General features: G+C 32.6%; 11 protein-coding genes, 1 long non-coding RNA gene, 2 other non-coding genes and 2 pseudogenes across 15 annotated transcripts in view; 7 read left to right on the forward strand and 9 right to left on the reverse strand.

Moving 5' to 3' along the window:
- Nucleotides 1-10,393: 10,393 nt before the first annotated feature.
- Nucleotides 10,394-12,477, reverse strand: LOC105804656 (probable WRKY transcription factor 74). Its single transcript, XM_012637349.2, has 3 exons — nt 11,372-12,477; nt 11,166-11,291; nt 10,394-11,040 (listed from the first exon to the last, which is right to left on the reverse strand). The coding sequence occupies exons 1-3, from the start codon at nt 12,076-12,078 to the stop codon at nt 10,893-10,895; spliced, it is 981 nt and encodes a 326-aa protein (XP_012492803.1). The 5' UTR covers nt 12,079-12,477; the 3' UTR covers nt 10,394-10,892.
- Nucleotides 12,478-25,557: 13,080 nt separating this feature from the next.
- Nucleotides 25,558-25,643, reverse strand: LOC128035188 (small nucleolar RNA snoR114). Its single transcript, XR_008191589.1, has one exon. It is a non-coding gene; the product is annotated as a small nucleolar RNA snoR114 (small nucleolar RNA).
- An 8-nt stretch (nt 25,644-25,651) lies between these two features.
- Nucleotides 25,652-25,722, reverse strand: TRNAG-GCC (transfer RNA glycine (anticodon GCC)). The gene has a single exon. It is a non-coding gene; the product is annotated as a tRNA-Gly (tRNA).
- A 2,614-nt stretch (nt 25,723-28,336) lies between these two features.
- Nucleotides 28,337-29,388, reverse strand: LOC128034741 (receptor-like protein kinase ANXUR2; annotated as a pseudogene).
- Nucleotides 29,385-30,313, reverse strand: LOC105801239 (receptor-like protein kinase ANXUR1; annotated as a pseudogene).
- Nucleotides 30,314-36,580: 6,267 nt separating this feature from the next.
- On the forward strand, nt 36,581-39,588 carry LOC105804654 (uncharacterized). 2 transcript variants are annotated; one of them, XR_008191331.1, is made up of 4 exons: nt 36,581-37,384; nt 37,504-37,654; nt 39,236-39,298; nt 39,377-39,588. XR_008191331.1 is itself a non-coding variant. In XM_052624533.1 (2 exons), exons 1-2 carry the CDS (start codon nt 36,889-36,891, stop codon nt 37,581-37,583), a joined length of 576 nt encoding a protein of 191 aa, XP_052480493.1. In that variant the 5' UTR covers nt 36,581-36,888; the 3' UTR covers nt 37,584-37,880. The 2 variants fall into 2 exon arrangements, 1 of the variants encoding a protein (XP_052480493.1); XM_052624533.1 differs by lacking the exons at nt 39,236-39,298; nt 39,377-39,588 and having other exon boundaries at nt 37,504-37,880.
- A 19,621-nt stretch (nt 39,589-59,209) lies between these two features.
- On the forward strand, nt 59,210-60,957 carry LOC105804653 (PRA1 family protein F3). The gene has a single exon (XM_012637347.2). It carries the CDS (start codon nt 59,430-59,432, stop codon nt 59,991-59,993), a length of 564 nt encoding a protein of 187 aa, XP_012492801.1. The 5' UTR covers nt 59,210-59,429; the 3' UTR covers nt 59,994-60,957.
- A 2,129-nt stretch (nt 60,958-63,086) lies between these two features.
- On the reverse strand, nt 63,087-67,399 carry LOC105804652 (E3 ubiquitin protein ligase DRIP2). Its single transcript, XM_012637346.2, has 7 exons — nt 66,860-67,399; nt 65,977-66,076; nt 65,073-65,406; nt 64,500-64,978; nt 64,285-64,335; nt 64,027-64,099; nt 63,087-63,478 (listed from the first exon to the last, which is right to left on the reverse strand). Exons 1-7 carry the CDS (start codon nt 66,981-66,983, stop codon nt 63,305-63,307), a joined length of 1,335 nt encoding a protein of 444 aa, XP_012492800.1. The 5' UTR covers nt 66,984-67,399; the 3' UTR covers nt 63,087-63,304.
- Nucleotides 67,400-71,726: 4,327 nt separating this feature from the next.
- LOC105804650 (photosystem II reaction center W protein, chloroplastic-like) lies at nt 71,727-74,412 on the forward strand. Its single transcript, XM_052623580.1, has 2 exons — nt 71,727-71,841; nt 74,225-74,412. Exons 1-2 carry the CDS (start codon nt 71,751-71,753, stop codon nt 74,410-74,412), a joined length of 279 nt encoding a protein of 92 aa, XP_052479540.1. The 5' UTR covers nt 71,727-71,750.
- Nucleotides 74,413-83,505: 9,093 nt separating this feature from the next.
- LOC128034611 (uncharacterized) lies at nt 83,506-85,340 on the forward strand. Its single transcript, XR_008190714.1, has 2 exons — nt 83,506-84,049; nt 84,672-85,340. It is a non-coding gene; the product is annotated as an uncharacterized LOC128034611 (long non-coding RNA).
- A 7,063-nt stretch (nt 85,341-92,403) lies between these two features.
- On the reverse strand, nt 92,404-96,048 carry LOC105804649 (calcium-transporting ATPase 12, plasma membrane-type). Its single transcript, XM_012637345.2, has one exon. The coding sequence runs from the start codon at nt 95,668-95,670 to the stop codon at nt 92,656-92,658; it is 3,015 nt and encodes a 1,004-aa protein (XP_012492799.1). The 5' UTR covers nt 95,671-96,048; the 3' UTR covers nt 92,404-92,655.
- A 7,113-nt stretch (nt 96,049-103,161) lies between these two features.
- LOC105804648 (putative calcium-transporting ATPase 13, plasma membrane-type) lies at nt 103,162-106,714 on the reverse strand. The gene is made up of 2 exons (XM_012637343.2): nt 106,161-106,714; nt 103,162-106,059 (listed from the first exon to the last, which is right to left on the reverse strand). Exons 1-2 carry the CDS (start codon nt 106,513-106,515, stop codon nt 103,358-103,360), a joined length of 3,057 nt encoding a protein of 1,018 aa, XP_012492797.1. The 5' UTR covers nt 106,516-106,714; the 3' UTR covers nt 103,162-103,357.
- A 4,177-nt stretch (nt 106,715-110,891) lies between these two features.
- On the forward strand, nt 110,892-112,315 carry LOC105801237 (F-box/LRR-repeat/kelch-repeat protein At1g09650). Its single transcript, XM_012632561.2, has 2 exons — nt 110,892-110,955; nt 111,168-112,315. The coding sequence occupies exons 1-2, from the start codon at nt 110,892-110,894 to the stop codon at nt 112,313-112,315; spliced, it is 1,212 nt and encodes a 403-aa protein (XP_012488015.2).
- Nucleotides 112,316-115,262: 2,947 nt separating this feature from the next.
- On the forward strand, nt 115,263-118,266 carry LOC105804645 (light-inducible protein CPRF2). The gene is made up of 6 exons (XM_012637340.2): nt 115,263-115,641; nt 116,561-116,657; nt 116,797-116,989; nt 117,209-117,284; nt 117,387-117,512; nt 117,666-118,266. The coding sequence occupies exons 1-6, from the start codon at nt 115,282-115,284 to the stop codon at nt 118,041-118,043; spliced, it is 1,230 nt and encodes a 409-aa protein (XP_012492794.1). The 5' UTR covers nt 115,263-115,281; the 3' UTR covers nt 118,044-118,266.
- Nucleotides 118,267-129,834: 11,568 nt separating this feature from the next.
- On the reverse strand, nt 129,835-134,246 carry LOC105804646 (ferrochelatase-1, chloroplastic-like). Its single transcript, XM_052623581.1, has 7 exons — nt 134,161-134,246; nt 133,674-133,968; nt 133,424-133,555; nt 133,154-133,255; nt 132,994-133,050; nt 131,197-131,283; nt 129,835-129,906 (listed from the first exon to the last, which is right to left on the reverse strand). The coding sequence occupies exons 1-7, from the start codon at nt 134,244-134,246 to the stop codon at nt 129,835-129,837; spliced, it is 831 nt and encodes a 276-aa protein (XP_052479541.1).
- A 7,455-nt stretch (nt 134,247-141,701) lies between these two features.
- The window catches only part of LOC105804644 (transcription factor UNE12), a 4,842-nt gene continuing 2,364 nt past the window's right edge, over nt 141,702-144,179 (forward strand). Inside the window, exons 1-2 of the mRNA XM_012637338.2 lie at nt 141,702-142,589; nt 143,067-143,177. Coding sequence (XP_012492792.1) covers nt 142,287-142,589; nt 143,067-143,177 — 414 coding nt within the window. The 5' untranslated portion in view covers nt 141,702-142,286. The remainder of the gene's footprint in view (nt 142,590-143,066; nt 143,178-144,179) is intronic.

Below are 144,179 nucleotides of genomic sequence, written 5' to 3' on the forward strand. Positions count from 1 at the left end.
GCATTGATTGGAAAATAAATAACGAATTAAGAAATCAAAAATTTATTGTGCTATGGTAAACCCACCAACTTAGAAACGAATTCGCCCTGACCGGTGTAATCCTGTAGTAGACGTTGTCCCCCAAGGTTAACATAGTGCTTTGATATTTGTACACCCGAATAAGGAAGATGAAACTCGATTAGTGCTTCTCTTCTCAGGGAAACCACGGTAGGATAAATTCTCAGGAAAGTTTAGAAGGGTCACAGTCGGTCCTCGCTTAAAACCCAAACTCCTAGACAAAATTTTTCTTTAAAGTGATTTAGGGGAAAATCAACAAAATTTATAAGGAAATCGAAAAGAAAGGAAGATGAGGAAAGTGTTTTTTAGAGAGCATAGTGTTTTCTGTTCTGTGTGAAAAATGAGGAAATCAGCTCTATATTTATGCTAGAAATGAAAGGGCAAAACGGTAAATAGGCAGGGTCAAAAGAGTAAAAAATGTAGGAACAGTTTTAAAACTGTCCCACTATTTTTGCACCCAACAACAAAAAATATATCAGTTCTAGATTTTTTGGAATAATAAAATTGGAAAAAATAAATCTGTTTAAAGATATTATGTTCTGGAAAATAATAAAAATTTTATCCATATACAGGTGGTAGTGTTAACATTAACACGAACGGGTGGGCGGCGGCGGTGCGCATGTGTGATAGGCCTATGACCCAATTACTCAATGAGAACAAGAAGTAAAGCTATATAAAAACTCTTTTGATAGCTTGTACTTAACCAATGTGGTGTATACCCACTAAAAACAACCTTTTGCATTACCAACAATCCCCCACTAATTCAAAGTAATTTGGAGATTTTGTAAACACGAGAAAGAGTAGAGTTTTTTAGTTAAAACGTGAAGAAGAGCAACAATGAAATTAGTTGCTTAAGCACTAGTATCTTGTGGATTTGAACTAGTACATAGTGAAATAAGTGATTCTTATCTTTAACAAGTGAACGAATCTTGAACTTGTTAAAATAGGAGTTAACTCATGACACACAACTAATCTCAGATCCAATTGATATTCCCCGATAACTCAACAAGTTTTAGCCAATGTACCTCGGGACACTCGTAAGTGCTCTAAAAAACTGCCCAAAATGTTTCTCATAGAAGTTGGCTAGTCCTTCACACTTACGTAGGTGATTTCATCAAGTCTATCTCAACATAGACCACCCAAATCAGGGCTATGAAATCATTAAGAGCTTTCATTAAGCTCATCCTCTCAAAATTAAGTTCAATGAATTCATCAAGTCCATCCCAATAGGACCACCCAAATTTTGGGCTATGAATTCATTAAAAGTAAAACCTCATCCTTACACATGTACATCATTCGCCATAGGGATAGGTAAAATGTATACTATGAGTCTTTCCATGGTTTCATTTGACCATATTTAACTTAGAAACTAAGGTTTTGTTTAGTATTGCTTTTAAAAAGTGCTTTTGAACTTAAGTAAAAGTAAAATTTTTTAGCTTTTGCTATTGACAAAAGTGCTTTTGGACCAAATGATGCTTTTAACCACGATAATATATTTTATATAATATTTATATTTTGTATGTAATTATATTCCTATTAAAATTTATTATATATATAATATTATATTTTAAATTTTTATTGGTTATATTTTATTATTTAAAATATAGTTTATATATTCAATTAAATTTTATAAATAATTAATATTAATTTTTTAAAAATATTTAAATTTTATATTTCATATATTAAAATATCAACAACAAATTATAATAAATTATTTTTATATTCTTACTAAGATATCATAATATTAACTAGTTTGAACATTATTTAAATGCATATTTATTATTTTATAACACCATGTCTAAAATAGACATTTTATTTCTCAAAAGCACTTTTTGACAACAATACTAAACACTTAAATCTTAAACCAAACTTTTCAAAAGTACTTCTCAAAATCATTTTTCCACAACACTTTTTAAAAGCACTTCTCAAAAGCAATGCTAAACTAGCCCTAAGTTGGGTATCCACCATAGATTCCTCAACCACTAGGCTTAAGACTCATCCTCCTCAACAAATCAAGAACCATTTTCCTACTTAACCATTTGGTTAGTGGATCAGCTAGATTCCTTTCAAACCTCATGTACTCCAAAGCGAGTACTCCATTCTTTATTAAATGTCTAACATATTCATGTCTTATTCGAATGTCTTTTCTTACCATTGTAAACTTGACTCTTAACAACACAAATTGCGGATTGCGAGTCACATAATAAAGATATGGGAGGTGCTGGTTTTTCCTATAAAGGAATCTATGTAAGTAGATTCCTAAGCTACTCGGCTTTTTGTCAGCTAAGTCAAGAGTTAAAAACTCTGACTCGATTATGGAGCGAGCAATACAGGTTTGTTTTGTAATAGCCCAAATTCAAGGTTATCGGAATAGTGGTTTCGTAACCACAAATCCGATTTAAAGAGAAATTTAATTTAATATTTTTACATGAATATAGGTATGATAGGAAAATCGTATGAAAATATCGATAGAAAAATTTTACCGATTTAGTGGTTAGCTAGAAAAAGAAATTATAGAAGAAATTGAGTAAAAACAAGGTATCGAGACTTCGATCTCGTAAAACCGAGTCAAAAATATTTTTATAAATATTTATGAAGTGTTAGTAATATGGTATTAAAATTTCGTTAGAAAATTTTAATGCTTGGGTAGTCAATTAAGTGAAAAGGACTAAATTGAAAAATGTGTAAAAGTTACTAGAAGGATTAAATAGCTCAATTGTTAAATGAAGAGGGACATAAATTGAAAATAACCCTAAAAGGAGATATTTTGGGCGGCATACGCTGAGAAAAATCAGATGAATTGAAGAATTAAGGGTAAAATTGGAATATTGCAAAAATTGCTTTAAAAGTTAGGACTAAAGTGGAATTATCTAGATTTCTCTTCATTTTTTCTGCATTCTCATCAGCCAAAAACGTCCTAAGGGTTTCTTCAAGCTGGTTTTTCATAATTTTTTCCCCAAGTGAGTTAATTCTTGCCTTTTTCTTGTAATTTTTGTATTTCTAAGACTTTTACAACTAGGTCCTATTACTAAATTCATTAGTTTTTGATTTTATGAATGAATTTGAAAGTTTCTATGAATATGTGCTGGAATTTTATGATGAAATAGGATGAAATTGAAGCTTTAATTTGTTTGTGAGATGATTTTATTAGGTAATTTCAATAGAAATTGATTTGTAGGACCTAATTGTGAAAATGTTTGGAATCAAAGTCTAGTGCTGAAATTCTGATTTACAAAGGTTATAAAGTAGTCGAAAGTGATGGGATAAAGTGTTAATTGAGAAAAATTAGCTCAATTGAGAGGTTAATTGAGAAGGGATGAAATTATCATTTATTGAAAGTTTAGGGAAAAATGGTAATTAACATCATACACTAAAACAGTTTTGGACAGCAGCAGTACTCTAACTTTGAAAAATCACCAAAAATTGTAAAGATCGAATTAGAGGATGAATAAAATATTAAATTAAATCTTATTGAGTCTAGTTTCTTATAAAAGAAACGGTGTAAGCAATGGAATTTTAAATCATGAGATATAATAGATTTTGTGAGACAAGGTCAGAATGAATTCGGGTTCCCCTGTTCTGACTTTGGAAAATCATTAAAAATTGTACAAAAATGATTATGAGTAATAATTTATATGGTTATAATCCTTAATGAGTCTATTTTCAGAAGAAACAAATGGAAACATCATCCAAATTCTGTACTATGAGATAATTAATTTTTAGTGAAGAGAGGTCGGAACTGTCAAACAGTGAAACAGGGGAACTTTAAAGAATAAACTGTACTTATTGGCTAAACCAAAAATTCTGAAAATTTTATGATAAGAAGATATGTGAGTCTAGTCTCAGGGAAAATTAGCGGATCTTAATTTGGAGTTCCGTAGCTCAAGATATAAACAATTTAGTGACTGTGACTCAGTGAGACAGCTTTGAATGCATTATAAATAATAATGGAATTATAGAGAATGTTACATATGAACATGAAAAGTATTAGATTAATGATTAAATTTATTTATTTAGATCCGGAAAATTCAAATACGAAGCAAGATCGAGGGAAAGAAAAAGTTTGGGATTAGTAGATTTTTGGTTACGAACAAGTATCGAGGTAAGTTCGTGTAACTTGAATTATATTCTTAAATGCTTGAAATGTTTGTTATTGATGTGAATATGATTTGGATGTTTATTGTATGATAATTGATGAAGTATTGATATTCTTGATGAAAAGAGAAAATAAATCCCGGTTGAATGAAAGGAAAAATTCGATGGATCTCTGAAAAGGAATTGACGGTAAAAAGGATCTAGCTCGGACGGGTGATCCTATCCTGATATAGCCCTCCCGAAGAATATGTGGAAAATGGATTTAGCCCGGACGGGTAATCCGAATTAGGGTCTGAATTTAGCTTTGGACTGTAATTGGATCAAGCTCATTAGAGTAATTGTCGTTGCGAGGATTTAGCTTTGGACCGGTAATCCGACAATACTCTATAAGTTTATATTACTGAGGATTTAGCTTTGGTGTAATCCATTGTAAGGATGAGGTTCGCGGGAGTGTGCTCTCTGAAATGGAAATGTGCGCACATGAATATGAATTGACAGACCCGGAATTTGTACACTTAGGTGTACCCCTGAAAATCCATCGAAATTTTAAGTAGTTCAATGGGATAAATATGGAAAAATAACAAGGAAATGGAAATCATGGAATTGATGAGCTCATCAATCATGGTATATATATATTATTGATACATGGAAATTATTGAACTAACTTGAATGTTGAGTTTGTGCATGATAGGGGAATAATGTGTTGAATGGATGTATGAATGTTTATTGCATTGTATTAAAAATATTAGGTAAGTATAATTCCTGTTACATGAGCTTACTAAGCACAAAGTGCTTACCCTATTTCTTTTTCCCCTGTTTTGTAGTGTTAAGAGCTCGGAGGTCGGATTTGGTCGGAGAAGCATCACACTATCAACCTCAAGATCTTGGTACATAAAGAAACTTTATTTTGGAAATCAATGGCATGTATAAGCTAGTAAAGTAGATGTTAATGTGGAATGAATGTATGGTTAGCCATTGGTATGGCTAACAAATTTTGGTTTTGGCATGTGATGAGATTATCTTATGAATACAATAAATCTATCTTGAAAATATGTTGAAATGGATTGGTTGTGTTGGCTTGGTCTTGGTTTAAAATTTGCAGGGAGGATTAGATATTTATAAAGGGGTTATATTGAGTTAAAAAAATTATTCAATAAAATCTGGTAATACCTCGTATCTTATTCCGGCGACGGATACGGGTAGGGGGTGTTACATGTTTAGCAAACTTCTACAAAATGGCTGCTCCACCCAAAGTAAAGATATGCCCACTTGTCTCATCATTATCAATTACCCAGTTTGCATCACAATAGCCTTCAAGGACTGCAGGGTACCCGAAAAATTCTAACTCCCAAGTTATAGTATCTTTAAGGTATTTAAGCAAATGCTTTAAAGCATTCCAATGCTCATTACTTGGATTATGTGTATATCTACTTAATCTATTAACCGCATAAGTAATGTCTGGTCGAGTGTAGTTCATCAAGAATATAACACTTCTAATAATCTTAACATACACTAAATGAGAAACACTATTTTCTCTGTTCTTTAACAGATGTATGCTAGAATCATAAGTAGTTCGCACAAGGATTACATCAAAACTATTAAACTTTTTAACACTTTTCTATATAGTGAAATTGGTTTAATGAAAATTCCTTTTTTGATTTTGTAACCTAAACTCCTAGGATTACATCTACCTCTCCCAAATCAGTCATTTCAAATCTAGTAGATAAGGATTTCTTGGTTTTATTAATGGCTTATATATTAGAACTAAAATTAATATGTCATCTACATACATACTTATGATGACACAATCAGACCAAACATTTTAGAATACACACATGTATCTGCACCATAAACTATAAAACCAAAATTGAGAATAGTCTCATGAAATTTCTCATACCATTATTTTGGAGCTTGTTTGAGATCGTATAGAGATTTTTTAAGCCTGCAAACTTTATCTTCCATACCAGGTGCCACAAATCCTAGAGATTGCTCTATATAGATCTCCTCATGTAAATCACCATTTAAGTTGTTTTTACATCCATCTGATGTACAAGCAAATTACGAATGGAAGTTAAAGTAGATTTTTCTATTTTCACGCCTAACAACCAAAAATGTATGAGTTTCAGATTTTTCAGAATAGTAAAACTGTTTAAAGATATTATTTTCTGGAAAAATAATAAAACTTTTATCTAAAAAAATATACATGCAATACATATCAAAGACACATGTTAACACGAACCAAAACAGACAACTAATAGCAACATGTGCATGTGATAGGGAGAATGTACATTTGCTTGAAACAACTCCCAAGTAATTGTTTTACGTCTTTGGGCACGCATGGAACCTTTTATTATGTTGCGTCGAAAATTTGATTGTTGCGAATAACTTATCAAAGCCACTTCATTTGTTTGATCAGGATCATTAGCATCCTTGGTATTAGTATAAGTATCAGCGTTTGCCTAGTTATTAGTAAAAATCACTATGCGCTTGCATTTTCTTGAACAAATTTCATGCTCTCCTGATACATTTTCCTCGTTTTCTCCATTCTGTTCTAAATCGTCGATTAATTTGTATGACCATCGATGAACTTTTTTACTTATTTCTTTTATTCTAATAGATTTTTTTTTCTAATCGTTTGATTAGTTATAACTATATTGAATAAAAAAATTCAAAATTTTGACTCGATCATCGGAATCGATATTTCCCTATTCATCTTCTATCAATGTCAATAAAGAGAGTTCTTTTTCTATTGCTAATGATTTCATATTGAGTGTATCCAGTGTCCGTTAAAATTCGTGATAATCAGCAGTAAGAAGTAGAGCATGAATCTTATTTATCCAAAACGGGTCTGTGTTTTTTTTATAAGTTTGATTTATGCTTAAAGGAGAACCTCGTTTTTTATTCTTCCGCAGTAGGGTCCATGCAAGAAAGGATCATATAGTTTAGGCAAGTAGTCTATTTTAGTTTCATTATTAGAGAAACAAGTCCTTATCTAAAGATTCGACTCTTTTTATAAACTCCTTACTAAAATTTCTTCTTTTTAGTTCATTGATAAAACTCCAATCAGTATACAATTCATCAGAAAACATTTTTTCTGGTGTGAAAAATATATATATATATATTTGTATCATTTCCCCAAAAGTTGCTAAACTAGGTGGATACGTAAAACATTTTTTTTCTTTTCCATCACTTTGACATGTATAAAAAAATATTGTGTTTCAATTTTTATAACATTTTCAAACCAGTCATTTTTTATATATTGCAAAGGTCAATTCCATCGTTTAGAATAAAAAAGATTATTCAATGAAAGTAAGAAGTAAAACTATATAAAAAGTCTTTTGATAGCTTATAGTTAACCAATGTATGATATACCTGTAATGGGCGAATTTCGCCCGGGTCCAAATTACAGACAGATAAAACAAATTTTAACCAAAAATAAAAAGGTCCAAATATAACAGTCCATTGACAAAAAATACATCAAGCCCAAACCCCAAAAAAACCTAATGGCCCGTCTGACCCAAGACCTAAATAGAAATAGAAGCCCTAAATCTCTAGCCTGTCGCCGTCGCTCTTCCCACGTCAGCGCCGCACCAACTCCTTTGCCACCATCAACCACCCTGCAAGAAAGAAGAAGCAACACATGCAACAGCCAATACAACAACAGTAGAAAAATGAAAAAAAAATAATATTGAAATTTGGCTATAAAGAACCCAAAAACAGATTGTAAAGAACTTTTTTTTCTTTTCAAAAAACAGAAAAATACAAAAGAAACAATCAAAAAAGATAAAATCAGATTCTAATCTTTAAGGTAATTTTTTTGTTTTATTTATTTTTTTAATTCGAAAGCAGAAATAATAATAAATATATATAAAAGGAACTTTTACCTGTCGCTTGGTCTTCGTGCCATCGACGTTACCTTTTTCAGCCCGAAGGCCGTTGAATCCCTGGGACTTGGCCGAGGCCACGGCGGAGAAGCTAAGAACCGAAAGGTTTTTCATCCTTTTTGAGAGTTCTGGCTTTGGTTTAAATTTTTTCGACTTTGAATCGGGTTTTATACGAAGGGGGGTTAAAATAGGCTTTTTAGGTGATTTTCCGGCCCCTGGAGACGATGGTCACTATCGCCGGCGACCCATGGCCTGTTCTGGGCTGTGCCCAAAGAGAATAGGAGAGTCTGAATTTTTAAAAAAAAAAGGTAAAACTGATTTTTTTACTTATATAAGCATGATAAACGACGCCGTTTTGGTCGGCGTTCATAAGCCCCAAAACGACGCCGTTTTGTAACCAGACCTGATCCGACCCAGTAGATCTGCATGTTTTTTTAATGGTATATTTATGTTTTCGGTCCTTCCGCTTTTTAATTATATTTCAAAACAGTCCTATTTCGCTTATTTTTCATTTTTTTAATTTTACCATTTAATTTTGGTTTTGTTTGATTTTAGTCCTTCATGAAACGGCGCGTTTAGGGAGTTTGGATAATTTCCCATTTAGTCCCTATTTCTTTTAGCGCATTTTATTTTAACCCTTATTTTTGTTTTATTAGTTATTTTTTTATTATTTACAATTTGTACTCCTTAATTTTATTCTGATTTCAATTTAATCCTCAGTTTATTTAACTTCAAAGTTTTCTTACAAACTGTTTTATTTATTGTTTCATTTATTTATTTATGTATTTGTTTATTATTCTTTTCTTTTCAAATATTTAAAATTTTTATTATTTTCTTTTTATCGTGCATTCTTTTATTCTTTTTATTTTTTATTGTTATTTTCTTTCTTCTTGCCTTTATTGTTATTATTATCCTATTATTACTTTTTATATTTTCGAAAATTAGATGGTTTATGTTTTTCTACTCGCATTATTATCGTTATTAGTACTATTATTTATTTTTCGTTTATTATTTAATTAATATTAGAATAGTAATTAACGTGATTATTACCATTGCTATTATTTGTTGTAGTGTTAATTATTATGGCATTTCTTTATTTATTATATATCATTTTAGTATCCTACCCATATAGCCATTTCATTTTGCTTTATCAATCAACTATATCATTTACTCATACATGTTATTATCTTTATTTTACGTACTTAGATTATTAATATAGTAATAACTATGCTATGATTAGTAACATAACTTTTATAAAATCGATATTATTATTATAAAATTTTTATTATTACTACAAAATTGGTATTCTCATTATTATTATAGTTGCATTACTATCATTCGTGTATTATATCACAACCTATTCATTCGTTTTTTAAAAAAATATATGTATCTTTCTAAAAAACAAAAACAAGGTCATCTTCATTTTTATAACATGTAAAATATTCAAAACCGAGGTGATATTCATTATTTTGGAATTAGAAAAGTCGTGTTCTTAACTTACATAATATGACTTCTTTCTAAAATCAAGATAGTCGAATATCTACTTTAAAATAAATAAATAAAAAAACGAGATTTAAGTAGTGATCAATTGACATTTATTCTCGTTTTCGAGGATTTAAGGCATTGTGTCCTAACTTACGGGACATGATCTTTTTTTTCTCACTTAACTAGAAATAAGCCATTTTCACGAAAATTATTTTAGTTAGGTAGTGCCTTAATACAAAAAAGGATTGTGATTTAAACTCTTTTCAAAATTTCAATTTTCAACACTGAAGACATCAAGTAATCAATTATAACCTATTTTCTGAATTTTTGTAGACCAAAAAAACATTGTTTTAATAAATCAAACCTCTTATTAAAACGATCAAATCACGAGGTGACCGGATCACGCCTCTTAAAAATGATTCGTGACGACTCCCATTTTCATTTTAAAATAAAGAATCGATATAAAAAAAAAAAAGGTTCGAGAATACCCACTAACAACAACCTACCTCGTAGGGCAATTCCAAGAAGGCTTAATGATTGGGAGCTGAGAATGAATAGAGTTAGAGAAAGGCACTATGGTGTGGAACAAGATGGTGAGAAGGTTATGTTTTGAGAAATATGGCAAAGATAGAGAGAGAATGATCGCCAACGGATGAGAATAGGAGCATTATTGTAATTATTTTTTTATCTTGTTCGCAAGTTCACCGATTATGAAAAGATAAAACTACTAAAATTTGGAATCAACAGTAATTTATAAACATTCTACTTCAATTGATTTTTAATCGGTTTTTTCGATCTTTTCGGTTCATTAATATTCCAGTTGAATATTAACATGACGCAAGTGTCTGTGTTCAGTCTCTCGTACACTCGTGTATATAACTTAGGAATATTAGGAAATCATTTCATAGCAGCATAGTTCTTTTGGCACTGCTGAATTTCATGTTACATGATTTTGGATGACCTTTGTACTTTTCCTTCTACAATGTCACCACCAATCATACATACAATCAACCTTACAAATCCAAAACATTAAGATGAAACATAGGGTTACACAAATTCAAAGTTCAAAAAAGTTCACAATTCCTACTCTCTCTCTATTTAAAAGAACCATTTTAATCTACCATCTGAAATTTAGCTTGAAACCCCATATGTATGTTGATGCATACTAACCCCACTTCCCCTACTCGTAGTATGGACGGTGTTTTCACTAAGGGCCAATACAGATTCTCAAATACGGCTCCATTATCGATGCAACCGATCAACAATGTACAATAGCTATCTATTTCACATTTAAGAAGCAAATCGGCTTTTGTTTTTTCGGATTTTAACAACTGGAAGGTTTGGTTTTTTTGAAGATGAAAGAAGGCATTTTCATGTATGCGCAGGGTGTGTTGAGAGTAACCTTGAATGGTTATGCTCGCCTTCGTACGTGACGATCAACATCGAAGGGTCTTCCAAACTTCTCTCAACATGCTTCCTTGCTGGGCACCCTCTCACACTGCTACACTTATAGTATCCCCTGCATCATAAAAGCTTCTCCCTTAACACCATAATCATAGCAGTTGTGCACAACATACTACGGATCGTTAGTAGATAACATAGCTGAAACTAGTTGGCATTGCATCAAGGGATTGGGAGGGTTACCTAGGGTGTGGAGAACCTTTAATTGGCTTTTGGCCGTATTTCCTCCATGAATATTCATCAGGGGGAATATCAGCAACTTTGTTACTAATAGCAGGCACTTTAATAGACCTTTTGATCCTGAGTTTCCTATAAAACAACACACAGATATGATAAGTAATTAGAGTGAACCAATTAACACATGGAATTTTTGACATAAGAAAACTGACCTCCTCTTTGGACAATGGCATTTACCAGAGGTACCGCATTTCATACTACCATCTTGTCCTTTACCTGAACACCTCTTTCTTGAATGTTGAGAGATATGACCAAAAAGGTGTGGCATGCCAATTAAATGGAAGGAATTCCCATCCAAGTTTGCAACACTACCATCCAGGCTCAAAGATGACACAAATGATCCAGCTGATGACATGGTTGGTGTGCAACTAGATCCATCAAATTTAAGGTTTATACCACTGTTACTCTTACCAAACACCATATCTGCATGATATTTCATTTGTTGTTGTTGTTGTTGAAATTGCAGCCTTTGCTGCATCTGTTGCTGCTGCTGCTGATGATGACCAAAGCTGAAATTTTGTGATGGTTTAACTTCAAGGGGTGGTTTTTGGAACAGGTTAGAAGGGTATACTTGAAGAGGTTTTGGTGATAAAATTGTTCTACAATTGGGACTTTCTAGGAAAATTTTTTGAGGCGAAATTGATCTAAACATCTTGGATTTTCTTACCCTTGAATGAGTCAAATCATTGTTGAGAAGAGACACAACTTTTTTGAACTTAAACACAGCTTCACTAGTTTTCATCATTAAGTTGCTGTACTGAAGTTGATCCTTTGGTAAAGACAAGAGACTAAGAACTCTATTACTACTCTCAATAGCTGCCTTGTTTGCTTCTTCAACCTTCTCCATACTTAAAAACATCAAAAAACAAATCAAACCCAGATTCCTAAAAACACCTTAAAAACCAAAGGAGCAAAACGTTTCATATGTTTTAAATGATGTCAGAAAGGTGAACCAAGACCAAGCCTTGGAAATTGGGCATTTCTCAAAACTGAAAACTTTTGAAGCATACGTAAACAAGATTGAAATTAAAGACAACACATACGAAATACTGGCCGTTTTCATTGACAAAAAAGAGGGATAAAAAAAAAAAACTGGGTATGAAATAAAAACAAACAAACAAACAAAAACTTGAGAAAAAGAAAAGCTCAAATTAACCTTGATAAAATTTGAACATACAGAGAGAAAGAGAAAGTCCTAGATTTTATCCCATTAATTGAAAGGCGTGAAAGGGGACTTTTACTTTGTTTAAGAGACTTGTTAAAATCGCCCCTAAAGAAAACAAAGCTCCTCTTTTTTCTTTAACTAAAAAAAAGGAAAAATTTGCAGAAAAAAACAAACAAACAAAAAAAAAAACCCAAGTGTTTCTGTGGATGTTCAGAGGCAAAAGATAAAGTAAAAAGAACTCAAGTCTCTGTCGAAGATCCTCATTTGGGTCCCAATAAATGCTCTTTTTTTTCCCCTCATAATTTATTTTTATTAATAAAATCCAAAATAAATAAATGTTATTTTTTCAGAAATTGAGAAAAAAAGCATTTCTTTTGATTTTGCAGTGATATTATACTAAAATGAATCGTGTTAGTAAAGAAAGAGAGATTTTGTGTAAAAAATAGAAAAAATAAAGGAAATGTGGGGAGTGAAAAATGGGGTCCTGGAGTGGAGAGGGGCAAGCAATATTAAAATGACACGTGTATAAGGAATGTTGACTAGGCAGGAATTATTGTCTGGTAGTGCGTAATGTGGGATCCATTATGAAGACCTAGTTGACTGACAGAGATTCTCTCTGTCTTTGCTTTTGTTGGATTTATTAGGAATTGTTATTGTATTTTGGGTAATTGGCATTTGAATGTATTACGAAGGTATTAACCTGGAATAGCTGTAGAAATAAAATTATAAAATTCCGTATGAAACATATTTTTACTATGGGAATGACATTGACAGACATCCACCCCACCATCATTTCCTCAAAAAGTTGAGATATATAATTTCTATGGATTGACATCATAATTTTCACCAATTAAATTTCATTTAGTTGGAAACCTAGACACCCTCTAATGATATCCCACTAAGCAAAGCCAAAAGAGGATGACAACCCCATTTTTTTAAGTTGAAAGCAAACTCCCTAAAGTAATGAAAATTTGAATATATGTACAAAATATCTAACATCATATTCAGTGAACAAACTCCCAGGTTCACATGACAAACATTATCTTGTTTGGAAGTCATCAATTTTGTTGACATATATGCATTGATAAGGGTTGGGTCATATCAAATTCGGATCCCACTATTTGATATTTGTCAAATGCAGTACACACAAAACTAATCACTATGAATTGATGCACTTTTGCAAAATCATTGCAAGTGCAAATCTCAGCAACAATACCTCTCTTGTCACTCCATCTTCATGTTCACCTTGTATGCTCGTCTCCTCCTCAAATGAGAATTGTCCATGCGATTCTCTCCTTTCTTCTGCACCAACCAAGGTAAATCAGATAAGGATAGGTAAATGTGGGTCTTTTTCACCTTATATCTCTATCCTTGTATCCCGATCTAAAAGTATCCCATTTTGAGAACTTCTTTTATATACTCCTTTTGCCTCCTTAATCACTCAATTGGATTGGGATTGACTCCTTCTTATAGGACTTTATTTCTATGAATCCAAATTTTACACAAGGTGATTGTAAAGTAATCAGATCATCCATCAAGAAAAATAATCTTCTTGGGTTATAGCCATGAAGTTATGCTATGGTTACTTGTGCAGAAACCGTATTTTGAAAAGAACATTTTGTATTCATGGATCGATCCTGTTTTGAATCACAGTTTTGCATGGTGGAACTTCATTTAGAATCTTCCAGAGAAACATAATTACCTTGTATGGTAATTTTAGTTTCCATACAAGTTGCCATATTTTCTTCGGGATTGTTGAACTAGGCATGTTTGTACTCCTTACCTGTAGATTAGTTAGTTCTCGAAAATAAGCAGTTTGACTAAAAAATATCCATTGTGAGTATGTTTCCATCTTAGCTTCGTAGGTCCTTCGGAAACGATCTTTATATCCCACCATCTTTGCATATCCATGTTACATATCTCATTTCTAATTATTCCTTGGCTAGGTGTCTCTGTCTGATTCATTTCTTTCCATTTGCTAACATTGTGCCATGTGATGTTATTCCTGCTAACCTCTTTCCTCTTCAATATGATTTTCCACTTCTAAGAATCTTCCCATTGTTCCTGTCTTTCGAGGAAGTTTTTAGTTGCACAGTATTTCCTGACCAAGGTTTCTTTTAAGAGCCAACTTTGATTGTTTGCTGTTCTCCATGCTATTTTGGTTTGGCCAGCAGGGCTTTGTTGAAGTTTTGCATCCTTTCTTATACTAAGGCCCCTTGAATTCTTGCTTAGGCAAAGATGGTCCTAGCTTAAATAGTGAAATTTCCTTGTGTTCTCTTCTTCTCCCCACCAAAATTCTTGTATTACCCGATCCATCTTATTGCAAATGTTTTTTAGGGCTTAAAAAAAGAAGAAGAGAATTGGTAAATAGGTAAGCTTTCTATTTAAGATTTCATTAGAGTCCGTTTACCTCCTTGGCTGAGTAGCTTGGGTTAGAAAATTGGGTGCCAATTTTTTTTGTCGCAGGTTCTGAATTGTTGTAATTTAAAAAGGAGCAAGATTCATCTAGTATGTTTTTAACTACATGGCATGATTCCTATTAACTCTGAAAAAAAAATATCATTTGCAAAGAGTACTTCTTCTCACTTTGAGACTCTCTATCTTCTTTTCATGTTCTAATTTACTAATCGTTAAGGCAAGCATAAAATAAATAGGTAATATAATGACTAAAAATCACTGATGTCGAAAAAGATAATTTTGGAACCCTATTTTTATAATTTGGGTCTGTAATTATTAAATTAAAATTTGTTCGAGTTGATACAATAGAATATTAAAGTACAAGGACTAAATTATAAAAGTCTTATCGCTATACATTTTAATTGATCAAATATCTAAAAACTTAAATTGTAATTACCCAAAGGTCTAGAATGAAAAGTAAACTGATTTCTAATATATATTAGTGGATGTTGGCGGATTAAAGCATTAAAATGTGATTATTAACTTAATAATTAAGATTAATTAAATAAAGAAAATTATAAATTATGGTATAAAAACCATGTTCGGTGGGAAGAAAGAGAGAGTTCTCTTCTTCTTCATCCTTCAAACCGATTTCCATGAAAGAAATATGAAGCTTCAAGGATTCAACTTTCGGTTACAATTAAGTTATTTTTTTGTAATTTTTTTTTGTTTTTGAGGTCATGGGAGTTTGATTTAGTTAGTTCATGTACTAATTTACAAAACTGTTAAAGTTTTTGAAAGTTCCCATTTTGATTTCTTGAAGAAATTGGTGTTAAATTGATATATTTTAAGCTTAAATGTGAAAAAGACTATATTGTAAAGTTTAATTGTTAGTCTTGTTCATAAGAACAAAATTGAATAAAATATAAAATTAACAGAGAAATAATAAATAGGAGGTCTCTAATGAGTAATTATGAAATCAGTTTTAATCTGAGAGTCTAAATTGAAAGTTATGTTTGTTCCGCTTTTAGGGACTAAATTGAATAATTTATAAAATGTGTGAGATTTAGTATTTAATTCTGATTTGGCTGGAAATTTTATACTGTATTATTATTGAATTATTATTCATAGCTAAAGACAACGCAAGATCTTCAAAAAAGAAAGAAAATGCGAGAGCCGATGACGAGTGACACAAGTTTTCGGTTTGTATCTCTATGACCCGAGATCAATCTAGTTACTGTATATTCATGATGTATTACACTATATAATATTGAAATAAGTTATTAACGATTATTGAGTTGAAATACTTTGGTTGAAATTGAATATCGAGGCAGGAACTGTTGGAATATTTTCAAATATTTATAGTGTTCCAATAACTATAAATGAATGGGGTAATTAATCAAAAGTTATATTATTTGATTTTTGAAAAGAATTATAACTATTTAAATAATATTATTTGAATAGTTATAATATTAAATGAATAATTATGTGTTTATTTTAAATACATTATTATCCGTGAAGACACTTATTGAAAGATGTCTCTATGAAGAGACATGAAAATTCCTATAAATAGGAATGAGATTTCATTTGGAAATCACACTAACAAATTCTAATATTCTTTCTTTCCTTCATTTTCTAATATTATTAGATTATTTTATAAAGTATTACTCTAGAAATCCTTTGTAGAAATTGAGTTTCTTGTTATACATTGCTTAGTGCGTAGTGGACTATTCTCGTTAGTGCAAAACGCAAATAGTCATTGGCTTCATTGTATCATCGATGTTAATTTGCTTGTAACTCATTTGTACACCGAAGATAGGTAAGGGCGAATATAACCTTAAATATAGTGACTTGATACATGCCTTGGAGCCTTATCCTATTTCTTATTTTTTTGTTCGAGTTCCATTTGCGTGTTCGATTTTTTCCTCACCGAAGATTTTTACTAACAATTTAAGGTTATATTTCATGATGACTACCACAATACATGGAAGTGAAACACTAAGGGAGTTGGCTTCGAACTTTGTAAACTTGATCAGTTTGATGGTGACAATTTTCGACGATGACAGAAAAAGATGCACTTCTTATTATCAACTTTAAATATTACTTATGTTTTAGATACTTCAAGACCTGAAGAGAATGAAAATGAATCTGTTGCTGCAACCCGAGAGAGACAAAAATGGGACAATGCTGATTACATGTGCATGGGCCACATATTGAATGGTTTATCTGATGGTTTGTTCGACACCTACCAAAACGAGGTCACCGTTAAAGAGTTATAGGACAAATTTGAGACAAGATACATCACCGAAGATGTTACAAGTAAGAAATTTCTTGTCAGTCATTTCAATAATTATCAAATAGTTGCTGGTTGTTCTATTATGGAACAATTCTGTGATATTGAAAAGATGTTGAATCAATTCAAGCAATATGATATTTCACCGTTAAAGAGTTATGGGACAAATTAGAGATAAGATACATGACCAAAGATGTTACAAGTAAGAAATTTCTTCTCAGCCATTTCAATAATTATCAAATGGTTGCTGGTCGTTCTGTTATGGAACAATTTCGTGATATTGAAAAGATGTTGAATCAATTCAAGCAATATGATATGAAAATGGATAAAATGATTGTTGTATCCTCCATAATAGACAAACTTCCTCCATTTTGGAAAGACTTTAAAAGAAGTCTAAAATATAAGAAAGAGGAAATACCTTTTGAGGCTTTGGCAAATCATATTCGTATTGAAGAAGAATATCGAAAGCAAGATCAGAACCTAAATTTTGAAAACGCCAAAGTGCATGTTATGGAGGAAGTACAGACTACTAAACCATTTAAGAGAAAGTTCAAACAAACTAATAGAGCACCTAAGTTCAAAAAGAAATAAAAGGGCTCATGCTATCATTGTGGTAAGCTGGGACATTTCAAGAATGAATGTTGATTTTTAAAGAAGAAATCATCTTCTAAGGCTGATAATAATGAAAATTTTGTTGCAATGATACCTGAAATTAATATGGAACAAGATGGTAATACATGGTGGATTGATACCGGAGTAACCAACCATGTGTGCAAAGACAAAAGCATGTTCGCAAAGTTCACACAATGTGAAAATGCCAATGTCTTGTACAAGGGAAATTCTTCCACCGCAACAATCAAAGGCAAAGGGTCTGTTGAACTACAATTCACTTCTAGAAAGGTTTTAACCTTAAATGATGTATATTATGTACTGGAAGTTAGGAAGAATTTAGTGTCTGGAAGTCTGTTGAATAAGTTTGGTTTCAAACTTGTTTTTGAGGCAAATAAGTTTATTTTGTCTAAGGGAGGAATTTTTGTAGGGAAAGGGTATATGTATGAGAGTATATTCAAACTCAATATTATTAATAAGAATAAAAATACTATTTCTGCTTATATGATTGAATCTTTTTGTTTATGGCATTATAGGTTAGGTCATTTGAATTATAGAAAATTGAATGACATGTATAAGTTAGATTTAATTCCTTTTTTAATAATAATATTGAAAATGCAATACATGTATGTTGACTAAAATTACAAAAAAATTTCCTAAAGGTTAAAAGGCAAACAAAATTGCTTGATTTGATACATTGTGATTTATATGACATGCATAATACTCCTACATTAGGTGGAAAGAAATATTTTGTTACTTTTATTTATGATTGTTCTAGATATTGTTATGTATATTTATTGCATTCAAAATATGAAGCGTTAGATAAATTTAAAGTTTATAAATCTGAAGTTGAACTTCAGTGGTAATCATTTATCAAGTGCTTAAGATCGGATAGAGGTGGAGAATATTATAATCCAAGTTATTTTGAATCCATTGGAATTATCCATCAAGTTTCAGCTCTTTACACAACACAACAAAATAGTGTTGCTGAAAGGAAAAATAGAGTCTTACCTGAAATGGTAAATTCAATGTTATCATATTCAGGTCTTGGACAAGGTTTTTGGGAAGAAGCTATTCTAACAACTTGTCATATATTGAATAGAGTTCCTAATAAGGAAACTAAAATAACCCCTATGAACAATAGAAGAAAAGGAAACCAAACCTTAATTATTTGAAGGTTTGGGGTTGTAAAGCTATTGTTAAAGTTCCAACACCTAAACGTAAAAAGTTAGGTGATAGAGGAATTGAATGCATATTTATAGGATATGCATATAAGAGCAAGGCATATAGGTTCATGGTAATTGAACCAAATGATTCAATCTCAATTAATACTGTTATTAAATCAAGAGATGCTATTTTTGATGAAAATATATTTAATTCTATATCAAGACAATTACAACCACAACAATTGATTCATTCTTCAAATGAGAATGAGATTCCATTAGAATAAATTGATAATAATGATGAATCTTGTCAAGAATTAAGAAGAAGTAAGAGGATTAAAAAGGTCAAAGATTTTGGACCAGACTTCATTATGTTTCTTGTAGAAGGAAAATGTGAAAATATAAGCAATAAGATACCTTATTATCATAATACGGAATCTGATCCTATAACATTTGAAGAGACAATAAAATCTAAAGACTCTACTTTTTGAAAAGAAGCAATAAATGATGAGATAGATTCAGTAATGGGAAATCAAACTTGGATCTTAGTTGATCTTCCACCAGGTTCCAAACCAATAGGTTGTAAATGGATCTTTAAAAAGAAAATGAAGGTCGATGAAACCATTGATAAATTTAAAGCAATGTTGGTAGCCAAAGGTTTTACACAAAAACAAGGTATTGATTACTTTGATACTTATGCTCCAGTAGCAAGAATTGCTACAATTAGACTCTTAATATCACTTATCTCTATATGTAATTTGGTTGTTCACCAAATGGATGCTAAAACTGCATTTTTAAATTGTGAATTGAAAGAGGAAGTGTACATGGAACAACCGGAAGGATTTGTTGTTCCAAGACAATAGCATAAGGTATGTAAGCTTGTTAAATCTTTATATGGATTTAAACAAGCACCAAAGCAATGACACCAAAAGTTTGACAAGTTGTTTTAGCTAATGGCTATAAAATAAATGAATCCGATAAGTGCATATATAACAAATTTGAAAATAGAAAAGGTGTCATAATTTGCTTATATGTAGATGACATGCTCATTTTTGGCACGAATTCTTGTCAAACAACTTTGCTTTGAAGGATATGGGTGTAGCAAATGTTATTCTTGGGATTAAAATAACCCGAGATGAAAGCACTATAGCCTTGTCACAATCACATTACATTGAAAATGTGCATAAAAAGTTTGATCTTTTGAATTATATACCAACATCTACACCCATGGATCCTCAAATAAAATTAGTATCTAATGCTGGTAGTAAAATTGATCAAATGAAATATGCAAGTCTAATTGGTTGCCTTATGTACATAATGAATTGTACAAGACCAAATATTGCATATGCTGTTGGGAAATTGAGTAGGTATACAAGTAATCCAAGTAGTTTGAATTGACAAGCTTTGAATAGGGTATTTAGGTACTTAAAGAAAACTATTAACTATGGATTGTGTTATAATAGATATTCTCCAGTTTTAGAAAGGTATTCGGATGCTAGTTGGATTACAAGTTTGGAAGATTATGCATCTACTAGTGGATGGATCTTCATTCTTGGCGGAGGAGCCATTTCTTGGGGTTCCAAGAAACAAACATGTATTACTAATTCCATCATTTACCCGCGACATCTAAAGAAGTAGAATGGTTAAGAAATTTGCTTTATGATGTACCTTTATGGCCTAAGCCAATTTCACCTATTTCTATCCGTTTTGATAGTGAGGCTACTCTAGCAAAGGCATATAGCCAAGTATATAATCGAAAGTCTAGACATATTGGATTAAGACATAGTTATGTTCGAAAATTAATCTCTGATGAAGTGATCACTATTAATTATGAGAGGTCAAGTGAAAATTTGGTGGGTCTTTTGACAAAAAGTCTTGCTAAAGATGTAGTAAAAAGGACCTCAAAAGGTATGGGACTCAAGCCCATTAATTAGAGTCACCCATGATGGAAACTCGACTCAACGCTTGGTATAACATCAAGGCTTGAGTTCAATGAGACAAAGTACATCATTAGTATGTGATTGCTAGCACTATAAATAAATCCATCTTAAGATTAAAGTGTTAGGTACCTGTAATGATAAGGGAATGATGAGTAATGTACTCTTAATGGACCCATAACATAAATATGTTAGAGTGTTATAATTACGGAAACACTCTTGATGGGATCTACCTATGTGAGTGGAAGTGTGACCGCTTCTAGGAGCTCAAGGGTTTGGCTCCAACAGCACTCATGAAAATAGGACATAGACACATGGCCATAACAGTGTCCCTAGATACTATGCATTGACCGATGTTGAAATTATTGTGTGAGGTGTGTTCGGTTAATCAAATGGAATAGTTGGTTCAAAACTTAGTCTACAATGCAATTTCGATTAACTTTAACATGTTTTCACTAAGTGAAGGTTCAATCATAAAATACCTTTATTTATGCAAATTGATTTCCAAGAATATCTAAATCTAAAATATTTTGAAAATGGGGGGAGATTGTTGGAGCATTTTCAAATATTTATAGTGTTCCAAGAACTATAAATGAATGGGTATAATTAATCAAAAGCTATATTATTTGATTTTATGAAAAGAATTATAACTATTTAAATAATATTATTTGAATAGTTATAATATTAAATGAATAATTATGTGTTTACATTATTATTTAGAAAGACACTTATTGAAAAATGTCTCTATGAAGAGACATGAAAATTCCTATAAATAGGAATGATATTTCATTTGGAAATCACACCAACAAATTCTAATATTATTTCTTTCCTTCCTTCATTTTCTAATATTATTAGATTATTCTCTAAAATATTACTGCAGAAATCCTTTGTAGAAATTGAGTTTCTTGCTATACATTGCTTAGTGCGCAGTGGATTATTCTTGTCAGTGCAAAACACAAATAGTCATTGGCTTCATTGTATCATCGAGGTTAATTTTCTTGGAACTCATTTGCACACCGAAGATAGGTGGGGGCGAATATAACCTTAAAGATAGTGGCTTGATACACGCATTGGAGCCTTATCCTATTTCTTATTTTTCTGTTTGAGTTCCGATCGTGTGTTCGAGATTTTCCTCACTAGAGATTTGTACTAACGTGAACTAAATTGAATAGAATGGAAAGTTGTATGACTTAATTGATATAGGAAATTGGTATGCATTGAACTCAATTATGTTATATTATATGATGAATTGATGTTGAATTGAGAATGATGGGATATGAATTGAATTATGTGACGAAATTGGAAATTGGTTAATCTATTAAATGTACAGATCTATACTTTGGTTTAGTCGATGATGCACTTACGTGCGAGTATAATTAGTTCGGTACATTCGATGATGCACTTACGTTCTAGTATGATTGTTTCTGTTTATCCGATGATGCATTATGCGTGCTAATATAATTGCTTCGGCTTGTTCAGTGATGCACTATGTGTACCAGTATACATTCTTCAATTTATTCGATGATGCACTATGCATGCTAGTACACTTTCTTCGGTTTATTCGATGATGTACTGTGGTGCCAATTTGAGATGCTGATTGACTAATCTGAGTATCTGTCGTGAAGATCGATATCTTCTTGACTTTCACATAGCTTACCATCTTCATCCATAACTGTATGTATCGTATTCCTAATTCTTCTTTTGTTTGCTATAAAATGAAAAATACCCGGTATTCCTTTCTCTTTTAGTGATCCAGTTTTTTATTGGTTTTTGAAGCCATAGTATATGCTTTTCCTCCAAATCCTTCTCCAACTCTGATCTTATAAATCTTTCCTCTTCAATAGATTTGAGATCCATAATATTTAACTCTTTTTTCCCAATTGCTATAACATTTCTATTAACTTGTTTTTCTTTTTATGTATGTTTCCAAACAGTGATGGAGCTAGAAAATTTTTTGGGTGCCGAAATTAATTTGTATATTTTTATGATAGTAAAAATGCAATTTTATTATTTTAATAGCCTATATCTTTATAATTGTTAAAGGGTTAAAGATAAATTTTATCATTTGGAAGGGCCAAAATATAATTTTACTATTACTAATTTAAAATTTTATAAATTATAAAAGACCTAAATTAAAAATTTACCATTTTAAAAGGGTGCATGGCCGCTAGATCTATTAGTGGCTCCACCACTGTTTTCAAAGCTTACCTTGTTTCGTTCCTTTAGTTTATCCTCAGTGACTTTTAGCTTGGAAAAAAGTTTGTACGTCGGGAATCCATCGACTTTAACTCTCCAAGCTTCTTTAACTATATCCTTGCATTGAGGTTCCCACGATAGATATTACATATTTTAAAAAAAATTAAAATGTGCATCTTTTAAGACATGGTTTGGTACGATGGAATTATCACTTTCCAATGTGTTTAATTAGTCGGAATGAATGTAACATTTCTGTTTCCACAAGTTTTAGAAAGTGATTTCTTTCATAATTTATAGGAGAGTTACTTTCTCAGGACAAATTAGCCTTTCTTTTATTGTTTTTAGGGTATTAATTTAGTGATAAAAGAAAACACAACTATTGCTTGTTCACTTGTGCTCTAGAAGTTATTCGTTTTGATACCTAAGATAATGTATCTCCTCAATTGGACTTGATAGATAATATAATAGCCTTTCAATTGAGTTGCTCAATTTCGATTAGACTATGGACTATTTAGATTATCTACTAATGTAAGTTGTCTTCTCGCATTATGATCCGACCACAAAATGCAGCTTAATATTAATTATACATTAGATAATCAATCAGACAATATTTGCTTACAAGTTGCTTTGTGGACGAAAATCGTTGAGGATAATTACAAACAATACTAATGAGTAATGGAATTTTATTTAAATCAATTTGTTCGAAAAATTACAAGTACAAAATAAAAAATACACTACACTTAGCGCTTTAGATCCTATCATCTCCATCATTCAATCAAGGCAAATAGAAATGGCAGAATGGAAGTGGCTCTCCCAATTTGGCTTGCGTGATATAGAAACCGATGTCTTTTAACTAAGGAATGATTCTCATGTCATGCGGACCTATACTCATATTGTTGTAAAGCCAAGCCACAAGAAAATACTCCAACACCATTGCATCTTAAGCAACATGTCCTTCAAATCTCAATAATTTGGTAGCCATTACAATATGACTGGGAATTGTACTTTGGAGGTACTTAGCTATGTAATGTTTAGGGTAAAACGTCGAAGACGATTTATTTTGGTTTGCTGTGGAAACTAAAAAGTTTGACCGCTTATTTATAGGTTTTAAAATCATAGTTTTGTTAAAGCTTTTAAGTGAAATTTGACACCCATAAATGTTGATTTTAATATATATCCTTGTTAAAGTTTAATTAGATTACATTATCCTTTAAAAAAATTATGTTCACAACTTGACACTTAGAGATGTCGAGTTTAGCATTTAGGTTTATCCACAATCACTTTAGATTTAAATTAAAATGTCGCCTTTTAATTTTCAAATATTATAGCATGAACTTAACCAGGTTGTTGAGGTACAATAATAATATCATAATAATTACCCTAATTTCAACGAGAAATTTAAAACCTTAACATGAAATTTGAACTCAACACTCGTAAATATCAAACTACCCATAAAACATCGTATTTTAAAAATTAAATTTCCCAAAAACATTTTAATAAATAACATTAAAGTGCCTAATATACAAGTAAAGAAATACGACAACATAGGCATGCACGCAAGTTTAACTTTGGGGATTGTCTTGATGATTAATTTTTGAAAAGAGGTCGTGCAAGCAATAACGAATATTGTTTGATTAATTCAATGGATTGAAATCGATAAGACTTGAAATCGCCTATTTTTCAGAAATAACCCAAATAAATTAAATATTTTTGAAAATAACTCACTTATAAAATTATGTAAAAAAATGACCCGTTTTAAATAGTGAATTTCAGTGCTATCGTTGTCATTGGTGGTACCACCCGTCATAATGGGCAAACCATTGGCTGATTATAAAAAAAAATTGAATGCTGCCGTTGCCATAGGCGGCACTGGACTGAAGTGTGATTAAATAAAACGTTCAGAGACCTGATGAAGTGATTACCCTTTTTAGATTGGATGAAAAAATGAGTGTCGCCATAATTACTAGCGGCTCCCAATTAAATGCTTTTAAACTTTTGCATGTTAAATCTGTCATATTTTGAAATTAAATTTAAATAGCACTTAAAAAATATAAGAATAACAAAAATAAACTCTTTTATTTTTTTTATTTTTTTAAAAATAATAAACTTAAAATATATATATATAATTCTTATTCAAATTACTCAAATTTAAAACTTGAGGAAAAATTTTTAGGGATATACTTGAGTAATTTGATCAAAAGTTTAAAAGCATTTAATTGGGGGCCGCTAGTAGTTATGGCGACATCCATTTTTTCATTCAATCTAAAAAGTGTAATTGCTTCATCAGGTCTCTAAACATTTTATATAATCACACTTTAATTCGGTGCTATCAATAACAACGATGACACATAAATTTTTTTTTCAAAACTAGCCAATGATTGGCCCATTATGAAGAGTGGTGCCTTCAATGACAATAGCAACATCGAGATTTATTATTTAAAATGTGTTATTTTCGTATATAATTTTGCAAGTGTGTTATTTTCATAAATAATTAATTTATTTGGTTATTTCTGGAAAAAAAAACCCTGATCGATATATATTAAATATGAAAACAACCCGTTTAAAACGGGAAAAAGAGGAGCTCAGGTTCGCAAATTCTAATCGTTGGATCAGATAGAGTGATGGACCCTAGCCAACACAAGAGCGCATTTCTCTTCATTGCTCCAAACATTTGCACCAGCCGGGAATCGAACCCGGGTCTGTACCGTGGCAGGGTACTATTCTACCACTAGACCACTGGTGCTTGTTGAACTTTTTGTTTCATTTACTTTTAGTAGCAGATCAAACACTATTCATCTTTTCTACTCCAAAAAAGGTTGTCTAAGATTTCACCTTAAATATTAATATATATTATTAATTATTTATCGAATGGTCCATTCTCTATTACTTATTGAGTTTTTTTGTTTTTTTTGCATAATAAACTTTTTAGTCTTTTAATTTTATAAAAAAATTATTTTAACTTTTTATTTATATTCTTATTTTTAACAATTAAACTTACATTTTTTTATCAAATCACTCTTAAATAGATGAAAAATTAACAGATATTAACGTTCTTGATGTGGACATATGGTTGGACTGTCACATAGATGTCATATCAACAATTAATTAAATTTTAAAAAATTAAAAGTTAAAAATAAAGAAAATTATTTAAAAATTTTGTAAAAAATAAAAATATAATTTTTTAAAATTTAAAATTAATTATAGATATGACATTCATATGCATGTCTACGTCAAAAAAGTTAACATTTGTTATCTTTTTTTTATCTATTTTGGGTGATTTAATAAAAATACAAGTTCAAAAGTAAAAAAAAGCGAAAAATTAAATGCAGGATTAAAATGAATTTTTTATAAAATTAAAGAGCTAAATAAATCATTATATTTTTTCATGTATAAAGTAAAACCAAATAATTTGATTTATTTTTAAAATTACAATCACAACTATTAATTATTTATTGTATTACTGCTCCGACTTGAAATTAGAAGCTCAAGTTTCTAAAATTCCTTCTGAAATTAATTTAAAAATTTTAAATATGGATGTAAACATGAGAATTACCAAAACAAAGAAAAAGAAATCAATGAATAAAATAAAATAATGTAAAGATAAAGTCGGAGAAAGTAGAGATGGAGTGATTGGAAGATTTGGAAAAACAATCACCACGTTTGATTCATCATAATCTAATAATTATTCCATAATTAATAACATAGTTTATTAAATCAAAATAATATTGACAGCAAAATAATTTATAAATTGGTACTTACATTATATTTTTTTTATATTTCAAGTTGGTATTTCAGTTAGTCAAACCGTTAATTTTATTTTATAAAAAAAAGGGCTTAACTTACAAAAATAATTACTAAACTATGCTTTTTTTTTCTTCTCATTTTGGTACTTCAATATTTTTTGGTCTCAAGTAGTGCTTTAACTACTTTTTTTTCCCAAATTAGTACCTCTGTTAGTTCAACCGTTAGTCAATTAAAGATGTCAGAACTAGACCAATGGTTGAACAAATTAGACTGCAAGTTCTTGGTTTAATCAATTCATTTAGTTCGATCAAATTAATTAATTAATCGCCAACATCTAAATCTTGGGAGGATGAATTTGTGGCATACCTGACATTGCTAGATATTATAAAGGAAGAATTAAGAAAAATGAAAAAAACATAAAGAGAGAGAAAATTAAGATAAAAATAAAATAAAATAAAAAATATTTTTAAAAGTTTATATGACATGAGAGTTTATTATTGGCTGGAATTTTTAACGATATTACATTTTGGTGTAAAATGAGTAGGGTCAATAATTTAGGTACCACTTGTGACAAAAAAATTAGGTACCAACTCGGGAAAAATGATATAGGTTAGGTACTAATTTATGGGTTAAACCTTTTTTAAATAGATTTAATGATTTGACTAATGGAGTTACTAATTTGAGAAAAGAAAATAATTTAAGTACCAATTTTGAAAAAAAAGGTTTAGGTACCAAAATATAAAAACTTGTACATTTAGATACCAATTTATGATTTAAGCCTAAAACAGATAATACTACAAATGATCAGCATGATAGATAATTAGTGAAAAACAAAAGTATGATATAGTATCGCACAAATAGGAAACTTTGATTTAGATTGCATGTTTGTAGGGTGTTCAAATGGTCGATTCGGTCAATATTTGAATCGAATTACTATTAATCGAATTATCTAAAATGTAAAATTTTTATCATTAACCGAATAGAAGTCATTTTTCAATTACATTAACCGAATGAATATTTCAGTTAATTCGATCGGTTAATCGAATTAACGGAAATTTATATGTTTTTGTCTTTTGATTAAAATAAGTATAAAACATATAAAAAATACAATGCTAATGTTCATTTTTTAATAGTTCAAAAACTTTAAATAGAGGTGGAAACAACAAATAAAATATTAGAAACACTACATAAATCTTGAAAGTTAACAACCAAGCAAAAATTTAAAAATTATATATAATACATATTATTTATTTCAGTTAATTGGTTAATTTGTTAATTACCCTATTTCGAACTGAATTAACTAATAACCAAAATTTCAAAATATCATTAACTGACCTCCGAACAAACTAAATTTGGTCATTGACTAATTAATCAAATTAGATCAATTTGATCGGTTAATTCGGTTTTAATCAAACTATGAACACCCCTACCTATCTATATGATGCTATGCAACTCTAAAACACAGAATTTCAAACAATATCAATGGCTGGCATATCAGTTTTTTTGGTTTGCTTTCTTTTTACTGTGATTTTGGATTGAGAAGATGGTGGTGTCATTGTTAAGTTGTTAATTCAAATCATGGCCACTGCCATGTAATCCTTGTCTTTGGGTAATTACGCTAAATTGGAGTTGATGTGGTAGGTGGCACTTTCTTGCTATTGGAGATCAAGCTCAAGATTCCACAGCATATCACCCATGTGAGGGCGTTCAATTCCATGATCAGACAAGCATTTGACTGTTGTATAAAAAAACTTGTTTAGGCATTCTGGATTTATTTTTCATTTCAAATGAGGATCAATTGTTTCTTTCTTGTGATAATGGCGGGCCTAATCTGTAAGACTAACCTGTACCTTTGGAAGCTTGGCATCCACAACTGGTCTAGCAGATAGTGCCTCAAATAGGACAATATCAAATGAGTAAATATTGGATTTTTCAGTGAGTTGCTGCCTTTGGAAATATTCAGGGTCCAAGTAACCAAAACTACCTTTTACCACTGTACTCACGTGGCCTTTATTCATTTCAGGATCAATTTTCGACAGCCCGAAATTCGAAACTTTAGCAACCCATTTCTCGTCCAAGAGAATGTTGTCTTGACATCCCTGTGAACGATGGTGTACTAGGCTCCGTGTGAAGATAGTGAAGTCCCTTGGCTACTCCAATACAAATTTCCAACCTTTGTTTCCATGAAAGATAATATTTATTATGGTTGTAAAGGTGTTTCCTAAAAGTTCCAAGAGCCATGTAGTCATAAACTAAGCACATTTCACCATCATCCTTACAAAAACCAATCAAAGACACCTAATGCTTGTGTTTCAACTTTGAAAGCATCTCAACTTCGGTTTGGAACTCATTAACGCATTGTTCCAATGATGGATTGGATCGCTTTATAGCCATTTTGGTGCCTCCATCGATGATTCCTTTGTTCACCTTCCCAAACCCTCCAACTCTAACTCTAACCATATTACATTCATCAAAATCTTTTGTTGCTTGTTTGATTTTCGATATCGAGAAATGGTAAGATAAACCTTGAGACAATGTCGACACGAGGCTATTGTTGCTCTTTCTAGATTTGCTTCCACGTATATAAGAGTTGCAAAAACTAATACTGCAACCACCACAAAATGGTATATGAAGTGGTATATGGGTTTCACCCTAATGGGTTCATTTCCTCTTTACGTAGGCAAAAACTAAGATTGCAACCACCACAAAAGCTGCTGCAGCTCTCCCTACAGCCCATGCACTTGCAACCCCATTGTTGGACTTGAAGGCAATAGAATTGGGAAGCTCATCTGTGGATTGGCGAAGCATGGCCGATGGTTGTACATTGCTGCTACCTGCCAAATTCTTGTTCCTATTATTCAACTTGAATATTTCAACTCCATTAAGTAGGGCATCATAAAACTTGGGGTTCAATAAGGTGGAGGGAGCTATATCTATCTGGAACATTTCATTACCTAGACTATAAAAAACAACAATTGCATAAACTCTATATGTTGGAACTCCTTTTACCTTTGTCCATGCAAGTATATCAATTGGATCAGGATCAATTTATGTTGATTTATTGTTAATGTAAACATTGAAAACTCTCTGGTTCAGTTTGTCATGTACGATCTTACATAAATGTAATCTTATAATGTATGTGAAATTGGCATCAACCTGAAACAACCATGTTAGGTTGAACTTTATGACCTTAAACTTTTGTCACATTTCTCTACCTATCCTATAAACATATTCTAGAGCTCAAGAATTGGATATATATTTCTCTAATTGATCTGAACATCTTTGTTTGCATCAAGCTTTTCACCCACTACAAAACCATATAGGTAAGGATCATCATTATACCAGCTCCTTAAAAGCCCATCAGCATCTTTGCTAGGAGGAATAGACTACCCATCGACATTCAACCTGAACATCATCTACAAGTTTTTTGTCGATGCATCCAATGATGATTGGTGTCCCATCATAGTGGTATTACCGAATAAATTAGGCTTGCCAATCAATTCAATCCCGTTTACGAAAGCAAAAGAGTTGGTGTAGTTAGTAGAAGGTGTAAAGGTAATGTTCAACAACTTAGAATCCGAAGGTGCAAAAATTTACTCATTGTTAGAGTTGTGTGACCTAAATTCCATTTGATCTGGCTGAAAAGTTTGAGATACAACTCACTTGTTAAAGAAAAAAAGTAGAGAGGTAAAATTAGGGATATGTTGGTGCGAATTTGTATAGGACTATGGGTTGTTTAACCCTTAAAAAATTGCGCATAGTCGAAAACCTCTTGTATTATAATTTTTTCAATATTAGTGAATTTCTCCTCCTCTACTCGTAATTTTTCCCAGTAAGGGTTTTTCATGTAAATTTTGTGTGTTCTTATTTTTCTTTTTTATTACTTTGCTATCATTATTACTACCATTATCAACGTATAACATAACAAACTAGTATCAGGGCATTCAGGTTGCTCGTCTCGATTACAGTAATGGCGACACCAAAGTATGATATTTCGTTGTTAGATTGCAACACCAAATTTGCGTTGTGGCAGGTAAAGATGTAGACAGTTCTTGTACAAATGGATTTGGATAATGCCTTGCTAGGGTTAGATAAGATACCTTCGACATTGGAGCATAAAGAAAATCAAGGTAAGGATCAAAAGGCACTATCGCAATTACATTTGCATCTGTCGAATGAAATTCTACAAGACGTGTTGAAGGAGAAGTCCGCTGCTACATTATGGTTACAGCTAGAGCAACTATGCATGTCAAAAACCCTAACTAGCAAGTTGCATTTGAAGCAAAATTTTTATTCTCATTTTTTGGAAGAAGTACTTTTGGTAGAATACTTAACTGTCTTTCAAGAATTTGTTTTAACTTTAGAGACCATGAAGGTTCAATATGATAAAGAGGATTTAGGGTTAGTTCTAATTTGTTTGTTGCCCCATTCTTATTCAACCTTTAGAGATACAATTTTGTATAGTCGTGAATCTCTCACAGTTGATGAAGTTTATAATTCCTTAGCCTCGTATGACAAGATGAAGCATGTTGTGGTTGGATCCGACTCTCACGGAGAGGGTCTCATTGTTCATGGGAGACAAGAACGAAATATTGGTGATAATCGTGGAAGGACACAGGAACAAAATCTTGGTAGTAAAGCTAAGGGTAGATCAAAATATTCAAACAAAAGTAAAACCTATCATTTTTTTTAAAAAGAAAGGGTACATTAAAGCTGAGTGGTATAAGTTGCAGAATAAGATCAAAAGGGAGCCTGTGAATAAAAAAGGAAAACAATCTAATAAATCTGATGAAGCTCATGTAATAGAAGACTATAGTGATGGTAAAATCCTAGTTGGTTTTGTTGACAACTCTAAAGTAAGCGAGAAGTGAATCATCGATTCTGATTATACTTTTCATATGTGTCCCAATCGGGATTGGTTTACAAGTTATGAAATAGTGTCTAAAGGTATTGTTTTGATAAGAAACAATGCTTCATATATAATTGCAGATATTGACATAATCAAAATTAAGATGTTCGATGGAGTCGTCAGAACACTTGGTGACGTACGACATGTACCAAAATTGAAGAAAAATCTAATTTTGTTGAGTACTCTTGATCCAAAAGGGTATAAACACACAACTAAAAGTGGAGTTCTAAAAATTAGTAAGGGTTCTCTCGTCATGATGAAAGGACAAATAAAGATTGCCAAGTTATATGTTTTGTAGGGTTCAACAGTTACAAGTGATGCAGCCGTTGCTTCCTCTTCCTTGTTAGATGATGATGTTACTAGACTTTGGCATATACATCTAGGGTATATGAGCGAGAACGACATAACAAAATTAAGCAAAGAAGACTTCTTGATGGACAAGGCATTAGCGAACTTATGTTCTTTGAGCACTGCATTTTTGGGAAGTAAAAGAGAGTTCGATTCACCAGAGGAATACATAACACGAAAGGAATGCTATGATCTCTAGGGACCATCTAGAGTGCCTTCTAGGGGTGTCACTAATTATATGTTGACGATTATTGATAACTTTTCTAGAAAATTTTAGGCATTCTTCTTGAAGAAGAAAAGCAATGTGTTGCTCACGTTTAAGGATTGGAAGACTATGATCGAGAAGAAGATAGGAAAATAGATAAAACACCTTCGCACAAATAATGACTTAGAATTTTGTTCTGATGAGTTTAATGAATTGTGCAAATCAGAAGGGACCATGAGACACTTGACAGTTCGTTGTACTCTACAGCAAAACAGCGTTTTGTAGGGATGAATAGAACAATAATAGAAAAGGTTTGATGCATGTTGTCGAATGCTCATTTACTGAAGTTGTTTTGGGCTGAAGCGACCTCTACATTATGTTTACTGACTAATTGATTTTCGTTCATTGCTATTGAGAAAAATACTCCACAAGAGGTATGATCTAGTACTATTGCTGATTATTCTGATTTGAAAATTTTTGGGTGTTCCGTGTATGCTCGTGTTGATAATGGTAAATTGGAGTCTAGATCTATTAAGTGTGTTTTTCTTGAATATAAGGCTAGTGTTAAAGGGTATAAATTATGGTGTCTTGGAACTAGGAAAGTTGTAATTAGAAAAGATGTTATTTTTTATGAGACTGTTATGCTGCATAACTTACCTCTTAAAGACTCTTTTGATAAAGACCAGCAGAGATCAAACACACATGTGAAACAGATGGAGTTTTAACTTGATTCAGGATCTACAACAGAGTCGACTCCTCAGATTAGTATAGAAACTCATAGTGGAGTTGTTTCTTCACCACAGTCAGCACCGCAATATTTTATTGCCAAGAACAAACCTAGAAGAGAAATTAAACCTCTACATACCGCTGAGGCTGATTTAGTTTCTTATGTTTTAAATGTGGCTAAAGATATATATGCAAATCAAGAATCATCTACTTATTCCAAGGCAGTTAGTTTTGAAGATTCAGGCAAGTGTATGATTGTTATGTAAGAAGAGATAGAATCACTTCATAAGAACAATACAAGTAACCTAGTGAAGCTTCTTAAGGGTAAAAAGGTTTTTCTGTGTAAATGGGTGTTTAAGAAGAAAGAAGGGACTCTAAGAGTTGAAGAACCCAGGTATAAAGCAAGACTGGTTGCAAAAGGTTACAGTCAAATTTCAGGTGTAGACTTCACAAATATGTTTTCTCCAATTGTTAATCATAGTTCGGTTCGAGCATTACTTAGTACTTTGGCAATGTATGATTTGTAGCTTGAGCAGTTAGATGTGAAAACAACATTCTTACATGGAGAACTTGATAGTCTCAGGAAATAAGAACTATGTTTGCTAGCTGAAAAAGTCTCTTTATGGTCTGAAACAGTCACCTAGGCAGTAGTACAAAATGTTTGATTCATTTATAACTACTCATGATTTCAAAAGAAACAGTTTTGACAGTTGTGTTTATTTTAAGAAAAGTAGTGATAGTTCATCTATATATCTACTCCTTTATGTTGATGACATGTTGATAGCAACCAAAAATAAATGAGAGATAAGAAAGGTCAAATGCTAGCTTAGTAAAGAATTTGAGATGAAACACTTGTGAGCAACAAAGAATATACTCAGGATGGAGATTTTCAAAGATAGAAAAACATGTAAATTGTACCTAAGTCAGAAAGGGTATATTAAGAAAGTTCTTTGCAGGTTTAATATGTAAGTGTTAAGTTTTAGTACTCCATTAGTAGCCTACATCAAACTTTCATTAGCCTTGTCTCCGCAATCAGATGATGAGATTGACTACATGTCATAGGTTCTGTATTCTAGTGCAGTGGGATCTCTCATGTATGCTATGGTTTGCTCACACCCAGATTTATCATATGCAATTAATGCAATTAGTAGATACTTAACGAATCCCTGTAAGGAACACTGTAAAGTAATTCAGTGGATTTTTCAGATACTTACGAGATACTATTGATGTTTTCTTACAGTCTGGAAGAACTAGAGATGGAGTCATTGGTACGTTGATTCTATTTTTCCTGGAGACCTTGATAAAAGAAGGTCTCTCACAGGGTATGTCTTTACTATTGGGGGTTGTGCCATCAGTTGGAAAGTCACTTTGCAGACTATAGTTGTTTTTTCTGCAACTGAAGCTGAGTACATGACGATTATTGAGGTTTGTAAAGAAGCTATTTGGTTAAAGGGACTCTTTGGAGAATTCAATAAAGATCTTCAGATCAATACAATGTTTTGTGATAGTCAGAGTATCATCTTCCTTACGAAGGATCAAATGTTTCATGAGAGGGCGAAGCACATTGATGTTTGGTATCATTTTGTGTATGATATTATCGCTTGTGGTGATATTGTTGTGATCAAACTTAACACTCATGATAATCCTACAAATATGATGACTAAGTCACTTCTTAGAGCCAACTTTGAGTATTGCTTGGACTTGGTCAGTGTTCATTGTTGAAGAATACCCTTTAAGGGGTTTTGTGGAAGAGTTGAAGAACTTGTTCGTCGAGAATTCATGTCAATATGAAGATTGTTAGAGTTGTGTGACCTGAATCCCGTTTGATCCAGCCTGAAAAGTTTAAGGTGCAACTCACTTATTAAAAAAATAAAATAGAGAGGCAAATTTGGGGATTTGTGCGGGCGAATCCTTATAGGACTATGGGTCATTTAACCCTTAAAAAACTGCGCATAGTCGAAAACCTCTTGTATTATCGTTTTCTAACATTAGTGAATTTTTCCTCCACTGTCCGTGGCTTTTCTCGATAAGGTTCTTACACATAAAATCTACGTGTTCTTATTTTTCTTTCTTATTATTTTGTGATCATTTCTACTACCATTATCAACTTATAGTATAACACTCATTAACAAGATAAGCTTATGTAAGTGCTTTACATGTTTCAGCACTTAAATTGTTCATCAAGTGACTCCTCCAGTAGTGACTGAGAAATATGAATTGCTGAAACTGAAGTCAGAGTAAGCTGAAGCATAAAAATGAAACCTGAGCAGGTATCGTTCCTTGGATTTTATTCGGAACTGATAGCTCGTCGGGGATGTGAAGATTCTGGCATTCATGTATGGGATTGTTGAAAATAGTGAAGGGTCTTGAAATCGTGCTTGAACCTGTGTTGAACTTTCGGATGATTGAAGTTACTTTTCATCAGGTCCCCATATCCTTCCATCTTCATCTTTGCCACCCCTGGAACCACAGTCCACAGCCAAAGACTGGCTTGTAACAGCAACAATGCGAGAAAGCCAAGCAAAAAAGGGCATCTGTTTTTCATGGTTTTAGAAATGCCAAAAAACAACACTAAGAGCATCTAATGGCGTATAGGAAAACAAAAAACAACAAATTTAAGTTCTCCTATACGCCTAAACTAGTTTTTTTTTTTCTTTGCCTTTGTTTTTAAAGTTAATGAGATTAGCCTAAGCCATCTCTATTCTACCATGGAAACTAAAACATTTGCAGCAAGTTTCCAGGGAGCAAACCAGAAAAGATAAACAAAGGGTTCTTATTTATTATGTTTTGTGCTATGGTTTCTTTTTTTTTTTGCTTTCCATTTCAGGTTCCTTGTTCGGACAGGATGATTGTTGAGAAAAAAGTTGTTGGAAATTGATGGAGAGTGAGAGCTGTTATTGTTGGTATTTAATCGGTTGTAAATGAAAACAAAAATTCTAATTTGAGCATTCTTCTTCTCCAAATTTTGTACTTTCTTTCAATTTTCTTGTTTTTAGACTGTTGTTACAGATAGACTGTCACTTTCCTTTCTTTCTTCTTTTGCTATATTTTTATCACTAAATTACAACTGGCATGGAATTCTCTTAAGCCTCTAGTATCAACATGGCACCTGAAAAAAAATATATTTTCAGTGATTTAACAGACAAAAACCACTTGCTCTGACTACAGAGAATCTAATTATTACTTGCAAAGCATAAAAATATACATAATGTTTTTTTGATGAATCTGATGTGAAAATGGTGCAGACATTTGTTACTAAATTTACTTGATATCACATTTGTTATTTGGAAAAGACATGCAGACTTTCCATTGATTCAGGGAAGTAAAAAATTTGCAGAATCTATGTTGCAAAGGTTAAGGAAGATCATTTATTGTAAGGACAAAATCTAGTAGAAAAATACAACCTTACAAGAATGTTGGTGAGCCATCCCCTCTAGGTAGCTAGCAGACATGGTTGAACTGTCTGGTTTTGTGTTTTTTTTTTCACCCTAACCCCAAAATTGGTATTTGGCTATGGCCATGCTCCAAATATAACATTGTGGGGGGTTGCAACTGACAGTTATAAATGGATGGTCGAATAAAAAATAGAATTCTCCTTAACAAATTCCATCCTTTCTTTCTTCATTAAAGCCTTCCAAGAGGTTACCTGGTAGGGCTGGTGTTGTTTCATTATATCAAATCAAAAAATTTTAAAGGAACAAACACCCAGAACTTGCAATATAATAGCTCATTTCCCACAGATCCCCCACCTCCATCCCTCACTTTTTGTTCCTTCTTTACCATTTCTCGGCCGCCGGGTGGCTTCAGCGGCCGGTAAGAGTCGATAAGCTTCCGTTTGGGTTCCGTTTATTACGGACAAGAAACAAGACGAACCGTATTGTTTTCATGACATTTCTCCATAGATATAGATAAGAAATTTGGTACAAGAACTTTTTCATTTTTTCCTTTTGAAGGTACAAGGTGCTTCGAAAGGAAAAATGGTGAAGGAAGGAGAGCCAAGAAGAGAGGCTATTACATCGTCGTCATCGTCGCCGTCATTATGCGACTCCGAAACGGAAGATTTGGAACGTATGCCATTGGTGCCATTACCATTGACGAAAAACAATAGGTATTTATCGAAGCAATTATCGCTGTGCGAGACGCGACGGGAAATTGCTTGGGAAAGAAGGCGGCGCCAGATTCTTCGTCAAGAGAGAAGAAAGAATGGGATCATTGAGAATGGGTTGACAGATGAAGACCTGCATGAACTTAAAGGGTGCATAGAGCTGGGATTTGGATTCAATGAAGAAGAAGGCCAAAAACTTACAAGCACATTGCCTGCATTAGACCTTTATTTCGCTGTAAACCGACAGCTTTCTCCAAGTCCAGTTTCAACCCCTCATAGTCGTGGCTCTTCGTTATCACTTGGTGATCGGTCATCTTCTTTTGGAAGCCCTACAAGTACTGAGTCAGATTGGAAAATTTACAGCCCAGGTAATGTTTCAATTCCAAACATATATATATATATATATATATATATATATATATATAACACCAGGTTGATTGGTGTGATCATGTAATAATAAATGTGGTGCCAAATTGCATTTTTTCAGGGGAAGATCCTCAGCTAGTGAAGACTAAGCTAAGGCATTGGGCACAGGCTGTTGCATGTTCTGTGCTGCAATCATTTTAAAAAGGGGCGGTTTGTATAGCGGCAGAAGAAAAACAAAGGAAGAAAAATCTAGAGTCAGCAATCAGAAAGAGGTTGGATTAATTAATTAAATTGATTAGGGTTCTTTCTTTGATTAAACCAAAAAGAAAACATGCATTTTTGGTCCTTGAAGGACAAAAAAGAAAATTTGTTGGTTTTGCAGCCATGGATTCATCCATTTCTTTTGAGCAAAACCAATGAGATTTTGGCCCTGGGAAAATTTGGACTGTGGGAATGTACTTTTCAATTGCTAATCATGAGTTGAAATAATACCAGCCCTTTAGATCTGTTCTGAAGATTAGCTTTTATGTTTGTTTTCTTTTACGAAACTTGCCAATTTTTTGCATTCCCACTGCAATTGGAACGAGGGCATTATGTCTTTCTGCAATCATAGATGTTCATTTCCAAGGATTTCTTACACCAATTTCTACCATCATACTTTCATTGCCTGCAATCTCTAAATTTTGGGTTTAATCTTCAACTCTAAAATTTGCATGCCCACATACTAATTCAATAATTTTAGATACAGCAGCACAATACATTTAAACACGTAAACACTGTAATAAACACCAACTAACATGTTTACTATGGTAAGACTTCTGTTTTTTTTTTGGTATGATAAGACCACAAGACATCATTAATACCCAAGGGAGGGCTAGTTATACTATAGAAATCCCATACTTTACATAAAGAAATATATTTTAGCCATTTATTTAATAAGTGGAGAAGACATATGGCAAGTGAAGAAGACACCGAAACGGCAAGACAACTATCAATAAGTCGGAAGGTCATTCATCGTCTCAATCCTTGAGTTTCATTAGGAACATGAAAATATTGGTCACCAATACCACATGAGTTCAACTACCTCATACCATTAAGTCAAAGTACATGCATTACATGATTTGTTCCATCACGGACATTCTCGTCCCATCAAAGAGATATACCTACGTGTTCCATAATGATGACTTAATAGCAAGTTCAATACATTAACATGACCTTACATGGAATCCTCGCCTATAAATACCTCTAGAAAGGAGGAAGAGAGAATTGACTCTTCAAGAATACTAAACCTACACTCTATCAACATTTTTTCAACCCTTAGCTTTTACATTCTCTTCACCTCCACTCTTCTTAACCTCCGGTGATTCACCCTGATTGGGTGAGTCGGCCTTCATAGCAACCACTCTTTTCTCCTCTGCACTCTTTTCTTGTAGTACATTGTATCAACAATATTATATATATTATAAATTTATCTATATATTAATATAAATATCTTATTCAAAACATGACTCTAATTTCCCAAAGCATAGGAACGGGCATGGTCTAGTTAAAATCAAAGTTGCATGTTAATTTAGACATGAAGTTCGTGGCTCGATTTGCTTCCCGAATGACACATAATGTTATTTTGATGATATCTATAAAGGTTAAAGTATTTGGGAGGTGTTTATATTAAATTAAATTAAATTAAATTAAATTAATCCTCAATTTAATATTTGGGTGTATGGGAGTTTATAGATTTTGGGGTTATATGTAGTTTAGCTGAAGAAGATTTTCCTTTTGTTTGTTGTACTCTGAATGCAATTATTCAGTAGTTCTAAAATAAATATGGGAACTTGTTGATACTTCTATTGCAGTGAGGCAGAAAGTTGAAAACTTTCTGAATGCTGCTTGTACCAGGAATCGTGATCTTCTCAAGAGTAAGGCGACTATGTTTTGTCTTTAATTTGTTATCCCAATAGTTAAATATTAATATGATCCCCCTTCGTTATGAGTAGAGATTGCGGCTCAACTTGATGAGGGAAAGGGACTGGCGAAAACAGTGGCAGATAATAAGGATGCGAACAAACGAGGGGCAATTCATTTTGCAGCAAGACAGAAGTGTGCAATTGTTGTTGGAAGAATTGAGAGGAGAGATGAAGATGGGGTTTACATCCCAAAATATTTCTCAACTACTCTGCCAAATATGCTTTGACTCCTGCTGGAACATGGTGCCAATCCCGCTTTGATTTTTATCCCACTATTCGTTGAGATATTCACATAAAATGAATCTTGTAAAATTGACACCTTTCTCACAATATCTCAGTTTGTATCAAATGATAGAACACGTGTAAATTTGAAGCTCTTGTATCTTGAATTACAAACCAACCAATCAGTTTCTTCTCATGACAAGTTTTTGCTTTTTACGCGTGTATAGAGATTCCATAAACCCTAAATCCAATTCTATTGCTTTTCTTTTTTTCGGTTTTAATAAAAGAACAAATTTTCAACAAAAGATCAATCATCATTCAAGAAAAGAAAATCACATTAATCCGCATGCTAAAAAGAACTAAAAAGAAAAACAAGCGCTGCAACTCCTCAGAAGTTGGCGGGATTTCCAGCCGGTGGGGCTGGATTGGCTGATGCAGTTGGGTTAGGTTTCTCATCCTTCTGAAATTCTGCCTTCACATCTGCTTTCCCAGCTCCGTTGTTTGCGTAACCTCGAAACATCGGAGCCACGTTAATAGGGAAACCTTGGTGGTCAGGTGCCGGCGGTAGTTGAAAAGGCCGAGCAGGTCTGAGTTGTCCTGCCGGTATTTCATATGTCACCTCATCGATGGTAATGGTGAGTCTCGTCGCAGAAGGAGGTATAACGAAATAGCAGAGGTGACGTGCATCTTGAGGTTGCGCCGCCATTCTTGCGGTGTAGATGAATCTTGAAAATGGGCGAATCTTGAAGTGCCAACAAAGGGCAGTTTTTCAACGATGGCAGTTTTTCGATGATGCTAGGTAATGAACAACAATATTTATAGGCAGAATTATTGAAATATGCTGAAATATTTTTGAGAAACTATATATAAAAATTAAAAATATTCCTTAAAATTAGTTATCCAATTTCTATTAAAATAAATATTAATAAAATATATTTAAAACTTGTTAATTGGTTAAAATACATAAGAAAATTATAGAAATACCATTATGTAATTAAAATAAGTTATTTTATTTAAAATATTTTAATATTTTATTTTAACAAAAGTCAATAAAATATGCATAAAATGAATTTTGATTAATAAAATTTAAATTTACCACTCAATCAAAGTATCATTTTGATGTATTTTATATATTTTATTTTAATATAACAATTTATTATTTCCATGAGTTGTATATATTAATAATGTTGTTGATTGAATTGGTGTCACAACTTAAACTCGATATTAACACATAATTGATGACAAAACCATTATGAATTATTGTAGTGCATTTAATGTTGCTTATCGATGTATTTTGTGTTTAAATGGTAGGATATTATTATGGGATATTATCTTTTAGCAATTTGATTCATAATAAGATATTATCTCTTAGCAATTTGATTCCTAATAGAATATTATATGATATTATTATGAGATATTATCTTTTAGCAATTTGATTCCTACATAACTACTATTGCTTATATATATCTTTGAGGTCTATCAACAAAATTTAAGAGATTATTCTATTCTTGCCATTATTCTAAATGGCTGGCGACAAGACTTCTCCTCCTTCGAGTCTAGAATTTGAGACAACGAACTTTTATTGGATTTTGTTGTCTCTGTTGCAAGAATATTTATTTTTAGTAAGTAATACAGTTTTTGTTTTTTTAACAGTGAGTTAAAAATTTGTAGATCAACCCGATTCAGTTGTGAGACTCCCTACTCGAATTCAGCGACCGGGTGGAGTAAAAGTATTACAAATTTAGTTGAATTAGGGCACGGTTTAGTCGGTCCTTTGGACGTAGGAATTGAGAGGAGTACCCCTTATATGCATGGTGTTGGTCTGGCTAAGTTTCTCGCATTATGATCCGATCACATAATAGTCTTTCAATCGACTTGCTCAATTTCGATTAAACTATGAGCTATTTAGATTATCTACTAATGTAAAATGTCTCTTTCCCAATTGAACTTGATAGATGACATAATAGTCTTTCAATCAATTTGTTCAATTTTGATTAGACTACAAGTACAAAATGAAAAATGCACTACACTTATGGCATTAGATCCTAGCATCTCCATTGTTCAATCAAGGCAAATAGAAATGGTGGAATGCAAATGGCTTTCCTGGTTTGGTTTGCGTGATATAGAAATCGATATCTATTAACCAGAGAATGATTCTCGCGTCATGCAGACCTATACTCATATTGTAGCAAAGCCAAGCAACAAGAAAATACTCTAACACCATTGCATCTTGAGCAACATGTCCTTCGAATCTCAATAATTTGGTAACCATTACGGTATGATTGGAAATTGTAGTTTGGAGGTACTTAGGGTAAAACGTCGAAGACAATTTATTTATAGGTTTTAAAATCAGAATTCTGCTAGAGCTTTTAAGTGAAACTTGACACCCATAAGTGTTGACTCTATATATATATATTAAAGTTTAATTAAATTACATTATCCTTTAAAAAAATTATATTTACAACTTAACACTTATAGATGTCGAGTTTAATATTTAAGTTTATCCACAATCACTTCGTATTTAAATTAAAATATTATTTTTTTAATTTTTAAATATTACAACACCAACTTAACCAATATAGTTGTTGAAGTACAATAATAATTACCCTAATTTCAACCACACCATATTCTAAAAATTGAACTTTTCTCCCAAGTATACATACAAGTGAAGAAACAGCAAGATAGGCATGCACGCAACTTTCACTTTGAGTGGGGATTCTCTCATTAATTTTTGAAAAGAGTGTGTTGCAAGTGATGGACCTTAACCAACACAAGAGCGAGATTCTCTTCATTGCTCCCACAATATGCACCAGCCGTGGCAGGGTACTATTCTACCACTAAACCACTGGTGCTTGTTGAAAGGTTTGTTTATAACAAAGATCAACGGCCATTCATATTTTCTACCATCTGAATTGATCCATTTGATTAAAGAGGAGTAAATTTGATAAGTAAATATTAATATATTATTAATTAATTAGAAAAATCTGGAGTCAGCAATCAGAAAGAGGTTGGATTAATTAATTAAATTGATTAGGGTTCTTTCTTTGATTAAACCAAAAAGAAAACATGCATTTTTGGTCCTTGTTGGTTTCGTTGAAATAATACCAGACCTTTAGATCTGTTTTATGAAATTTTCCAAGTTCTTGCGTTCCAACGAGGGCATTATGTCTAGCTTTCTGCAATCCAAGGATTCTTACACCAATTTCTACCATCACACTTTCATTGCCTGCAATCTATAAATTTTGGGTTTAATCTTCCACTCTAACATTGGCATGCCCACATATTTAGATACAGCAACACAATACATATTTAAACACCAAATAACATGTTTACTATGGTAAGACATTTTATTTTTGGTATGATAAGACCCCAACACATTATTAATACCTAAGAGAGGACTAGTTATAATATACAAATGCCATTTCCTCCACCTTTATAAAAAGAAAGTTATTTTAGTTATTTATTTCTATTTATTTAATTTTTCGTCTATTCTCTTGAATTTTCGTTTTCTACCAAATTACCTCAAAATTGATGGAAAAAACTAATATTTGTTAACTTTGTTGACATTTCATACACGTGGTTGTCAATATTTAATTAATTTTTAATATTTTAAAAATATTTAAAAGAAGTATTTTTATAATTTTATACTTTTAAAATAAATTTAATACTTTTAATTTTAAAACAATTTATAACTTTTTTAATTTTTAATTTTAAAAAATAATTAAATGCTTACATGACATAGTCATTTAACAAATTTTAAAAATTTAAACCTTTTCATTTATTTTGAAATGATTTAATAATAAGAAGAAAGAGGTTAAAAAAACAAAAAAAAATTAATTGAGGGCTAAAATATTACTCAACTACTCTGCCAAATATGCTTTGACTCCTGCTGCAACATGTTGCCAACCCTGCCATACTCAGTGAAACTGCCCGTTATTAGAAGTAGGGGTGAGTATTTTATCGAATCAAATCGAATCGAATCGAAAATTTTTGAGTTAATCGAGTTTTCGAATCTCATTTTATCATCCTAACTTTATTTGAAGTTTTCTCGAATCGAGTCGAGTGAGATGGAATTCGAATCGAATCGAATCGAATATATTTATGTGAAATTTAATTTAATAATATAAATAGTAGATATAAATAAAATTATTACTATTTATGTTTAGTGATTTTTTTTTGGATAATTTTGATTTTTTATTTAAGAGTAAAGGGTGAGAAGTAAAATTTTAGGGGGAAAATAAAAAGTTTTGGGGAATAAAAGTTTGAGGGAAAGTAAATAGGGGGAGTAAAATTTTGGAGGGAAAATATTAAAAAAAAATTGGAGGGGGAGGATTTGGGGTAGATGAGAGGTGAAATGGGAAGGGAATAAAAGTTTTAGGGAAAAAGTGGGAGGGAGTAAAAATTTTGGGGGAAAATAAAAGGTTTTGAGGGTTTTGGGGAGTAAAATTTTGGTGGGAAATGAATTTTGGGTAGATTGGGGGTTGGGAGGGGAGGGGAGTAAAAGTTTTGGGGGGAAAGTGGGAAGGAGTAAAAGTTTTGAAGGAAAAGTAAAAAGGTTTGGGAGTTTGGGGTAAAAATGTAAAATATTACAGTTTGATATTCGAATTATTAGAGTTATTCGAATTCGAAAACTCAACTCGATTCGAACTCGAAATTTGAAAAAAAATTCGAGTTGATTCGAATAACTCGATTCATTTAACTCGAAATTTGAATTTTTTCGATTTTTTCGAGTCGAATCGAGTTTTGCTCACCCCTAATTAGAAGAGTCTTTATCCCACTATCCGTTGAGATATTCACATAAAATAAATCTTGTAAAATTGACCCCTTTCTCGCAATATCTCAGTTTGTATCAAATGATAGAACACGTGTAAATTATGTAATTATGCATGTTTCATCTAAGTTTAAGTGTTAAGCATGATGGTAGAAAACATTGACAATATATGATATTATGGTTTGAAATGAATTGATGTTTTGATTTGTAACTATATCTTGTATATGCAACCTTAAAGATGAAATGTTATGAAATGATTTGTGGTGTCAATGAGGGCACATTGGTTTAATATATAGGTTGAATTCATCGACATATTTTGAATGTGTTTGAAGATTTTTTTAGCCTATGAAGGTGTGTATTTGAATGTGTTTAAGCTCACACGAGTGTGTGCTCAGAACGTGTTTAAAAATAGTATAGGTACAGTTCACACGGGCAGACACACGGCCTGTGACACGGCTATGTTAGGGTATTTCGAATGTTACACGGATTGACACACGGCTTGCTACACGATTGTGTGATCCAAATTAGAGAATTACACTGTCCATGCACACGGGCGTGTGAGGTTGCACACAGGTGTGTAGGTTAACCACACGGCCATGTTTGGAGCCACATGGGCTGGACTCTGTCAGACGGCCCGAACACATAGCCGTGTGACCCTTGACTTGAATTTTTTAATTTTTCCTGAAAGTTCTGATTTGTTCCAATTTGGTCCCCAAATGTTCGTAACTTTTTTTTGTAGAGCTTTGAAAGTTCAATTTAATACCCCAAACTGAATGATCTTTTTCATATTGAATATTACTTGTAATTATGGAATTGAATTAATTATTGAATGTAAATCGTATTAACTGTTCCAACCTAACTGGTAATATTTGGTATCCTATTTCAGCAACAGAAACGAGATATGGGTGTTACAATAACATGTTCCGTAGGACTCCTTGATGGCCAAATAGTGGTGGCTACCAAAGAAGTAATGGTTAAATTGACGGACAAAATTCACTTAAAACACGTTCTTTACATTCCTTAATTAAACTGTAATTTAATTCCGGTTTCTCAGTTGAATGTTGATATGAATTGTTTTGTCCAATTTTCTACTAACATATGGTTATTCATGACCTTCATTCGAGGGAGCTGATTGGAGCGGGTGGGAGGTGGGATAAACTTTACTACTTCCGGCAGGTTTTGATATTCAAATTGATTTGGGTTGAAGCTTCATCCTCTTTGGAACTTTGTCATAAAAGATTGGGTCACTTTTTTGAGAAAGTAGTAAAGTTAATTCCTTATGTTAGTAACTCTAGAGATCATCTGAATAAAGTATGTGAAAATTGTAATCGTGCTAAGCTGACTAGAAATAGCTTCCCAATTAGTGAATAGAAAGCCACTTGTATTTTTGAGTTAGTTCATTGTGATTTATAGGGTTTTTATGACACTCCTTCATCTTGTGAATCTCATTTTTTTTACATTGGTTGATGATTTTTTTCATATTGTTTGGGTATATCTATTAGTTAATAGAAAGAAGGTTTTCAAAGTTTTTATGTTATTTATTGCTATGGTTGATCATCAATTTTCTCAACAAATAAAATGTGTTAGAAGTGATAATGGGATGAAATTTAATTGTCTCCAGGATTATTTTCTTGCAAATGACTTTACTTTTCAAACATCTTGTGTCGGTACTCCTGAACGACATGAAAGAGTTGAGAGGAAACATCAACATATTTTAACTGTAGCTCTTACTTTGCGTTTCCAAGGAAATCTACCTATATCTTTTTGGGGGGAGTGTGTGTTGGCTACTTTTCATCTCATTAATCGAACTCATTCACCTCTTCTTAACAATAAAACACCCTATGAAATATTATTTGGTAGCCCTCCTTTGTTTGATGATCTTCGTGTGTTTGGTTGCTTATGTTTTGTTAATAATCAACGTTTTAAGGGTGATAAGTTTGCTAGTCGAAGTCAAAAGTGTGTTTTTGTTGGGTACTCTTTTAGCAAAAATGGTTGGTATTTATATGGTCTGGATTCTAAGAAGTTCTTTGTGTCCTGTGATGTGAAATTTTTTAAGGATATTTTTTCGTATTTGAATGGAAATGCTGCAACCATTGAGCCTGACAATGTTACGCTGCCATATGGGAGTGCAGACACAATTTTTTATATATATTTTGGTGAGTCAGAGGTGTTGCAACCTACGGAAACCTACGAAAGTTCCTCCGCTTGCTACTCAACAGCCAATGACTTCACAACCTACGAGTTCTCTGACAGCTCCAATGACATAGTGGTACAGGGGGCTTTGGGTAATGATGATAAAATGATCACAAACAATGTGATTCATCTTGAAACTATGGATACAGACCATGAGATTCTCTCATTACCCATGTTTTATTTCCTGTTAATTTCTAGGCTAATCGTAAATACTTTTTCATTACCTTGAAATGTATACATAATGAAAAAAACAAATCCTATTATTTACATTTTAAGCCATCCTTCAAATTTATGTTAAAATGTTGCTCGACAACATCAAAAAAAAATTAATTTAGGAAGATAAAAATAAAAATAATTTAAGAAACATTCCCCTGCTTTCTTCCTCGATGTAATTCTACAAACGACCCAATTTGAAAATAATATTGAAAGCTCACAAATTCAAGGAAGAAGTAGGTATTTGATGGGGAAGATTCCGTGAAGCGATTTAAGTATGGTTGCCAAGATTTTCGAGTGTGTTCAATTTTGAAATTAATTATAATTATTTTGTGTTGTTATATTTTGTTAGTTGGCGACAAGCTTAAATTGTGGGTTAAGTAGAGTTTACACAGTTTCTGTGCATACTTTTTTGGGTGACTAATATATTAATATTAATATTAATATGTTTCGGTGTATTGATTTAGTTTTTATTTTCTTTGATAATATTATGAGATGTATTGTACATGAAACTGTGATTCCACCTCATCCTATATCTTTCCAATATATAGGAGGATGACAAATCAGATTTTTCTTCTTAAAAAAATTCAAATCCAACTAAAAATACTAAAATTTAGGAGTATAAATTTGATTTGTCATTCTCTTATTGGAAAGGGATAGGGATAACGTGGAATCATAGTTTCGTCAATCCTTTTATATATATTATATATACATGCAAATATATCTACTTATATCAATATAAATATATTTATAGGTAAATATAAGTTTTAAAATTATTAATTTAGTTCAATAATTTAATTTAATAGCTATTAATTTTAAATATAATTATAAACAAATTAAAAGTTGATTTAAAATATCAAAATTTTATCCCAACTAATATGGGCTAATACACACAAATATTAATCAAACGGGTTAAAATATACCGAAACTTTTATTAAAACGGAACATAAATTAATTGATACTGCTTTAGGATCGAAACAATATGTAGTGACACTCCATTTGAAATTTGGCTTAAAATTAGAAAATATAGAACTCTAAATATATGTAATTATGGAATTAAGGTCTATTACTATCATGTTGATTTTTTTTTTTTTTTGGGAGGGAGGGTCTTTGTGTGATTGATTTTTGTATGGATTTGAGATTGTCAAAGGTGTTGATGTTTTGATTTCGTACATGAAATAAATTTTATAATTCTTTTATAAATTTATATTATTTTCTTAAAATTTAAATTTAAATTTTATATTTTTAATTCCAAAATAATAATATAAAATTAATATTTTATAAATATATGTAATTACTAAAAATAATGAATTTGAATGAATTGTTGTTTAAGTTCAGATAAATCTAGACAACTATTTGTCCAAGTTCATTCTTCATGTAAAATAATTTTTTAAATTTATACATTTTAAAAACATTATATTTTATATATTGTTCAATTTTAAAATAATAATATAAAAGTTGATTTTAAAAAATTAAAAATATATAAAATTACTAAAAATAAATCTAAAATGAGCATGGACAAATGATTGTCTAGATTCAGAGACGATCATTTGTCCAAGCTCATTCTTGATGCAAAATCATTTTTATTAAGACTTGTTATGTGTCATCTTTCTATTGGTTGCTAGTGTCACGTCAACAAATTTTAATGGTGTTACTATAGAGATAACCAAGTATGACTGAATCAAAGTTCAAGTATCAGTTAGGTCCAAAAAAAAGTTTAGGTATCAAGTAGATACAAATGGACAAGTTCAAGAGATAAAATTTCCACTAATATTAAACATTTTACTGAGTTTGGTATCACGAGTCAACCAGGCACAAATTCAATTGAGTAATGACGAAAATACTTTTTTTTTACAAATTATATTATATTATTTTAAGGGTGCGTTGTAACATCCGTGTTATGCTTTGGAGCCGGGTACAGAGGAATCGGGTTAGAATTTAGTTGGAAATTTTCAAAAATGGCAAAATGGAAATTTAGAGTGACGATTTAGAAAATAGTTAAAACCGATAATGATTCAGAAAATACTTTCTAGATTAGAAAAAAAAATTTAGATTATGGATTAAATTGCAGTAGAATAGAAATTAAGGAGATTTATAGTTTTAGTAGAAATGAAGGAAGGACTATGGTGAAATTTTACCAAAAGATATTTATGAGTCATCAATGGGATTATTAAGGATGATGAGGGATAAAATGCTAATTAGTTAAGTAGATATCATTAGACATAACGATTAGGGTTAATGTGTAAAGATGTAATACAAGGGGACTAGTTAGTAATTTGACCATTTTAAAAATCATGAGATTTTTTAATGGAATTGTGTAGAAAAGTGAAGAAAAGGATGAAAAGTTATCATCTTTTTCACGTTGACAAACTGTCGCACCCCCCAAGCTTCCATTAAACTTTTATGTTATTCCCAAATAAGTCCTTCCACCATTGTTGATCAAACCAAGCTCAAACTTTGTATTCTTTGAGGTTTCCTTTGTAAAAACACTAGAGAAGACTAGTACGCACCTTAGTTTCATGTGAAGAGTTTCCATGGAAGTGTAGAAGTAAAGAGAAAAAAAGGGTTAGATTGTTAAATCAAAAGTTAAGGTAAGAGATGGTGAAATCTTCATGTCATACATGTTTATTTTCATTATCTAGCAAAGTAAAGTTATATGATTGTTGTTTTGACTTGTAAATATTATATGTTTGATATAAAATTGAAGAAAAAGAAAAGAGGGGAGAGGACCCAATTGAAGGAAAAAGAAAAGAGAAGGCCAAGGTGAGAAGAGGAGAAATCACACCATCTCAACCTTTTTTTGTAAGCACTACAAGGAATTTATCTTTTTTTCCTAGATATTAATTATATAGCATATTAATTAGTTAGAAAAATTATGGATATGTTGTGTTAATATAAAGGGATTAAATTGTAAAGACAATGAAATATGTTATGAAAATATGAATAAGAACCAAAAGATGGCATACAAAGATTTTTGTTATGATACTTATGTTGTGAATGAGAAAATTGTGAAGAAGTTATACATTATATGTAAGTTGAGACTTAAGGACTAAATTGTAGAAAAATGAAAATTGAGTATATTTTTGGATTGACTAAATATTTTGAATTAATTCAGTTATAATGCCCAAGTAGATAGAGTTAGAACTATTAGGATATTGGTGGCATACCATTAAGGTTCCTCAGCATGCTCTCTATTTTCTAGCACGTCAGTGCTCTCCGTTTAGCATGCTTGTGCTCTCCGTATAGCACCTAAGTGCTCTCCGTTTATTTGTGCATATAGTTGCACATTTGTACTTGATCCTTATATCTTGAATTGTTCTAAATAGTCTACTGTGGGCTAATGTGTTAAATGTAAGAAATACAAGTATTTAAAGTATCAAGGTAAGCATGGAAATTATTCAAGGTAAGCAAATTTGTTAAATTAAATATATAGTTATAATGATTATCATATGTGGAAGTATGTAGTAGATTAGTAACATTTTAAATGTACACTATGTTCTTTTATTCTTGTAGTGTTTACCAAGCTTTCATCGGCTTAAAGTGTTTATTTCAACGCGTAGGTACAATTAGATTCAACAAGCTAGAGTCGAGGTTGTTGCTGCTCATCTTATCACATCACCTAGCTCGAGAAGAGTATGTACTAAATTTTGATATAGTATGGCATGTACATAGGTGGTGTGGTATGAAACTTGGTAAATAGGGATTAAAATTGCAAACCTTTAAAACTTTACTTATTTTGGTATTTAAATGAATTACTTTAGCATTTTTAGAAATGAATTACGAAGAGTTTAAATGTATGTTTGCATATGTGGTATGATAATTGGATAAGTATGGTTGATTTAGAATTGCTGTGAAATGGTTTTTAAGTGTTGAATTGGTCCAAACTCTTTGCAGGGGTTTTTAGCAAATTTTCCAAATGTCTTTTTGGCAAAGTTGGCCCAAAGTATTGATACCAAGGGTTAGCTATCGATATTAAAGGTAATATATCAATACCTTCATAAAAATTTTGAAAATTGAGTTCCATAAAGCTAATTTGGTATCGATATTGGTCAGGGGTATAGATACCTTATTATACGTATCAATACCCTATGTTTTGGTATTGATACTTGCCCCCTATTTTGCTTAAAAATAATTTTTAAATCACTTTCAAATGTAAACGATTAATCAATAATGACCCCCAAACATTTGAGATAATATTTAATGAACTGAATAAGTTAATGTTGACACCATTTTTTGATGAAAACGGGGTCGACTTGGGTTTTGAAAAAATGAAATCGAATGTGGGAGTCGCCACCAATCTTTTTTTATGAGGTGTGATCGGGTCACCTCGAAAAGTAGTTGTTTTTAATAAACGATTTAATTTTATTAAAACAACAATTTTGGTCCACGAAATCTAGAAAAACGGGTTCGGGAGTCGGTTACGTACGAGGAAGGATTAGCACCCTCGTAACGCCCAAAATTGGTACCTAGTTGATTAGTTAATGTCTTAATGTCGAAAATTAAAAACTTTGAAGAATTTTAAAAATACGATCCTTGTGCTAAAATACGAAAAATATTTGAAAAGAAAGATGACATGCTTCACATTGATCGAGGAAGAGAATCGCGTCCCGGAAGTTAGGACACAATGCCTCGAATTCCCAATTCGCGAATGAATGCCAAAATTTATTTATTTTGGAAGATTTTTTATTATTTCGGATTTAGGAAAGAGATCATGTCCCGTGAGTTAGAACACGATTTTTCGTAATTCCCGAGAGCATTTAAAAACTTTGTTTGAAATGATACGCGTATTTAGATTTGTCGAGAAATTTGAAACCCTGTAAGTTAGGGCACGACATTTCCAAATCTCAAAATACGAAATGCTACTCGTTTTAAAACTACAATTTATGAATTGGATAAAATTAATTTAACACGAAATGATAAAGAGACATGATGTTAATATGTATTGCGAAATATATATAAAAAAACATATGTATATGAATTATAAAATATAGAAAATACATAAGAAAAATATGGATTTTGAAATATAAATAATATGTATAAGTATGTGTATATATATAAATAAAACACGTATGTACATATGTATATATATATATATTATGAAATACAACCATATAAAAGTATAAATATGTATATATATATATATATAAAATAAAAATAGGTATATATGTATATATATTATAATGCATGAACATAAATATGTATATATATATATATAAATAAAAATTGCATGTGTATACATATATATTACATAAAAATAAAAGATATAAGTATGTATATTGTAAAATAAAACAATGTAAGAATGTATATATATATATATATATATATATATATATATATAAACTATAGAAGTATATACATATATTTTATAAAATGAATGATGGATATAGACGTATATGTATGTATGTATGTATAACAAAACGTATGTATGTATATAAGCTAAAAATATGTTTATAAAGAGATATATAGATATATATAATAAGATATAAATATATATATAATAAGATATAAAGATATATATAAATAGTTATAATAGTAATAATAATAGGACAAATATATTCAAAATTTAAATAAGTAAATATAAATAAAATATAAAAATAACAATGTAAAACTAAATGGTATAATAATGGTAATGTAAATCTATATACATATGTATAAAATAAGTATAATAACGATGACTAGATTAATTAATAAAATAACAAAAATGACAAAAAATGGGCCAATTTGCGATAAAAATAAAATCTAAAGGTTAAAACTGTAATAAAATGCATAAATAAGGACCAAAATGGAAAGGCGCGAAGGGGCGAAGGACCTAATAGGGAATAAACCCAGTTTCAGGCCACGCGTCCCCTCCCTAGGGGTCCAATGAATTTGGACCTAATTGAACATTGGGACAAATCTGCGGTCTAAATAAAAAATATTAAGAAAACGACAAAAGGACTAAATTGAGACAGGCCAAGAAAGCGGAAGGGCCTGAAGCGCAAATATCCCATTAATTAAAAACACGCGGATCTTCCGGGTCGGGTCGGGTCGACACGTGGATCCTGGAAGGTGAAACGGCGTCATTTTGTTCGGCTATTTAAAGTCAGTTTTTTTTTTTTAAATTTTCATTTCTCTTTTCTTCCAAAAAAAAAATCAAAAAAGCTCTTCCCCTCCTCCGGCTAGAACCCAGAAACCGGTGAACAGGGCAGCCACGTCGTCACCGCGCCGGTAAAATTTTTTATTTTTTATTTATATTCTTGTACTAATATATATTGTTCTTCGGAGAGAAAGAAATAATAAAAAAAACCAAGTGCGTATAAAAAAGGGAAAAAAATGAAAAGTCGCCTTGAATGTTTGGTTTTAGATCTGTTTCTTTTTGTTCTTTGTATTTCTAAGTAATGCTTGTAAAAAGAAACGAGGAAGAGACCCCTTTTTTACAAAACCTCCAGATCGGTTCCTTTTTCTTTTTTTACATTTGCTTCGGCTTTTTAAATCCTCTTTTTTTTGCTATTCTGTTGCTTTCTTTATTGTTTGCAGGCACAAGTGGGCAAGCGGTAGGTCGGTGGCAGAGAGTTGAGGTGACAGAAGCAGGTGGTGGCAGCGGCGGTAAGTGGGGCACTAGGGTTTCAGTCTCTGAAACCCTAGTTTGATGTGGGCTTGTCCATTGGGCGTGGGTATCGGGGCTTGGTGTTTGGGGCTCGGGTTGTAATGGGCCCTTTGTAATTTTGGGTTTGCCTGGGCAAAATTGGGCTGTACAGCTGCCCCTTTTTGCTCGTTGTCGTGTAACGATAACAGAGTAAAGACTAAGAAAGACTAATTTTGCCCAGTCTCGCTGAGTCTCAACCTTTTTTGACGCTTCTCTTTAATTCAATCCACTATGTCTAGTTGCTTTGATCCATTCCACTGCAACTTTAGAAAGATACGACTTGTAGCTTCAATCCACTCTTCGCAGCAACTTTAGGGGGAGGAGATTCGTGGTTTTAATCTACTCCACTGCAACATCAGGGAGATAAGACTTGTTACTTTAACCTGTTCCACTGTGGCTTCAGGGAGATAAGGTTTGATATCTTTAGTTTGCTCCACTGCAACTCTAGGGAAATAAGACTTGTTATAGTGTGATCCGCTCTGCTGCAACTTCAGAGAGATAAAATCTGTGGCTCTTCGAGGAAACATTTGCTATCTCCAGTCTGCTACACGGCAACCTCAGTGAGATAAGACTTGTAGCTTCAACTTGTTTTACTGCATCTTTAATAAAATCTGATGCGATCTGCTCTACTGCAACTTCAGAGAGATAAGATTCATCATTTTAACCCGCTTCACTGCAACTTCAAGAAGATAGGATTGACTTCTTCAATTTGCTCCACTGCAACTTCAGGAAGATAAGATTGGATTAGATCTGCTCTACTGCAACTTCAGAGAGATAAGATCCGTGATTTTAATCCGTTCCACTGCAACTTCAGGGAGATAGGATTGGTTTCTTCCGCTCCCACTCATCGCTTAGGAGATAAGACTTGATGCGATCTGCTTCTCGCAACTTCGGAGAGATAAGATCTGTGGTTTTAATCCGCTCCACCGCAACTTCGTGTAGATAGGATTGATTTCTTCCATGCTCGCTCCGCCATCGCTTAGGAGATAAGACTTGATGCGATCTGCTCTACTGCAACTTCAAAGAGATAAGATCTGTGGCTCTTTGAGGAAACATTTGCTATCTTCAGTCTGCTACACTACAACCTCAGTGAGATAAGACCTGTAGCTTCAACTTGGTTTACTGCATCTTTAAGAAAATAAAGTCTGATGCGATCCGCTTTCGACCGCCATCGTTAGCATGGCAAACCACCGTAGTACACTGTGGCGGAAAGACTAAAAGGTAAAATTTTTTATTTTTTATTTATATTCTTGTACTAATATATATTGTTCTTCGGAGAGTAAGAAATAAAATAAAAAAAAAGACTAAGTGCGTATGAAAAAGGGAAAAAAAATGAAAAGTCACCTTGAATGTTTGGTTTTAGATCTGTTTCTTTTTGTTCTTTGTATTTCTAAGTAATGCTTGTAAAAAGAAACGAGGAAGAGACCTCTTTTTTACAAAACCTCCAGATCGATTCCTCTTTCTTTTTTTACATTTGCTTCGGCTTTTTAAAGCCTCTTTTTTTTTCTATTCTGCTGCTTTTCTTTATTGTTTGCAGGCACAAGTGGGCGAGCGGTGGGTCGGTGGCAGAGAGTTGAGGTGACAGAAGCAGGTGGTGGCAGCGGTGGCAAGTGGGGCACTAGGGTTTCAGTCTCTGAAACCCTAGTCTGATGTGGGCTTGTCCATTGGGCTCAGGTATTGGGGCTTGGTGTTTGGGCCCCGGGTTGTAATGGGCCCTTTGTAATTTTGGGTTTGCCTGGGCAAAATTGGGCTGTACAGTAAAAATGCTATAGTAAACGTTCAAATCACCTAGTGTTTAGCCAAGATCGCTTTGGCACCAAATGTAATAGTCCTATACCGGGTCTCGAAGGTTGGATCGAGTATAAAGATGTTACATGCTTTTATCATTTTATATCTTTTATATAGAGAATAAAAATATAAATACATATAATAAGATTTTAACCAAACATCTACAATTTTCAATATTTGTATTTCCCCCCTTCAACCAAAGACTCTTTTGCTAATTATATAAAATTTTAAAAATATATTTATAATATAATTATGTTTATTTTTCTCATATTTAAGATATGTCATAATATGTATATATATTATATTGGTGACAATATTATTGGGAATGGCAATCACAAATTTCTGAAAGAATTAGATTTTATGAATCGTAAAACGAACATTAAGAATACCTTAATTATACCCAATAATAGTACCCAATAATAATAATAATAATAATAATAATAATAATAATGTGTATATTAACTCTTTTATTAAAGACATTAGTAAGGAACTTGTCCAACCTCGCTTGACATACTTTTAACAAAGAAAAAAAAAACTTCATTCATTTTGAAACATTGTTGGACTGTAAATCCGGAAAGAATTAATCTTCATGGATCGTAAAACAAATATAAAGAAGACCTCATTTATATTAAAAATAAAATAATATTATAAGCATAATGATTTATTTGGCTTTCTAACTTAAAAAATAATTATTTTAGCTTTTCATTTAATTTTTTATTTTTTTTATTCATTAAAATTTAAACTTATATAGATTGATGGAAAAGTTAATGACTTCAAAAGAATAAATCATTAAATTTATTGTCCAGGAACAATAGGATCCAAATGTTAGAAAGTGATAGGAATACGGTTTTGGAAGCAGCAGCATTGCTCGTGAAATCATCTTTTAACATTTTCTAACTCATCAAACTTTGGATCAAGATACGTCATTTATCATTCCTGTCCATGGACCCATTATACATCATCAGGTAACTAACAGAAGATTAACAAACAAAGGTACACACATCATTTATCATTCTTCCTCAAAGATATTGGGAAAGAAAAGAATCAAATCGAGAAAAACATAACTCCTATATACTTTTTTTATTTTTTTAATTTTAAAATATTTTTAAAATACTTTTTTTAATTTTTAAAATAAATTTTTGGTATTTTATTTAAAAAATGGGCCGGGCCCGGGCTTATGATTCTTTTCCCGAGCCGGGCCTGGGCAAAATTTCAGGCCCATATTTCGCGCCGGGCCCGGGCCTAGGACCCGGGCCAAAAAAATTTTATAGACCCAAACCCGGCCCGGCCCATGAGCACCTCTATCATATAAAAAGAAAAGAAACGATCCCAGTGTGTACCGTTACAGGGTGAAACAAACTGAAGTTAGTTAAAAAGTTTTAAGTCTGTTTTTTCTTTTAGGTTAAATCCTGCTATTCTTTTGCAAAATTTATGGATTTAGTCCTTATACTTTAATTTGGTCATTTTTAATCTCTATACTTTTCAATTTTAAAATTTTAGTCCTCATGAAATGATTCATTGTTAAATTTTGACATTTCTAAAATGTAATGTGGCATACATATTACATATTATTATATATATGCCATGTCATCTTGTTATTTCTACATATTACCAAAAATTTAGCTAATGAATTAATGACTATCATTTTGCATCAAAACTGAAAGTTCAAATTTTGAAAATATAGGGGATTAGAATGATATAATTGAAGAATATGGACTAAATCTATAACTATACGTATAGTACAAAGCTAGTAATTGACTTTAACCAAACAAGTTTAGCTGCTACTGTTTGGATTAGGGCTAGAGTTTCAAAATTCGAAAAGTAAAAGGACTAAAATTGATTAAATAAAGGTATAGGGACTAAATCCGCAATATTTGCAAAGTACAGAGACTAATAACAGAAATTAACCTTTCTTTTAATTAAATAATAATAGTCAGTACTGTGTTGTCGTTTGGAGCATATTGTGTTGCAAATGGGAATTTGGGTTATGGAGCTGTCAAATTCTTGTAATTCCTTTGCGCATATATATATTTGGGGAAAACAGTACACATAGCGATTATTCTCTTACTCATATTTTCTTGTCTGAAAAATTCAATTTTTCTCCGCTTCAATCCTTAGATAAAAAGATAAATCCGTTTCAATTCATTTAAACTTACTACGACAATGTCAATATCCACTCTTTTCTTTTCTTTTTCTCTTTTGAAGAGCAGTTACCTCAGGTTTGATTTTGTGATTTTGTGATATTTCCTTCTAGAGTCTTGTGATTGGACAATCTCCAAAGAGTCTAAAGTAGTTTTTGTGTGTGTCCGATTCATATTTTCTAGATTTTTATTTTTAGTTTTCTTTTAAGGAGGTTGTGATTACTAAAAAATTAGTTTTTTTTTTAAATTCAATCAGACTTGTAGGTGAATCAATTCAATTAGAAGAAAGCATTTGATTTTTTGATTGATTCGAGCCTTTTTTTCCACTAAACTAATTTAACCGACTATAATCTATAAAAAAAATAACATAATAATATATATATTTATTTATTTTCTATATTAGAAATTATAAATATATTTTAATAATTAAAATATTAAATTAAGTCAATTTATCAATGGAATTGACTTGAATTTTAAAAATTAATAATTGATCAAAATAGTCATCAAAACCAATTTGCTCAAACTGAATTGATTGAGCCAGTTTTCTCGATTTTAATTGAAAATTGCTTTCTCCTAAGTTGAATCTCTGATACATTGATCGATTTGCAACCTGGACCATTAATGAAATCTGTAGTAGACTAGGTCACTTGATGACGGTATGGATGGATAGTAGAACTTATGGAATTTAGCTTAAGACAGATCCATTGAAAGGATTTGGAACCAAGGTTTAGGGAGAATATCGATGTTAATGCTAGGTATGGAGAGGGTAAATGTGTGGAAAGGGGTAGTAAGGTGGGAGGGTGAAGGTACTAAAAGGCAGTGAAATCTGAAAGATAGTCAAATTAACTTAAACTCGAGACTTACGAGTGTCGAGCTCCATTGAAAGCATTTATTATTGTTGGATCTACGATAAATGGTGATAATTCAAATTAAATGAACTTTGATACTTACGAGTATCGAATTCTATTGAACAAACTAATTGAGATTAGGTTTATGGTAAAACGATGAACATTAAAAAACAAAGAACTTATCAATTACAATTGTCAATAGGTTTTCCAAATCGTTACAATATTAATTAAAGAGAAACTCGATATATTACATTTAACTCAATACCTAAGGTGTTGGTTTTCGTATGTTGATCATCATTAAATGCACATACATTAGTTTGTTTAGCAAGGACCTGTGAGTATAAAGTTAATTTAATTATTCTTTAGTTATTGTGATGCCAATGTGGCGATGAAAACTTGTTAGCGTAATACAATTAAAAGAACAAAATAATTGGTTAAACTATATTATAGTTCATGTACTTGTATAGAATTTGAGATTAGTCCTTGTATTGTAAAAGTTAAAATTCAATCCTCTTACTTTTCCAATTTAAAATCTTAGTCCAATCATTATCATTGTTGGTAGTTTCTATAAAAAATTGTCAACTTATCATGTTTTTTCTATCAATCATATGCCACATCATATGAAGACAACCTAATCAAAATTCAAAGTACTTATGATTTTAATGACCGGACTGAGTTTTTAAATAAAAATATGACTTTATTTTTAACTTTTTAAGTACCAGGGCTAAAACTAAAATTTTATCAAAGTATTTAACAAAAAAATTAAGTATGAAAAAATTCCAAAAAAATTAAAATTTTAAAATTATGCACCCATTATTTTTCACAAATTGTCCTATTTTTAAGTAAATTACATCTAAATTATTAAATTAATAGTAAATTTATGAATTACTAAAGAAATTTCATGTAAGCTACTTGACAGTTAAAATTGCCATTATACAGCCTTCTTCGTTCGCATTATCGACCTTAATCGAAAGTTATATAATTTAGTTTTTTTCATAAAACATATTTCAACTTCAGGAGTTTAGAAATTAAAATCTATTAATTATTTAAGGGCAAAAAGGTTTTGAATAGTTGAGCCACATTCATCGGTGTTGACACTAAATTAAAAACCTTGAGCTTTCTTCCTTCCCGATTATTTCTTCCCAAAAGAAGAAACCCTTAAAAAGAATCCCAAAAGATCCGATCTTTACGGTTTTATCTCTCAAACTCTATATACTTTCTTTTCCCAAATCTTTCGAGATCCAATTTTTTCTTTCTTCAAACAGAAAGTCCATATCCTAAAATGCCACCAACATCCACCACTTACGGCACCATCACCTCCAACCCAACCACCTTTCCCTCACATGCCAAACACACGCGCCGCCCGTGGCCAGAGCTATTCTCCCTCTCCTCTTTCTGCCTCCCCATCTCTGCCGGCGATGCCAAGGCACGAATAAAGCTCAACCTCTCTTACTTTCGCGTGAACTACGTAATTATAGCGCTAACGATCCTCTTCTTAACTCTCCTTTGGCACCCTACTTCAATGATAGTTTTTCTGATAACTTTCATTTTCTGGTGGTTCCTGTACCTCTTTAATGACAACCCAGTTGTTATTTTCAACAGACCGGTGGATGGTAATGTTGTCTTGGGGGTTTTGAGTTTTGCTACTGTGCTTTTATTGGTTTTGACTCATGTGGGTATTAACGTTTTAGTGGGGTTGATTATTGGGGTGGTTGTTGTTGGTATTCATGCTGCCTTTAGAGGAACTGAAGATTTGGGTTTTCCCGGTGAAGAGGAGGAAAACGGGTTGCTTTCTGTTGTTGGAAGTCAGCCTTTGAGGCCCACTTCTGGATATCATAGGATTTGATTTGTTTTCGTGGTGAATTTTGCGAATGTCGTTATGAGGGTTGATTTGAAGTTTGGTTTTGTTGCTATTAAATTGTGGAATTGGAATGGAGGAATTGCTTGTTTCATTTTTGTTACATGGTCCTTCTAGTTGTTAGGATTTTGTTTGAGGTCTGGCCTGTGGTGAGGTGTTATTAGTTTAATCTTTGAAGTGGATGGTATTTGAGTCCTTGCTTGTTTCATTCATGAATTCATCAGTGTTGTTGTTTGAAATTGAACTAGAGCTGATATAATGCTGTTTTCAGGTTTGAATTGTTGTGGAATTTGTTGGTTTTTTGGGGCTTTGCTTTGAACTGTGTTCATGGGGCTAATGGTGTGTTTTGGTCCCGGTGCTGTTTGGTTTAAGATTGTGGATGTAGGATGGGAGGCGTCCTTGTAATCCTTTTAGTGGTTAGTGCTTGAGGAATGAATTGTTTCATTCATGAAATGATCCCCTTGATTGTTCATCATTTGGAATTGCCACTGTTATTAGGAGAAGAAAGATGGGTTTTTGGCTCTTGGTTGAAAGTGGATATAACAAGTTGTTTTATATTCCTCATTGGTTGAAGCTCGAAAGTGGTGAGATCTTGCAGCATAATAGTTCACATAATCTGGCAATATAGCAGAAAGTGTGGCTGCTGGTTTGATGATAATGTTGATGGGATTTTATGTTTTGGTAAATTAACATGATTTTTAAAATAAATTTCGTGGCTGTGGATAGGGATGATGATGGTGCAGTGTTGCAAAGGCTGACAAGTATGACACTGAAATTTTCTATTTGCAGTTTTGGCATGGGAGCTTAGGGTGATTAGTTTGTTAGCATATTGCACTGATTCGGGAAGTAACTTTGTTTTAGGCACTCAAGTGTAATCACTAATTTGTTGGCTTCTGCTGTAGCACAATCGGAATGAATCTAATGATCAATCAACTTTCTTTCCCTGCAAAAATGGTGTCTTAAAGCATGTCTCACAATGCTTGTTTGATAACCTTGACATTGGCAGGTTATGCTAGTAGTTTGATTCTGCATATAAGATTTGGCTGTTATACAATTTGCAGTCATTGTGGTGTAATAATAGATAGAGGTTCTAAAGCCTAATGGTGCTATTATGATCCATTAGTGGAGCCAATGCTAGCCATTAGAACCCGTTAGATGGTTGTAGGATTGGTGGGTTCCTGCCATTTTACTGTAGTTGTCAACCAGCGGTTTGTTATGGTTTGCTTTCTGGTATAGTTGTCTCCTTGCACTGACCTTTTAATAGTTTAGGAGGGTGCTAGACTTGCAGTAACTCGTTTACAGAATAGCTTTCATCTCTTATCCATTTTTTTTTTCATTTGACGTATTCTAGGTTGCCTTAAGAATACTAACACCTACTCAATGATTACCTGTATTACATGAGTCCTTTTTTCGCAAGAGATGATCATTAGAGCTAGTGGTATTTTGGTTATATGAATGTTTTTTCTACTACTGCATCATGCATTATATGTATGGCAAGTAAGCTCCACTAGTAGATTTCTTTATGAATTGGAGCCTGGCATATTTCTAGTTAACAAGGCTTGCCCGGTTCAGTTCATTGCCAACAAAAGGAGTTAAAAGGATCGTAGTTAGCTTTGCTATTACACTGAAATTGTTGTGGCCTATAAAAGAAGCAAAACTACAATGCTGAGCATTATCCAAGTTATTTTCTTTCAATTTAGGGGGGGGGGGGGAGCCTAATTGAACCCATAAACTTTCAGGGTAAGGAAAATAGTAAAAACTCCAATTTATATTTACCCTAAAATTGAAACAAAAAAAGAAAAGAAAAAAAAGGAAAAAACAGTCCTACACTACTAATCCTCTTCTAGATTGGTGGTGTACTTGAACTTCCCATACAGGGTCTTCTTCAACACGGTCATTTTGTGCGGGTACCGAGTGTTTCTCCTCCTCGAGTTGTTGGTGGTCGCTTGCTTCACGTCTTGCATCCTGGTCTCTACTTGGGCAAAGACTTCTTCTATTTGAAACCGTACTACTACTTCCTCATCGGTTAGAATCGAATCATTAGTCACATCCTTCAGGTTATAATTTGTTTCCCCACATTTTGAAGGCGGAGAAAACGAAAAACAGCAAACGTTTATTGATGGTAGAACATTTTCTAAAATGGAAAATCGAGATAACATTTCACTTCAGTCAATTATTATTATTATTTATATTCTTCAAGTTGGTTTCACATATCAGGTTCCAATATTATTATCATCTCACCATTTGTTGGTTAAAGGATAATTACTTACAAGAGCACTCAAACACTTGTGATTACATTATTACATTGTGCCGATAATATGATATTATTAACAATGTTAAGATTCGGTAATAAAGAAGTAATTTCAATACCAATAATATAGAAATAATTTTAATACCACTTAATTATCCATGGACCTGCCTGGACGAAGAATTTTTATTTCACGGACAGATTTAGTACTAAATACAAAGTGGGATGATAAGATAAATCTATTGTTTAATGTTGTGTTGATCGTCTGAGATCCTCCAGTACCCATTTTTCATTTTAAGTTGAGAAGAAGCAGCTTCATGGGCCAAAACTATCTGTTACCCTCTTGGCCTTTCCAGCCTATATATTCCTGGGCTTGCCCTTAAACAACATCTTTGCCCTTGTTTCAATTAAAGTTCTTTTATTTACTTAGGTAGGACACATTATACCCGTATAAAGATTGTAAAACGGACATAAAGAACATAAAAAATTCTCTTTATTTATCTATTTTAGAACATCAATTTTCAAAATGAATCATTTATTTATTCATTTTCAACTATATTTTACTTATAATATAAATTATAGATAATTTAACTTTTAAGTAAATTGCATTCTTAATAGGCATAAGTATCACAATTACAATTATAGGTGAATTTTGATGCAAGGTTACATAATTTTATACATAAATATTTTATTTACTTCAAATTTATTTATTTCTTTAAATGAACTTTCAAGGGTTTCATTTGGCTCTTTCAAGAAAACTTAGATAATTCACTTTTTAAATTGAAAGGAGCGAATGCTGTTTAGTGCAAGGAGAGCAAACCAAAGCCAGTTCGTAAAACACAAAAAATTCAACGATTTTATTTTCATGGCCTTGTTTTAGGTTTTGCTCAAGAATGAAATAAAAACAAATTCACCATGCATGATAACATACATGACAAGTGAAACTACTTAAAACTATGATCATCCTAAGAATACATATATGTTTAGATGATTGGAATTCCAAATGATTCAAAGGAAGCACGAAAAATATAAACCAGATTAAATGGATGTCTCAAGGAGCTTGGACTTTTCGGCAATACGACAGAACCATAACAAAGTCCTTTGCTGATGAGCCAACGGATGCTGGGACCTTTTTCGCTGTTGATGCAGTTCGAAACCACAGATCTACCAAGTTGTGAAGTTGTAATGATGGTAGGACCGGCTGACCTCGACACATGATCTCCACCTACAAGAATGCATTCGAGTCTTAATGAAGATAAATTGCCAGTAAATATGAATTCCTTCTTTTGCATTAAAACTAATGTAATAATCTCGAAGATGGTACTGCATTATTTGTCTGAAAACACAGGCGGGTTAAAAGAGTTTTGTTAATGTCATCAAAACATGCTTATACCATTAACTGTTTATACAAATCCAGTTTAAAACTTCGGAAAACAGATAATAAAAGGTAAGGAGCAATGCAATAAATAAGAATAAACATGGATATAATGAACCAAGGGTCAAAGAGTCTTCTGGAACTAGAGCTGAAACCTGCTACCCAACAAGATGCAATCCCGAAACCAAGGAATTAAAAACTGAAGTGTTACCGATGGTTTGCTTCTAATTTCATTTCAGCATTCAGTTTCAGAAAACAAGAAAAGAAAAATGGCACACCTGAAGCAACATGATAACATAGAATTATAGCAAAATAGCATCTCTACTTTAGCATGATGCAAAATTTAGGCACCCTGAGTTTTCAGGTGAGAGCAGAAAACTTAGTAAAGGTGATCTCACCTCAGCTTCACTTGAAAGATCGAGTTTCTTTACAAGGTACTTCTGGATGAATGAGACAGGCATTTTACCATCCCTGTTACCATAAGAAAACAAGTCAATTATATGGGCGCAATATCGCAATTCTATAATACAAGACTTAGTATTGCTGTAAAGAGTTGTGATAATAAACATAAAGTATAAAAATATACCACAAGCTCTATAGAAGTAAATGAGGGAAAAGGACAGATTTCTAAGTGGCTAATATGAACAACTACTCACTTGATCCTCAAGTAGCATGCAGAAATCTGTGGAAGGGAAGTATGTCCTATCCTGAAACCATTTTATAAAATCGGGTAGTGAATTGAAGATATTCAAGTTGAATGTCCTTAATGGAAAATGCAATATGTCATTCAAAATTATCTCAAGCAAGCACGGAACATGTTGAAAAAGACAAATCATGAGTAAGTGTATATATTGTGTAAACAGTATCTTACTGGCCTTCACAAGCAACCAACGAGAACCAAATTGGATTGTTTTTTCTATTCCACTTAGATCCCAATGCGTCTAGCATGATTCTATTGGAGGCAGCTACTTTCTTTTGTGCTTCTGCATGCAACCTTCTACGCTTAACAGGCCTTTTAATCAAATTTGTACCGTTCTCTTCCTCCAGGATTACTGAATTGTTCCGATGTTCCTTACTTTTAGACTTATGAATACTCAATTTGCCATCAGGAACAGCGGGGGATTGAGGGCTAGGTTTTGCTTCAGGTGCATGTGAGCAACAATCAGGGCCATTATGTTGCTCAGTCATGGAAGCTGTTGATCCCTGTGAATTTAACTTTGATGACTTTCTGTTAGCAGCTTCAACAAGACAGTTTAAGGGTGTCCATAGGTCTGCTTTGCCTTCCATCACTTCAACATCATCTGTATCTTCATTAGGCCTGTGTTCGCTAGAAGGTTGTGCCATGGAATCCTGCATGGATTGTTGAAGATGGACACAGTTTCAAAAACTAAGTTTGAAGTTAAAATAACATAATCGTAAAGAATCTTTCTCCAGCCTCCTTTACCTGCCTTTTACTTTGACTAATTTTGTGAAAGGAATCAGGTGAGCTTGAGCCTGAGGGATGATCTTCTGCAGAGTCTTCTTTCTTAAGGGACTCTTCAACAGAGAAACTACATCCTCGAAAAGCAGCAATTCTTTTTCGTGTAGTAGGTTTGGTTCTCCTTCCAGTCAAACCACGCTGCATTGGCACTTTGGGAGTATTGACCACCAATGATGATAGTGATCTTTCCTTTCTTTTCACTGGAGGTGAAGCTGCAGGCATAACTTCAGGAGCACTTATCTTTCTTCTTTTGTAAGGGAAAATTTTGGCCCTTACATCTTGTAAATTGTGGTCTGGTCTGCATATATTTATAGGAAAATCTAATTCTATGCAAGCTTATGTCAACATAAAACTTCATAATCAACATACTGACTATAAGTTTTTATATACACACATGCTTTGAAAATTTGGATAGCATCACATAAACAGAGTGCATCTAACTAGCATATATGTTGGAAAGCAATAAGCTAAATAAATCAAAGGTTAGCAACATCCGATGACAAACATTGACTTATAAAAAGCCCTGAGAAGCAAAAGGGCAACACAAGAAGTAAGTCAGAGCAAGCTGACAACTCAATGCATAAGAACTGTCATTTACATCGTTGAAATTGGCATAACAGCACAGTTATACAGTTTCCATGCCTGGACAGTGGTTACAAAGAAAAATTAAAGTACGGTACCAGACAATCTATTCCAGCTGTAATTCAGAAAAGTTAGTCAAATTTGGCTTCAGCATTGTGTTGTTGACAGCATTATGATTGACTGATATCTAGCATCACTTAGTGGGACTGGACTAGAACTTCCGAATATATTTGAAAAAGGACTATGACACGAAATTTATATATTTCTGAATGACATAATCAATCACCTGAGTTTGTCAACTGGAAGGCAGCCGAGCTCAATGTCACAAACGGGACAACAATCCATCCCCTCATCAGAGAGCTTCTCATATATGCACTTCCTACAAACTGAAGTGATTTCAAGATTCAGTGCATCAAAGTAAGCCACTGAAATGTGAGGGACCAGAAAAGCATACATAAAAAATTTCCAAGAAAACATGGTAGGAATTTTAACTTGGCAGTTCACACATCAAATGAATCAACAAGTACAATACAAAAGCCGTTACATGAGTGAAATAGGAAGGGAAACAATAAATCAATATATTTCTTATAAAACTATACATTCTTCAACAAGAATTCATCACCCTTCAAAATATCCAGTAAGCACATGATGATACACTAACACCCTATGCACAATGCCATCGTAAAATAAGTGAGACCAAGCCTCGCATAACCATAGAAGGGCAGAATAGGCCACCTCATGATCCTATACATAAAAAGAAGTAAAACCAGAACAACCAGAATGCAAAAAAAAAAAAAAAAAAGGATAAAATCCCATAAAAATAAGTTAAAACCCATCATATGGCCATGACATCAAAAGAATTACAAATCGGATTACAATAAGATCAGAAATTTGGCATTCAATAGATATCGTCGAATACAATGCATCTGAAACGTACAGTTTTAAAGAAAATGTAAGACGATCGGGAAAGACATATCTCAACACAGCAAAATAACAACACAACTAGTAAAATAAATTGCAAAAATAAGTGAACACCAGATGAAAATAATCCAAAATAAAAATTATCATCCAAAGACAACAAGAAAAAAAAAAAGAAAAACCCAGATCAGCAATTATCAAGCGGAAAAAGAACATTAAAAAAAGTAACATCAAAGAAAAGAGAAACTAACACGTATGGAGACACAAGGAAATAGTTGTAGCTTCCTTTAAAAGCTTATTACAAAGAGGGCATGTCATGCATGACTCTAAGGTTTCCCTCTTCACTTTGACAACACGATGATGACCAGCCATCATTTTCTGTCCTTCAAATTTCTCTTTTTTTCCTGGGTCGATAAAGAAGGGAATTCATCACCGAACAATGGATAATTCCTAAAAACAATGGAAGATTGAAGTTTGGTTTGGGTTCTGACAAGTGTGTTTTGGCTCCTTGAATTGGTGTCAAAAGAGAGAGAGAGAGAGAGAGAGAGAGAGAGGCTTCTTTATTGTTACATGAAGATATCGTGACAGAGATCTAAACTGAGAACAGATGGGAAGGAAATGGCGAGTTAGGGAGGTGAAATTTAAAACATAACTACGTGAGATTTGGTTGGATTTTTGGACACAAAACAGAGATATAGAAGAGAAAAACAGCGGCTTTTTAAAAGTCTTTCTTAGTCATGGGGTGGTTTGAGTTTTATTTTGTTTTCTTGGGTTTTCCAGTTCTCTAAAATCGATTAAAAATATAGTTTTTTATCTCTTTAGTTTTCGGGAGTTGTGAAGTACTAGTAGGTCTTCCTTTGATTCCTACTCTTACAAAAGGTCTTATTCTGAAATTTGTCCCTTTACTCTATAAAAATTGACAAGTTAGTCCCTAACTTTTATTATTTAGAGTTTGCGACAATTGAAATGGTAGGTTTTACAGGAACTAACTGAAACTGAACCCCATCTACAATGTAGTAATTTACGTATTACAAATCGAGGGAGGGGATGACAACAACATAATTTAAACCCTAATATTTGAAAATGGATTAACAATATCAGATCTATTTAAATTAAGTTGTGAAAAACATAAAATCAAATAATAAAAAATCAAATCTAGACTAGTAAGAGACTGTCTTTTTACTTTCCACCTTACTATATTTGATGCTTTGCCTGAGCTTCTCTACTCCCCTTCCCCAAACCACCATGTCCTCTGTTGGATTGATCATTTTCCTTTTTCATCTTTTTGTTAAGGGCTGTCTCGGTGGAACCCTAAGCCAAAATTTTGCAGTGGCAATGCCAAAAGCTTGGATCTCTCGACTTGTGCCACACCATTGCTAATGGGCCACTCATAGGAGCCGTAAACCATGCAACTGGAGGAAATCGATAATGCCCCGAAAGTCTCGGTTGGACACATCGCAATATTCCGAGCTTGAACCCCGAGGAAATTTGAGGATGATTCATATAAAGAATATTGTGAAATGAAATTATGATTAGAGATGGTAATTGGTGAAAAGAATTTTCAAAAGTGAAAATATGATAAAAAGGATCAAATCACAAAATTTGAACAAGTATAAGACTTAAAGTGTAAATTATCTCAAAAAGAAAATTTTAGTTATTATGGATTATTTGACATGAAATAGATTGAAATATGATTTGGTGATATGGAAATTACTTTTGTTGGCTAAATTGAAAAAAATGAAAAGTATAAAGATTAAATTGTAATTTTTCTTATTTTATTGGAAAAAGAGCCAAAATAAGATTCTCACTTCCCATGGAATTATGTTATGAATTACAAACTTGAATTATTCTAACTATCAAATTAAATAAATTTCCTCATAAATTCTAATACGGTAAAGTCGTCATAATATTAACGGACAAAATTAGAATGTGGTTGAGAAAATAATTTAATTGAGAAATTAATTTAGTTGGTTTAATTAAATAAATTAGTTGATTAAATAAATAATATTTGGAAAATAGAAAACATTTATTGGGTGGATAAATTATAAATGTTGGATAAAAGTCCAAATAATACATATAATTGGACTCAATATATGAAAGACTCAAATGAGCTTTGCGAAATATAAGGGGTAACAAATCTTAGTGTACTTTACGGCATGTCGCCACTCCTAGCTCTTCTACATAGAGTAGAAGTTATATTTTTATTAAATTATTATTTAATTAGACCTTATTTGAACAAAACCCTTGTATTGGTTCTTTACAAATAGGAACTATGTGTTGAACTATTTACATATATTATTAGTATTGTTATTCTGTCAAAAAATAATGAAAATTTATTTTTCAGAATGAATTAAATTTTCTTGAAAAAACATATAGTTTCCGATTAAATAGAGAATTAATTTTCCTACTGGAAGTTAATAGAAGTTTTCATTCTATGCGTTTGGTTCATGTGCTTTGAGCCCACAGTCAAAGCAATTTGTGATTCGAGAATATTGGAGAAGGCCATTCAACTAAAATTCGGAATTAACTTAACCTCCTTGTATAAAGTACATGTACAGTTTCGGTTAATGGTTTGTTGCTATAAATATCACAAAAGCTCTATTTTAAAGAAAAATTGTAAACTTTTGCTATTCTTAAAAATTACTGTTTTCTAAACCATTCTTTTCCAACAGTTAAGATGTGTAATTTTTTACTTTCCTTCTTTGCATGTCTGGCTATTACTATAAATAGGGTGCATATAAAAAAGTGTTTATACACAAGCGAATATTTTCAGAAAATAATTCTTCTCTTTTCCTCTATATTTTCTTCCCTTTTCATTGTTTTTTCTCATGATTGTTATAGCCAAAATAATAACTAGTAGTAGCCTCTTCTTCATTCTCTTTCTCTCTTCCCTTTCTTTCGATTTCACAAGGTAAAGTTTAAAAACATCTCAAACAGGCGCTAACAACTATGTGTACCAAGGGCTTTGCCAATAAAAAGAATCTAATGCCCAAATAAAGATCAGAGTATTTAGGGGAAAAAAAAAAAGAAAGTATCTTAAGTACTCCTACAAACCAACGAAATCGATAGCCTTAACACAAAGGGATCATTCCTCGATATCTTCCATGGTCACATCATTGCCACCAAAACTTAAGCATCACTACCCTCAATCTCATTGGCAATAGCATTGGTCCATTTACCATATCAACCTCTTTTCCCTCGTTGGCAACATCCATCTCCACCTTGCCATCACTTTGAATACTTTCTCATCTAGCAAGCATTTCTCTAGCTCTAATTTGGTTGTGTTATATGACTTTCCACAAATAAATTAAGGTTGAAACATTCTCCCACGACCATAACATGGTGAGCAAGGCTGCCCTATTAAAAGCTTCGAATCGTTGTACTCAACAATGATGGACCTGTAAGTCTTCCAAAGGTAGATCCCCCCTTGACCTCCCAAAATTTTGGGAAATTTTGATTTTTTTTTCCTTGAAATTTTTAGAGAATTTCAATTAGCATCCCTCAAATTTTTGAAAAATCTCATTAATCTCGCAAAAAGTTTAATTAGCCCCCCAATTCTTTAAAAAAAATTTCATTAAACTCCTCCAATTTTGAAGATTTTACTAACCCAAAATTTAATCTCAAGATCTGCCATTGAAAGTCTCATCACTTTGAGCCTCCTTATGATCTTTCTTATTGATTTGCAATCTCTCTTTGGCATGAGCATACTTTTTCTTTTTGCTCTAACAAAGCCAATTAAAATAACACTCAGTAAAAAAGAATAATCTTGCTTTGAGTTAAGGTGCAAGCAACGTGAGGATGCAAGCATTATCCGAAATGATTGGGCGTAAAACGTCTGTAGGTGGCTTTTTAAGTCCGCCGTTAAATCCCAGGGCTCAACCCCAGACAGGCGGTGGAAACTACCAAGCTGGAGTACGGTAGGGGCAGAGGGAATTTTTGGTGGAGTAGTGAACTGCGTAGAGATCGGAAAGAACACCAACGACGAAAGCACACTGCTGGGCCGACACTGACACTAAGAGACAAAAGCTAGGGGAGCGAATGAGGTTAGATACCCCAGTAGTCCTGGAGACACAAGAGTTTTTTTTTGGTCTCCCAAGGTATTCACTAAAGTGAGTCCAATAATCAATTCTCACGTTTTGTAGGCCCATTAAAGGGATAGACACTGACTACAAGTTTTAAAGTTATTCCATACCTACGGCGAGGATCAAACTCTTGACCACTAATTAAAGTAGGAGAGGCCCTTACCATCTCATCTAACCATGTGGTTCAAAAGCACTTTCTTTTAACATTATATATATTTTTATAAAAAATTAAATTTTCATTCTATGACATAATTTAATAATTAAACCTCTACTACATAAATATAATATATTTTGAAATTAAATATAATATATTTAAGAAATCATTGTAAATGACATTCACATGAAGTTTGGTAAGACCATAACATAGGGATATAAATGCATTTGAAATTGAATATTAAGTTGTCATATTGTAGACCAAGTTTTCCCACGAAAAACTAGTATTGAAAGTTGTCATTTTCTAGATAGGTGCTTCAAAAAATTTTTTCCCCCAATGCACAATTGGAGCGGTAAATTAATTACTGAAGTCAAAGTTAGGTTATTCTTATTCTTATCCATCTAATTCTAACATATTGGGTTGAGCTTTTTCTTGACTATGGGCTGTATGAAACACTTTAGAAGCCCATTAAGCTTGTCATTTTCTAGACAAAATCAGTGTCCCTAATCAGGAAATCCAAAAGTGAATTTGAATGTGTTTATATTGTAATTTAATTGATTGGAAATTATTGATAGAAATATGCATTGTGTAAAAAAAAAATTGTTGATCTAAAAAATATCTGAAATTTGAACCAAGAAATTCAGTTTACTAATAAGTAGGACCTTGTTCACTGATTCAGGGTGATAAGTGAAGGGAAATGGTTGGTTCCTTAAGGATCTAAGGATATAAAATTCCTGGCTTTTGTTCACCACTTTGTATGGTTCCCTTGTGGCCACCTGTTGCCCACTTCTTACAACATGAACCAGTGGGAACTATTTGCCACTTTCATTAACAATAGCATAAACATAACATAACTCTTACCCTTTTTTCTGGTTTTTCTCTTTATTTTTTTTTAATTTCAAAGAAATGGCCACCATAATTGTTAGCAACTTTGCTGCAGTGTTGACTAAGGCAAATTTGAAGGGTTCAAACAAAGTTCAATCATCCAAAGTTCTTAGTAAGTTTCCAATTTTCTTAAGCCTAAATTGCAATATCGGATGATTCAAGAATTGGAAATCAATGATGTAGGTGTATTTTATACTTTAATGGGTATTTGCTTTGTCTTTAAAACTGGATTTTACATTGTCATGCATGTTTAGGATTGCCTGTGATGGCAACAAATGGTAGGGCTAGGTGCAGTCTAGAGCAAAAGTCATCTTCAAACAGGCTGAGCTCGAACCCCAGCATGGTGGCATCAATGATGGTGGCAGTAGCAGCAATGGTGACAACGGCTGCTGCACCGGCAATGGCGTTGGTGGATGAGAGACTTTTCACGGAAGGAACATGACTTCCTTTTGGCTTAAGTAACAACCTTTTGGGATGGATCCTTTTTGGAGTGTTTGGTTTGATTTGGGCATTGTATTTTATCTATGTTTCTAGTCTTGAAGAGGATGAAGAGTCTAGATTGTCGCTTTGATGAATTATGTAATAATATTGGGCTCATGGTTTTTACTTTCCGCCATTTCTTACTAAATTAACCCTTTCAATTTTATGAAAGTAACAAATCTGGGCTTGAAAATTATCATGAAAGCTACGATCCATGGCTAGAAGATGATACTATGGAAGACGCTTTGAACTAAGCGTCGGATAGAGTACATGGATATGATATGATTTTTCATATTTCCCATAACCATAATCATAAGCCATGTTTAAAACAAGTATCGACTAAGGTAATTTTAAAAGATATAAATAATATAAAAGTGACAACAAGTCAATACTAATGCAATTACTGAAGCTCTAACACTCAACAATACTTCCATTTTGTTCGAAAAAAAAAGAACAAAGCTTTTTATCTTTCTGGACCAAGCAATAGTTGAATTGTTTTATTTTCCTATAGGGTTGAGTCCTGGACAGGTGGTGGAAACTACCAAGTTGGAGTATGGTAGGGGCAGAAGGAATTTTCGGTGGAGCAGTGAAATGCGTAGAGATCGGAAAGAACACCAACGACGAAAGCACACTGCTGGGCCGACACTGACACTAAGAGACGAAAGCTAGGGGAGCGAATGAGGTTAGATGACCCAGTAGTCCTGGAGACACAAGAGTTTTTTTTTTTGGTCTCCCAAGGTATTCACTAAAGTGAGTCCAATAATCAATTCTCACGTTTTGTAGGCCTATTAAAGGGAGAGACACTGACTACAAGTTTAAAAGTTATTCCATACCTACGGCGAGGATCAAACTCTTGACCACTAATTAAAGTAGGAGAGGCCCTTACCATCTCATCTAACCATGTGGTTCAAAAGCACTTTCTTTTAACATTATATATATTTTTATAAAAAATTAAATTTTCATTCTATGACATAATTTAATAATTAAACCTCTAATACATAAATATAATATATTTTGAAATTAAATATAATATATTTAAGAAATCATTGTAAATGACATTCACATGAAGTTTGGTAAGGCCATAACATAGGGATATAAATGCATTTGAAATTGAATATTAAGTTGTCATATTGTAGACCAAGTTTTCCCACGAAAAACTGGTATTGAAAGTTGTCATTTTCTAGATAGGTGCTTCAAAAACTTTTTTCCCCCAGTGCACAATTGGAGCGGTAAATTAATTACTGAAGTCAAAGTTAGGTTATTCTTATTCTTATCCATCTAATTCTAACATATTGGGTTGAGCTTTTTCTTGACTATGGGCTATATGAAACACTTTAGAAACCCATTAAGCTTGTCATTTTCTAGACAAAATCAGTGTCCCTAATCAAGAAATCCAAAAGTGAATTTGAATGTGTTTATATTGTAATTTAATTGATTGGAAATTATTGATAGAAATATGCATTGTGTAAAAAAAATTGTTGATCTGAAAAATATCTGAAATTTGAGCCAAGAAATTCAGTTTACTAATAAGTAGGACCTTGTTCACTGATTCAGGGTGATAAGTGAAGGGAAATGGTTGGTTCCTTAAGGATCTAAGGATATAAAATTCCTGGCTTTTGTTCACCACTTTGTATGGTTCCCTTGTGGCCACCTGCTGCCCACTTCTTACAACGTGAACCAGTGGGAACTATTTGCCACTTTCATTAACAATAGCATAAACATAACATAACTCTTACCTTTTTTCTGGTTTTTCTCTTTATTTTTTTTTAATTTCAAAGAAATGGCCACCATAACTCATTAGCAACTTTGTTTGCGGTGTTGACTAAAACAAATTTGAAGGGTTCAAACAAAGTTCAATCATCCAAAGTTCTTGGTAAGTTTCCAATTTTCTTAAGCCTAAATTGCAATATCGGATGATTCAAGAACTGGAAATCAAAGATGTAGGTGTATTTTATACTTCAATGGGTATTTTATTTGTCTTTAAAACTGGATTTTACATTGTCATGCATGTTTAGGATTGCCTGTGATGGCAACAAATGGTAGGGCTAGGTGCAGTCTAGAGCAGAAGTCATCTTCAAACAGGCTGAGCTCGAACCCCAGCATGGTGGCATCAATGATGGCGACAGCAGCAGCAGCGATGACAACGGCTGCTGCACCGGCAATGGGGTTGGTGGATGAGAGACTTTCTATGGAAGGAACATGACTTCGTTTTGGCTTAAGTAACAACCTTTTGGGATGGATCCTTTTTGGAGTGTTTGGTTTGGTTTGGGCATTGTATTTTATCTATGTTTCTAGTCTTGAAAAGGATGAAGAGTCTGGATTGTCGATTTGATGAATTATGTAATAATATTGGGCTCATGGTTTTTACTTTCCGCCATTTCTTACTAAATTAACCCTTTCAATTTTATGAAAGTAACAAATCTGGGCTTGAAAATTATCATGAAAGCTATGATCCATAGCTAGAAGATGATACTATGGAAGACGCTTTGAACTAAGCGTCGGATAGAGTACGTGGATATGATATGATTTTCATATTTCCCATAACCATAATCATAAGCCATGTTTAACACAAGTATCGACTAAGGTAATTTTAAAAGATATAAATAATATAAAAGTGACAACAAGTCAGTACTAATGCAATTACTGAAGCTCTAACACTCAACAATACTTCCATTTTGTTCAAAAAAAAAAGAACAAAGCTTTTTATCTTTCTGGACCAAGAAATAGTTATTTTCTTATTTTTACATCTTAGAAACAGATTAAATAGGTTCAATTCTCATCGGTTGACAAACTAGTAGTTCACCATAAGGTATAGTTTTATTATGGTAATCACTATTACCGGCCCGTTACTTGGTTACTCAATTAGGTCCTGACTCATAGTCTACATGGTTCACAGTTTGAGTTCGCACGTGAGGTGTTAGCATCCTGTTATGAGACCGCACGATGTGGGTTCGAACCACCATAAAGGCCAATCCACATCAAGAAAACATGTGTTAACCCTAGAATAGGGTGCGTGTTGGGATGCATGGGGACCTACCTATGACGCCCCATCTATAAACAGTAATTGTATCATATAAATAGAGAATCTAACCCTTTTGAAGGGGATACGCACAAAAACACTCAATAATTTGGTGTGGTGAGCGTTGACAGATTTTCGACAATCAGAAAACAAGAAAACTAAGATGAATCACCCCAATAAGAATTTTCCCAGCAATTTCCCATCGGGCCAGGCAGGAGGTTCAAGCATTGGCAATCAACCTAGTGAGATAGACCTTTTTGCTGGTTGGTTTGCTGACCGACCAAAAATTCTGGGCAACTTAGGCTAAGCAGGTGCTTCCAACTCTTTCGATCTTAATACTCCCTCTAGTCAGGGACCGTCATTTCCTTATGATCAGGGAGCATCACCGCAACAACTATATGGTTTATAGGAACAACTGAGGTTGATGAAAGAACAAATGACTAAACAAAGTGTCAGATTTGAACAACAACAATTATTCCAATAGGAATTACTAAGACGGAATGAAGAACTATGAAAGAAGATGCAGTTCGACCATTCTAATCTTCAGGACCATGTTGGAGATAAGTTTCATGGTTGAACTTTTTGTATGAAGATTAAATTTCCTACTAGTGTCATGGGCCGCAATTCAAAGCCCGTGACCATCGCATCAAATGCATCCAATGGAGGTCTATTGTGTAAATGTGGATCATTTAGCCCACAAAAACTGGCCCGATCCGGTAACCTATTGGAGAAGCTTGTCAGATTAAAGCCTGGTTGGCCTGATAATGACAATATGACAACTTAGGCTATTTTGGTAACTAATTTTAGAAGATTGATAGAATCATATCTTGTAAAGATTTAATTTGATTTGAAATGACATATCTTATAAATTTCATTATTTAAGGGATAGGATGAATCTCGTCCGTCGATGTATTGTAATCTTGATCGTCAGTTTTGGGGGAGCTCAACTATAAATAGAGAGCCTCCCCTTCATTTGTACTTACTCCATTCATTGTTTCATTATTCTTTGTGAATAAGAGAATATTGAGAGCATTTACTCAAACACCTCTTGTGCACTATTTCTGTTGTTCTTTTGTTGCTTCTTTTAGCATAAATTGCTTCCGCTATACAATTGGTGTATTGAAGATTTCTTAAGGAATCCTCACTTGAGTAAAGGCTGACTTAGGCGAGTTTGGACGAACGGATAACCTAAGGCCACATGGATTGCAAGATGAAAGATCTAGCCCCGTGACACTAGGATGGGGATAAGTTTCATAAAATCTGACAAGTAAATAACCAGAAAGTGTCACATGTTGTCAGTTAAGCAAATGTGTGAGTAGGAGGCACATGGTTAGAGTTCACAATAGGTAGAGATGACTAGTCAGGTTTTAGATTTGGACAATCTGGATGTTAGGTGTGAGGAGAGAGTTCGCAAGCCAGAAGCAGTAAAAGTCATAGAAACTTTGCAATTAGTTTATGATAACACGGACAAGTTCGTAAGGATCTCATTAGCATTAGCAGAAGAAGAAAATGGGGACTTAGTGCGGTGCTTAAGGGAGAATTCAAACATTTTTCAATGGTCAACGACAAACATGCTTGGTGTGGATCCTCAGGTGATTGTCTATTGGTTAAATGTGTCCTTTGAAGTTAAGCCAGTTAAGTAGAAAAGAAGAAGGTTTGTTCGATAGGTTGTGGAGGCTATTAGATAAGAGGTAGGAGTGTAATTCTTCCACTGCTCAACCACCGAAGACCCATCGTCGCTGACCATTTTTTGGCCATCGAAATGTATAGGTTTGGTTTCTACCAATTCGATCCGAGCAGTGACGTCCCGACCGGTTTGGTCCAGCCACCAGTTGGACCGTCGACCTAGTTTCACATACCAGGCCCAGTTCGACCAGTTTTTGGATCTTGGTCTCAGTTTTGGGCTCTTGGGCCCAATTTACGATCTTAGGTCAAATTTTCAAGTTCAATTACCCGTTGAGCCAATTGTTTGACTTACAAATTAATTTTCAAAATATCATATTAATATTAATTAATTTAATTTTACTTGATCGAAATTAATTTTCTCAAATATCACTTAGATTTTCCAAATTAATTTTTCAAGAAAATTTTTTATTCAAATTCTCTAGTTGAACAATTCTTACGACTGCCCAATTTAATTCCACATTGAATAAATCGACTCAATTAAATTATTTACAAAGTCGTAGAATTTTCATCTGATTCAAATGCAGTTTGATCGAGCTTTTGTTGAGCTAACAAAGGGACCAATTAGACATTTACAATTAGGCTCTAGTAATTGCAATTATATCCAGAAGCATCATTCCGATAATTTGCAATTACTTAATCATAGAGTCAGTGCACAAGAAGTACCATGATTGAAAACTCCTTATTGTATACTTTTTACAAAAGCAATTCATCCAACTGCTTTATCCAATGACCTCGTCATGCGTGTGTTACCCTCATATGATATCCTTGATTCCTTTGAGTTAAATCGGTTCACTCAATACAATAATATTTTATCTCATTATCACTATTGTGTCTTCTGAATGATTAATATGATCATTGGCAACAAATGACTGTGATAAATTATTTTGTTTAGTGTGTGATACTGTTATATGGAACTTGAGAACTTGATAAATTATTTTGTTTAGCTCTACACTTGAGAACGTGAGGTAAATTTCATATACGTGGAATTTTCCCAAAATCTCAAGTGCAAAGTGATCAGGGCTACAACAGAAGCCTCGAGTAAATGAGGAAGACAGCTCTTTGTTGCAAATCCTTGATTCATGGCACAGTAGCAAGGAAGGTAAGGATAAAACAGATAATTCAGAGAACTATGAGGGTTTGGTCGATTGTTCTGAATACAATGTCAAGCCGTCTGGTGCTGCTGGAGAAGGCACGAAGATATACTGATAATTTTGCTATTATTTCTTACTTGTGTTAGCTTTCATACGACATTCAAGCTATAGTGGAGGAAATTTTTGGGCCCTCAAGTAGTTCATGGTTACAAATAATGGTCAATGGTACAACTATGATAATAGTGCATGCTACACAAGTATTTGTAGGTGATTCTCCAGTAAAACACAACCACCGATATCACAAGAATAAGATAAAATATAATAATTTGTTCTTCTACAGAAATTTGTCTTTAATTTCTACTGGATAAATTAGTATTAGAAACTTAAAATACAGTAAAATATTGCTCTTTTCGTCAAATCTTCTTTTAGGACGTGACAAAATGTCTTTTCTTGAACACCTATTTCCCTTTTATGTATGAAAGCCTTTTCTCATGAAGTTTATTATTTGAGATTTATATATAGGTATTATATTTTATTCTAATACTTTTCGTTTTTTTCATAATATTTTTTATTTATTGAATTCATGTCTCTTGAGGTAAAGACAAACGAAGAGTTGAGATAATTAAGCCTCTTGACTACTTGAATCAATGTGTTAGCCTTGATAAAGACAAACGGAATTTCTATAACCAACCTTCGTTCTGAGCTGAAGAAAAGTAATGTTAGCCTTGATAAAAAGTTGTCCAGCTTTCTTTTGTCTATGCCACACATTTTCAGGCTTCAGTCACGACGTGATGGTAAATTTCATATACATGAAATTTTCCCAAAAGCTGGTGAACTATCTCCCCTGAGTTGCATCATTCTCCCAGGTTGCATCATTCCCCTGAGGTTAATTTTGGAGTTGCTCCTGGAAAGATACAACAAACTCCTTCAGCAAATGGTAATCTTGTTAAAGTAAATGCAGAGAAGCCACAGGAGGAAGTCCAACAGCCCCTTCTAGTTGATCAGAAGACTACTGAAGCATCTAGTGATCAGGTACCTGAGAGTCTTCATAATCATGTACTGGAACAAGATAACACGCGTACAGGTAAAGATCATGACAATCTTGCGGGAAAAGATTATGACCTTCCAGGAAAGCCTGGTGATTCTGCAGATATCACTGAGAAACAAAATAACAATACTCTGAAAAAATGCACTGGGGATAGCTCTGATAGGGAAGGAATGAAGGTAGAATGTGAGGAAAAGTCACATGTAGTTCCATATTCATTAACCATTTCTTCATCTAGTAATGACTCAAGTGAAAACCACTCTGGGAAGAGGCCAGGTTTATTTAACTGGATTGCCAGCCAATGTAAGTTTTGGAGAAGTAGCAAAGACTCTGAGGTATCAAGTGATCAATCCCATGAAAAGCTAAACCAAACAAACACGAACACTTTAAAGCATGAGGTTTTTACACAGGGATTCTTCTGGGAAGACATGGATTTCTTAATAGACTCACCTAGGGGATCACTTTTTGTCACACAGTCTAGGACCAGGTTTGTTAATTCTCACCCTCTAGTTTTTACTGCGTGCCTTGCTGACAAAATTCTGCTAGTTTGCTTGTTCTCGTCTTTAGCTTGCAAATTTTTATATACTCCCCCTTTCCTAATGGAATCTAGAATGGCATTGACTCTTTGTTAAATATTCACACATATTTGCTGACAGAAAGTAAAATAAATATCTTTGTATTTTGCACATGCCCATGTTTATTTGACAGAAAGTAAAATAAATATCTGGACTTATGAACGTGTCAAATTTTCGTTTCAGCTTTTAGTTCTGTTCTACAGGGGCATCTGTTTACTGTCCTTGTGGTTTCAAGCATCCTGTACTTGCTTTTTTATGTGTCGATGGAAGAGGGTGTGTTTGTTTACATGCAGAGATAGTAGAAAGAGTGACCTTTTATCTGTTTTCTCTTTTCTAATGTGTTAATAATTTTCATGACTGAATATGTAAGATGATCAAACACTGCGTTTTGTTCAAATGTTAGTACCTGTTGGAAGCAATCTGCAGTTTCTGAATGAATATATTGAATTGGAAATTTGTTTTCCAACTATAAGAGGCGAAGGAGTTTTAACAAAATCATGTCTTAGCGGTTGTAAAACTTTTGCAGGGAAGAGATGGCTGAAAATTTGCTGAAGGAAGGGCCACTTGTTCTTAGATCTCTCAGTAATACTGATCTTCTTCATTTGGTGGATTTGTTAACATCTGATAAGAAATGGATAGAAGAATGCCCCTCCCAAGCTTCACCTTCCAAGATCACTAAGGCTGCTGGGAAGAGTCCCAGTTTGGGCCATTCTCATGCTGCAAATGGGTTGAGATTGATCTTTATGCGCACTCCATCGCAGGTAAACTTGCAGACAGAACATGGAAGGAGAGAAAAAGTTGCAGAATATTCCTCATTCTGGGGTTTCATCTACCATCCCCGATATGAACTCTTCAGATCGTTCTAGATTTCAAGTATTGTCCGACTGTCAAAACCTTGTGAAAGATATACTAAAGGAACACCCTGAAGGACATAATGTGGCCAACTTCAGAACACTGTTCCTTGAGAGGTACGGTTATCCTCTTGCTATTCAAAGGCTTACAAAAAATTAGTATCTGTGCTAAAGAACGTGCCTGGAATTAAAATAGAGTCCACTTACATACTTCTTGCAAGCATGGTTCCAGATGATTTTGGCCCGGAAACAGCTGCTGGTAACATTAAGAAAATGTCAGCCATGCATTAGGTGAATTGCCTGACGATGCAACAACAAAAGAATGGGCACAAACAAGTTCATCTTGATGTAATGATGTGATATGTGTGGATGGAACAGAGGTTTGTTTGTATGTGGTGTAATATTCTTTTACCTGATTCATAAGTTAGTGTAATTTGCCACTGCAGTTGAATACAACACTTTAGTGTTATAGATGTAATGGGGTTAAGGTCAGTCAATCAGATTTGCAAGCCTTTCAAATTATTAGTTGAAGTTGAGCTACGAGTCAAACTCAAGTGTCACCCAATCAAGAGTTCAATTCATTGGTGATTCCATCCCCGGTTCATGTGTATCATTTCATGTTTTGTGTCTAATATTGACAAATCTGAAAAGGTCAATGTGCAATGGCTTTACAACAACGAAAGCAAGCTTTTATAACCCAAATTATGGGGTCTGTTGTAGTGATGATTCCCCTGTTCTTGTGCGATAATAATAGGTGTTTTTAAAAAACTTACAAATTCTAAATATTAACATCTTCGTTCTCTCCTAAATTTAATTCGTGTTGTTAAATTTAATTATTAGTTTTGAACTATACATGTAGTTGTAAATTAATCCATATTCTCCAATTGAATTGTTTTAAGTTTATATTTTTGAATTTTGAAATTTCAATCTTTCACACAAAAGACCGTCGTTAATTCATTCAATTGAATTTTTAGTGAGGAATATATAGAAATAATATGCTGACATGGTATTACACATATAATAAAATATTTCTTGCATCATAATTTGAAAATAGAAGAACTTATTTTAATGAATTTAATTATTATCGTTTGGTGATAGAGATGCTCATGGGTTGAGTTGGGTCGGGATTAAACATGATATTACTATATTTTATTCTTGTCCAAGCCCTGTCTAACCTAAAATGTGAGTCTAAAATTTTGCCTAAACTCGCTCATATTTATAAATGGTTAATTTAAGCTCATTTTAAGTCTACGCATATTTTTTAATTTAATATTTAATAAATTTATATATTTTTTATTTATCATAGTTTTATATATAGTCATCTTAAATTTGTTAATGTTTACATTATAGTAATATTATATATAAATTATATAATATTACATAATTTTTATGGGTTATAAATTACATAGTATATAAAAATAATATAATATAAAACATTATAAACTTGAAAAGTGGGTTAGGCTGGCTCAGGCCCTGAATGTGTAGGCTCAAGCCTGGCCTATATTTTAAACGAGTTTGATTTTTTTAGTCAAGTTCATTTTTTGGGCCTAATACTTTTGTCTAAATCCCAAAATTTGTGCAGTCTTTTAGGCCGAGCTTAGGTAGGTAGCCCGGTCCATAAACAGGTCTATTTTGTGAGGACTGAAACTTTAAAATTTTAAAAGCATATGGACTAAAAAGAACAAAAATATAGTATTGAGGCTAAATCTACCACATTCACAAAATTCATAGATTAATGGCGGAATTTAACCTTTGGAAAGATAGCGCCGTTACATCGACGGCACTCGTTTAAATTGATTCACCAAGTGAAATCTGCGGGTGTAAATACCCCTGGGCTTAGAATTTGCCTAATCTCTATCATCAAAGCCAGTTGATTGCTCAATTTTCTCATTGCCTTTTTCTTTTTGAGATTGCCATCTTTAATTAACAACAAAATAAAAGTGAAATTTTAAACAATTGAAGGTTCATTCAACCACAATACTGAAAGAGATATAAAATAACATTCAGGGTAAAATTGAATGGGTCCTTTAAGCATGTGCTAACAAAAAGGTAACATGCAAGAAATAACTTGAGTTTCAGTACCATGTTAAACAGTGAATCTAAAATCAAATGGGCAATATATACTGTAATATTTAAAGAAAGAAACATATAAAGTTAGGTTGAGAAGATGTTGTATATTGTGCCATGCTTTTTGCTTTATTGTGTGAAGCTGAAGAAGGCATGCAAAGCTGGTCCCCCATGACACACCTTCCTGTGTTTTATACTCTAATTGTTTGGTGCCATCTTTGATGGGTTGATGCTTACCTTACACAAACATAAAACACAGAGAAAGAAAGGGTGAAAGGTTCATCCAACTAAAGTTATAAAAGCTAGCCTCCTTGGAAAATTTTAGAAACTCTCACTAACCTGTCTCCATGTGGTGTGCCCAAACCCGCCAATATTCAATTTGCATTTTTCTCTCCTCCTTTAGGGACCACTTTCCATTTCATCTTTTCTCTTTGCTTTTCTTATTCCTATGTTTTTCCCTTCACCACCACTTTCTTACTCTCTTCGCCCCCTCTCTAATCCCATCACTCTACAAGTGATGATGGTGATGTATTATAACTCTGGGTTTAAATTCTCATTTACGGATGAGTTTGGATTGCATCACGTTTATTGCTTTTTGTGGACTTAATTAATGTTATATATCATTATCACTTATGTTAAATATATCTACAGACTGGATTTAGACTTAGCTCGATTAATATCGACATTGTTTCTGATGCTGAAGGACTTGTATAAAAAAGAACAGATATGATAAAGAACTTATAATGAAATTAATGTTAAAAAAAATCTCAAGTGAAATTTCAAAAGATTTGTGTTCATATCTTTAGCTGACAACTATATTTGCTGATCTTAATTACGACAAAACACAATTCCAGATATAGAAACGTAATGGGATAACCATGCCAACCTAGCCAATCCTACGTAAGACAAAGAAAAATTAGAGTGGAAGTAGCAAAGATAGACTATTCCTAGAAAAAAAATAAAGACGGAAATCATCCAAGAATCTAAAAAGCCCTCGCTATTTATATCCTCTCATTCCCCTCTTATCAAACAAGTCTTACAAAGAAGATATAAGTGTATGGAGTTTCAGCCTATTTATATGAAAGGCAGCCCTCAGCCCTGCAACGCCAGTACATCATACCAGTGTCTCTATATAGTCTTTCATATATATCATCACGCACCACTGATAGTTGAAGCTGCCAGCATGATCTAGCTATCCATCCCTCCTTTAGTTTATCTTTCAGGGAGAAAACTAGATCATATGGCAGTTTCGTCTGTCCATGGTAGCATGAACAAAACCCTATTTTCCGGTACAAAACCCTGGTATTGAAAAAGGTGTGTGTAATTTCTGTTTTTTTCTTTCTTTCAGAAAACCTTATATAAATTCAGCTTTTACTCTTTTGTTCTTTTACAACACATGCTTCATTTATAGCAGATTTATTTGAAGGATCTTATATAAGGATGTTTGTTAGGGTTTAAGTGACCAGATTCCTTTTACTTGGGCTTTGATAAAAGTGTTAAATACAGGTATGTTTGTGTATATTTTTAGTAACCTTGAAGGATCATAAACCTATATATATCCATATCTATATTCAAATATGTTTTACACAAATGAATCAAAAAGAAAAAGTCTAAGCAATTTAACTCACATTTACTCTGGATATTTTTATGCTTTTAATGTACTCATTGTACTATGATTGTGTCAATTTCATGTATGTTTTACTGCACTGTTCTGTACTGATGTGTTCTCTGATCTATATTCAGAGTTGTTCATTCTTCTTCTATGTTTGAGAGCTGAATGATAGATCCATGATTTATAGTATACTTGATATGTGGTCATTAGTGGATATGATTAATGTTAATGATGTTAGTGACATGTTCTATATAATCCTAAGTTGTTTTCATTTTTGTTAAGAAACCCCTTTGATTTTGAGAATAAAAAGGTATTTTAGAAATTAAGTCTGTACCCAATTTCGGTAACCTCTTTATTAAACAAAACCAGAAGAACATACAAGTTGCTCAACCCAGCTTTTGATGATCTGTCATCTCTCATTAAATTTTCAAGCATGGAGTCAACTGGTAGCCATGCACCTTTTAGTCCCTATATTTTTTAAGTTGTACTAATACTATTAACTTTTTTTCTTTGTAGGGTTGCAAGACCAGACACTTTTCACAACATTTTTTCAATCTCAATTCTTACTTACCAAAAAAAAGAGGTGTCCTAACATTCATAGGTTTTGAAGCTCAATCAAAGTGAACAACAAAGTTTGATAAGGGTCAATTCTCCACTGCAAATCTGCAACACTCATGAGTAAAGATCAGCTCTCTGTCACTTTGTGGTCCTAGTAATTGGCTTTTCTGGAAATAGAAACATCAAATTTCTATTTCTTTTTTTAAAGATAGAAATCCCAAGTCCCAAGTTCTCAAAGGAATGGACAGATGAGTCAACTTTCTACGCCATGATTGTGATGCAACTGCCTGATTTCTGGGATATAGAGTCATTCTTTACCCACCTCAAAAAATGCTATGATGCAGTGCATGTACACTGATCCATGTGCATTCGCATATAATAAGCCATGATTTCAGATAGGTTTCAAAGTATTTCATCAGTTTGTTTGAGCTCAGTTGGACTTTTGGATGCTGCACATAGTTTCTTCTTCTATTGTTTGGAAGCAGGTTTTGGCTACATTCCATATTTGAAATTTGAGGTGGGTTTGGAGGTTTGATGGGGTGAGTTTAATTTATTTTTTATTTCACGTTATAATATTTTTTTTACTAATCTTAAATAAATGCAACATCCATTTAAACCAAACTAAAACTCTCCAAAGTAATCAGCCTAAGTAACTACCCTTTTTGCAGATTCTTCGTCTTTGAAATGAAGAAAAGCCATCCCAATATTCTTGACTTTGGCAACATATACACATATTGTTGTATGTATTTATAGTATACTTGTTATGGTCATGGGTGGATATGATTAATGTTAATGATGTTAGTGACAGGTTTTGAACCTCGACACCTTTGGACATTATAATAGTTGGACATAAAATAAAAAATAGTTAATACAAATTTAAATTTAGAATTAAAAAGATGAATATAATTCTTGTAAAAATAAATATAAAATTTTCCTTTTTTTTTTCCAAAACAAAAAGCAGTAAAAATTATCCATTGAAGTCACACTAAAATATGGTGAAAAAATAATATATACTAGTATGCGCAGCATTATCCATTAGGGTTGAAAAGAAGTGGTGTGGAGGACACCAAGTTTGTGATCTTGAGTGTATGGTTATGAAGCAAATAGCGCAACCTGGCCATTCATAAAATTTTCTAAGCGTTGCATTGCTATTAATCAAAGGCGAATTTTCAGTATTAAAAGGCAACTATAAGAAAAAAAACCATTATCCAATTGAATCATTTATTTACTTTTTAATAATATCTTAAAATCCTCTTCAAAGGGATGTGATTGGTTGATTTAAATTTAAGGTAAAAGTTAATCTTTTCTATCAAACAATTTGAGATTATTATTTTTCCAAAATGTAATCATCATTCCTTGAATTTTTTATACTTTTTTGCCCATATTTTGTTTAGTTGTAAAACAAAATATCAAGGCCATATATTTTAAAAATAATTCACATTACATTATTTGTTTCGATATAATGTTTTGAATAAAACTTTGATAAATTTCAAAACATTTCTACTAGATAAATTTTAAATTTATCTTTCAAACACTTAGAAAATATTTTCAAACTTGTTCAAAATGATAAATGATTTTTCAAACATTTTTATCACATCTAAAACTTCTCCCAAGGATCAAAGTATCGATATAGAAGGTATCGATACCTTGACCCAAGTATCAATATTCCTACCTAGTATTGATATCAATTTGAACTTCGAAATTCAAAAAAATTGAGAAAAAAATCAAAGTATTGATACCCTTACGGTTCGATATTTTGAAAATTAAAGAAAAATTGCTCGAGTACCGATACCTCATAGCAAGAATGGATACATTTACTATTGTATCAATACTACAGGCGTAATGGTCATTGAATTTAGATATTAAATGCCTAAAGTATTGATACCCCTTCAAATGTATCAATACATTTTGTTGCATGAGTCATTAATGCTTTGGTTTTTACACCTCCAACGGCTCAATTCATTTTCCCAACAACCAAAACGGTTGAAAATCAATGAAAGGCTATAAATAACAACTTCCAAAGCTTCTACAACAATAAGAGAGATTACAAGAGATCAAGAGCTATCAAGAAACATTAAGAAACCTATTATCAACCATTTGTGCTTAATTTTTTTATCTCTCTTTTTTTTTTTGTAAACACTCGTAAACATTCATTATATTTTCTTAACTCAATTGCTTTTATTTGGTGTGTGCTTCATTTGCAAACATTCTAATCTTGTAAGGATTGTTTCTTTGTTTGCCCTTTTGAGATGGTTTGTGTCTTAAGATTTGGGTAAAATTTAAGAGAGTTGTAAGGTTAAAATTTATTCTCAAAGGTTAATCAAATTAGTGAATTTGGAAAAATCATTGGTGGTGGTGAAAAGCTAAGGTACTATGGAGGGAGTAGGCAATTGGGGTTGAACCACCAAAAATCATTGTGTTCATTGTCTCATTTTCTTATCCTTACTTCCATAAAATTTTTAAAGGTTAATTCACCCCACCCCTCTTGACTATTTCGATTGACCATTTGAGCTAACACAAACTAATGAGTAAAAATTGGAATTAGGCCTGAAAATACACATTTTGAAAGATTGAATGACTAGAAATGATCAAATAATAGTAGAGAGATTAAACCTAAAAAAAAAAACACATAATGTAACGATGGGTTATAGAATTTAGTAAAATATAGTTTCTTAAAAATAAATAAATCGTAATTCTCGTTTGTAGTCTCCGATTAAAACATTTTTTAATTATTGGTGTTCTTATCTTTTACGGTTTAAATATAATCATTCAAGTGAAGTTATCTCAGTAATATTGGAAAAATTCGTCATATTTTTTCCAACTACTTAGCGGTATTTTTTTTAAAGAAAAAGAACCGAACCCAAATTTTAATGAAAATAATTACTGTTAAGAGCAAACAATATTGTATGGAAGGAAGAAATTTTTGATAAGTTGATGAATTGATAGGATTGGGCCTGTTGTCATAAAAGCCCAAACACTTATTATAATGTCTTAGGCTGATAGTCCATTGCCTTAATAAAAGAGACGAAATACTATTCCCTGTTAATTGGGCCCGAAAAATGCAACTACAAGTGTTTAGTGTTTTTTTATTTATTTTAAGGTTAAAGCATGCTGTTAGTCCCTGTACTTTGATAAAATTTGTGATTTAGTCCCTATATTTAAAAGTTAAAGTTAAGTCCTCCAAATTTTTCTGATAAGCCTCTAAATTTTTTGATTTAAAAATCTTAGTCTAATAATTAAAATTGTAAGTATTTTCCATCAAAATTTGTAAAATTAGCATGTTGATTAAACGCCCTAACATGATGTAATGTATGGGTTTTTTTTTACCTAAATAATATAAAAAATAATTAATTACAAAAAGATATGGAAAACAGGTTAATTATGAAAATAGACATTTGCTACAGTATTTTGACGGTGCTGCCTGGCATATTGACGCACTGGATTAAAATGTGATAACTTAAAATACCTAGGGACCTGATATGTAAATTTACTGTTTTAATTGGCAGTTAAAGAAAAAGCTTTAAGGTGCCGCCTAGACCTGTCCATGGGTCGGGCGGTCCAGCCCGGCCCGACGGCCCGCCCGAAATATGGGAGGGTTCGGGTAAAAATATAGGCCCGAAATATGGGTTGGGTAAAAAACGAGGCCCATTTAAAAATGGGCCGGGCTCAGGCTCAACTTTTTTGGCCTGAGCCCGGCCCGGCCTGAATATAATAAATATATATTTTTTATTTTTATTTTTTTATTTTTAATTTTAAAATACTTTAAAAATATTTTTTTTATTTTTTTATTTTTAAAATTTTTTTGTGTTTATTAAAAATCGGGTCGGGCCGGGCCAGGCTCGGGCTTATTATTTTTTTCTCGAGCCGGGCCTGGGCAAAATTTTAGGCCCATATTTCGGGCCGGGCCCGGGCCTAAGAGTCGGGCCGAATTTTTTTCGGGCTCGGCCCGGCCCGGCCCATGGACAGGTCTAGTGTCACCAAGCTTTCAAAAGGGTAAACTGCCTTGTAAAACCCCCTTATTTATTATTTTCTTTTATTCTCTTTTAACACAAAAAATAAAGATATCTTTTACCAATTAGTTCAAAATATTTTCTACTAAAAAGTAATTTTATTAAAAATTTGGTTTCAATTGGAAATAAATTTATTTATTTTTAAAAATAATTATAATTTTATATCAATTTGATTTACTGAACACGATATAAAATTATAATTATAAAAGTTTTATAAAAATATTATGTATAAATTATAATTATTAGTTAAATTTATAGTTTTCAAATATAGTGTGGGTGAAAGAAAACTAATATAAATACCATTAACTGTATAAATTATAATTATTAGTTAAATTTATAGTTTTCGACATTATTTGGAAAAAATTATTTTTCAAAAATAAATAAAATTTATTTTCAGTTGGAATCCACATTTTTACAAAAATACTTCTTGGTAGAAAATTTTTTTTGGACTAATTGGTAAGAGGCCTCTATTTTTTGTGTTAAAGGAAAATAAAAGAAAATAATAAATAAGGGGGTTTATTAGCAAAATTTACCCTTTCGAAAGCTTGGTGCCTAAACGCTGTCATGCGGAAGCTTAAAGCCTCTTCTTCAGCTGCTAATTAAAACAGTAAATTTACATATCAGGTCCGTAGATATTTTAAATGATCATATTTTAGTCTGGTGTCGCCAATATGTCAAGCACCACCATAGAATATTGTAGCAAATGCATATTTTTACAATAATATGTTTTTTGTACCATTTTTGTAATTAATTATTTTTTATATTATTTAGGTAAAAAGCCTAACGATGATTAACGGAAAATATACATGTTAAATTGGTAAAATTTCATGAAAACTACCAACGATGGTAATGATCGAGTACGATTTTTAAATTGAAAAAGTAAGAGGAGTGAATTTTAACTTTTTTAAGTACATAGACTAAATATAAAATTTTGTAAAATTACAGGGACTAATAGCATATTTTAACCTTATTAACTAACTTTTCCAGCCCACAGGTTATGTTTCTTGTTTTCTTTTCCCTTTCCTTTTATACCATTATAATTATTTTGAAAAAAATACATTCAAACTTAAAATTTCCAGTTTCCACACACCAAAATTGTGTGTGTGTGTTTTAATTTTTTAAAAAATCATAACAAATGTAAGCTGTGTAAATAACTTCTTTGGGGCCTTCATCAAAAGGGTAATCTTCAATTCAATTCATGGAGATGAATTTTTGCAGTACAATGTCTGCAGTGTCTCGTCAAGGTCAGTCCCCACTTGTAGACTCTCTCTGTCTCCTATTTATTTGGCTTTGGGACCCATATTTTATTGAGTTGTCCTTCAACAACTATTCCTACATATTTCGGCTGTTGTATCCTAGGTTTTTTTTTTTTTTAATTGAAATTTGATGTCTTTTAATGACCCATTTCAAGTTTTCTTCATTAAGATGCTTCCTTGTTTGATGGGGGTGACTTTCTATTTATCATTAAAATAGTAATCTCATTGGTAAAATATGATTTTTTTTCACTTTAATCATTGGATTTTGATCTGATAAGCTGGATCAAGTTTCTGTCTTGGCATACTTTATATATACTAAGAGTGTTTATAGTTAACTCTATAAAATAATGAATTCCAAATAATTTATTATCCCACTTGCTCTGTTCTGTGTGCCTTGATGCTGTTTTGCTATATAGATTATTACAATTGGAAGTGTTTCAAAGTTAATATATTTTTTTCTTGGTGTTTTAATTTGTACTAAAAAAAGCAAGAAATAAACAAAACTGAGATTAGATAACCCATTATCTCTTTGGATTGTATCATAAAGAAGTTCTGTTTGAGAAAGTTTTCCATGGAAGTAATCAAAATGATTACCCATGTTCTTTTAGTTGCTCTCTGGTAGGAAAATGTTGGTGGCACCTGGCAAGAATAATCAGTTGTTTCCTTGGGCTACTTTATTATGTTGTATGATATCAGATTCATCCAGCACAATAACTGATTACATTGATCTATTTTACTGGAATTTGGTGCGAGTACCAGATACGGGCATTTTGTCCGAATTCTTTTTTTAAGTTTCTCCATGTTTTTGGAGGGTCCGTGGGTAGTCATATCCCCGTACCTGTGTATGACTATGTGTTGGAACAAGTACTTCAAGCAAAATGAAGAGTTGAAGAAACATAGACTTCAATAGTGACATTAATTAGCTAGATCGTTTTAGATGATCTGTTATGTATGTTACTTGCAGTTTCTAGTTATTTTTAATTGAAAAGAGTTTAGTTGAGGAGTAGGAAGTAGGCAGCACTTATTTGATGAGGGGTGTTAAAATACTTGAGTCATATTATGACAGTATACTTGTGCAAGCTCCAATATAGTAGTGGCTGGAGTTGATATTGTCATATCACAATTTTGCAACATTGGAGGAAGCAAATATCTGACGATAATTTGCCAAACTTGTTTTTTCGTTTTTGTTTTTTTGTGTGAATAATGGACCCCATATATATATATATTTTACCAACAACTTAGGACACCAATGATTGTGTTTCCACTTAAGAGAGCATGAGTATAAGGTGGCTGATAAAACTTCTGGCTCTGTTGTTTAGATTGTAGCAAATTTACATTGCATCTTTTACGTCGACAAATTCTTTGAAAGCTATGCTATGTTGGGATGTGTGGTAAAGATATAGTACAAGTGAGAGATGGAAGCCTTAAAATTTTATGGACTGATCAATGAGTTACCTTTCATTGTTGACATTCTTGCACCAATGAACTGTGGAAATTATGCATTCACACTGATTATAAATAGGTCATGCACTTAATGTAACTTTGCTATGTTTGATAGGAGTATTATTTTTTACACAAGTTTTAATTTATGTGTTGGCAATAAACTAATTCAATTGGTAATATTTAGTCAGTCCCATGACTTATTTTTAGCAAAGAGAAGGAAAATTGTTAGTTTATTTTGAAGAGGTCTTATTTTTTCAAGAGTTATTACTCATCTTTCTAATTTTATGTTTAAATTTGTACCAACTATTCCTTATTCTATGGCTAACTATTGTAATACATATATAATAATTAAGTTTTTTCCTCATGTTCTTACACTAGTAACCAATCAAGGCATTCGGAGTGAGGTTCAATATGTTGCTGTTGAGATAGCTAGAGATTATATGAGGATGATGGTTTTAAGCTTCTTATAGTTCTTTCTTTTCTTTCAATGCTGGAAGTGCCTAACACCATGAATTGTTGTGGATACTGTTGCTTTCTAATTGACTACTTGTTGAATTTTATTAGTCACCTTCTACTGGTGATCTGAGTGCAAAATCATTTAAAAGGGGTTTCTTCTCTTGAAGGTAGAAAATTTTAAGTAGAACGATGAAACAGCTAATTAAATTTTCCTATTGACTGATTGTGTTATGTACTGAGTATATGAAATTATAATATGGCGGACTGTCTATGTTTGTGAACTGGTCATTATAAAGTTATGGTAGACTTAGATTTTTCTTAAAAGAGATTGTTGGATCACGAGGGAAGTCTCATCTCATTATTGTGTACATCCACTAGAAAGAGCAAAGAGCTTAATGTTGTATTGTCTAGTAATAAGTGGTAGAATATGAGGCCTAGCCTGCATTGCCAACAGTGTTATCCATTAGAAGCTGACGACATATGTAATTTATTTGTACATGCAGAGGATTTAAGTGGTGCTAAACATGTTATAATGCATACATATCTTCATTGTTCACATAGAAGCTTACAAATTCAACTCTTAAAATGAACTAGAACCGAGATAAATAGTGAACAGAAGGAAATTAAAATACTGCATTAGAATAATAAAAGAAATTGTACCAAGGTTATATACTGATATTCCTAAGGTTCTATATAAATGAAAAGGAGCATCTCATTGGAGCTAACTGGTATTTTTTTTGGATGCAAAAGCCTTGTGACCGAGAAGAGGATTTTTTTTCATGCTGGAATCCACTTAACTAGCCAGCCAAGTGGCCAGGACAAAGCTGCAATTCCAATACAAGTACCCCATTGCCCCCAGTTCAGCCTCTGAGTGTTAGCAAACCTCTTCAAGAATTCCACCATTACCACTTGAAGAATTATGGTTATGGCAATGATCCCTAGAAAGAGTTTATTCTTGTGTAGTCCCTGGAATATATTCTTCTTTTCAAGTTTTCTGGCATTGAACTCATTGACCACTTGGCAGAGGACAAAAGTGTTGAAAATAAGTGTGTTCTTGACCTTTTCATCCACATCAAAGATAAATTTTCCCCTGAACTGAAGGGTTAGTAGAACTGCAACCTGATACAAGGCTTGAGCAATGAGGTTCCTCCACATGATGTTGGATATGAGGGGCTTGGATCGACCCACAGGTGGCTTTGTCATGAGATCATTGGTAGGTCGCTCAGTGGCCAAAGCTAAAGCCCCAAACGTATCCATTATTAAGTTCACCCACAATAGTTGGACTGCTGTCAATGGGACTTCACCAGAAGATATTGCAGCAATGAAGTTGATGACTAGTGCTGCTATATTCACTGTAAGCTGAAACTGAATGAATTTCTGAATGTTGTTGAAGACACACCTACCCCACCTTAAAACAGTCACCACAGAAGTAAAGTTATCATCCAAAATGATAATGTCTGAGCTTTCCTTGGCAACTTCTGTTCCTTGGATTCCCATCGAAAGTCCAATATCTGCTTCCTTTAAAGCTGGTGCATCATTGGTGCCGTCCCCGGTGACTGCTACAACATGACCATTCTGCTTTAGACACTGTACCATCAGAAGTTTGTCAAAAGGTGAGGATCTGGCCATTACACAAATTCTGTTGATCTTAGCCATTCTCTCTTCTGGTGAGTAATTTCGGAACTGTACACCTTCTATTACAGCTTCACTCATATCCTCATTGGGTTGCAAAATGCCACATTCAGTTGCTATAGCCTTTGCTGTGAAGATATTGTCTCCAGTTATCATCTTGATGTTTACTCCAGCATTTATGCAAGCTTCTACTGCTGTTCTGACACCAGGACGACATGGGTCTTTCAAACCTACCAGCCCTAGCAAGATGAGTCCACTTTCTTGCAAAACTCGTTCATTGTCTATTGGATATTTTGTGTGTGCAAATGCTATGCACCTCAAGCTTTTGGCTGCCATATCCTCAATAATTTTCCCCATCTCTACTCTTTCTTCCTCGTCAATGGCTTTAACTGCACCACTTCTATCATAATATTGTGAGCACATGGCCAAGATCATCTCAGCAGCACCCTTCCAGTGCACCTGTGTAGCACCGCCATTCTCACTGTTCCTCCTTATCAGAACTCCACTCCTCTTCTTCTCTGAATTGAAGGCCTCTACTTGGATGAGTTCGTAGTTTTGCTTTGGGTCATCTAGGTTCATCCCCAAATCTGAGACAGCCCAAGAGAGAATTGCTTTCTCAGTTGGACTACCAGAAATTTCAGGAAGTGATCTAGAGTTTGGCTTATAAACAGTACCGGTTGTGTTGAGAGCAACCGCTTGTTGCAGTAACTTATGGACATTAGGTGCTATTTCTGAGGAAATACTCCCCATTAATTCTTTCCCTAGCCAAAACTCCGTAACCTTCATTTCATTTAAAGTAAGGGTACCTGTCTTATCTGTGCAGATTGTTGTGGCTGAACCCATCGTCTCGCAAGCTGAAAGTTTTCTGACCATTGCCTGATCAGCCATCATTTGCTTCATAGAATAGGCCAAAGTTAGGGTCACTGCCAAAGGAAGACCTTCTGGAATTGCTACGACCACGATGGTAATTGCTGCTGAAATTATCTCCACGACTGAGTTCATCATGCTGTCAAACTTTGTCTTGCCTCGAATATATTCTTTGTTTCCCTGGTCATCTTTTGTGTTTCCAGTGAAGTAACGAATAAGCAGCACTGCAAGAACAAGTACAGCCACTGTCAATCCTATCTTCCCAATTGCAGAAGTCAGCTTGTTGAGGCGAGCCTGTAATGGAGTTTCTTCATCTAACTCACTGTTTATGGAACTCATCATCTTCCCCCATGCCGTGTTCATGCCAACAGAAGTAACAAGCATGGAACCGAACCCATTTGTGACCTTTGTACCAGAAAGAACAAAAGGATTGTTGCTGCCATTGATCTCAACATGGTCACTTTCACCGGTCATGCTAGATTCATCCACCTTCAAGGAGTGTCCATCCAAGAACAATCCATCCGCTGGAATTTGATCACCAATTTTCAAGCACACAACATCACCCACGACAACTTCAAAGACTGATATAAATTGGCGGCGCCCATCTCTCACTACTTCCACTTTTATATCTCTACTCTCCTTTGAAAGTTTCTCGAATTGTCTATTTTGCTTAAAGTTACTGACAGCAGACACAGCAACAACTAGAAAGACAGCAATGATAATACTCCCACCATCGTACCCTCCATCCGTTATGCCATGCTGTTTGATGCCAAATCCCAGAGAGAGAACAGCACAAACCAAGAGTATGATAATGGTGGTATCTTTGAAAGCTTCATAAACAAAGCTAAAGAAGCTTTTTTTAGGTGGTTTCTGATACCTGTTGGCACCGAATACATCGACCCGATGTGCAAGATCAGCTTCATTAGTACTGATACCATCTTTCTCGTCAGTTTCAAGACTTGCAGCAATCTGTTTCACGCCTCCAAGTTTACTTAGGGTTCCAAGGCTCTTCTCCCTTACCACCTCAGTGAGTGTTTTCTGATCAACACTGAGAGAAGGTAAGCGATCATCACTCGAGTCACTGTCATGTACATCAAGGGCAATGTAGGACAGACTACGCAATATCTGTTTCTTGTTGATGATTTTCTTGTACAAAGAAACAAAAATCCTGGCAGAATATATGGCTGCAAAAACCGAACGCCACCTTCGGTGCTGGCATTTCACTATTGGAGTATCTTCTCCATCAGACATGGCTGGTTCTGGGTAACCTGTGTTGCGGTGTCTTAACGACATGTTAAAACGGTAGGAAAGAAGGGTTAAAACTATGAGTGATGGAAAGGAAGTAAAAGAAGTCTTGATTAAGTCAAAAATGAAGGAAATGCTTTGGTTGTAATGGGAAGGAAGGATAATTGCAGATATATATGTACACACTGAATCTTACTGAATTTGCCAATATTTTCCTGGAAATTTCTTGGACGCCTTCCCTTTTAACTTCTCCAGATAAAATTTAATTAGGGTTAAGAGATAAGTTAGTAGGAATTTACTTTTGCATTTATATATTTCATTAATATTACCTTCCCTTTCAGTTACAAAGAAAGTTCCTTGTAGTTTCATCTGATACTTTGAAGGCAAGGAATAAACTTTTGGAGAGCATTGATGACCTGATTGACAGCATTCCAAGGGTCTGAAAGATCATTGATTGGATGGTGAAAAATCCACAGAAAACTAAAAATTTAGAGAGAAAATCAATATAAAATGATGATAATAGTAGTAAGAATTACGATAAGAATATCAATAAATTCTTTAACCAAAGTGAAAAACAAGATACACGGGACTCACACTTTTTCCTGGAAATTAATGCCATCATTTTTTCTTTTCAGTTTTTATAGTCATGACTCTTGAGTGTGTTTGTTTAACCAGAACTAGTGTTATATATATATATAACGTACAATTTCTTGAACGAAAGGAAAAAAAAACAGGGCATAAAAGCGAACTCGAAGGGTTTCTTTTGTTTCAAATCGTGTATATGAATACATGTATATTATATTATATTATATTATACATCTCTTCTAAAATAAAAATTTTCTATTTAAATTTTTAATATTTTAAAATTTTAAATTAATAAAGATAAAATTATACTTTAACCCTCTAAAATGATAAAATTTGATTTAATCATTTAAAATTCATACAAACATGAAATGCTATAATTCCTTTAAAAAATTGACATTCTATTCATATATATATATATATATATATATATATATATATATTTATTCACCTCTTATAAATTTATTTTGCTCTATCAAAATCTTAATTTTTATAGTTATATAAATTTTGATATATTAATAATCTGTGATACTTGTTTATTGAGACATTTATATATGGATACTATCTTTGCATTATTTTTTAATATCTTATAATATTTTAATTATTTTCTGTAATAGTTGTATTTTGGATTTGTTTATTATTAGGGTTGAACGCGAAAAGTGTTTTTGAAAAGTTTGACAATGTTTAGTATTGTTGTTAAAAATAATTTTGAGAAGGAAAAATGTCTATTTTAAACATGATGTTATAAAGTAGAAAATATGCATTTAAATTATATTTAAATTCATTAATATTATGATATATGTAATATATAAACTTAAATTATAATAAAAATATGGCATAATGTCAAATTTAGCCCTCAATGTTGATACTTTTTGTCAATTTGGCTATTATTTGGTCCTCACATTCGGTATGGAGCAACATTAAAACTCGAAGCCAACATCTACCCTCTTAATAAGCCTACAAAATGCGAATAATTAATTACTGGGCTTGCTCTAGTGTCATAGGGCAAAGTGCAAAGCCCATGACCAAGACACAAGATGCGCCCCATAGAGGTCTGTCGATAAGATGGGGATCATTTAGCCCACGAGAACTGGCCCGATTCAAAGAACAGTTGGAGAAGCCTATCAGATTGAAGCCTGGTTGGCTTGATAATGAAGATATGACAACTTAGGCTAATTTGGTAACTAATCTTAGAACATTGAGGGAATCATATCTTGTAAAGATTAGATTAGATTTGATATGGCATATCTTGTAAATCCTTAAAATAAAGGGATATGGTTAATCTCGTCCGTTGATGTAAATGCATCTTGACCGTCAGTTTTGGGGGAGCTCAACTATAAATAGAGAGCCTCTTCCTCATTTGTACTCATTCCATTGTATATTGAACTCTTAAGAGTAATAGAATTTAGAGAGCATTTACTCAAACACCTTGTGTGTTCTTTTCTGTGGCTTTCTCTTATTCTTTTGTTGTTCTTCTTTTGGCATAAATCATTTTCGCTCTTCTACTTAGTGCCTTGGAGGAGTTCTTAAGGAATTCTCACTTGAGTAAGGCTGACTTAGGCGAGTTTGGACGAACGGATCGTCTAAAGCCGCACAAATCGCAAGACGAAAAATCTAGCCTCATGACAGTTGGTGTCAGAGCTTTTGGTTCGAAGGCACTGTTGGGATGTTGAAAGATGTTATTGGTTAGAGTGAACCAATTGAGACCCAAGGAAGGGCAAAAAAGTGAGTCGATCAAGAGACTTATTGTCAGCTTTGGAGGATTGAGCCGTCACTCTCGAGGAGCCCATACGGGACGTCAAAGAGAGGATCGATGATGTTGATGATAGACTCAATGATGGGTTACGAACAATGCAAGAGCAACACAGGGAATTTGTGTGGGATACTATCGGTTCCTCAGAAAATAAGCTGGCTGAGAAGGACGATACTCTCGAGGCTATGGTGACAGCTTTAAAGGAGGAGATCAATGAGCTTAAGGGGGAGCTCAAGATTTTCAAGGCTGCCATAAGAAATGGAATGTTGGCTTCAAAGTCGAAGCCACAAGCGATGGATGTGCCAAAGCCGAAAGCGTTTAAAGGGGCAAGGTCCGCAAGTGAAGTGGACAACTTTCTTTGGGTCATGGAGTAATACTTCCGTGCGATGAACATCGAGGATAATGTCACAAAGGTAAATACTGTTGCTATGTATTTTACTGACACTGCTTTGTTATGGTGGCGACGTAGGTCCACTGATGTGAGACGTGGTGGATTGAGATTGGGACTTGGGAGGAGTTCTAAAAAGAATTTAAAGTACAGTTTTACCCCGAGTATGCCGAGAATGAAGTTCGAGCAAAGTTGCGATAGTTTACGCAACGAGGCATGGTTAGGGAGTATGTGTGGGAGTTCAGTGAACTCATGCTCCAGATATTTGAATTTAGCAAGAATGAAGTATTTTTCTCATTTACGGATGGGTTGAAACCATCGGCGAAGCAAGAATTGAAACGTCAAGGAGTTCAGGAACTTACCAATGCCATGATGGTAGTAGAGTCCATAGTAGAACTTACGCCGAGAAGGGACATGTTTAAATCTTCCAAGCCCAACAGGAGGTGCAGTGGTGGGTACCATGAGGAAGATGAAGAAGGACATAGCTATGATGGCAACGGTAGTAGCAACGATGGTGATGATAGGAAACCATGAAATAGAAAGTGGAGACCTAATAACCCGAAAGAAAAGAGGGAAAAATTACGATGCTACTTTTGTAAGGGATTGCACATGAAGAGGGACTGCCCAAAGGTATCTTCAGTTTCGGCTATCAAGAGGAATGATGAGCCAGAAGAGGTAAAGCCTATTGAGAAAAAAACATCGACGGTTAATTCGATGGTACTCATTCCAAAGAGAAGGAATGGTGAAGAAGGGTTGATGTTTGTAAACATTAACATTTCGGGTCAGAAACGGAGTGGTCTTATTGATACGGGAGCATCGGACTTGTTCATATCAGAAAAGGTTGCGAGGAAGCTTGGTTTGTCGATTAAAAAATAGAATAAGAAGATCAAGACAGTAAATTCTAAGGAGGCCCCAACTTTGGGAGTGGTTCATAATGTGGAGCTACAAATCGGTGAATGGAAAGACAATGAAGACTTTGAGGTAATTCAATTAGATGATTATGATTATGTACTTGGCTTAAACTTCATTGATAGAATTCAAAAAGTTCTATTTTTATGGGCCAATGAAATTCATATTATCACTGGTCCGTTGACAAAAATTGTTGTGCCGATGTATCGAGATATGAAGGTGGGGGCAAAGGTGTTGTCGTCAATCCAACTAGTCGATGATGTTTCATATGGGAGGAACATTGACTCGATGGAACAAAAAGTTACGAAAGCTCCTTCGGAAGTGTTAGTGGTGCAAAAGTTCGATATGAAACAAGCGGATTCAACTATAGAGCCGACACCTTTGGGAAAAGTGGGTTGTGCATCGGGATTCAAGAAAAAGGGAGCGATGCAAAAAAGTCAGGGCGAGTAAGTGCTGCGAGTAAGGTACATTGCGAATACTTTGATAGTGTTTTAAATTCTGACTTGTTGGCTTGGCAAGGTCGTAAGGGCCCTTTCAAAGTTCATAAGCAAGGAGGCTAAGGGACTGTGGGCAATACGAAGCCAAGGTGTGAGAATCAAGACGATTAAAAAAGAAACAAGTCAAAATTTGGGCAAGTTAGAGCGGAGACTTCTTGCCAACGAGATGAACCAACGAGTGTAACGATTCAAGTTAAGAAGCGACGGAAGCCGAGGTAAAAGTTTCAAGAAAAGAGACAACTCGATTACAAAGCAAGTCGGAAACAAGCCAAGGCAACAGAGGGTTCAGAAGTGAATCAAGTCAGTGCCATTCGGAAGTGATTTTAGGGTCTAAAACCAGAAACAATGAAAGGCTTGTATTTGTTTTTGTTTACTTTATGCTACTTTGATTTTGAATCGAAATTAATAGTGTATTTGTATTTAGATCTTGTTGTACTTTACCTGGGTTTGGAACTGGTCGAGAAGTCGTCTTCATTGTTGCTGGGAATGAAGTGGTAGGTGTTTGGATGGGAGGAAAGTGAAAGAAAATGGTGTGATGGCCATGAAGCTCAGAAATGGGAGATGAAGAGGCACACCCAGAAAAAAGAAAAAGAAAAAAGTGAAAAGAAGAAGGGAAGATAAAAAAGAGAATAATAAAAAAAGAGCGCCAAATAAGATGCCATGTGGTGGTGTGTGATTGGTCAGTGCTGTCACGTCAACAAAAAATTAACATTGTTAGTCTCAGGTACCAAACTAGTGGACAGAAAAAAAGTTCGGGTACTAATCTGGGACAAAAAAAGCCATATGTATCAATCTGGGAGAAGTACACAAGTTTGGGTACCAATTTTATGTTTAACCCTTATAAAAGAGAATTATATATTTCGAATTATTATGCTCCTACCCATAGTATCAATAATGCGTGAATTGTAAAAAAGAATCCATATACCTTGAATTAGATCTGTCCATGGGTTGAGCTATTTAAAATATGGGTTTAGGAAGGTTTATCCGAAATTTGGGAGGGTTTAGGAAGAAATATTATGCTTGAAAATGGACTTGGACAAAAAAAAAGATCTGTTTAAGATATGGGTTGGGCTCAGTCTTAACATTCAAGGCTCGAGTATAGCACATGTTAAAGTTTATAATATTTTATATTATGTAATTAATAACATATTAAAAAAAATAAACATATACTAAATATATAATACTACTCTAATGTAAACATTAAAATAATGTTAAGATGACTATATAAAAAAATTCAATAAATTAAAAAGTATTAAATTAAATTAATATAATTTTTTAAAATAAAATTTAAAACTAACATGGGAGAGCTTAAAATGGATTTGAGTAATCTTTTGCAAATATGTGTAAGTTTGGATAAAATTTTAGATTCATATCTCGGACTATGCAGTATTCGAAATAAATATAAAGTATATTAATATCATACTTAAACCTGATCCAACCCATCTACACCTCTTGCGTTGAATTATCCTCCTTCCTTCATTATATCAAAATTTCCAGATAGTTTCCTAAAGGCAGTAGGTGCGCAGAAATGAGAAAACACAACCAAAATTATTCCTGTTATATATCTATAATCTATAACAACTACAAAGAGAAGATGCATAATAAAAGTGCTTTCTTTTCCTTTTCTTTTTACATTTGAGATTGTGGATGAATGAAAAATTAAAGAGGGGAGAGAAAAATAAAGAAAATGTATTTTTTATGTTTAAAGTTTTATAAATTTATCTTAATTTTCACCTGTTAAGACTTTTTTTTCTAAATATTTGTGTTAAATATATTGATATATTTATGTATTCAAATCTTACTCAACATAGCTTTTATGCTGGCAATTATTTAAATACGTTGATATAGTAATGTCTTTCCAAAAAATTAGAGAAAAATAATTTAATATATGATTATAGATTGTGTATGTAAAAATATAATTTATTTTTTTTAAGTTTTCTAGTATGGTACAATCAAAGCATAAGTATTGTTATAATACTCCGATTGGATACTTGATTCCAGACCTAATCGTGTTTTGATCTGCACTTTATGTGGTTTACATTTTGGGTTCGCACGTGAGGTGTTCGCATACTCTCATGGGATGGTCAGATGTGGTTTCACACAACCATATAGGCAAACTCACATCTTGCGAACACGTGTAAACTCTAGAATAGAATACGTTTCCCTACCTATGACATAACATCCATGAGCAATAATCAGATCATATAAATATATAGCTCAACCATCTAAAGGGAACATACTCTGAAATACTCAACAAGTATAAATACATGTTCAAATAACCTCTAAATGTAAAATCAATTATTATAACATAAATGAACTAAGAACTAAAATAAAGTATCAAACAATTACAAGCTACAACCTGAAACAATCCTTACAAATTGGCTACTTCGACTAAAACTCGCACATGACTACAACACATGGTAGACCCAAAGACCTACACAATTAATTGTGAATGGTGAGTCTCGAACTTAGATACTTAAGCCAACTATACTAAGACCCCATTAGTTTTATTAGTTTTAGTTTGACTTGTAGGTTTGAAGGCTTTTTAAGGAAAAAAAATCATTTGTGACTCGTTTTAATTCGTACCAATTGAGCTCTTGTTGGTAATTTAAAAAATTAATTAAGTCTCTTCGTTAATGATTTTCGCCTTTGACTACATTAATCGTTAAAATAAAAAACATTGTAAAATAAACCTATCAGATGATGACATGTAGCATGTCATGTCAATATAGATTTAAATTTTAAAAATTTAAAAATATATTAAAAGTGCACATTTAGAATAAATGATCATCCAAATTCATTTAATCTAAAGATTTATTTATTCAGGTTTATTCTAAATGTGATTCAAAATATTATAAAATTATTAAAATGTAAAAAATAAGAAATTTTACAAAATTATATAAAAAAAGGTATAAAACGTATTAAAAAGTTATAACTTTAACAAATTAATCAAAATACAAAATCACAAAAGAAAAATTATAAAATTAGCTTTTGCAGGCATATATAATGATGGATTTCTCTATAAATTATAAAAATCCTTTTAAATTGTAAAATTAAATAATAACAATTTAACTGATATTTACAAACACCTAAAATGCAGTGATTAAATTAACTAAAATTAAACTACATGGAGTAACTTTGTAAGTTGAGTAAAGTAAAGATACTCACCTATAAATTCCCCAGTTTTGTTGTCTTCCATAGTGGGGGTCTGAAGTGTAGGATTCCGATATCATCCAACACTCAACGCATAAACACTTTACATCCATTTCAACAGGTTGTCTTGGAATCTGCTTTTTATCTTTTTCATATGCTTCAACTTTACTCTTCTATTTTTATAGTCTGAGGTTTGGCTTTGTCAGCATCAGCATCTTGCAGCCAAATCTTGATTACAGTGCTGTTTTAATGGCCAATTTCTTCAACCCAAACCCACTAATAACATTAAAATTTTATAGTTTGAACAAATCTTTATGTTACTAACAAGCACAAACTACGTTATGAGTGCACAGGAATGTCTTATAAAATTACAAATTTTTCTAGAATGAAATAATCCATGGCTAATTTGTCAATTTAACAAAAAGAAAAAAACAAACATCTTAGCTATGAACTTCATGAAGCAGCAGAACTTCGTGTTTGAACCTTCTTGTCAACAGGAATACACTTAACAATCCAACCAATGGGCCAAGTCAGAGCAGCAATGCCAATGCAAGCCCCCCACTGCTCCCAGCTTAGCCTCTCAGTATTGGCAAACCTCTGAAGAAACTCCACCATTATTGCTTGTAAGACCAAGGTGATTCCGATAATGGCCAAAAACAACCTGTTCTTATGTATCCCCTTGAATATGTTCTTCTTATCCATATTTCTTGCATTGAACTCATTAAAGATTTGGCAGAGAACAAATGTATTGAATATCAGGGTATCCTTGACCTCCTCCGGCACACCAAAAATGGATTTGCCTTTAAATTGTAAAATCAGTAGGATAGCTACCTGATAGAGTGCTTGAGCAATGAGGTTCCTCCACATAACTTTTGTTATAAGTGGCTCGGTTCTACCCACAGGTCGCTTGTCCATGAGATCATTAGTGGGTTGCTCGGTAGCCAAGGCCAGTGCACCCAAAGTGTCCATTATAAGGTTCACCCACAATAGTTGGACTGCAGTTAATGGTACATCTCCAGAAGATACAGCAGCAATGAAATTGATGACCAAGGCTGCAACATTCACTGTCAGCTGAAACTGAATAAACTTTTGGATGTTGTTGTACACGCATCGACCCCATCTTAAAACTGTTGCCACAGAGGTGAAGTTATCGTCCAAAATGACGATATCTGAGCTCTCTTTTGCAACTTCAGTTCCTTGAATGCCCATGGAAAGTCCAATATCAGCTTCTTTTAAAGCAGGAGCATCATTTGTACCATCTCCAGTGACTGCTACTACATGACCCTTCTGCTTCAAGCACTGTACCATTAGAAGTTTGTCGAAAGGCGAAGATCTTGCCATTACTCGAATAGTTTCGATCTTTTGCCTTCTTTCTTCCTCTGAGTAATTTCTAAATTGCACACCTTCAACCACAGCTTCATTGTGTAAACTGCTTTCGGAATTGAGGATTCCACATTCAAAAGCTATGGCCCTTGCCGTATGCATGTTGTCCCCAGTGATCATTTTGATGCTTACTCCAGCTTTCTTGCAAGATTCTACTGCTTGTTTGACACCTGGCCGACATGGATCCTTGAGGCCAACAAGACCCAACCAAGTCAGTCCTGTTTCTTCAAGCTTTGTATGATTCTCTTCATTTCCATCTGTCACTGTTACATCCGAAGTTGCAAAGGCAATACATCTCAGGCTTTTAGCTGCCATACTCTCAATAACCATTCCAATGTGTGCTCTTTCATCTTCATTCATGAACTTTAATACCCCTTTTTTGTCACAATAACATGAACACATGGCTAGTAGCATTTCCGCAGCTCCTTTCCAATGAGTAGCTAGCACTCTTTTGTTATTGCTTCTCCTTATCAAAACTCCACTCCTCTTTTTCTCTGAATTGAAGGCCTCAACATGGATGATTTCACAACTTTGTTTTGATTCATCAATGTTCAACCCCATATCATTCAGAGCCCAAGAGAGTATTGCTTTCTCAGTTGGACTACCATAAATCTCAGGAACTGATGTGGGCTCAGGTTTATAAACAGTACCTGTCGTGTTTAAACCAACCCCTTCACTTAGTAACTGGAGGACATTAGGTGCTATTTCAGAGCTCATAGAATTATCAATAGGTTCCTTTCCAAGCCAAAACTCAGTAACCTTCATCTCGTTTAATGTAAGAGTGCCGGTTTTATCAGTGCAGATTATGGTGGCTGAGCCCATGGTTTCACAAGCAGAGAGTTTCCTTACCATGGCATGGTCCCTCATCATCCTCTTCATTGAATAAGCCAGAGTTAGAGTAACAGCTAAAGGCAAACCCTCTGGAATGGCCACAACTACAATGGTGACAGCTGCTGCAATAATACTAACAACCGAGTTCATTACATCATCGAACTTGGTCCTGCTCCCATTGAATGCACTTCTTCCGTTCTCAGCTTTTGTGTGACCCGTAAAGTAACGGATAAGCAGAACCAACAGAACAAGAACTGCTACAGATAATCCAATGTTCCCAATGTAAGAAGTCAGCTTGCTGAGTCGGACTTGTAAAGGGGTCTCCTCGTTCAAATCACGCCTTATGGAACTCATCATCTCACCCCATGCAGTGTTCATTCCAACAGCAGTGACTAGCATGTACCCATGGCCATCAGTGACCTTCGTACCAGACAGCAAAAATGGGTTCTTCTTTTCATTAACTTCAACATGGTCACTCTCTCCAGTCATGCTAGACTCATCGACCTTCAACGAATGGCCCTCGACGAACAAACCATCGGCTGGAATCTGATCACCGGTCTTCAAAGACACAATATCGCCGACCACCAGCTCAAAGATCGACACAGGTTGGTATCTTCGGTTTCGTACCACTTGCACGCGTATGTCATTGGTTTCATGAGAAAGCTCCTCGAATTGTTTACTTTGCCTGTAATTACTCACGGCGGAGACGACGACGACAAGCACAACGGCTACAATGATGCTCCCACCATCGTACCACCCTTCCTTGAGGCCATGCTGTTTGATTCCGAAGGCTAAAGAGAGGACAGCGCAGACCAATAAAATGATGATGATGGTGTCTTTAAATGCTTCCAGAACAAAGCTAAAGAAACTTTTTGCAGGCTGTTTCTGGTACTTATTTGCACCAAAAACCTTGGTTCGAAGAGCAAGGTCATTATCATCACCTGTGGTTACCAAAAGTTACCAACAAACAATATTACAGAATGTCAACCTATGTAAATCCTATGCAAATATATAATTTTTGAAAAATAAATAGATTAATTACCTGGGATTCCTGTTTTGAAATCAGTTTGAAGGAGAGTAGCAACCTGTTTAACTCCACCATACTGATCGTTCAAGCTTTGGAAGCTCTTGTCTTTCACCATCTTAGCAAGTCCTTGAGGATCAACGTCGAGAATCGGAACACGTTCATCGCCACTTCCTTCAACGTCGATGGTAACGAAAGAGAGAGACCGCAAGAGCTCCGCATTCTTTTCAGCCACTTTCTTAGTCAACCCCACAAGAAACCTAGTGACGCTTATGGCTGTAACCGCCACTCGCCACCTTCGTACAGAGCTTTTCGAAGGCTCCACCTGGCGATGCATGGTGGGTTCGCTCGGCTTTCGCAACCTCAAAGACATTGATCAACAAACTAAATGAGCAAACAAGGGAGATTTCTATTTTTTTCTTTCAAGGGCATAGGTTTTAAAAGAGATACGAGATGAATGAAGTAAACACGTTCGAGGAATCTACATTGCAGCTTCCTATTGCTAAACAGATAACAATCCGATCATAGAGGAAAAAATATACTAATAAATCGTTCTTTTAAAGGTTAAGTTAGCAAGTTTAGTATATTCCCTATTACTTCAAAACTTTTTGGGTCAGTTGTAAGATGATTAACATGAATTATTCTCTTACTGGAGAGATACTTATGATCCTTTTCGTTGTAAATATATGAACTAAAACATTAATTACTTAGAAAAAAAAACGTAGAAAGAATTATTAATTACATTCATGAAAATTAGATGAGAGAACTTCCAAGGCAGTCTAGTTGAAGGGAAATAGTTTAGTCACACATTTTGTATTTCGTGCCATATGTATACGTAATGAATTTTGGATTTAAAATGAGGAGGAAGGTGATTAGGATTTATCGAAGGTTATTTGTCATCATATTTTGAAATCTTGACATTTGGGTCATTATTTAATTTCGAGATGATATTAAATTTTCTTAAGTTTATACTTGGCTCGAAATGATCATTTATTGTGTATAAATCACGCTTTTATACAGATAACTGATTATAAAATATCGATAATTATATATATGATTTGTCGTAATTGTTTTGACAACAAATATGACATCCTATAGCGATCGGGTCGAGTATGGAATATTACGTTATGTATGTGTTAAATTAAACTAAAAATCTCGAAGTAATCTTATTTGATTGATTTGTTTGATTGAAAGAACATGATGAAAGAATTAGTAGTAATTTGGTTTTGGCTATCATTTTAAATATACTTCTTTCAAGGGAGGTAAATTGTTGATGAATATTACTGCTTGAGTGAAAGTGTGGTAAAGATATAAGAACCCACTTTACTCAACCATGCGACTGAGTGCCTTGCACTCTAGGGAAAGGAAATTCTTATGGTCTTAAATTATAAACTTGCTCATGGCTTGGGTGGAATATTAATTTTTCTTTAACTTGAATATACGTCCTCGCTTCAAGAAAATTATTTTCCTTTTATTTAAATTTAATTTTTTTATTAATGCATTTAAATTTAGATTGGATTTAACTAACTTAATTCAAAATTTTATATCAGTTTAAAAATATTAATATTTACATAATTTTGAATAAAAACAATTTTATTTTATAATTGATTAAATCTTTTCATTTTTGTAACTAAGATTTTCATAATTGAATAAGTGTTGGATTTGATAAATCTATCTAATTTAATTGAAAAATATATATAAAAAAAACAATTTCGAGTGATTTGTAGGTGAATTGATTTAACCCTTTACCCTGATTAATTCCTAATCTAATCTATTCAATTTCAATTTTTAAACAGAAATATGACCCACCAAAGTAGAAGCAAAATTTTAATTTACTCTACACTCCTTTATTATTCTTTTATTAAAGTTAAATGAAGCTGACAGATGCAATAGTTTTCAACCAAGATAAAGAAGAAAACAAAGTAGTAAAGAAAAATGCTTTACTTGTTCCATAGTTGAAACACTAATTGATCTTGAAGCCATATTTTACATTGGATGAAACAAACAAAGTTCAATGTTAGCTGTTAAGGAGGATCAGACTCTAAGTCTATGATGACATGATTCTTTTCACGTATTAAAAAGATTTTATTGACCAGAAAATTATGATAAATTCAGCGGCTGCCAATTCTACATTTAAATCCTTTACAAATTTTAAAATTTTAAATTATATTAGTAAATGTAAAATTATACTTTGCCCCTTTAAAAAAAGATACAAATTTGATTTAACCCTTTAAAAATTATAAACATATAGATTATCAACCCCTAAAAAAATTCCTGTCTTTGGCCCTGAATGAATGGGTTATAGAATTTTTCTTAATTTGTTCTCAAGCTTCATATATGCTAGATTGCCAGACACATGACACATAGCGTGGGTGGAAACAAAACTATGAAAAAGAAGAATATATTTATTTTAAAAATTAAAGATATTATTATTATTTAGAAAAAGGAAAGATAGTTTTTTTTATTTAGTTAGTATCGGTATTGTTGTTAGTATAAGAGAACGTGAGTTCGAGTGCGCTGAAACACATTATTCTCTTATTTAAGGGTTGGGGAAGAGTTATGAATAGTTCTAAATATTTATCTAAAAAATAAAGATTAGGAATCGTAATGCTACACACTCTTAAGAGGCTGCCATACCAGTTTCAACCGAGATGAGTAATGCACATTTGCGTTGGGATACAACAATGCCATCGAAATTTTTAGAAGCCTCCAAACCCAAGGAATATTTTAAGAGTACCGAGACCTTTGATAGGGAACCAGGTTGCCAAATAGAGTTTTATATGGAGTAGCAAAGATTGGTGATACTTGAGCAATTTATCATAAGTAACATAGTGAGAGCATGGGTAAGGCTGATACCAAAGAAAGCTACAACAGCGGTGGCTGATAAAGGCCTGTTAAGTTGACATGAAAATTAATCTCCCCGAGGTTGGTTAGGATTGGATTTGGAAAACGTTTTAGTGGTGATTTAAACAATTGGACGTTGAAAGGAAAAATTATTTCATGAAATATAACATCCCTTAATACAGAATAGGCTGACTGCAAGGTATCCCTTTCAACCATAAGGATATCCCAAACAGACACACAGATCAGCTCCTTCATGGAATTTATCAGTGGATCTAGGAAGAATAGAAACATCTAATTAAAACACGTAAATAAGAGTAATAGAGTTTAGTGGAAACGACTTTTGCCAGACAACAAAGACAGAGAGGTATGATTAATAAGATACGTAGCGACTAAAACACACTCACCCCAAAACTTGACAGGTAAACCAGCTTGAAAATGCAATGCCCTCTTATACACAAAATTGCTGAAGACAAATATATTAGTGAATTATGGTAAGAAGTAAGGTTGAAATAGAAAACACCTTAAATTTGTTAAAGATTTGTGTTTTTAGCGTAAATAAGTTTAACAAATAATAAATTGTATTATATAATGAGATTATGATGCAAGAAGTATAATAGGTGATCGAAATTGGTAAGAGTTCATGAAATCAAATTGAGTAAATCATTCATGTTACGACTATTATGTCATTTATAAGTCGAATTGGGGAAATAATTTGTCTAAGCTATTGGTGTTAGATTGACTTCCAAATATGAAGGCATATATATGTGATTATTTGGAATGACCTAAATTGAATTTATTCTATATCCATTTATGAATTTATGTAGTGTGACTTACTTAAATCCCAAATAAGTGAATAATCATGTGTGTGTAACTTATGTACATTGATATATTGGAAATCGACACTCTCATGGTAGTTGGCCGAAAATTGCATGTTGGGTACATGACTTCTTTATGGTATGACTTCACTCACAATAATGAAATCATAACTCAATTAAAAGAGTAAATGATACCCTTCACTAAGGTTCTATGGATTATACAAATCTAACGTGACCATAATATTAATAATTACTAATTTTAGTAATGATTGTTTTCATCAATGAAGATATAATGGTGATCATGTGATGAAATCGGTTGAATTTGGTGAACGAATTTAACCTAAAGGGATAATGGGCATCTAATAAGGGCAACACATATATAACAAGGTCATTGGACAAAATCTTTATATATTTAGCTTTCGGAATGATATATAATAGGAGATCAATCATGGTACTTTTAGTGGATTGACTCTATAACTAAATAATATTGTAATTAAATAGATGAAAAATCAAAACTAAATTACAAATTATTTAAATCCTAATTATATATATTAGATTGGTTCCTCCACTAGTTAATTGTAACTCTGAACATAATATTGTATAATAAGAATTGAGAATGAATGGACAATGACAAATGAGAAATAGAATGCATGTAGTAATATTCATAGTAAACGCATTTTCTCGAGATAGCAAGAGATGACTTAGAATTAATTTAATTTATTTGAATTATTGTTTAATTAAATGAATAACTTAAATAATAGAGTATAAAGTGAGAATTAAATTAATTAATTATCATTGTAGTTTAATTTTATTTGGGTAAATTAATAAGTTTTAAACATTAGTATTTTTGTCAAAATTTGGTTATGAGTTGATAATGATTTATTGATGAAAAATGACATAATTGCATTTATGTATTGATGTGGAAACTTGTTATTTCATAGATGCAATCACGCAAAAAGAAAACCCATGATTGAAGGACCATCTTTCAACGCAAATAAGATACATACCATGCCTGAGAGTGATGCATTATAATCATAGCCACAGACACAGACACAGCTGTTGCCTGCAGTGGCATTTTTTCAACAGAGTAATGGCGAGTCAAGGGAGATCCTCAAACAAAGTAATAGCCACTCGGGGAGGAGTCGGCCACGATGGTTGGGGGGTTCCTGGGTTTTCTTTTATTTTGTTTCTTCGTTGAAATTTGAGTTGCATTACGGCTACCTAATAATTTATACATATAAATACATATATGAAAGTTTAAATGGTTTAAGAATATTATGATAGCTAGAAGTCTATCCTTTCTGGTACTAATAATTTAACTGCAATTGGTCTTCTTCTCCTCTCCTCGTTTTATATACATTGAAAGCCGATTTAATAACCCCAAAAAAAAAAAAAAACCATGGAGTTCCTCATGATTTGATAGTAGAGATATTGGGGAAACTTACCGTCAAGTCTTTATTGAGATTCAAGTGTGTCTCCAAGCAATGGTTTAGGCTTATCACCCATCCTCACTTCACCGATCAATATCTTTCAAACCAAAGGAAAAAGGATCCTCGATTTCTTACTGCCTATTTTAAAATTGATAAAGCCACAAAGCACATAGTTATAGCTTCCATGGTCATCAATGGAATTTCATTACCAGATACTAGAATCCCTTATCGTCACCAACGGATGGGTGATGTTCCACATGATGGCTATCACATGTTGAATTCCTGTGATGGCATCCTTTGTTTTCTTGGACGTTTTAAAATCCTTGTTCTTAACCCTAGCACAACACACCGAATTTTGCATCAAAGTGATGTGGATTCATTTTCTCCCGTCACAAATCCATTCCAAGTCGCTATTAATTTTCCACAGCAACAACAACAATTGGGGTTTGATCGTGATCTAGTTACGAAAAGACTCAAGATTGTCAAAGTGTTTAATCCTTATCCAAATATAGGACCACCTTTGCATCACCATGATTATTGTGAAATTTTCACCTTACGTCCAAACCCCAAGGTCTTTTGGAATTATATTGGTAAAATCCCTTACAAAATTGATGTTTCGTCACCTTGTGTGTATGTGAATGGAGTCATTTATTGGTCCACCGATGACATCTACCATCTTGAAAAGACTGAAGTTATCATCATGTTGGATTTGAACATGGAGAAGTTCCAATCAATCCCACACCCAAGCTGTTCAAATAGACAGCGAAGAACTATGCAGTTGGGGAGTTTAAGAGAAAGTTTGTGCTTGGCACAACAAGTATCGGATTGTGAACTAAATATATGGATAATGGAGAAGGAGAAGTCGCCATTAGTAACTTGGGAGAAGCTTTATTGTATAAGGCTTTTGAGCAATGACCTCCAGTTTGGTGTCGGATTTGCATTTGCAGAGGACAAAAATGGAAGGTTTGTGGTTTGCGGTGGAGATAAGGTGTATGTATTTAATGAAAATGGCGAGAAGGGTTATTTGGTGCATGATCAGCAGGATGTGCCCATTTCATTCACTGAAAGTTTAGAAAGACTTTGAGTCAAATTAAACCCCGGTGATTATCATAGACTTTCAAGTATCCTTTTTTCTTTTTCTTTTTTTTTTTTTAATTTCAAAAAAAAAAAATCCTTCATTGATCTAATTGTCATTTCAATTACCTTTAGAAATTGGAATATTTTATTTCTTCTTATTTTATTTAATTTTTAAGTTAGTGTGTTGATAAAAAACAATGAAGTCTACTTTTTAATAATTTTATTATAGGTTTTGAACATATTTGTTCTTATTGAGACAATCTTAGAATTACTCATACCCCCAACCTATAAATAGGAAGATACTCAATTCACATCTTTTATATTGACAATAATACCTATGTCAATTGAGCTAAAATTCAATAGACCTTGTTATATTATTTTTAAATGCAATGCAATTGACTTCAATCCAAATAGTTGGTATTAATAATATGAAATGGATGTTCTAGCTTTAATAAATTTGTTAATTCCATGGTTGAACTTCAAATAATTAAATTTTAATTTGATCATCAACCGATTAATTAAACTAATTCAATTCGATTTTAATTAGAATCATTAATTTTCTAATATTTCATTTCACTATAAAATTTAAAAATTCTAAAATCGCTTCTTGAAAAGGTTTTTTCTAATATTTCATGGCAATTATCTTATTGGAATTTTTGAGTAAATCTTTTAGGTTTTTCTCAATTTTTTATTTGGGTAAATTGTTAAGGAAATTAATCTTTCTATTTCCCAGTTGATGCAAGATTGATGAATTTGTCCATTAATTTATTTGATTTTTTTTAAATGTAGTCTATGCTAGTTAAATTACATAATTTATAAATCTATTACATTTAAACTAGCCCGTATTCTTTTTTTAAATATAATTATTTTGTAATATTTATTAATTACATATATTATTAAAATTTCTAACGTAAACATATTAATATAGTTTTAATATTTACATTATAATATAATATATTTATTTTTGTTAGATTACATAATATATAAAATAAATGAAACAAATCTATTATAAACATGAAAATGGATTGGACAAGGTTGAGTTTAGGCTTTGAATATTGAAACCCGAGTTTTGATCCATATTTTAAATAGTCTTAATATTTTTTATCAAATTCATTTTTTTGGAAATTTTCAAATATTTATATGATATCCCAATAGTTACAAATGAAAGTTATACGTAACAAATAGTTATATCACTTAGATATTAATCAAGAGTTGTCACTTTTCAGGTCATAAGTCGCTCTTAAATACTAAAAGTTATGATACTTGATTGAATAATTATGTTTATTTAAGAGACGTGTTTATTCAAAAAGAAACCTGTTGAATAGTTATGTCATTATAAAGAAATATGAGAACTCCTATAAACATGAGTGAAAATTTTATTTGTATGGCACAAAAAATTACTAAAATGAATTTTCTATTTTTCCTTCATCTTATACTATTCTTAGATTGCTTTGTTAATTAGTGCAAAATTTTTTTATAAAATTGATAGTCTTGCCATACAATATTTAATATTCATTAGTGCGATTTACCAATATTTTGATTTCTTACGTTATCAAAAACATGACGTAGGTTCCAACTTATTGTTGATGATAATTCAAATTGATGAATCTTATAATTTAATATTATTAATATTACTTAATCAACAAAGTTTGACTGATTGATACACATTGGCCTTTTACAATAAATCAAGGACCAATAACTCTAACAAAAATTGAGAAAGTATTCCTTTTAATTTCTAACTATACAAAATATTTCAAAATTATATTAACCACAAGTTCAAGACACATAAGGACTCGTAATCATTTCATAAATATGAGTTTCATTTTATTTATAACTAATTTTTCTCACACTAAAATATAGAGGGAAGGAATAAAACCCTACAAAAATAACTCGATTACACATTTTAAATATTTAATTAATTTTTCATAAATTTATTTTCGGATATTTCAGACATTGAACGAATAACTTAGCTGTTACGAATATGATGTCAAGGAGAGAAAGAGGACGCGGGAAGGTTTCGGTTGGTACAATGGGGCCCATGACAAAAGGAGCCGCCTTCCTATCCAATGGCAGTTTTGTAGTAGATTTTCCTCAAGTTTCTTTCATGCACTTTATGTTTTCGAAAGAAATAATAATAGTTTTAAAAAAAAGTAAAAATAAGTTAAAATATATTATTCTAGAACAGAGAATTTTGGGTTGCAATGTCTTTCATTAGTTCCTGATCATATTTATTTTTCTTGACACAATGTTTAGACTCGAACCCACGTTCTTCCATATTAACAACAATGTCGAACTAAAACACTTTCAAATTTCAAGGAGAACTTTTAAGATTCCATGAAAAAGAAAATTCTTTTTTCATTTTAATATAATAGTAAATTGAAGATATTTTGGAAAGGAGTGATAAGTTTGGTGGATTATAAGATCACTAACATCTAACATATATAATAGCAAATTGCCACTATCCCAAACATCACTTTACATTTTACAATGGAAGATATTTGTAGTTATGTCCTTTATATTACAACTGCCCCAATATCTATATAGAATTGTAATTTCATATCCATTTTATTTTCAAACTTATTAAATCCATGATGTATGGAGAAAAGAAAAACAAACAACTTAGTTTCATCCCTATTTCACTATAATTTTGAATATAACATGTTAAATTTTACGTTCTATACATGAATTCTTTTATTTAGATCTATATTAAGTAAATTTATCTATTTTCTTTACCTTTAAATGTTTATAGAGTCGATTAAGTTTTAAATGATTGGTATGAACATTGCTACCATAGTCTAAAATCAAAAAAAGTATCCGGTTGCACCAAAATAATTGTAGGAACGAGAACACCAAAACTTCCCTCACCTTATCCATTTAGAAAAATTGAATAGGCCCACATTCGAACATATCAATTTAAAAATAATTAAATAAATACTAAATCCCAATCTATTTGACAAGCATCCGAATCAGCAGATGCATAAAACGACGAAAAAGCCCGCAAACGACCCAACCAATCACACAATGGATAGAGTTTTCTCCGTTGAAGAAGTTCCCGACCATTTCTGGTCTTCTTCCGCCGCCGACGGTGGCGACGACGATAAAAACAAAAGCCCTAGTTCTGAAATGAACCGTAGTGCTTCGGAGTGGGCTTTTCAGCAGTTCCTTAGAGAAGAAGTTGATAAGAAAGGTGAAGATAACGAAGAGGAGGAAGCTAAGGAGAATGGGTGTTTTGAAAATAATAAACACGACAATAGTCCTGCAGATGTAGAGGATTATCAGGCTTTTCTTAAGAAGAAACTTAACTTGGCTTGTGCTGCTGTTGCCATGTCAATGGTAAGTCTTTTACATTCTTCTTTTTTACGCTTTCTTTTTTGTGTGTAGTTGGGTGATGAGAAAAAGGTGGAGTGAATAGAGGATAATGAAGGAAAGGTTTAAATCTCTAATGTTTTTTTCTGTTCTTTTGAAAAAAGATGGGATTCTTTTTCTGGGTTATGTTTGGTATCTGAGAGAACCTGAAGGGAAACTTGTATGTCTGGTTTTTGATTCTTTTTAATTACATTTTGGTTCCTTTATCAGTTCAAAAAATCTACCTATGTTGTAAAATCAGAAAGGTTGTATTTTCATGGGTGTTTTGACCAGTGTAGCTTTGGTCGGAAAGTCAAGGTTTTGTTTTGAATGTTATTTTGCTTCTCCTTTTGCTAAAGGGTTAATGTTTAAACATCATTTACTGATTAGTTGAGTTAAGTTGGTTTATTTGTCTTGTTTCTGGCCTGTTGATATCAGTCCATCAGACTTAACAGTAAATCATTGAGAAGCTTAATTTTAGTATTAGAATTTTCTTTCCTTTTTGAATTTTTGATTGGTTAGTGGATTTCTTTCCCTCTTGATTCTGGAAATTGCCAAATTGGAATAAATTTGGTTGGTCTGCTTTTTTTAATGATTTTTGGAGTGTATTTTCTTGTGTAAGAAAAAGTGTGTTTTTCCTTAAAACTCCATGTAGGACAAAGAAAGAGCTGGAGATTAGTTAGGTATGGGCTGTATTTAGCTTGCTCCTCTTATTGTATCCAATACATATTATCTTATATCCCCGTCCAGCATATTTATATAATTAGCTGGAAATTGCTAATGGTCGTAATTTTTAATCTTTTGTGCATCTTTTCAATGTTGAATTGATTGTACTCTGTTAAAAGTTATGTGAATCCCTTTTGCTCTTAGAACTTTTGACTGAGTATGTTAGATGCATTTCAAACAGGCTTCTTTTGCAAAACCTCAAGACTCTGCTGCTAGAGCCGACAGTGGGCCACAGGCATCTAATACTCCGCAATTGGGATCCAAAACTGTTTCCAGAGGTTTAAATTCATCACTGAAGCTTCTAATAACCAATTGTTCTTTTTTTATTCTTTAACAGTTTTCGCAGTGGCGTGTGCATTTGAGTGTTTGGTGTAATGCAATCTTATGTATCGTTTTCTTGTTTTACTGAATGTTCAGGAGCTGGTGACAAGGATGATAATGCAGTGGCTGAAGTTCCTTCTTTTCCCAGTGGACAGAAAAAACTTAGAGCTCAAGTGAGGCCAAGCACAAGTACTGGATCGTCAAAAGAACAGTCGGACGAGGATGAAGTTGAAGGTGAAAATGAAACAATGGAGAACATGGATCCTGCTGATGTAAAACGTGTAAGGAGGTAACCATTGATTCTTCTTTTACGTTGCAGATATTTTACTACGTCCTGCATGTCACAATTTTTGAAAATGAATACTACGGTAGATCCACTTGATATTAAGAACCTTTCCGTTTAAGTTCTTGAAAATGTTTGTTCTGTTAATTAATGGAGCAAATTAATCCTACAAATACTTACTTTCTTGTGTTCTATTCCCACCAACTCATCCGTATGGTGGTTCAGGATGCTTTCAAATCGAGAGTCTGCTAGGCGTTCTAGAAGAAGAAAACAGGCCCATTTGACAGAACTTGAGTCACAGGTTTGGTGCTTTTCCCTGCCCTTTCTATATTGTCCTTTCCTTTTCCTATTTGGTTGCATTCCCCTTTGAGTTATGGATATCCTAATATATTATTTACTGTAGGTTTCTCAATTAAGAGTTGAAAATGCAAACTTATTGAAGAGTTTGACTGACATTAGTCAAAGGTACAATGAAGCAGCAGTTAACAACAGAATTTTAAAAGCTGATGTTGAAACATTGAAAGCAAAGGTAAGTTATTGAATATTTGAATTTTCTTTAGGGTGATTGTTTAGATCTTGCAAGGCTCATACCTGATTGAAAAGTTGGCTTAAATGCTGAAAGCTGAGTGGCTAACATGATGAGCACACAGCTCTTAATTCAATTGGTGAATTCTTTATATAGGTAAAAATGGCTGTAGAGGCAGTCAAAAGAACTACTGGTTTGAACCCTGTGTTCCATGCATTGCCTGAGATACCGAGCATGTCATCATTTGATGGATGTCCCTCTGATACTTCAACGGATGCTGCAGTTTATGAGGAAGATGGTCCAAAGCATACCCTTTATCAGGCTGCTGCTAACGATTCAATATCCACTCATGAACTTAGAATCAACAATGCACTCGCAGATATTTCTTCAGTTGAAAATATACAACCTGTTTCTGAAGGATCAGCAGTGACAGGAAACAAAATTGGGCGGACAGCTTCTTTGCAGCGAGTGGCTAGCTTGGAGCATCTGCAAAAGCGGATCCATGGGGGTGTAAGCCTGAATGGGAAGCAATAGGAGCAAGGCAGACAAGCAGAGTCTAAAGATAGTGAAGAATGTGTTGGAACTGACCAAAGTGTGCTATGATTTCTGGTTTAACTGATGGGAACAATGTTAGTTTTTAGGTTACTTGGGTAGTAATGGCAACTGCTTGACTAAACCTTTCCTTTAATCATGCCATATTTGCTGGAATGATAGATTTTACCACTGCCATTTCCATAGCATGCTGTGGGATTTTCTATACGTCTTGTTAGCTTTTCTTTTAGTTCCATCCTTGTCAACTGATATGGTAGGAAGCTAATTCTACATCTCTGAAGTGCTACCTCAAAAACCTTTATGCTCTAATTTGCTAAGCAAAAGCCCTACCCCAGCCAGGGAAAAGAATAAAATTACTTGGAATGCAATTACCAAATGTTTGTTCCAAGAGACGTAAAAGAAGGCTTTAGAATAAATTGCCTACCATCTAAACTATACCGAGTATTTTGTTAGATGCGGTAATTGAGGGTGCTTATGGATGGTTGGTATGTTTACTTCTGATAAGGTTAAAAATAGCGGTGACAGTGAGATTAATTATCGTAGTTGTGAGATAAAAGATTCCATTACACCATCGCCATTGTCCATGCAAAGGGTGCCAAAGTAGGATTTAACAAGAAAAATAAAAAAACTGACCCAAATTGTGGTGTTTAGATAATTTATATAATATAAATTAAAAAAATGTGATAATTTGAATCAAATTGAATATTATTTTTTATTTAATATTAATTTTTATTAGGTAAATATATAGATTATATTCTAGTGCAATAATTTTATCCTGATTAATATTTTATTTATATTTGTTGGAATATATTTTTTGCATTGAAATAGTTGTGTTGAAAATGACATAATTTAGCCGATTGAATCTTAGTTCGATTAGCATGGGCATTGTTGCTAATGCAGGAGGACGTGTGTTCGAGAGCGTTGAAGCATATTATCCTCTTATTTTTGGGTTAGGGAGGGGCTATGGGTAGTTTTAGGCATTGTGTCACAAAGAACAGATATGATCAGAATCTATAATGAGATTGTTAAAAAAATGACGTCATGTCTTTACTTGAATTGAGCGGTGGTTAAAACTTTTGTTAGGCACTTATTTTGCACGGGTCCAAATTGTGTTACCCCATCCCTTATCCTTAATATTGTATCAAAAAGGGGGGGAACTTTGTTGTATCCTAAAGGCATAAAAAGATTTAAAGAAAGTGTCACTGAAATTCTACCTTGATTATATTTTCATAATTTTTTATAACAATGCCCATACTATACTTAGAATTACTTTTCTTGTCCCTCATGAAAAATGGTTATGTATATTAGATGGTGTAAAATAGCTCATCTGCTAATATTATAGTGTTTGGATTGTAAAATGGTAGTGATTATCTTTAAGAAGTCTTCGGAGAGAAATGCAAAACTAAAGAAAAATTTACTTAGTAGTGTTGTTTTATAAGGTGACCATTTAAAATATCAACAATTAGATTATTTTTTTATTAAGTTATTTCGATTGTGATTCAAATTTGAATGATAGATGGGGTAAAAGAGGATAAATTTACTTGTAGTTGTTACTTCATGAGTTGTTAAATTGGGTTTTCTTCCTTAATTGTGCTTTCAATTTTCAAGGCTTGTAGGGATTGGTTTTGATGAATTCATTCTTAGTTATTAAATGTTTCGAATTGTAACTATACTTTTATAGAGACAAATAATTGATCATAAGATATGTTTCATTTCTATGAGCAAAGATAAAACCTTTAAATACATTAATTAAAAGATAAATAGGCTACCACTGTACCACACATGGTGATTCAAAGATTATAATTTTGCTCAGGGTGTTGGATCTGTTGTGATTGATTAATGGTTCATACTTTAGCCTGCCCCAGATATAGTGCTCAATTGTATTTTTAAGATATAATGATAGGAGCTCACTTCCCTTTCTTTTTCTATTTCTTTTTTCCTGATGGGTAAGTATGAGCCCACTCATTGACTTTCTTTTCTCTTCCTGTAAATAATTTCATTGGTGGGCCAAGTATCCTGAGCAAAAAGCTTTTTGATTTTCCTAATTTCGCTGCTACCCACATGTTTTAGCTTTTGAATTATGAGTTTGCCAAAGAAAATTGGGATTAAGATTTAAGGGTGAGATTAAACTTTTGATTTGGGCAACAAAGTTTAACATTATTGGGTAAATTAATCACACTGACCCTGACCCTAATGGCCCACTCAGTGGATCTTCTAGAGGATATCATTGAAATGGAGTTCCATTTGACATCCTATTTACTTTCAATCATACAATTTCAGCTTGAAAAAGAATGGTCAGGTTGGGGTTGGGGACTTAACTTTGTTGCTTCATTCAATTATTATTAAGAGAAATATTCAATAAAATCGAACTGAGAAGATGAAACAAAGAAAAAGGTGGGAAGGGGGCGGGGGGGACATATTGAGCCAATTCTCCCACTTTTCTTTTGTCATTGGATGATGAAAACATCCACTTTAGAGTAGTAAATTTACCAATTAATTATTTTGAAAAGAAACCCATTAATTATTGAATACTAAAATTTCTTCACTAAGGATTTTATTTAAATATTGCTTTCTTTTCGATCATTTATTAAAATACAATTGTTAGGTAAATCGTTGGTTGAGTTATCAGTAGGACTCTTATCTATGAAAGAGGTGGATTGTGTATCAAATTTTGGGGGAAAAGTGGTGATGTAAATTAGACAGCCACATCGAGTAAATGCTACGAGCGAGGTACATCTCAAACACTCTAGTATAACTTTAGTTATATTGGTTAATATTTGTAATCCTAAGTAATAAGATTGTATTGAGTTTAATCCCTTTAATACTCTCATCTTATAGTTAGGCTTTAATTTCGACCGTTGATGTAATTTAAATTGTACTGTTGGATTTGGAGGATCTTAGCTATAAATAGAGGCCTTCCCCCATTTGCAATCATCCCATTGTACCTTATTCTTGAGTAATAGAATATTTTAAGAGCATTTATTCAAACACTTGGTGTGGTGTGCTATTGCTTTCTTGTGGCTTTTCTATTTAATTCGAGCTTCTTTGTCTTTTGTGTTTGCTTTCTCTTTATTTTAGTGCCTTGATGAATTTTTTTTGTGAATTCTCGTTTTCGATAGTAAGGTTGTTTTAAACAAATTTGAAGCAAAAAAATCACTTAAGGGCGTGTGGTTTGCCAGACTCGAGTTCTAACCTTGTGACAAATACACCGTCAAGCAACATAGACCACATCTATACCTTACGCGCAAGCCCCAACATTTCAAATTTTAAAATTCAAATGCAGCAAAGTAATTCTCACTTAATGCCTCAGACAACTTAACACCCAGTAATGTCTCAGATTAGGGGCCAATTGTTATACCCTCACTTTTTTTAGACAACCCCTCAGATTTACTCTTCATGAGGGCCTTACCTACCTACTGCTCGAATACACCTCTTGGAAATACTCCTCGACTCAACATTTATGTGTGTTCGTGTAGACCCCACTTACTAACTACCATCTCTAAGCTCAACTACCACGCCCCATCTATAGTGATTAAAATCATGTCCAATTGTCACCTTACCTAAGCTTATGGTGGTGTTCCACTTGGCCACTTGTGTCTTACCCACCACTAGGGACTTAACACATAGCACCTCGGGACTACAGCTAAGATTATAAAAACCCTTGACTTTACCAGAAATGAGGTTCCACCCTCTCTCTCCTTACCTTCAACCTTCTTACTTAACCTTAACACCATTTCTACTTGCAGTGACTCTTTGCCTTGTAACGAACAAGGTGAACCACCGAGTCCTGCCATCATCTCTTCCCCATTAAATTCATATCTTAACACATCAAAAATAAAAAAAATAAAAATCTTTTTTTAAAGGTAAAAATAATTACAGAGGCTACAATTCTTTTAGAAGTTATAAATAACATTAAATACTCTTACTATATTTATTTTAAATTTTGATTTGAAAGTAAAATTAAAAAAAGGAATGATTATAGTTTTTAAAAGAATTATCTTTTAAGTTAAATAATTTATTTATTCATTAAATTTTAATATTAATTTCAAATCACTTAACAATAATTATTATATACTTATATTATCTTAAATATTTTATCCAAAAATATATTATAGAAATCATTATTAGTTTTCAATAATTATTATAAATAATTTTATCCAAAAATTAAATGTTTAAAATAATCCATTGATATTATTAAAATTTTAAATTATAACAGAATTTTGTTAACTAATTTTATTTTCCAATAATTAAATAATTAAAGATATATTGTAATTTTTAAAAAATATATAAAAGTATCCCGTTCAACAACGAATAGTTTGATTGTGTGCGTGTTTTACTTTAATATTTTAAAATGTTTTTCTATTATTTGTTCATGTCTTTATTTCCTTATTTGTTAGGCATGAAGTGAGATTTTACATCTTTTAAGAAAGGAGATAATCTTTTTTTTTTTTAAATCTAGATCACTCTAATTTTTCTTTTAGACATTTGAATGAGAGATGACTATTTTTTTTTTTGAAGGACTGGATGCCTACTGTGAGATTAGTTAGTCTTGTTTATTTTGATTGATTATTTGGTATCTCTGCAAAACAAAAATTTATTTATTTTTCAAGGAATAATTTGGAACTCTCGTGAGATTATAAAATTCCCTATTAGTTGGATGAAACAATATGTTTTGACTCATTTGAAAAACCCATTTGAACAACATGTAATTGATTCAGTCCATTCTTATAAGCTAGGTGCTGGCCTTGCTTCTATAGGGGGAGTGTTGCGGGATCATAATGGAGAGTGAATCCTTAGCTACAATCACTATTTGGGAGAGTGCTCAGTGTTTGATGTTGAATTGTGGGGGGTCTAATTCTTTCTCACAGGCGAAAACTCAATAAAGTGATGATATTCACTGATAGCTTAGAGGCAGTCAAAGCCATTCAAGACAGGTAATTGACAGATTCAAATTCCACATTGGTAAGGAGAATTCTTCAAGTTTTATAACAGATTAGACAATGAAGGTTAAGACATGTTGTTAGGGAAGAGAACAAAGATGCAGATTTCTTAGCTAAAATAGCTTCAGGTATTCAGGTTTTCGACGAAGCTCCCGGGGAGCTTATAACTTTAAAAGTTTGATTTAGTAAATTAATTTCGTTATTCGTAGTATTTTGATGTAATTATTTGTTTATATTAAAAAAAAAGTGTGGCAGAGATGAAGAAGATGATCAAAATTGACGACAAAACAAATTTGATAGTGGATTAGTGTAAAAGTCGAAATCTTTAAGTGATGTATCTTTCTGTTAAATTTGGTTTGCTAATATAGATATGTTTGTGTAATTTTAAATTATTTATATTTATATACTTAAATAAAAACAATTTATCTTCAACTTTAAAATTATCTAAGTTATTGAGGTTTTTTTCAAAACTTAAATAAAGTTTTCACTTGAAAATTGTATTAATTAAAATAATATTTTGTTTCATAATTTAAATTTTTAATCCAAATAATATATAAAAGAAGAGAAAACACCTATTCAGTCTCTCTCAATTTTGATATTAAGTAAATTGGTCCATTTAAAAAAATTTGAGTAATTTAATTCTGTCAATTTTGAAAGTGAGCATCTAAGGACAATTAATCACAACATTAGTATATTTCAGTCAAATGTACACAACTTTGATTGATATAATAACAAATTGTTTGTTTTGATGTCCCAAACTTTTGATATAACAACATTTAAGATAAATTTTATTTATATTCTCTAAGTCATTTGGAGAAATAGTTATTAAAAATTTTGTTAAACATTTTCAAAACATTTCAAAGATTTGTAAAAGTACTCAAAAACATGTTTTAATTTTTTAAATTCATCTAAATATTTTTGAGTCAATCCAAAATGCTTTTAAGTGTTTTAAACTCATTTTATACAAGTTTGAAAAGTTGTATTGATCGATAGAAGCAAGTTAGAGAGCACCCTAAGCATTCCTCTAGACTTCTACCAATACTCAAGGAGATTTTTACCAATACAAGTCTACTTCTACCCATATATCTTGTGAGTTGTATCGATACAAATCTGTCTGCAATGCTTCCAACAACTATAAAACTAACCCCAACGGATATAAACAATCACAAATTTTTCCTTTGTTATATATACGCATCAAGAACACTTCAAGATACAAGAGATGAACATCCAAACATAGAAATCAAGAGAAAAACACTTTTCTCACTCTCAAATCTTTGTATTTAGAGTTTCAAATTGCAACCACACACCTACAATAGGTTCATTGTTAGTTTGCTCATCTTCTCTTTGTTGTAAAGAACATACTTAAGGTTTTTAAGGTTTAAAAACCTTGAGTAGATTGTAAAAGGTTTTTAGTTGAGCACCAAAGCTAGAGGGTTTTAGTTGAGCCATAAAAGCTAGAGGGAAGGTTCTATCTTAGCCTTGTGAAAAAGATAGAGATTGTAAATGTTATATATTTCCTTAAAAGGTAATAATTCAAGTACAGTGAATTGAGAAATTCTTGGTTGAGGTATACCAAGGTAGTGGAGGTAGACAATTGGGGTCGAATCACAGTAAATCGATTTGTCCAAGCTTTTCTTCCCTTCGTTCATCATTTAGAAAAATTTGTAGAAATTTTTAAAACACCAATTCACCCCCTCTTGGTATTTTTGGGCTTAACAAAAATTTAGCCCTTAAAGCTTACACATTCTATCCATTTGCATATATTTTCGAAGCTAAAGTTTTTTATATATTCTTTTTGAATTCTTTTAGATTTTTAAAAAAATTATACATTTTTTAGATAATTGTTTTAGAATCAAGACCAAATTGACAACATATGTAAACATTAAGGGCTTAATTTGTTATTATATTAACCAAAATTATGTACAATTGATGAAAAACATTAACTTTCATGATTAATTGTCCTTAGTTGCTCACTTTCAAAATTAACTGTTGGATCGACCCGATTAAGCAACAAACAAGTAAAATTAGTGGAAGAAATTGAGAAATTGAACATACAAATTTAACGTGGAAAAACCCCTCCAAAGAGGATAAAAAACTATGGGCAAATATAATTTTACTATAGAACAAAGAGTACAAAAAATAGAGATCAAAACTAACAGCACGTTTGGTTCGCTGTAATGGAATAGAGGTGTAATGGAATAGAAGTGTAATGGAATAGATGCGTAATGGAATATAGGCGTAATAGGTAATTCTTTTGTTTGGTTGAATGGAATGGAATAGAGACATAATGGTATTCTTGTGTTTGGTTGAATGGAATAGAGGTGTAATAGCATAAGGAAAAAAACTAAAATGACTAGAATACCCTTAGCAGAATTTTTTTTAGGTAGATGATTATTGTTATTGTTATTAATTTTTAATAAGATTATTAATATAAATAATAAATAATTTAATCATATTTTAACATAATTATTATTAAATATAATTTAATAAAATATATAATTTAATAAAATATATGAAATTACTAAAATCATAATATATAATACTATAAAATATAATTTAAAATAATTATTATTAAATATAAATTAACAAAAATATATAATTTAATAAAATTCTTAGTATTAAATATTCTTATGATTGTACCAACAAACTTTATCAATTTCTTCTATCAAATATTAAAATATTTGAACTTGACTTTGAATAATGATTTTATGATTGTTACTTTACCATCAGCAACCCAAGTTCAATTTGCTTAACAACATAATGAATTAGGGTTTTTCTTCATATTCCCTATTATATATTCCATTTCTGACCGTAAAGCACCTTTCAACTCATCTCATCAGTGATTTTCTGTCCATTGACAAATTAGGATTCTATTGTTTGTGCATCAACAATTTCGAATTCTAAAATTTAGAAAGTAAATTTTATTTTCTCAATTTCATTTTTGTTTCTAGTTTTGAATTGTAGCAATTTTGGTCTTCAATGTTGTTTTCTTCTTTCATTTTAACTTCTTTTTTGTATTTTCTGTAGAAAGATGAATTTTTTATGATTAAACTTTTAGACATGTTTATTTTCAATTTTTTCCACGAGCATTTAGATAAGAAAAATATTAAAACTATTCAAAAGTTACTTGTTTGCTTCAAAACGAATTATATAAGGACTAAATTGCTCATTTTTATATTAGAGGACCCAATTTGCTCTTGAATTTCTAATAGTTTAAATAACAAAAGTCTTACATGACCTAACAAAAAACCTCTCCAACTAAATTGCACGCATAACTTGTTTCTCCTTTTGTCATAAATGTTGATGAAATTGTTGGAAGTTTCTCCTTTTGTCCATAATGTTGCCCGTGATCGGCTGAAGAACGTTGCCTTCCTAGAAGTGATAGTTGTAGCTAGTGCACCCTTGTTGACAAAGCCTTGCATTAATATGGCTCCAGTGTCAACATTTTGAGCTATAGCCACTGCTAAACCTTTGTCATCCCATTTGATATCGTCCAACAATATATCAACCTAAAATTAAAACTTTTAGATATTTAGGTCCTTATAGATGTGCGGTTTTTCAAAATATACAGAAGTCTAAGAGAATATATATACAAAATCAATGAGATACCATACAAGAATAACAACTTCACTATAACCATGCGTCTACATAGTGCAAAGAACTACCATATTGTATTTTCACTACCATACATGCGGAGGCGAGAACACGACCCCAATTCTCGATTCGGATTCAAGAGCTAAGTGCTTATATTCCATGTCAATCTCTTCCAGTTGTGGAAATGGAGAATCGAGGATATAATGGCAGCACAACAAGCTTTTTATCTGTCTAGCTTAATCATGTTGCACATAATAAATGCTTATCGGTAATCGATATATAACCCGAATTGAATTTGAAGATAAATCATTCAATGCTACACAGAGAATTCCAAATTAATATATGAGGTATAAAGTTCTTCAAAGGCATAACCAAATAAGAGTATCCCTCATGTAAGGATTTAAGGTCTGTTTGATTGGCAGTAAAATGTTTTCCGGAAAATGATTTATGGAAAATGTTTTACTTTTCTGTAAAGTGATTTACTGGAAAATATTTTCTGGTGTTTGATTGAATCTGTGTAAAATGTTTTCTACTATTTGACAGATTTCCTGAAAATATTTTCCGGAAAAGTTGTTTTTACATATATTAATTTTTTACATATATATTAATAATTTTATATTTTAATTTGTTTTTACATATATTGCAATGATTTATTTATAATAATACTTAATTATTAAGCTACAATATTAATCGTTATAAATTCAAAAAACTAATATCAAATAAATTATTTGTAAGTGTTAAAAACAAGTATTGAATAATTATAAATTGCTTTGAAACCACAATGAGTACTAGAAATAATATTATCCAAATACATAATTAGTAGTACACCACATAGTGACAACATTGTCCAAATACATAATTAGTAGTACACCACATAGTAACAACATTGTCCAAGTGCATAATATTACACCACATAAAAGTATTAATATCTTCAACCCTGAGAAAATTTTTGAAGCCAAATTTTTTTATGCTTCTTACTTTTAACTAAAAAAGCTTTGGCCTCGGATTCATGACTTACTAGATAATCAAACACAGAACACAAGAAGTCATCATCAAATCCTTCTTCCTCTATCGACATCAGTTGTTCGTAAAGCTGTGATGTCTTATCAGCAGTAAATTGTTCCAAAGCATTAGCAATTTTGCCAAGTTGTTCACCCACAAATTTAATTTGTTCATCAACGAGACTTTCTTGACCATATTTTCTTTTACGTTTGGATGTGCCAGATGAAGATACATTTGTTCTTACCTCTTCAGTCTCTTCATTGTCGCAGTTTACAGGCATTGAATTTTCATTACCATCATCTAAATCTATGTCAGCAAATGTTCTGGCAAAACTCCCTGTTGCCATATCTTTGCCAACAACCAAAGCCATTTCATCATAATGATCAATGATTTTATTCAAAAATGGCTCATACTTCTTGTGTGCCTGTTGGATGTTATACACAATTAGAATAATAAGTAAAAAACAATTGAAATATACTTAACATATATATACATATATTACCATCACTGCTGCATCATATGTCGCTCTATCACATGTGATCATTTTTATGTTATCATCCCATCCAAAACCACTTTCACCTCGAATTTTGCATATAATCTGCCACTGGTTTTTTTACTGTCCTCAAATGATTTTCCACATGCTTCGCATCGCGTTGGACTTGGAATCTTTCAGAATTGGCGTTGACAACTCGATTAATAGAAACTGCTTTAAAAGTATTAGAAGGCTTATTTCCTTTTCGAGCCTCCTCTGCTAGAATTTCAAGGAAAACATGTTCCATCGATTTTGTCCACCTGAATTGCTTGGAGGTCCCTTCTTTGTTGCCCTTACCCATTCTACATTAAATAATTGTCATTGTCAATAATTTCATTATCCAACAAGCTTAAAACATAATAATAAATTCAATATCCAACAAGGTTAAAACATAATCAATATCTAACAAATTCAAGACATATATCAAAATCCAACAATCTAAAATTTCAATATCATTACCCAACCAACATTTACAAAAAAAATAAAAATAATTTTTATACTAAAACATACATAACATAGAAACAATAACCCTAAGCCCTAAATCTACCTAATATTTCTAGCCATATAATCAGTCCACATAGTTTGTGCAATCTCATCTCTCTTAGTAGACCATTCTCTTGCTTCTTGTCTTTCTTCTCGCTCCGTGAGAGTTTGTATTATCGAATCAGACTCAGACTCCTCGTATAATCCTTGATTAAGTAAATCACTAGGATCAACTCCCATTATATGATTATGAATGATACAACAAGCCAAAACTATATCTACTTGAGTTTGAAAACTCCAAAATGGTTCAGCATCTAATACACGAAACCGTTTCTTCAAAATCCCAAAAACACGTTCAACAGTGATCCGTAATGATTAATGGCGAAGATTAAAGAGTTCCTTTGCATTTTCAGGCCCTTCAGCACCAAACTCTTTTAAATGATATCGGACACCACGATATGGGGTAATACATCCAATTCGGATGCCATATCCAGCATCAGCAAGATAATATTTACCTACAATTTTACAATACATAATTAATACTGATAAACAATGAGCTTACTGGAACTATTTGTGATAAATATTACCTTCCGGAATTCTTAATCCTCTTGGGCGTGAAAGTGCATCACTTAAAATACGAGAATCATGTGCACTACCTTCCCAACCAGCTAGAACATAGGAAAATTTCAAATCAAATGTAATGGTAGCCAATACATTTTGTGTCGTCCCCCCTTTACGGCTAGGAAATCTTCCTTACATGATAGGTGGAACGGATGCACGAATATGAGTTCCATCTAATGCTCCAATACAATCTTTAAAATAAGGATAAAACCTTGGATTGTTTCTAATTTCACTAGGAGTTGACTCATCAGGTAATCTAATAACTAGTCTATACAATTTCAAAATAGCTCTCAATACAACCCTAAAGTAATGGTGAACTGTCTGAATTGATCTATAATATCTCGATCCAATCACTCGAAACCTTACATTATGACCAATTATATGTAAAAATATAACTACTTGCTCCCTTAGACGATTGTAACAAATTATTCGTACTAAGAATATCACATAAATTAAAAAAGGCGATCTGTCTCATCCTTATCATATCAATGCAATGCTAGTCACCACTATATAAAATACTATTAATATGGTTTTCTCTTTCATAATCTCGATTCACACGAGGGCGAGAAGCAATTTCCTTCCTAGTTTCTAATTTTTTAATCTAAAGAGCCCCAAAAGCTAAAACTGAAGCCACGACTCCGGCAATTGCCATTTGATGTTGATTACGATCCATCTACACAAAATAATACCACACAAATATATGATCACTACTACAAAAGATGTAAGATTTTCCTAAGATCACATAAAGTTACCATGACTAAAAAAGTGCATACATACATATCAAGCTAATTATAATTGCCCAATAATAATTTTGAAAGTAGCACTTAAAATATATTGATCATAGTTAATACAATACTTCAATTGGTGCAAGATTTTGTTATATATTATTAGGTTATCTTTCATGTATTTATAAAAATATTTTTATTATTTAAGTTACCATGTATTTATAAAAATATACGTTAACATATTATTTATAAAAAATATCTTTCATGTATTTGTTATATATTGATCATGTATTTATAAAGTTACCATGACTTAAAATATATTGATCATAGTTAATACAATACTTTAAGTACGGTTTATTTAATGAAATTTGATTATTGCAAATAATATGTTTTTATTTAACAATACATTAATGAAATTTGATTATTTAAGTATTGTTTTTATTGCAAAAACATTATTAAAAATGTTGATGCCTCTTTTTAAAATATAAAAGAGTTTTAAATTATAATTGCTATCAAGTGTGTTTTCTTTTTTTATTTCAATATAAACAAAAAAATTGACAATGTTATAAATTTTTTATTTCTATTTTTATAATTTTTAAATTAAAATTGATTACTTTTTATAAAAATAAATAATGTTTAAGTGCCTTTGCTACAATTGCTATATAGATAACAATAAATACAGATTAAAAATTCGGACATAATTAACAACTATATCAGTCCCTAAGATCCCTATATAGATGAATTATTACTAGCTTCCTGACTTCTTAAATCAAAATCTACTTGAAAAGTTAAAAACAAATTTGATTTTGGTTCATCTGTCATTTGCAAAAGTTTTGAGACTCTCCCATTTCTAACTTCATCTTTTCTTTAATTCCGAGTCTTTGAATTGTGAAAAAAATGGTGCGGTGCATGAATTCTTTCCCTCCTGTTCATACTGTATATTCACTACAATCTCTTTCATGCAAATCGATATCAATGTGTAATATTTAAACAACATTTCCTTATATTTTAAAGAAAAAAAAACATAATTCCTTGCCATAAACTCTATATTACTACATATATTTAAATCTATAACAGCTCATCACTGCCATTTCCCAAGTAATACGTAAAAAAATTACAGAAAAAATGTAAATCAATAATAAACCATACCTAAACACATCCAACAACCATTTAATTCACTTGAACCGAATTATAACAACCACAAATGCATATTATACCAAATCATAAATCAAGCACACCACAAACCTCTTATGAAAATATCGACCAAGGCCACCAACAGGAGTAAGAATGCTGAGGTAGAGGCTAGGACAGCAAGAACTATATAGCTGAAGGTCAAGCATAGAAAGAAATTAGAACCGTTAGGAGCAATAAATAATAGAAGCTAAGACAACATCAGTCTTGCCATCATCAATAAGTCTGGTTCGTTCAAACCCAAAACCTAATAAACATAATCAAAATCCCTGCCTGCTACTGCTTAATGTAATAGAAAGTAAAGAGATTGTAGGGGGGTTTCGTTTTCATCTAGAAAGAATTGGGATCTAGCTTAGGCATTTTGTTTTCCTGTTTATTTTTGGTAGCAGCTGGTGCCGAGTTTTGAACTGCATGTTTATTATTTGCCGAAATAACCGAACTGAACTTCATCAGTTCGATTAGGTTTATTCACATAGTTGAATACAAACAGTCCAAAACTGGTAAAAAAAGATGACCAAAAATAGCAATTGTGAAGTGCATTCAGTGAATTATACTCATCAAATAAACTTTGTAACCCCAAAGCATCCCTCTTGGCTCTAATCCCTAGAGGGTGCTAACAACCAATAACTGTATAATGCTAAAATCTACAATATTACAACAACAACTTGATTTGTCTATTTACAAACGTGAATTACAGAAAAATCAACAAATTTGTCCGTAAAAAAAGAAAAATACTATCATGGTTCAGGACCCCTTCCATTTCTAACAAACAATAAATTCTCAATCCTAGCAATAAAAAGAGCTTAGACACATGTATGATTAAGCATGGAAGCTTCCATCCATTCTGTACATATTGAAGATGAAAAATAATAAAAGCTACTATGAGTATGATTGCACTCATACTTAGAACAATTCAATGGCATAGGAAAAGAGTGTCATGAACCAATTTTAATCATTTTAGTAAATAGTTCAGAGCTAACACCAATAGTAGTGAAAAGATAGGCAAAATGCTCATCCTAATTACTCATGCAGTCCAAAGAAAAAACAAAAACAACAGTTTAATATCAGAAACAGGTCAAAACCAACAATGTAGCACAAACAATCCAACAAAAACAACCAATAACAGTTTAACTACACATGCAGTTCAAAAAACCAAATACTGGCACTTTACAAGTATTCCAAATACAGAAACAACAACTAGCAACAGTTTATTATTTACCAAAAATACGAAAATTTGCAGGATCAGACATTACTGATCTGCATATTTATTATTTACCTTGCATTACCCAATTTCGTGCATAAAAACCTAAAACCCTTTTACAATTACTGAACAATGCATAACATAGAAACAGAAAATACAAACCCAGCAAGTCTTTTTCGACATTGAAAATAAAACCATAAAAAATCAAATAATGTCTACAATAATAAGGTTACCTGAAATTTCCCACAGATCTGATAGAAATTGGAGTTGAGATAGAAAAAATAAATGGTGGTCGGAGAGAACGTTTGGATCATTAACTGAATCAGTCGGAGAAGAGGGAACCGAGGAAATGAAAGAAAACTACGATAATCTGCCACTGGGAACCGAGGAAATGAAGGAATGAAGGAGTTCTTGTGGGGGGTTAGTGGAAAATCAGTCGACAGATCTTATGGGGGTGTAGAAATGGAAGGAAATGAAGGAATGAAGGTATTAGAAGGCAGGAGAGAAAACGGAAAATGTCTTACCAAAATTAAGGGCGTAAGACATTTTCCCCAAATTTGTAATTGGTTTTCCCGTGTTGCGGAATTGGTTTTACAAAAGGAAAATATTTTCCTCCTATCAAACACTGGAAAATGTGTAAAACCAATTCCGGAAAATATTTTCCCCTATCAAACACAGCCTTAATCAACTTAACAACCACCTTAAATATCAACAAAAGCACAACAAAAAGAGATCACTCTCCGCATATGGTATCATACAAGTTCAAAACACACGCAAATTTGTTAGGCTATCAAGAGACGAACCTGCTCAATGACCTCCTCTGTGAATGGATACCAATATCGCATTCCAACATACACACTGACATTCACATTCTTTGCCTCCAAAGCCATTCGAAGAGCATTTGCCTGCAACGAGTTCTTTAAACTATAAATATACTTGCCAGTTTCCCCAAAGCACAGCATGGTTCGTTTTGGAAAAAAATATCCATATAAAAGTACAATAGTTCATTTTCAAGCCACTAGCTCAGGATAAAGTAACAAGCAAATTTATACAATCAAGGGACTTGATTTTACCTGTTCATCAGTTATTTTACGCAAATGCGAGCTGCCACCAATGGCAGCATACCCTTCTTCACTTTTCGGAGCTCGAAGAACAGATATTAGCTTCGCCAATGGCCGTTGAAGTAACTTAAACAGCCCAGGCAACTATATTATATCCTGCACAAAGAAACATCATCACCTCAACACCATTGTAACTTGAAACCCACAAATGTTCGTATGAAATACACACACAACAAAAAAAAGAACAAGCAAAATAACGTACAGGATCAACAAACAAGTTATATAGAAAAGGTTGAACATCTTTAAGTGTCTCTGGCCCTCCAAGGTTCAAAAGAAGAACCCCAATTTTTTCCTCCATGGCATGTGAGTGATGAGATTCCACAACATCATTTTCACTCAAGGTGTAAACCCCCACCCTGCAAATTGCTTGCAAATGCAGATTTCTCCTCTGAATTAGGCCATCACTGAGAAAGGGTCCTTTGATAAGGGCTTTAGATGAAGGTTTATTCACACCATTGAATCCATTAAATGAATGTCGTGAGAAAGACGCAATGCGTCTGCCCCGAGGAATCGACCAGAAAAAAAAACAATATAAAGAAATGGACAAATCCAAGAATTTCATCTTTGATTCACAAAAAGAAGAGCTAAGAACAATCTTAGGTTCTACAAAGTTAAAAAAAAACCTATTCAGACAAAAACTATAAAGCACAAACCTCTAATTAACAGTTCAAAGAAAATAAAAAGATTACCTTGAAAATCTATCATCAGAATAGTAGAGACTTCCACCACAAAGTTTGGTATATGAAAGAACTCCAGATAAAGATGATGCCTCCATGATTTTTATCAAAAATAAGAGTTGGAATCTGAGTATTAGGTGAATTTGAGAGAGATTTTCCATGGGTTAGTTGAGAAAAAAATGGCGAAAATTGTTTATAAAGAAAACTGGAAATATCAGATTAAAAACTGCGTTGGTTCCCAAGATTGAACGTATTATTAATGCCTCCAAAAATGTTGCTTCAAACACCCCCTAATAAAAGCCTTCCTTGAGAATTACTGAAGTCGGTTGATTAAGCGACGGTAGAACCGATGGCAGAACCGATGGAAGGGAAAAGAAATTACAGAGATAATCCATGAAGAAAATAAAAGAAAATAAAACGAGAAGAAGTGATGGCAGAACTGAACGAGATAATCCATGAAGAAAATAACAATAATAACAGAGATAATCCATGAAGAAAATAAAAGAAACGAATGAGAATAACAGATGGTAGAACCGATGGAAGGGAAAAGAAATTACCTCTGGAAGGGAAACTTGGGAGAATCGGAAGCTTGATGAGGGCAGAAAATGGAATAGAAAAGATGAAAAGCGGGCGGAATCCCTAATCGGCGCTAAGGGGGCGTAATAGCTATTACGGGCAATGGGAGTAATAGGACAGTAACCGATTCGGGCTGTAATGTTATTACAGTGAACCAAACACCCGTTTGGTTGTGGGCCCGCTGCATAGGGGGGAATGCATGCCTATTCCCCCCAACCAAACACCCTCTAAATCTCGAAACTTAAAAACAACGAACCCTCAAAATGTAAACACAAAATTCTCCAAAAGTATTATGAGTTCTAATTTTTAATGGGTGTATTTTCTAAGGTTGTAAAAGAGTCTATTTATAGACTAAATTCTTAGGTCAAATAATAATAAAATAATCTAGACTAATCAGAGTTCGACTGAAACAAATAAACAAAGTTTAACTATGTAACACCCCGACCCGAGTCCGTCACCGGATTAGAGTTACGAGGCATTACCAATCAAAATCTGACCCAAAATTATTATTACCAAAATTAGTCAACAATTTATTTACAAAATTGGACCAGATATTAAAACATTAATAGACACAATAATGCCACTTTTGGACAGCAATAATCCTCCTCCTAACGGCAACATTTAACAACTAAAATACAATAAGTGTCTTAAATCGGACAACCAATGATTCACATCACAACCTTAGCATATTAATTATCTAAATACCATAATTATACCCTAATTTGGACAGTCAATGCTTCATAATATAATAGCGGCATATTAATTAGCTAATAACTTGTCTTAAGTTCAACCTTAACTCCCTCATGCAGTACAAACCGAACAGCATGTAAGTTAACTTCAATTTTTTTTTATATATACATCGAAAGCAATAATGAATGAACATCAAACTAAATAAAATTTTAAAGTATGGAGTTCAGCAGATTAAATAACACTTACTTATCTATCATAGCTTATACTATAATCAAATATGTATAATTAAAATCTCCATTTTAATGACCTTTAAAACTATATGCATAGACACCAAAATAGGTCAAAACAAAGTAAGCCATTTTCGCATGGCTCATATTCACATATCCCAAAATTAAACATATTAACTAGATACTATACATGCCATAGGTTCGAATTCAAAATATATAAAATACCAAAGACGGTCGATAGTGTGATAGACTATGCTGACGATCCCCGAGCTCGTAACGTGACTTCAAAATCTATAAAACAGAGGTAAACAAATACAACACACGTTAAGCTATTTAAGCTTAGTAAATCATGAGCAAAAATTCATATATATATACTTATACTTATTCCATCATTAAGTTAAAATAAACCAAAATCATTTATATTTATATATATATATATCAAATGCATATAATCACTTAATTTAACATATTCAGATCACCGGCACTTAGCCTGCTAGGTTTATAACCTGATTCATATCACCGGCATTTAGCCTACTAGGCTTATAGCCTGATTCAGATCACCGGCACTTAGCCTGCTAGGCTTATAGCCTGATTCAGATCACCGGCACTTAGCCTGCTAGGCTTATAGCCTGCTAGGCTTATAGCCTGATTCAGATCACCAATTCCAAACTTGATAATTCAATGATTCAACCGAATACATTTATATATATATATCTTTATATTATAGATTCAACTACTACCATCATAATATTTAACTTCCATTATACTTAAATAATATATATTTCACATTCGAACATATTAAAATAATCTAAGCTAATAACTTTGTTCCTTTGATTCAGATCACCAGCACTTAGCCTGCTAGGCTTATAGCCTGATTCAGATCACCGGCACTTAGCCTGCTAGGCTTATAGCCTGATTCAGATCACAAATTTCAATTTCACATATACAAAATATTTCCTCAAAATAATTCTTTATAACAAACACATGTTCATTGTAGTTCATGTCCAATCAATTAAAAGTTTATAAATCATGTCTTCAATTCAATTCAAACACTTATAAATTTATAAACACACATATATATTTATATATTATTACTTAACTAAATTCAATACAAGAACTTAACATATATATATATGTATATATCCACCTATTCAAAATAACTTTTACATGTATATCCGTATATATGCAAGACTACCCATATATATATTTAACATTCACACCTTGAAATATGTTCAAAACCTATTCAAACATATATACGTATATGTTTCAACTCACACACACACACACACACACACACACATATATATATATATATATATATATATATACTTATTCAAATTATCTATGCAAATGTAATATACATACTTTTAATCAAACTCAAAGATTATACATGAATGTACATATATATTCAATTTTGTGTTTACATTTATAATTCTCATATCATCAAATATTTTCAATAACATAAACATATTGATACATGTTTAATATTCAAACAATGTATATATATTTTCTATATACCATTCGTACTTACAATTAATTCAAAGACTTATATAGGCATATATTCATATATTCGAATATGGTATATACATATATACCATTTATATTTCAAACTTATTCAATCAAATTATTTTTAATTATAGATCAACAAAATAAAATAGATATACATACATATATACTGATTTAAATACGTTAAATAACTAGTAGACTTACCTCGGACGATGGAAAATCAAGTTTGACGATTATTCGACTAATTTGGCTTTTCCCGATCTAACTCCGATTTCTTTGGTTCTCGATCTAAATATATTAAAAATAAGATAATTTATTTATTAACACATTCAATTTAGTCCAAAAACACATAATTTGGCAAATTACCATTTTGCCCCTAATATTTACACTTTTGCAATTTACTCCCTATTGCATAAAACACAATTTACACAAAATTTGCCCATACCACACAAGGGCTGAATATTCATGGTTCTCATACAAGTCCACACATTGCATTTATTTCACATTTTAGTCCCCCAAAAATTTAATTTCACAATTTAGCCCTATTTACTCAATTTCACTAAAAATTCCAATACAAAACATATTAATCTATCACATATCTTTCATTTTCATCATCAACTATCACAAAGTCCAAGCATTCATCAATGGCACATTTCAAAATCATCAACAATTCAAAAATTAAAACATGGGTTTTGAAGAACACAAAGCAACGATCTCAAAACGTAAAAATTATTAAAACCGAACAAAGAACTAACCTCAATCAAGCTTTTATATGACCGAATGTAGCTAGGTTTTCTTTCTTTTCTTTTGTTTACTTTCGCTAGTGAAGAAGATGATAACCTTGAATTTTTCTTTGTTTTAATTAACATATATTAGTTTGTTTTATTTATTTACCTTATTAACCTTTAATAAATAATTTATATTTCATATAACATAAGGATATAATTGTCCATAGCCACCCACTATCATTTCAAATGGTCTAATTGACATTTAAGACCTCCATTTTTAAAAGACAACATAAATTAGGTATTTTTAGATTTAACCCTTAAATTTTCATTTTACGTAATTAAACCCTTTTTTTTATCAAATTGAACATTTAAACGATTAAATTTCCACACGAATTTTTCACACCTATAACTTAACATATAATAGACACTAAAAATAATATTAAAATATTTTTCTGATTCGGATTTGTGGTCCCGAAACCACTATTCCGTTTAGGGTCAAAACCGGGTTGTTACAAACTAGGAGATTATCTCTCAAATTTGACTGAAATATGAGATATACTTAACAAATTTCCACCTTAACTTGTATTTCCACAACGCCATCTTTGTCAAAGCCCGCCACGGGCCTATCTTGAACTATGTAGGGAATTAACTGTGTCGAATCTGTGCTTAGAAGCTAGAAGACTTCTAGCATTCGACTTGTGCATTGCCAAATCAAAACTAACCTCGGGTTTGATTTTCATTAACATAGTGCCCTAACTTTTCAAAACCTACATCCAAAAGAGAATCTCTCTTCAATGAAATGGTTATACATTTTTCCCTCATATGACCAAGTTGCCTCCACTCAATCGAGTTGACTTCAACTCCGTAAAGTACGAGGGACGTCCGATTTCATCAGTCATTATAGAACCTTCTAGAATATAAATACTATCGATTCTTTACCTTTTAACAAAACGAGAGCCCCACGAGACACCTTAATGCCGCTAGACTCGCTCGATATTGATCTTGCAATCTTTCGAGTCTAAACTACTCAAGAAGATGAGATTCTTTCGTAAATCAGGTACATATCTGACATTTGAGAAAATACAAATTGTCCCATCGTGTATCATAATTTTAACAGTACCAATACCGATTACCTTACTAGATAAATCATTTTTCATGCGCACAACTCCGCATTCATCCGAACTGTATGTGGAGAACCATTCTCTATTGGGACACATGTGGAAAGAACATCCAGATTTAGGATCCACTTGGACGTAAGCTCAGAGCTTTCGCTCGTTGATACTAACAAGAAATCATCACCGCTTTTGTCGGCCAAATTAGCACTAGCTACATCTTCCTCGTTGCTCTCAGCAACCCTTTTATTTCGCAGTTTATAACAATTTGCTTTGACTTGACCTAACTTTTTACAATAATGATAGTTTTTTTCTCGCTTTTTTTATGCTACTAAAATGAAAGCTTGTCTATCTGCTTTGCTATCCAAACCAAACTCATTGTCGAGTTTGTCTTTACTCAACAAATGACCCTTCACATCCTCGAACGAGAGTTTGTCTCTACCATAAATCAAGGTCTCATTGAAAGACTTGTATGAAGAGGGTAAAAAGCACAATAATAGCATAACCTGATCTTCATCGTCAATCATAACCGCAACATTCTTTAAATTATTCAAAAGAGTAATAAATTGACTAATGTGATCTCTAAGAAGCTCACATTCGTTCATGCGAAACGTAAATAAACATTATTTCAACTCTAAATGGTTAGCTAGAGATTTAGTCGCATAAAGAGTTTCTAACCTTTTCCACAAGGCATATGAGACTTTCTCCATCAATACCTCTTGCAATACCCTATTTGCGAGGCACAACTGGATTGCAGACAAGGTCTTTCCATCAAGCTCTTCCCATTCTGTCTAATTTAGATTTTCAAGTTTTTTCTCGGTAATGACGTTTAGGCTGGTTTGAACTAGAATTGCCATCATCTGAACTTACCAAAGATTGAAATTTGTGACACCATTGAACTTCTCAATGTTAAACCTTGTTGCTGCCATCTCTGAATGAGCTGATCTGCGAAAATTGAACTAACTCTGATACCACTTGTTGGGGATCAACCCGATTAAGCAACGAACAAGTAAAAATAGTGGAAGAAATTGAGAAATTGAACACACAAATTTAACGTGAAAAAACCCCTCTAAAGAGGATAAAAGACCATGAGTAAAGATAATTTTACTATACTGGCAAAAGAACGAATGGTACAAAAAATGGTGATCAAACCTAAACACTGAAACCCGAAAACAACAAACCCTTAAAACGTAAATATAAAATTCTCCAAAAGTGTTATGAGTTCTAATATTTAATGAGTGTATTTTCTAATGTTGTAAAGGAGTCTATTTATAGGCTAAATTCATAGGTAAAATAATAATAAAGTAACCTAGACTAATCAAAGTTTGACTAAAACAAAAAAAAGAGTTTAATTGGGAAATTATCTCTTAAATTTGACTGAAATATGAGACATACTCAACATTAATTGGGATTTCAATTTTTAAAAGGAATTGATTTGCTCGATATTGAAATTGAGAGGGACTAAAATGTGTTTTTCCAAAAGAATTATCTTTGAATTTGAATTCAAATTTTAATTGATATTTAAAATAATTGAAGAGATTAATTAATATTTTGTGGATTAAATTTTAGCTCAATTGGCATCTATATTATTGTCAATGCAAGAAGAAATTTATCCTCCTATTTAAAGATCGGAGAAGACAAATGTATAAAAATATATATTAATTTTTATTTATTTAGAAATAGCATGAATTCTATAAAATAAATCTATTATTTATGCATGTGTTTCATTTTTTTATTTTTGAATTGATGTTTAATTTTTAATAAAATAATTTGCAATCATTTATATTATTCTTTAACGAATTTTTCATTAGTATTGGTAAGCATATAAATAAAATATGTTGTGCTATATAAATGATTGCGCATCGAGTGTTCCTTATTTGTTAGTTGTAATTATTTAGGTTATGTTTGATAAAATAAACAAAATTTTAAGTTATTAAATAATTGAATTTCATTGTGGGTTATAAAATTGTTTAAAAAATATTAATTTTAGTCTACTAATATTTTAACCTTTTATCAAGCAAGACCTTAATTATGTTAGATTTTTTATTTCTTTTTATTTAATTTTTGTTTATAGTTATTTTTATAAGAAAACACTCATTTTTAAATTTTACATAATCATATATATTTTTATTTTTAGTGAATATAATTAAGCTTGCGAACCTCGTCTTGAGCATGGTTTCATATTTATTTTGATTTCAACATTATATATGGAATAATCATTCATGAATCAAAGAAAATACAAAGCAATAGTCCTTTTAAGGGCCAAAAGACAAAATTATTATTATTTTCTTCAACAATCATTTAAAAATAATTGTAACATATAATATTATTTTTATTTAAAAGTAATAAATCATATTTACAAAAATCTTAATTATAAAAAATAAGATTGTGATTTATATATTAAACTAAACTTGCTTATATATTTAAATAAATAAAAAGAACCCATGGACTGCATGTACCGTAAATTAATACTAGATTATGGTTCACCTCAAAAAATATTAAAAGTTTAAATATCTAATATTTCAAATTTAAATCTTTTTATTAAAAACATAAAAATATTTTCAAAATTAAAAATTTAATATAGAGAATAGTTAATATATAATACAACACAAAATGGAGTTCATCAAACCATAATCATTGCTCCATTTGATTACTTTTTCTTTTCCCACTCTCTTCTATTTGAGTTGGCTTTTTCTTTAGTAGTATTATTTTTCCTTTAAAACCATACCTCACAACACAAACTAAAGCTCCTCTCTCATATTCACTAAACAAAGTTGGAGACTCAAAACCCAAACCCACACTACCAAACACTTTCTTCAGTTCAATCTTCCCTTCTCTTCTCAAACTCAAACCCTTCTCTCTCTCACACAATTTCCAATCCATTTAAACCAAAAAAAAGAAAAAAAAAAAACACACCAAACCAACACCAAGTGAAAAGGCCATACCTTGAAAATTCTTCTTGGAATCCACAATTTCCTTTCCGGATTATCGGGTTCCGGATCTGCCACCCATTTCACCAACACCCCTTCCACCTTTTCTTGGTTACCCCGTTAAACCCCCTCTTAACTTTCTATAAAACCCACCACCAAGAAAAAATATAATCAAACTCCAAAAATAGAAGAAAAGAGAAAGAACCCTGTTTTTAAAATCTCTTCCCACTGTCTAAAACATTGAGAAACACGTCTTTTATATACATAGTGAACCCTAAAGACAAAAAGTCTTAATTTACACACATACACATTCAAGTAATAGAGAGGGCCGGGAAGAAGAAGTTGCTTTGCGTGTTTGCGTTTTTAAATATGGCAGGTAATCAACAACAGGAAGCCGGGTTAGGTGATGATTTCTTTGAACAGATCCTGGCAGTACCACCAGGCTATGGTGGTGGTGCCACCTTGCCTATGGGGTTGCAGTTAGGTTCAAGTGGTGGTGCAACTGGCGCCAGTGGTGGCGATAGTGGTGGTGGTGGGTTTAGAGGAATAGGCATGATGCCTTTAGGGTTGAATTTGGAACATGGATTCTTAAGACATGAAGATGGAGTTGTAGTTGACAACAACAACAACAATGCTTCTTGTTCAGCTGCTTCTGCTGTTTCTGGAATCAGTGTATGAAAATTCAATCAATCTCACTTTCCATCTATTAAACCTTTCTTTTTACTTGTCTTCCTTCACTTTCCCTTTTCTTTAAAATATGGGCTATTATACAATTTTTATAGAATTGATACAAGGTTCTCTTTGACAGTAAAATGACATGGTAGAACCAATTATTTCTTTTGAAGATTTATCAATGGTAGGATATTAGGCATAGAAGCATTATTTCCAAGGGTTTCTGATTTTTTAACTACTTTTTCATAATTCATGCTCAAAAATATTTTCACTTTTGTACCTAATTTTTCCTTCCTAAAGTCGCCTTTTCCTACTGCTAATTCCTCCCAACTTGGACTCGATGTTGCTCCTTTGAAAACTAAAGCTATTTTTTTCTAATGTTCTATATTTATATGCTTTATATGAACATCAAGAAATTAGAAGGGTAACTCTGTCATAATGTGTGTGTTTTTTTTTTGTTACTTTGCTTTGTGGCAGGAGAGAGATTCTATGCATATGGTAAGCTTGTTTCCACCTTTTGGACAAATGCAAACTCAGCAAATCCGCGCTTCACCGCCACCTCCTCAGCCTCCACCGCAGCTCCACCAGGTAAAACTTTTTTTGGGACAGATATACCCTTTATATTTTCATTTTCCCCCTTAAGTTTTTTGGGCTTTGTGTTTAATAAAGATGCCCTATAAGGAGCCTATTTCCTATAGCATTTGAGCCTTAATTTGGACTACTTTTTCATGGGTAAAATATCAGTAAAATTATCAATTATGATGTTTGATATAATATTGTTATAAATAATGTATTAACTTATCATAAAATATATATTTTTTTATGTTTAGTATATACCAAAAGAAATTTAAAATTTGGGATTGAACTACCTTTTTGTTCTTTCTTTTAAGGTTGTACTGTAAAATTTTCCCTTTTTGTACGGTTCATCATGATTAAAACCAGGGGTATATTTGATATTTGGAGAAAACCTAGGGTTTTAATTATTATTTCCCTTTTATTACTCGTGCCTTTCACGCTCTTTAATGGAGAGCGTGGGTGAAAGGGAAGCAATTACTGACACGGATACAAAGTGTTGTGCACGCGTGGAGAACTCTGCTATTATATCATCATCTCATCCTATACAATTTACACAGGGCAAAAGTGAAAGACTCGAGTGGTCTTTTTCAACATCCCAGTGATGATCTTTGTCGGAGATAGATTTCCCACCCGACTAGCTAGCGCGTGTGTAGCAAACGCTTCAAAAGTTGACTTGGGTTTTCAGTTTTTTTAAGCCATTTTTTTAAATATCTGTGTTATTTTCAATTTCCAGATTTTTTGCATGATTTTGGGGAACAAAATTAATTCTTATTTTGTTAATTTCATAAGTGAAGGGTTTATTATTGGCTTGAGAATTTTTTAAGAGAATGTTGTGATTATTTTAGTGTGGCATTACCAACTTATGCAAGTACTTGTTAGAATTTTTTTTTTTATTTCACCAAGTTTATGAGAAAATATAGAAAGTACCGTCGATTTGGTTTGCCTTATTTCGGCTCTTTTTCAGCTTTAGAAAGCTTGAAGCTGAAAATTTAACCCAAAGTGTATGGTAGTAAT

This window comes from Gossypium raimondii, chromosome 11, assembly GCF_025698545.1.
Source record: "Gossypium raimondii isolate GPD5lz chromosome 11, ASM2569854v1, whole genome shotgun sequence".
In the NCBI taxonomy this organism is placed as follows: Eukaryota; Viridiplantae; Streptophyta; class Magnoliopsida; order Malvales; family Malvaceae; genus Gossypium; species Gossypium raimondii.

Coding starts and splice junctions, on each gene's coding strand:
- LOC105804652 (XM_012637346.2), bottom strand. CDS start 66,983: ATGATGGCTGGTCATCATCGTGTTGTCAAAGTGAAGAGGGAAACCTTA. Junction 64,979..65,072: donor TTAGTCAAAGTAAAAGGCAG/GTAAAGGAGGCT, acceptor CAATCCATGCAG/GATTCCATGGCACAACCTTC. Junction 64,100..64,284: donor GCATGCTACTTGAGGATCAA/GTGAGTAGTTGT, acceptor TTATGGTAACAG/GGATGGTAAAATGCCTGTCT.
- LOC105801237 (XM_012632561.2), top strand. CDS start 110,892: ATGGCGAGTCAAGGGAGATCCTCAAACAAAGTAATAGCCACTCGGGGA. Junction 110,956..111,167: donor GGGAGGAGTCGGCCACGATG/GTTGGGGGGTTC, acceptor ATACATTGAAAG/CCGATTTAATAACCCCAAAA.
- LOC105804649 (XM_012637345.2), bottom strand. CDS start 95,670: ATGTCGTTAAGACACCGCAACACAGGTTACCCAGAACCAGCCATGTCT.
- LOC105804650 (XM_052623580.1), top strand. CDS start 71,751: ATGGCCACCATAATTGTTAGCAACTTTGCTGCAGTGTTGACTAAGGCA. Junction 71,842..74,224: donor TCAATCATCCAAAGTTCTTA/GTAAGTTTCCAA, acceptor ATGCATGTTTAG/GATTGCCTGTGATGGCAACA.
- LOC105804656 (XM_012637349.2), bottom strand. CDS start 12,078: ATGTTTTTAAGTATGGAGAAGGTTGAAGAAGCAAACAAGGCAGCTATT. Junction 11,292..11,371: donor TGCCATTGTCCAAAGAGGAG/GTCAGTTTTCTT, acceptor GTTGTTTTATAG/GAAACTCAGGATCAAAAGGT. Junction 11,041..11,165: donor AAAGGTTCTCCACACCCTAG/GTAACCCTCCCA, acceptor TTTATGATGCAG/GGGATACTATAAGTGTAGCA.
- LOC105804654 (XM_052624533.1), top strand. CDS start 36,889: ATGGTGAAGGAAGGAGAGCCAAGAAGAGAGGCTATTACATCGTCGTCA. Junction 37,385..37,503: donor TTGGAAAATTTACAGCCCAG/GTAATGTTTCAA, acceptor GCATTTTTTCAG/GGGAAGATCCTCAGCTAGTG.
- LOC105804646 (XM_052623581.1), bottom strand. CDS start 134,246: ATGGAGGCATCATCTTTATCTGGAGTTCTTTCATATACCAAACTTTGT. Junction 133,256..133,423: donor GTAAAATAACTGATGAACAG/GTAAAATCAAGT, acceptor AACTCGTTGCAG/GCAAATGCTCTTCGAATGGC. Junction 133,051..133,153: donor CAGAGGAGGTCATTGAGCAG/GTTCGTCTCTTG, acceptor TTGATATTTAAG/GTGGTTGTTAAGTTGATTAA.
- LOC105804645 (XM_012637340.2), top strand. CDS start 115,282: ATGCATAAAACGACGAAAAAGCCCGCAAACGACCCAACCAATCACACA. Junction 116,658..116,796: donor ATCCAAAACTGTTTCCAGAG/GTTTAAATTCAT, acceptor CTGAATGTTCAG/GAGCTGGTGACAAGGATGAT. Junction 116,990..117,208: donor GATGTAAAACGTGTAAGGAG/GTAACCATTGAT, acceptor ATGGTGGTTCAG/GATGCTTTCAAATCGAGAGT.
- LOC105804648 (XM_012637343.2), bottom strand. CDS start 106,515: ATGTCTTTGAGGTTGCGAAAGCCGAGCGAACCCACCATGCATCGCCAG. Junction 106,060..106,160: donor TTTCAAAACAGGAATCCCAG/GTAATTAATCTA, acceptor TGGTAACCACAG/GTGATGATAATGACCTTGCT.
- LOC105804653 (XM_012637347.2), top strand. CDS start 59,430: ATGCCACCAACATCCACCACTTACGGCACCATCACCTCCAACCCAACC.